The sequence below is a fragment of the Episyrphus balteatus genome, chromosome 3 (genome assembly GCF_945859705.1).
Source record: "Episyrphus balteatus chromosome 3, idEpiBalt1.1, whole genome shotgun sequence".
In the NCBI taxonomy this organism is placed as follows: Eukaryota; Metazoa; Arthropoda; class Insecta; order Diptera; family Syrphidae; genus Episyrphus; species Episyrphus balteatus.
Window position 1 is genome coordinate 63068523 of NC_079136.1, and position 144179 is coordinate 63212701.

Here is a 144179-nt window from a genome sequence, read left to right on the forward strand (position 1 = left end):
GAATTGTACGCAACTCCAGCTAAAAAATAACATTTTCGTTTACAACTAAGAGTACATATTTTGTATCTGTCACATTCTATAGCTCATGTAAAAAAGTGAAGGAAAACGGAGGTATGTCAGCGAAAACTTAGTGCATCAAGCCTGGTACGCTGCTCGCGCTAAATTTTAGCTGAGATAAAATTCCCATACAAGTTATCGATAACTTGTATGGGATCCATTTTATCTCGGCTAAAAATTTTCGATAATTTGTATGGGAACTAAAATTTAGCGCGAGCAGCGTACCAGGCTTTATGCGTACTAGGCTATAAGTTAAGCTGTACCCCTGTTCTGTAATTTTACCACTGACTATAAAGATTTTCGAATGTCTATGAATCAATTCTCTTCCATAAATGAAGCGAAGTTTTTTCAAATACCACCACTATAAATGTAACTTAACTTAATCTAAAAGTTACAGAACATGGACACTGTGAGGACATAAATAAACTACCAATGTGGCGAGTTGTGATTGAATTTTAATTTGTGAAATTGGTTCTTTGTTTTCCAAAATAAATATGTAAAATTAATAGCCCTTAGTAATAGACTTGAATTTAGCGAAAGCACGATTTAAACAAAAAATAAAACAAACATTTCACTTCCAAACTACAAAAGTGTTATGAACTATGTCTTATTATCATTAATTTTTGTGTTAAGTTCGAGTTTTGCTAAATTCGGGTCTATTATTAAGGGCCAATAGTTTTTTAGGGCGATTTTATTCACTAGAAGTTGAATTCAACTTGGGGATTTTTAGTTTCAACTTCGGAATTTGTTTTTATTCACTGATAGTTGACGTTTTCAACTTTAAATTTTCAAATCTAGAGTTATTTAACTTTGGATTTTCTCAACTCCCGAAAATATCAAGTCATTTTTTAAATTTTATTTTTTTTACAAAAGGTTGCCAGTCTTAAAATATTGTAAGAAAAAGAAGAAAAAACTTATCAAAATAAAATTACATACTTCTTTTGGAAAATCGGCCGTTTACCTAATTCAAATACCTAGTGAAGTTGATAACATGGAAGATCCTTTGTGTTTTCAAAAAATTCAAAACGATATTTTGTTTTCAAATATTGTATGTAAATAAATGTAGTGATTTCTTGAAGTGAATTCCTTATTATCTACCATGAATGAAAAACAAGAAACTATATAGTTAAACTTCAATTAGCATGACACAACCTTCAAAATAATATTTGAAACTGTCGTTACTTTCATTAATTGTCACAAATATTCCAAGGATATTTTCAAAACAACAAGTCGACCAACTTTTGATTTGAAAATAGTGAGTTGTTAAAAAAATAATAATCCAGTCAAATAAGGGTTTAACCTCGGAATGAATGCTAATAGAAATAGTTAGCAACTGTTATAATAATATGGGTTGACAGATGAAAAACAGGTATTACTTTTTTCAGAGACTTCAGATTGCCTTGATTTTAGATTTTTTGGAATCAGCATTAAAAAATACCTTGAAATCATGTATCATATGTGTATATAATACCATCGTCTTTTTTTGCTAATTTTGAAAAACCCCATTTCGCGCTTTGACCTTGAAAATCGCGACTTGAGGACATGAGATTTCTAGACTTTTGAGGTATGTTATAGAATGCCAAAACGAAGGTATTGAGCAAAAAAAATTACTATTAGCATTCATTCCGAGGTTTACCCCTTTTTTCACCTTATTTGACTGTATTATAAGTGAATAAAACAATTTTTCAACTGGCCTTTCAAACATCGATTGTTATCTAACTTTGGAGTTTCCTTCAAGTTAAGGAATAGTGAATAAAATGGCCCTTAATGTATTACCAGAAACAATTAAAAATTTGAAAATAAAAAACAATAATGAGGTTTTGGAGAGTTTATTTCGAAAAATCACCAGAAAACAGCAAATCAATTAATTTGGTCCTGGATGTATACCCTTTCTTATGGGTTCTGTTTTGCAAATTTCAAACATTTAAAACCAACTTCCAAATGAATATTTTGCCGATTTTTCATGAGTCGATTTATGCAGTGCGGCAAATATTTTCGGCTCGTATGTATGTATACCGTGTGTATGTATACCGTAGGTGACTAAAGTGACAATCCCCATAGAATAGTCATAATCGACTTTCAACATGAAGAGTCAACATTACTTTTGTGCTTCAGATCAGAGATCGTCTAATGGGGACTTTTCTCGAGTCGATTTTTGCCATGCGGCGCAGCTTTTCGAATCGTGTGAACGTAAGTCGCGCAGGCGACTAAAGTGACAATCCCCATAGAAAAATCCTAGTCGAACGACATATCGTGCGGCTACAATCGACTAGTGAAAAGTCCCCATAAGGCCGACTTTTCATGAGTCGATTTTAGCCGCACAATTTGTCACACGGTTAAAGTCGACAAGGACTATTTCATGAGCATTGTCACTTAAGTCGCCTGCGGCTTACGTTCACACGAGTCGATTAACGCGGAAAAGCTTGGCTGCACGGGAAAGATCGACCCGTGAAAAGGCGGCATAAGTCACGAGATACTCGCATGGTGAGGTGAACTTGGTTTTGTGAGAAATTATTTTTCGCAAATTTGCTTACAAAAAATTGTCAAACTTGTGAGTTGTGACATTCTTAAGAACAGATAACCAATTCGCAATTTTTTGTGATACGAAACCCTTACAAAATCAAATTCACCCCACCTCGTGGGGTTCGCCATAATCGGGCTGTTAATCGTGTTCTTATTACAATTTTTGTTCTTGACTTGGATATTTTGAAAAATTTTCATTTTCGCTTCAGCAGCATACAAAAATTCTTTGTTTTCTCCACAGCTGAAAAATAATTATTCTGAAACAATAAAATTAAATAAAAAACACATGTTATTTAAAATTTTTCTATTATACACAATTTTTATTAGCAAATTACTAACTATTATTCTAATTTACATAATATTTTTTTTAACTATGACTAGGAGTTTTTTTTTTACGTAAATATAAAATATTTATTTTTTTTTATTATTATTAACCATTTATTTATTTATTTAAAAAATGTTTCTATGAATAATAATTTTTTTTTTGTAAAAAATAAAAACAACTAAGTTTAACTAATTTAATTAATAATAATAATAAAAAAGCAAAAAAAAAACAAATGCAAGATATAATAAATACATTATATTCTTGGATTTTTGATTATAAGTGTTTAAAACAGTGATTTTTAAAAAATATGTTTTAGATTTGTTTTTGGTATTCGATAATGGTATTAGTTAAAACGATCATTTTTTGAATGATGTATGTGCTGTAGCTGCGTAAATGTATTATACATCCAATTTGTTTTTTGTTGTTTTAAACAGTTCGAAACAGAAATGTACATTTATTTCTGTTTTTTTTTTAAAGATTTTTTTTAAAGATTTTTTTGTTGAATTTTAATTGATTTTTCTTAAATGTTTTAAAATTCCAATTAAATATCATTTAGAAAGAATAACAAATTGATTGATTTTCTGTCTGACTTTGTTCAACAATCTGTGATGTCCTGTTCTGTTTTTATATTTTTATTTCGATTTAATTTCTTATTTGGTAAATGTGCGCATTTTCAAAAGAAAAAAATGTTTTTTTTTTTGTTGGTTAGCACCAAAAAACATTTTATTTAAAATTTTAATTTATATTCGTGTTGATTTATAAAAAAACAAAACACAGAGATTCAATATTATGCATTACGATAAAAGGACATTTATTCGAGTGTATTAACAATCAAAATGTAGCGCACAATAATACATGTAAATGGTGTGAAATGAAAAAAAAGTTATTATTATTTAAAGGTGCAGATTAAAGTAAAGTATTTATTCATAATCTCACTATTCAGTCTTTGAACGTCACAAAAAATAAGTATTAAGTACATTCAATTCTGAGTGTTAATGACGATCCTTTTACGATAGTATCCCAGTTCCATTGGAGGTGGTAATTTACTCATGAGTAGATCTAGTACTAAAATTAACACATGATTTTCTATTTGAGGAGTAGAAGTAGCTGTTGTACTAGATTTCTACTCACGAGTAAACTACCACCTCCAATGAAACAGGGCTAATATTATTAAAGACAAATAACAATCTATTACGTACACACTCTTAGTAGAACAGTTTTATATGGCAGGCATTTTTAAATCTTTTCAAATAGTTGGAAGTTTGAATCAACTTCCCGGAAATGCATTGAAATGAGAGAGAAAATAACAGAATAGTATAGAAAATACTAATAGGCACAAGTTAAAATAATGAGAGCTGTGCAGGAATATATTTGACAGATGTCTCCGCAAAATATGTTGAGTTGAACAGAGACCATAAAACTCGGACATTCTCTGTCACACATTATGAACTATTCACAGTTACGCACACCGATATGCACATTTTTACGACAACTCAAAGATTAGTTTATCCTGCACTGAGAAACTCAAAATGATTCAGAGTTTACTGAAGGTTAACTCTACAATGAAAAACTGTGCCTTAAAATTACCTTAAATATACTTTTGACAGTTTTTCAATAACTTTTTTCCACAGACATTATCTACCTGTGAACAATTTTGAGATGAAGAGTGTGCGGGTAGAACATTTTTTTTACACTAGAACTTTTGTGGTCTAGTATATTACTAGCGATTTTCAATGAACGCACACTCAAGATATCAATGCAATTGCTTTTTTCTTGAGCAGAAGAGTATGAGTTGTTTAAAGTACTAGATTATGGTTTTCATCTACTCATTATTACTTTAGGCTTTTTTCTTTGGTGGTGGAAAACTACTTCTGCATAGAAAAAAAAAGATAATCGTGTACTTCCCACTTCACATGCTCTTCTATGTTAGTCGACGGAAATTGTTTTGATTATCTTAAATGTGCGTTGTTTTGAAAATTTTAGTACTCATGAGTACACACATGGAAAGAAAACGCGCTTGCTACATACTTAAATTTCTAAAAGAAACATTTTTGGCTAAGTACAATGATGAAGTAAATATAACTGTCAAAGTTGACAGCTGAAGCTGGTGTTACATAATTGTTATTTCTCTTGGCATCGTTTTTCGTATTTAAAAAAAAAAAAAGGCAAAAAATGTACCATAAATAAACTTGTCGTTAAAAGTGTGTACAAACATAATAAAAAACGAAAAACATTGACATTCAAATTGGGTAAGAAATAAGAAATAGATAGATTATGCTTAACACTAAGGAGTAAAATTAAAAAACAAATAATAAAAAAAAAAAACACACATAAATACATAACTGTTAAGTAAAAAATTAAAACCCTTTTATGAAATGATATGAATTTGGATGCTATGCATTCTTTAAGTAACTGCCATTTCATAAAAACAAATTTAAAATCAAAAAGCTAGGATAACATTGGACGGAACAATAAAAATCTATATTCGATGAATTTTTTGTTCTCTTAACCTCTGGTTTGCTGAAAAAAAATATTCGCACAAAAAAAAACGGTCTTTTGTTAAGGTTTAAAATAATCAGCCCTATTCTGATGTCCGATACGATCGTATCTTTCGATGCACCTTATTATTCTCTTCAATCGTCCATTAAAATTCTACTACTTTTCGAGTAGGTCTACTACTTTAAGTGGCCGACGAAAAAAGACGTTTGTTCCATACAAAAAACGTCATTTAAAAATTTAAAAGCCTGATAAATGTTTATGAAATCGACCATAAGATTTGGAGACAAATTCACTGAGAGAGTGCGGTATAGTTGGAGCAAGCGTACGAGTATTTCAATTTGATTTAGGTTTTAAACGTACATAGACTGCGTTCCTTTGGAGGTGGTAGACTACTCATGGGTAGAAATCTAGTACTACGAACTGCACATCATATCTACTCGAGTAGAAGATCATATGTCTCATGTGATATACATATGTAGTACTAGATCTACTTATCATCTACTCATGAGTACCAACTCCAATGGAACAAGTCTAATATTATTTAAGTTTAATTTTCTAGGTTTTTCGTTTGCTTTTGTAAGCATTTCGCAGTCGACTTGAAGGAAATGCTCAACAAATTTCGTACTTTTTGGTCAAGAAAAATGTGAGGATAAAGAAATTGTGTGGAGAAAATGTTAAAAATTACTCTACTACAATTTTGAATTTCACTGTTAGAGCGGCTTACTGGAAAACAAAAAAGATAACGATTTTTTTATACACATTTTTGTGTAATTCTTGAATGCGATTTTTGCATTTAGTAAGTAGCATTCTTGAGTTGGGGCTCATTCAAAGTCTGAATTTTAATTCAAGGCTAGCTTCAAATTTGACAGCTAAGCGGGAACTGTCACAACAACAAAAAGTCGTTTGGTTTGGGAGAGGAAAATATTCAAAAACAATATTTTGAAGCTCTCGTTTTTGAAGTCGCGAAATATCGCGGTCATTCACCAATTTTTAGTTTGACAGTCATTTTTGACAGTGAAGGGATATTCGTTACTGATATTTTTGTGAACGCAGAACTTCACTTTTATGGGCCGCGTTGCCAGTGTTTTGTTTTTTTACTCTACAAAATATGATTACATTTGTTTTTGAGTTTGATTTTTAATTGAACATTTTTAATAAGGTTGAAAGACGGTTATTATATCCAAATAGGGCTGGTTAACTGATCCGTTTTTTTGTTTAAATATTTTTTTCTCTACAAACTAGAGGCCTTACTAGAATAAGTAAAAGAATGAGAAAGGAACACATGGGGATGTTATTTTTTCGTTTTTTTTTTTTTTTTAATTAGAGTTAGAGTATTAATTTGTTGGTGTGTTTATTAATGCAAGCATATAATATGAGAGATTTCTAAGGTGTATGTGTGTTGTATTGAGAATGAATTTGATTTGAATATTATCAAAAATAATTTGACTAGAGTGTACACTGGAGGTACTTTTATTTCGAATCATTGAGTTTGTTATTTTTTTTTTTTAGTTATTAATAAAATTTATAAAACACTATAAACTTTCAACTATATAAAACATTCCTTCTTCTTCGTATAATTAAATACGATTTATATTTTTTGTTTTTACATACACTTGAAGAGGGTGTTTTTTTAGTACCTGCGATGTTGTGTTTGTGTACTTTTAATAAAAAGATTTTTGTTTTTTTTTTGTTTAGTATAAATATGCACCCCTTAATTAATCGATACTTGAATAAGCATTAATCTATGTTATATTGTTATAGGTTTTTTTTTATGTAAAAGTTGTTAGTTTTTTCAAAATTTATAGCAGATTCTATGTTGAAGTTTGGTTTGTTATTAATTTTTTTTGTTTGGTTTTTTGAAATAAAAAATATGCTAGTTTTGTTGTTTTTTTTTTCTATAAGAAACTAGTTCACCTTGTTGGAATTGTCGTATTCATACAAAGTTGAAAATCACGTAAATCACCCCATCCACCGTTGCCTTTGCGTAATTTTGTTTTCTTAATTAAACTTACAACTGTCAGCGTTAGAGATCTGGGAAACATTTGACCAGCATTTCGAGCGATACGAAGTACTTGTTGCACCTTTGAGATCACTTGATTAGATTCACAATTTTTCTTTTTATGATGAACTCCACTGTAAATATAATAAAGTTATTACAAATTAATTAAATCAATTTCACTAATTTTAAATAAACATAATTGCTTATTTAGTAGAAACAGGTTGAAAGCAATTGTATGGAAAAATGGTGGATAAAAGGACCCTAATATGAAAATTGAGACTTTGAGACTTAACTTTCAATGTGAAAGGACCCTTAAACTAATGATCAAACTGTCAATGTCCAAGCATTCAGAAAAAAAATTTTCTTCGTGACGAAATTCACAAAGGAAGAACATTTACAAAATGGACTTTTAAACCCACTTGGTTGCATTTTAAGTTCACAGATCAAAATTGGACTTATAACAAATACACAAAAATCCTGTCGGCTTTTGACCCATCGATTGTGAACTTATGACCCACTTAGATTTGTGTGTAATGGGTTCCAAAATTAACTTTTAAAATTACTTTTCATACACTAAAATTTGGTTTTTGAAAATTTAAGAAAGAATATTTTGAAATTTGAAACGATTTTTGAAAAATGAATAAAGTATATCGAATTTTGAATTTTCTTCAAGTTAATAATCCGTTTTTCGAGACATTTAATTTACCCGCAATGTAATTGTGGTAACTGGTAGTCTCTCCAAAACGACTGCAGGGGTCTAGAAATAGTATGAATTTGAATGATGCATTGTAATATTAACGTAGTAGTCCTTAAATAAATCAAATATGACTTTTTGGTAATGAATGAGTAGAACCCTAATGGTTGAGGAGTTACCTATCAAAACGATGTCAAAATAGTTGCAAACAAAATCTCTGAAAGTATGGAGCACCTCAAGGTGCATTTTTAGGAACGCTTCTTTTCATCATTTATGTTAACGACATGTAGAACGTTCTACATCATTGGAAGGCTAAATTTTTTGTGGATGAAATTTTTCGGGAAATACAGTGGGGGAATACATCAATCAAATTTATGCTGGTCTAAAAATATCCTTGAACTCTAAAACAAGATGAATAAATCAAAACTTAATGTTAATAATAGTTTAAAACACAGCTAAAGCATATGGATAGTTATTACAAAACTTTGCTTTGAATGCATATTAAATATGAGAATATTTTCACCAAAATACAATTTCAAAGCACATCAATTTTGAATTTGTGAATTTTTTGATTTCCGACAATTAAAGAGATTTTGGGGTATTAATCTAGTTGAGAAATGATATCAGGCAACAAGTAGCCGTCTTTTTACAAAAAAAACTTGTTCAATTGTACCATTTTATATCAAGATAAGTTCTCTTGTTCACTTGCACTTTAATATCACAACAAAAACCTTACTGTTAAAAAAGAGCCAAGTTCTCCTATGTTGAAATTATGCTGGCAAAAAAAGTATTGAGATGTAAAAGTGTACCAAGTTCTAAAGTTTGGGTTCAAATTCGTATCAATAAAATTTTGATTGTTCTCTTGACAATTTTTCTTTTAATTACCGATTTTTAAAGTTATTTAAAAAATTGCCAAGTAAACAATCAAGATTTTATTGATACGAATTTTCCTTTGTATACACCACAAGTCCTAACACTGTGTAAAATTTCAAGTTTCTACGATATCGGGAAGTTCTCCATAATTTTGATGATCTGTCAGTGAGTCAGTTACGGTTTTTGCGATTTTTGAAGCCTATATCTCAGAAACTACTCATCGTAGGAAGCTGAAATTTTGTGAGGTGTTTGGTTTTGACCACCTCAATAAATGTAGCGAGTTTGAAATTTCTAGCATCTTTGGTGTGGAAGTTAGAGGGGGGTCGAAAATGGCCTGAGTTGTTTCCTGTAAATAAGGGTGTAGTGCCAAAGTTGCTAGAGAACTTGGCTGGGCACTACCGTGCCCCTTGATACCATTGAAATTTCAGTTTTTGATTTATGGAATATATCCTTCAAAATAAATATATATACATATCTCTATTATTTTGAAGTGTATTAACACATTGTAGACAGGAAACCGAGTAAAATTTTCATCAGGGTTACACAAGGCAGAAACATTATTTTTTTTAAGGCTTTTTAACTTAATTTGTATGTTAACAGGTTTCTACTACAATAGGCAAATATGAAATGTTGTAATTTTTTTCATAATTTATTAAAATTTACTCACCATTCTCCTATATGAAAGACACGAGGTCCTTTAACTATCATTGCATGTAACTTTTTGCCCAAACATTGTTGCGAAACATGCTGCAGCGACCAGTCCCAATTGTAGTCATCATATGAACAAAAATGCTTCGCACATACACGTATACCATGCCAAGTGCTTCGATTGAAAGCAAAACCCATATTGTGTTTGCTACTTATCCATGGCATCACTTCGACCTATTTTTTTAATTAAAAAATAAATTAATATAAAATAAATTATTCAAATTTATGTCTTTTGAATCCATCAGATTTTTGCTTCAAATGTTTAATCTACAAAAAAAAAATATAAAAATGAATTCAAAACCAAACAGCATTTTCCAGTTGATTTTCCATTTGATTTTTTAATGTTTATGAGAGGTTGGTAGATTCGTTTGCAAATTAAGGACGCCACACATTATGCTCAAAAATAACAAACTTATTTAAAAAACGAATATTTTGAAAGATTATCAAGACATTTTAACGTCCTTGCCCTCGGGTTTAAACCCAAAAACCTGTTTTTCAGTGAATTTGTATAGTGGGCCAACTCAAAGTGCACTCATCAAATTCGCTGAGTTAAACCTTGGTTACCTATATGGAGGAATATTTTTGAAAAATCGTTCACTACATATTAAAAACAAGTGGGCACCGCCTTTGGTTTATTTTTCATTAGACTATGGCAAGACGTCACTTAGCTAACTGAACAAATATTTAAACCGTACTTCATCAATTTGTAACTTCTGAACAGCAGAGAAAATGCTTAAACCAGAGTTAAACTATCGATAATCTGGTACTATATACAACTTGAACCAAGGCAGAACCGTGGTTGTACATTTGGCTTTTTAATAAAAGTCGCATCACTTATTTTGTAAACGAAATAACCTCATACAGAGGCAATAAGGCCACTCTTTAGTGTAATACAAATTTAAACCTGGAATCGCTTAATGAATAAAATGCACTTCTAAAACCAGTAATGTCCCAAATTTAATTTTAATATTTTTATTTCAAATATTTTATCCAAATAGATATTAGGACATTACAGTTTTCTTATAAAAGATTTCAAACAAAACATAAAAAGAAGAAAAAAAATTCAGAAAAATCAGCATTCGAAAAGTATAGAAAAGCAAAGGAGACTTGCTTGATGTAAGTATTTTTTTGTATTGGCAAACAACAATTTTAAGACCATGCAGAGTATATTTATTAATTCTAATGTTATAATATAAATAATAATATAAAAAAAAATATATTATATTTTTGTGTGTTATTGAAAATTATAATTAAAATTTCAATATGAAAGCAGGGTGATGCGAACAAATCCAACCGGATGTACGAAAAAAACCTAATCTAATTTTATTTTATAATTCAACTGCAATTATTATTTATAAATAGATTCACACAATTATTTCAGTTAATCGCTATATTTTTTTTTTTAAAGTACCTGCTTTTGATATAAAACATTTATTTTCGAGGGTCTATGTACCCGAGAAACAACCTATGAACAGTAAAAACATAGAACATTTATATGAAGGTACATAAAAAACATAAAACACATAAAAGCAGTAATATTTAGTGTGAAGTTGTTTTTTTTTTTTATTTTAAGGAAAATGAACCACTAATGAGATATTTTAACTTTATTCATGATTTATAATGTTTATGTCCCGCTTTTATATTTAAATACTTCAAATCACTTGTATTGTCAGAGAAGAAATATCCCATTTGGAGTTTTAGTTTAGAGAGGAAAATGCAGAGAAGATGCTGAACGGTTTTTCTTCTTCTATGCATAAATCGTTAGAAAAATTACAAAGTTGTTTGGCGTGTCTATCCATAGTGTCATGTAAGTACAGCTATGATGAATAATAGTCTATAAGTTCAACAAGCGTTAGAACATTTTTATTATTTGGGTGCCAGACAGGCAATTTAGCTATCAATAGCTAAAAAGTCCAAAAGGGATAGTGATTAATTTGTAAAATTTCGACTAACCACTACATGTTATAACTTATAAGTCTTAACATTTTCTATAAATGTCAACTTCTTTCATTATTTGTTAATAAAAGTCTTTACCAATTTTGTTTTTCTTTAAAAAAAAAAAATGTTACACATACACCACAGTGAACGTATAAGTTTTAATTTTGGTAATTTTCATATATATATCGTGATATTGGGTCATATGCATAAAAAATAGTAAATGCTTTTACTTGAAAAATTGAAAAGTATGAACGATTTTTAACCACATTTTCTGCATATCAAACCTAGTTTATATTTATTTATTTCATACTGCTAGTATTTACTATATTTTATGCATACGGGCCATTATAATAGTTTAAACTTTGTTCCAAACTTTTGTCAGTTTCTTCTAGTTTTAGTTCATTTTGAAAGAATTTTTGCCCAACTCCAGAAATTTGACAGACTTTCGATTTACTTTAAATCAATAACTGAAATTTGGAATTTTTATTTCATTCAGTTCAAAATTTACAAAATGATAGATCAAGATTAAGGATTAACACACAAGCCCAAAAACTTAAACGAACAAATCGTGTTTTTAAGTGATTTTCGATAGGCTACATATATCTGAGTGAAAAAACTATCGTATAATAACACTATGGTAGTTTGATTCTGTAGCAGAGGGGAGTGTGTTGAATCTAGTGATAGCAACCGTTTTTAAAACTAGGGTCAAGTTCACGACAATCAAGTAAAAAACTCATTTTTCATTTTTTTTTTAATTTTTGGCAAACATTGAATTTATAAAGGCGTTTAAAAAAAAATAAAATTCATGTGTTAAAAAAAAACAGTTAGCTTATTGTTTTTTAGAAAAAAAAAGCATATCATGAAAATGTTTACTAGATCACCATCTAGCACTTAGCTAGAACAGCATCAAAGCCAAAATTTTTAGCCTGTTGAGCGGCCATCTCCACTTCAGCTTAAAAGCTGAAATTTAACAGGTTTAAAACAAAATACGTATTCAGCAAAATTTTAAGTTGGTAACAACAGAAATGTAAAAAAATAAACAAACAAATTGGAATTGCTAGTCTGACAATTTTTGTAGGTAGGCTTTTTTATCTTTAATTCACATTCCATTACTTTTCTACGTTTTCCTCAATCTATTAGATCGGAATAAGCTTTTTAAATGGTTCTTTAGTTTGTGATTGTTAATTTGATATGAAAACTCAAAATATTTTGGTAAAATAAGGAAAAACAAAATTATTTGTTCAATCGACTTCAAACAAAATTTTCTTCTAGTTACACCCAAAACGCAAAATGTGTCACACCCAAAATCAATTTATTTTTCTTGTTCTACTTTACCTTTACTACTACTTAAACATACACATACTCCAACGAAGACTTATAATTATAAAATGAATGCAAAAAATCGTGTCGTCTTAATTATTTGTTTCAATGGTAGAAGTGACCCTCAAGGGTATGTAAACCCAAAGTTCCCCTATTTGGTATGTAATTTTGAAAACTTTCGAAAAATAACGAAAAAATCAAGTTCCACAAAATGAAGGCTCACACAACTTCCCACAAAAACAGTCTCCACCAGTTTTATTCAAAGAGTTGTATTCATGCAGTAGCGGAGAGCAAATCAAATTTTGTGGTCAATTTTCATTTAAGCTGAAAAAACTTGGGAGGCAATAAGTTTATTGCTGTTATCTAATGCACATAGTAGTTTTTTGTTTCGCAAGGAAAGATAAGTATATAATTTGAACCCAGTTACATCAAATAATCATTTTCGATGGAAAATATTAATCTAAAATATTTACTAAAAATTACAAAGTTGTTTTTTTTTTCAAAATCTTTATGACCAAGTTTAAAAAGTCCTAATAAATAAATTAAAAACATATTTGCACATGTGCTGTATTTCTTAAGTTGTGCGTGTGTGCTGTACAAAGCAATTGTACATGTATAAATATATTTCTGTGTAATATTGTGTGTATTTCAGTTGCATACAATACATAATATTAGCAAAATTCATTGCCCTTTTTTTAAATCTTCTATTCATAATTCCATGCACGTGCTTTAAACGCTAAAAAATATATTACATAAGTAGTTCTCGTGTGGTTTAATTTAAGAAAAAAAAAACCGTCATCTAACTCTACTCATTCGATTTGAAAAGCACTTAAAATTTGAAATAAAATTTCAAAGTTAAGAAAGAAAAATTAAGAAAAAAAAAAAAACATATCTTAAATTTGCATTTGCTAAAATTTTTTACTAATTTATGTTCAAGAAATTTGAAAAATTAAACAAATACAAAAAAGAGAAGAGAAAAAATTAAATTAAAAAAAAGAATTTTCTAAGTGAAAAAATAGTGAAAGATGTTCTACCTTCTGATAAACTGAATACAATGATGGTAGGACGTGATAGCTCCAAGTTTGTTGTGCTGTACTTTTATCAGTCGTTAGTGCATTATTTGTTTCACTGTCGGCATAGTGACTTTTCAAGCCATTATTATTATTGGACTTGCCTTTGTGCTCAGTGTTACTATTAGTATTTTTATTCGAGTTATGTTTTTGTTTAACATCAATTATATTTTTGTTATTGCCTTTGAAAGTATATCCTAACAGACTGTTAGAACCGATTAGCGAAGAATATTGACCATTATAGGTTTTTTTATTTGTCTTTTTTTGTTAAGAATTAAATATCGAGCAGTAACACAACAACAATGGAAGAAATGATATATATCGTATTAGCAAATTTAAGAAAAGAAACATTTATATATATAGATAAAGTATGTATATATAGTATATCTGTGTTATACATTTTTTTGTTTTGTTATTTAAATAGGTACACCAAAAAGCAGTTTGAAGCTTTTCTTTTTTTTTTTTTGTATATTTTTTTTTTTTTGAAAAATCATTAAAAAATAAAATAATAAAAAAAAATGATTATAATGAAATGTTACTTTAAAATGATTGATATGTTAATTTTACACTTAAATGAATTTAAAATTTACCTTGCTATTATATGTATAGTAATTAAATGTTTTTAAGTACGTTCCCAATGACAATATATTGCATTGTGGACATAGATCATTTGCTCGTTTTTCCATCAATTCCAGCAGATAAAGAAAATCTTCAGCGACATAATGATCTTCTTCTAGGAACAAAACCAAACCTAAGAGTTGGAAGAGATTTTTTTTAGAGAAGTATTTTAACATTTAATGCAAATTATAACTTACCAGTATGAAAGCGTGTTACTTCCAACTGATCAAATACCCTATTCGCTTTCCACCACCAGTGGTGTTTAGTTTGGGTAAATGGAGCCTCTCTATAGTGGCCATACAAATCTGGGTGCAATGCATTGTTACATTTTCGTATAATTGCTCTGAGGAAAGAAATTAATTAAAAAATAATAATTAAAAATAATAAATAAAAAATAATAAATAACAAAATTGAACTTTTTTTTGCCACAAGAACCAATATATACTTTTCTAGAGGTTTTTTATGTACTGAACTCGAATCTGAAGTCAGAAAAATTTGATTGGCCTCCGTTTTTGAAATATTACCGTTATAAAATGCTAAAAAACGTAATTTTGGCTGTTTTCGAGGTTATGTTTTTATTTTGGTTCTTGTGGCAAAAACTTTGTTGACCTGTGTAATTTATTAATTTTTATTTTGTACACAGAATTATTTAATGTATTAAGAGCCAATTTTTCAATCTTCTAATAAACAGTCAGTTAACTGTTCGAAGAATAAAGTTATTAGACTCATAAACAATCAGATAAAAACATTGAATTTTTCAATCACGAATAATTCATTCTACAGAATAACAAAAAAAAATTGTCAAATTCAAAAATATTTAAAATTAAACGTCATTTTTATTCATGATTGTTTTTGTTTTCTTGTTTTCCACTGTATTTTTTTCAAAATTCTTTCAAAACAGCTTTGACAACTGACACAATATTTTTATTGAGATTATTCCTTAGAATAATTTTATTCGTCTCTGAAAGAAGCAGATAGATTTATTCTTAGGAATAAGCTATATCTGCCTGTTGAAAAATTGATTTTTTCTCTATCCTTAGGAATAAGTACTAACTGATTGTTTAACTGACTATTGAAAAATTGGCCCTAAATTTAAAATAAACAGTAAATTTTATACAGGGTGTAATATTCTTTTTTTGAAAACTGCAATAACAGGACAAGCTTTTAGACAAATAAACCAGTATTTCCCAATATTGTTTTAGTGAAAAAAAAAAATTTGGATAGAGGAAACAAAATACCAGTGCAAATTAAGGTTTTTTTTTGAAATTTTACAAGAACTGCATTTGATCGAAAAGCGGATTAACTTGGTCATTTAGCATATTCTGTTTGCACCATTACTTTTCGGACACTCCGTATATAGCACGAATAGTATTCGATTTGTATAAATGTAGTACATATTTAAAATATTCATTAAAATAAATAAAGTAAAATCTATTGAGCTATGTAAAAATCCTTTTTACGCTTAAGACTAGAATGCAGATACTTCAACTTTTCGTTTTGTTGAGTCCTGAGTAAAATTAACCCCTTAATTAACTTTCTTTTGAAGATAGATAAATATGCAAAGCCAGCAGCTCCGCATCTTTAAAAAGAAAATCCTTAAGATATGCACCGCACTCAACTTTTAAGAGCAACTGCAGAAACGATTCAGTATTATACAATTCTGTGTTGCCAAGATCGACGAAAAGGGAAACTGGAAAACAATAGTAAACAAAGTTTACTATACTGTTCGAAACGTCGCCAAAAAGGTTCAACACATATGTACATAAAGCCCGCTTAGGATTTAATAATATTAATATTTAAATATCATGAGCACGTACTTGCTCTTGAAAAAGTAAAATTTGAATTAGGTTAATAATATATCCTTTAACATTATCAGAACTATGTATATTCAACCTTTACAAAATTATTTTAAAATTGGAAGAAATTGGTTTAAAAAAACTGAAATACAATATTAAAATTTACCGTATTTTTTGAAAAAAATTAAAAACATTGTTTTGTTAAAGTCCACTCCATAGCATAAGGTATACTAAATATAATCAAAATCATTAGAGCCATTTTCAATAAAACTGTAATAGCTCAAAACGTTTTAATCGGAACGCTGTTTTCAAAACCGGAAAATTTCTCCGAAATGAAATTGAAATTTTCATACGATTTTCTTAAGGAATAAGATTTCTGTCACTTAAACGGACTTACAAGTGAATATAACCCCTTAAAAAAAAAAACAAACAGGGTATATTCACATATCCACCTATTTAAATCTGGGAACTTCGTAATAGCGCCAGAATAAAAGGCGGCAACCTATGTTTTCATGTTTTGTATAACATTATTTTCTAAATAAATGTTTGATTTTTGTTAATTTTGTTGTTTTTGAGATCTATCTCAAGAAAATGTACTGAAAAGTGAGATAGAACTTAAGCTCATTCTTTTTGCATATGAGCCAATGTCTCACAAGTTCTGATGTTCGGTTTCTAAAGTATCTATCATACTAAATGGTATGTATGTGCAATATGTTCTCATTACACATTATGTTGCTTTAATGCACTATTTGAAATTGTATGATTGAACTTACTGATCTCTTTTCATGTCTCGTGGACAGTCACCGGGGTCCACTCCAGGAAACTCATGTGGATGGGTTTGTATAGAAAATGGATAGAATATCTAAAAAATATAATATAATTAATTTCTTACTGTATCATATTAATAATTATATTATAAGCGAAAAAAATACAACAAACCTGCATTACTTTACAAAAATCTATTGTTTGCACCAAGTCATTAATATCCTCATCATAATAATCATGAGAAAAAATTAATAAGGTTTTTGAAATATCACGAGCTTGTGCTAAGCTCACGATTAAATGGCGAAGGTATGTGATGCGCGTGTGAACCTTAAAAAAATGAATTTATTATTTAAAATTGTTTATAGGGAAAAAGAAATTTAAGATGAAAATAATCAAACCTGTATCACTATTATCACAGAATCATTTTGAAGGGGACCAAAAGTATCCTCATTTAAAACTATTTGTAGTTCATTGTATTTGGCAATCATTCGCTTAATTTCAGTTATGTTTGGTGGATGATAGACTTCTAGGTAAAGATTTTGTGTTCCATTGTGATTTGCTAAAAGATCTTTTTTTTATTATATTAAATATAAGTTCAATTTGTAATTTATTTTGTTTTAGAATTTAAGTTTTGAAACATACCGACTGCAGTAACGGTCTGATTACGAGTTTTCACTTTAAGAAATTTGTGAAAAACCGATGGCACCATCGATAATATGGCTGCGGTTGAATCATTCGTTGGTTCGCCCACAATTGGATCTCGAGATTCAGCTGGAATTAAATAAAATTTGGTTTAATTAAATTTTGTTTTATTAAATTTAAAATTTGAAAACTTACAATAGTACGATACGTGTATTTGCAATAAAATGAAAAGTACGAAAATTGTTATTGTAGCACGTATGCAATAAGCATTTCTGCGCCTATACATCGACCCAGTATTGGGGAGTGGCAAGGGAATTCGTCTTCCTGTAATACAAAAACAAATATTGATTAGACTTTACTTGTATATCGTTTGTTTAGTAAAAATAGACATTATGAGGTCCTTAAAAAAATTGTCTTATTACTGTTGAAAATTGTATATTTTAAAGCAATATGATTATCGGGATTAACGATTTTCGTGAATTTTGATTTGCTAGTTCTGAATTCTAATTTCAAAATCCTGCGATTTCTTTATGTATGTATGGGTCAAAACGCCGTAATAATTAAAAAAAACTGTGTTTGTTTTTTTGGGTATGAGTCATGACATAGGTAAATTAGGTTGTATTTTGGAGTAAGGCTTTGAAAAGTGTGTTTAAGATATAAAGTTAATGCAGGGGTGATTCTAATTAAAGTGCAATAAGAATGAAGTTTTTTTTTAAAATAACGTTTACTAAGAAAAACAAAACAAGTGATAAAAATAACAAAAATTCAACTCAGGATGCCTTTTGACTAGAGATTGCAATCCCGGGATAATTTTCGATCCCGGGATTTGAAAAATTGAATCCCGGGTAATCCCGGGATTTGAAAAATATTTTGGTAGCCAAAAAACAGGTTTTTTGGATTGAAATTAATGATTAATTTTTATTATTGAACGAACAAAGTTCAAAAAAATAATATTCTTCATAAAAAACAAACAAAAAAAGTCAAACAAAAACTATATACATAGCTAACAAAAACTAAAAAATATTCCTAATGGAATAAAATATATACTCTAAACATTAATTTATTGTACAAAGTACAAACTGAATGAAGTTTATTTTAGAAGTATTTAAAAAAATAAATAAATATTAAATTAACATAAAATAACACATTAACAATTTAGTGTTAATAAATCACATTTGGAATTATTTTTATAAAAAAAATCGAATAAAAAGCAAAGCATCCAATGTCTTGTCTGCAAGTCAGCTTTTAAATTTTGTTCCAAAACTTGAAGCAGCAGAAAATGCACGCTGGGTTTCAATACTCGTTAATTAAATATTTATGTGCCTGCTCGTCGAATAATAAGGCTAGGATGGATAGTTTATCTTCCATAAAGGTAACAACCCTATGCAAAATCGGTCTTTTTGATTGAATTTTTGCTCAAACGCTTTCAAAACGAGATCCAAACAACCCCCAGTCTATTGGTGAGAATAGGAAGGAAGCAGTCAAAGGATTAGCTGAAACGAGTCTTATAGGAAGAGTGTATAAGATTCGGCCCAAATGTTACAAAAAAAACCGAGAAAAATCAATGGCTTCAAGAAAGTTTGTCCTTGTCAAGTCTAGGGGTTACTATTAGCTCCTAATTCCTAAAAAAAATTAAGGAATTTATACTTTTAACTTCGATTTTCAGTTTTTTCTTATCTGTAACTTTTGTAATATCAATTTTGTACTGTTTTTTGTCAATTTTACATCTAGTTACATTTATTTGACTTTTTTTTGTAAATATGTAAATTATGGTTAGCGCAGTAAAATCACATTTAAATTCTTTTCCAAAATCTGTTGGATTTCTTTTTAAACGGTCTTGGTTAAGCTTAGAATACTTATATTTGTGACTGAGTGTAAGTGTTTTCTATCTAATTCCTAATTCTTTCGAAAACTAACTGCTTTCTCATTGTTTACAAATAAATATTTCTTAGGCACGTTTAACCCACAACTTTTTAATTCTAAGGATCTTTGACCGACTTTTTTGTGGTGTTTTGACACATTCGGGTAGGTTGTCAATAATTGGTTTGTGGACTTATAATTCACTCTTTTGACATTGCACTTATGACCCTGCACCTAATTTAGCGATTTGGAATTATCTTTGAGTGTAAGAACGTTTTTGTCTGAAATTTTCTGTAAAAAAATTTATATATTTTGACTCATTGGGCTTAAATTTCAAATGTAGTCCAGGAAATTATTTTCATAATTCCTGTTTATTTACGAGTATACACTAATCAGTTAGTGATTCCTCTTTTAAGATTGTTCAAACTTATTACTTTGATCCAAACAACCTTGGATATGACCATTTTTTGGTTAGGCAACTGCATTATCAAAGAACTCGTAAGTACTTCAGATTTATGCATACCACCCAATATCTAAACATGTATGTATTATTTTCTAAATAAAGATAAATAATAAATAAAAATTGGTCTTTGTAAAACAAAAATCATCAGAATCTCAGCTATTTCAAATTACTACTGAGAAAAAGACTGCATCGACGTGACTAAAATTGAAATAATCATTAGTATTTATAAAAATACGTAATTATAAAAAAAAATACTTACTCATTTTTGAAGCTTCTATCCGGCACCTACTTTCCAAGTGGAGAACTTATTCGATAAAAACGAGTCTGCATTTGTTGCCATTTAGAGGAATACATCTAAAACGATAAATAAAAATAATTGAAGATAAATAAAATAAGTTCAAACTAATAAACGTCGTACATGTTTATAACAATGAACATAATATGAACTTATCAGCACAGTTGGACTGCACTACAAACTGTAACAATGCAAACTTATATCTTCATTACTCTGCTAATTATTTTCTTTTTTTCATATTTAATTAGCAGTTTGATTAAGGTGTTAGCTTGTGTTCCAGAAATTTAAACAAACGGATTATCTATTAACAAGTTGGACAGAATTATTTTTACGTCTTTTGCTACTTGCTATGAAATTGATGTAAATAATAAAAATAGAATCTATCTTCGACTTATTCGGAGAAAAAAAAACTATCAATTTAAAAGGTGAATGAGTGCAACACACAATGTGAACAATCAAGGTGCAGACGGAGAACAAATTAATTTTTCCAATCACGAACTAAAATGTGAAGGCTCAAGGTTGCCTTTGAAATAATGAACAAAATACAAAAAGAAGAAAAAGCAAAATTTTGTTCGTCGTCGTACATAGATTGTCAACTATTTTTTTTTTCTTTGCAGATTGAGATTTTACCTTGGGAGATTAGAGATTTAAAAAAAAAAGACATTTGGCTTAGAACGTTGTGTAGGTATAGTCTGAACGTCTGAGTCCATAAATATTAATAATGTCCAAGTGAGGGTAAAATTACTATTTGAACATTAATTTTTCATACAGGTGTGAAGTTATGAAGATTGTTATTTCTTTATTTTCAACTTTGAAAATAACACACTAAAGACGATGCTCATTAATCAAGTTCGTAGGTTAACATTAACCCATTATATTTATTATGATTTTTGGTGAAATAATTGAGAGTTACTTGGTTGAATCTATGTAGGTTATGTAATTTGTATTTTAGCACACTTTTTGGTTGCTAATAACAGTTTTAAAACTCGTTCAATCAAATAAGTTGGTTGAAAATAAACAAGGAATTATATTAGTTTTATCCGAGTAAGCTTATTACTTTTAGGGCCAATTTTTCAATGGTCAGATAAACCTCAGTTAGAGCTTATTCCTACGAATAAAAGTTTTTTTTCTATTGAAATTTACCCCTCTGATAGTCTAACTGACGATTGAAAAATCAGGGCTTAATCAAGTAAGCTAATTGATTAATAAGCCAGTCAGTTATTCAAAACAAAAAAATCTGAACAAGCAGGATTTTGGTCCTCCTGTATTAATCACAACATTCTTAAGTTCATATTTGAGCAGTGCAGCATTGATTATTGATTAGGGTGGGTCAAAAATATCGATACGAAAATCTTCTAAACGGTTAAAGCTATAAATTTGATGCCAAGGACTTTTTTGTATTACGTTTAAGCCGTTACAAGAACACACCTTGCTAATTTGATAATAATGACTTATCAGTGAAATTGAAAAATTTTGAAAAGTAACAAATTTTTTTATAATTTTTTTAAATTTTGACCTCGAATACCTTTCAAATGGTTAGATTAATAAAAAAAAAAAATAAAACTTTTTTGTGGAGCAATTTGTTTCCTACAAGAATATGTCTTGTCTTCCTAATTTTACAATTTGTTACGAAATTAAGAACAAAAAACGAATTTTTAAAGATTTTCTCAATTTTTGGACCTTAAATATCTCTTAAACGGTTCGTCAAACGAATAAAGTGTGCAAGGCCTTTTTTGTAGAGCGTTCAATTTCCTACAAGAATATGTAAAGAAATTTGTTTTAGTAGAAGATTGATCTAATAAAACGCAAATTCTGAATTTTGGTTTGGTTTCAATTTTCTTAATGCGTTTTAGATGAATTAATTTTAAAATAATTCGCAAACTGCACATCACGATTCACGACTAGTTAACTATAACTGGTCTTGGTAACTTGTTATAACAACGATGAGCTATTACAGTAGTTTTCTTGCGAAATGTGATTCGATAAATAGCCAAGAGATAAAGAAAGTAGAAAAATCCCCTTTAGAAAATAATGAGAGAGAATAGGAGGGGGCAATTCATGAAAACCGGAAAGTTTTATGAAAACTTTATTCGCGGATTGTACGAAATTCACGTAAGAATTCCATCACGTCAGTTTTTTTTTCAAAAAAAGTGTAAAATGCAAAAAATGCAATTCAATAAAAGTAATAATTTAATAATACCTTATTAAATTAAAAAATGTAAGTCATGTAAAATTCAATGAATCCAATACAGTAACACTCAATATTGAATTAAAATAAAATCTAACCTAACCTAAGCCTTACGATTTGTTTAAAAATTTCCAGATGTACAGTCTTAAAGTATTAATAAACAACTCCCTATTCCACTGGGTACCTGGGCACGTTGGTGTCCAGGCAAACGAGGAGGCGGACTCTTTAGCGAAAACGGGAGCAAATTCCCCTTTAATGGTACCTGAACCGTATTGCGGAATAGGAGAAAATGTTATTAAAAATAAAATAAAACTAGACGAGGAGACAAGGAGAGCAAAAAACTGGGCAGAACTACCAAAACTGAGACAAGCGAAAATCATTCTCGGGAACTACAATCAAGAGCGTTTCAAATCATGCATCAGTCTAAGTAGGAACAACCTTAGGTTAATCACTGGTCTCCTAGGGGCCAATGTAAGTTAAGAAGGCACCTAAATATTTTGGGCCTAGTAAATAATGCAACATGTAGATTAGGGTGGGTCAAAAAAATCGAAATTTTTTTTTTTGATTTGGTACTCCGAAAAATCGATTGCTAGACCCCTCTAGAATATACACACCAAATATGAGCTCTTTATATTAATGGGAAGGTCCTCCGCTTTGCAATTTTCCATTTTTACATCAAGCTTCTAATAAAAAAAAATAATTTTTTTATTAATTGACTTTTTAGCAAATTTCTTTTCATATTCTTGTAGGAAATTGAACGCTCTACAAAAAAGGCTTATACACTTTTTTCGTTTATCTAACCGTTGAATAGATATTTGAGGTCCAAAAATCGAGAAAATCTTTAAAAATTCGTTTTTTGTTCTTAATTTTGTAACAAATTGAAAAATTATAATGATCAAACGCGCAAGACATATTCTTGTTGAAAATTGATTGCTCCACAAAAAAGGTCTTATTAACTTTTTTCATTAATCTAACCATTCTAAAGATATTCGAGGTCAAAGTTAAAAATAAATATAAAAATATTTTATATTTTTAAAAAATTTCTAATTCACTGAAACCTCATTATTTTCAAATTAGCAAGATATATTCTTGAAGGGGCTTAAACGTTCTACAAAAAATTCCTTGGAATGAAATTGATTGCTTTAACCGTTTAGAAGATATTCGTATCCAAACCAATGCTCACTGATTTCAATAGTTTTCTTATGACCCGTATGCATTGCGATTTGGATACGAATATCTTCTAAACGGTTAAAGCAATCAATTTCATTCCAAGGAATTTTTTGTAGAACGTTTAAGCCCCTTCAAGAATATATCTTGCTAATTTGAAAATAATGAGGTTTCAGTGAATTAGAAATTTTTTAAAAATATAAAATATTTTTATATTTTTTTTAAACTTTGACCTCGAATATCTTTAGAATGGTTAGATTAATGAAAAAAGTTAATAAGACCTTTTTTGTGGAGCAATCAATTTTCAACAAGAATATGTCTTGCGCGTTTGATCATTATAATTTTTCAATTTGTTACAAAATTAAGAACAAAAAACGAATTTTTAAAGATTTTCTCGATTTTTGGACCTCAAATATCTATTCAACGGTTAGATAAACGAAAAAAGTGTATAAGGCCTTTTTTGTAGAGCGTTCAATTTCCTACAAGAATATGAAAAGAAATTTGCTAAAAAGTCAATTAATAAAAAAATTATTTTTTTTTAGTAGAAGCTTGATGTAAAAATGGAAAATTGCAAAGCGGAGGACCTTCCCATTAATATAAAGAGCTCATATTTGGTGTGTATATTCTAGAGGGGTCTAGCAATCGATTTTTCGGAGTACCAATTCAAAAAAAAGAATTTCGATTTTTTTGACCCACCCTAATGTAGATTCTGTAGCGAAAAAGAAGAAACACTAGATCACATTCTGGGAAGTTGCAATGCACTAATACACCAAATATTCAAACACCTGGGTCGCTACCAGGTCGAAGAGGATAAATAACACTCTATGAAAATATCCCAAATACGGCTCCGTGAAGCCAGAACTGCGACCTCAAAATTTTTGAACCAAATTTGTCTAATTCGTTTGTCCACCGTTTGTCCATGTTTGTCCACCCAAAATTTTCGTTTGTCCACCCTTCAAAAAAATTTTAGAGCAAATTCTTTTTTTTTATAGGAAGTCTGAAAAATGAAAAATCGTCTAAAACGCTCAAATTTTGAGATAGACGTATAAAACCAACTGCAATCGTTTGTCCACCTCGAGTTCTATGTACACACCAAATATTATCGTTTTTCCACCCCCCGTTTAGGAGCAATTCCAAAAACAAATTTTGCACTGAAAAATTGAAACTCCCCTAAAATCCCCAAAAATCAATTTTCATCAAAAATTCAAACTGCTGTCGTTTGTCCACCTCGAGTTCTTTACGTATACCAAAAATCATCGTTTGTCCACCCTCCGTTTAGGAGATATTCCAAAAAGAATTTTTTTATAGCAACTCAAAAAAAAGTACGCATACACCACAGTGTACCTGTACTGAAAATTAAAAAGTCCTCAAAAATTATTATTTTGTGAAAATTCAAACGGCAATCGTTTGTCCATTTCGAGAAATGGATACAAACAAAAAATCATCGTTTGTCCACCCCCCGTTTAGGTGATATTCAAAAAACAAATTTTGTACTGAAAATTTCAAAGTCCCAAAAAATTTCCAAAAATTGACTTTTTTCAAAATTTCAAATTTCTGTCGTTTGTCCACCTCGAGTTCTACACGTATACTAAAAATCGTCGTTTGTCCACCCTACGTTTAAAAGATATTCAAAAAACAAAATTTGTACTGAAAATTTCAAAGTCCCAAAAAATCTCCAACAATTGACTTTTTTCAAAATTTCAAATTTCTGTCGTTTGTCCACCTCGAGTTCTACACGTATACTAAAAATCGTCGTTTGTCCACCCTACGTTTAAAAGATATTCAAAAAACAAAATTTGTACTGAAAATTTCAAAGTCCCAAAAAATCTCCAAAAATTGACTTTTTTCAAAATTTCAAATTTCTGTCGTTTGTCCACCTCGAGTTCTACACGTATACTAAAAATCGTCGTTTGTCCACCCTACGTTTAAAAGATATTCAAAAAACAAAATTTGTACTGAAAATTTCAAAGTCCCAAAAAATCTCCAAAAATTGACTTTTTTCAAAATTTCAAATTTCTGTCGTTTGTCCACCTCGAGTTCTACACGTATACTAAAAATCGTCGTTTGTCCACCCTACGTTTAAAAGATATTCAAAAAACAAAATTTGTACTGAAAATTTCAAAGTCCCAAAAAATCTCCAAAAATTGACTTTTTTCAAAATTTCAAATTTCTGTCGTTTGTCCACCTCGAGTTCTACACGTATACTTAAAATCGTCGTTTGTCCACCCTACGTTTAAAAGATATTCAAAAAACAAAATTTGTACTGAAAATTTCAAAGTCCCAAAAAATCTCCAACAATTGACTTTTTTCAAAATTTCAAATTTCTGTCGTTTGTCCACCTCGAGTTCTACACGTATACTAAAAATCGTCGTTTGTCCACCCTACGTTTAAAAGATATTCAAAAAACAAAATTTGTACTGAAAATTTCAAAGTCCCAAAAAATCTCCAAAAATTGACTTTTTTCAAAATTTCAAATTTCTGTCGTTTGTCCACCTCGAGTTCTACACGTATACTAAAAATCGTCGTTTGTCCACCCTACGTTTAAAAGATATTCAAAAAACAAAATTTGTACTGAAAATTTCAAAGTCCCAAAAAATCTCCAAAAATTGACTTTTTTCAAAATTTCAAATTTCTGTCGTTTGTCCACCTCGAGTTCTACACGTATACTTAAAATCGTCGTTTGTCCACCCTACGTTTAAAAGATATTCAAAAAACAAATTTTGTACTGAAAATTTCAAAGTCCCATAAAATCTTCAAAATTTGACTTTTTTCAAAACTTCAAATTTCTGTCGTTTGTCCACCTTGAGTTCTATACGTATTCTAAAAATCGTCGTTTGTCCACCCTACGTTTAATAGATATTCAAAAAACAAATTTTGTACTGAAAATTTCAAAGTCCCATAAAATCTCCAAAATTTGACTTTTTTCAAAATTTCAAATTTCTGTCGTTTGTCCACCTCGAGTTCTACACGTATGCCAAAAATCGTCGTTTGTCCACCCTACGTTTAAAAGATATTCAAAAAACAAATTTTGTACTGAAAATTTCAAAGTCCCATAAAATCTCCAAAATTTGACTTTTTTCAAAATTTCAAATTTCTGTCGTTTGTCCACCTCGAGTTCTACACGTATGCCAAAAATCGTCGTTTGTCCACCCTACGTTTAGGAGATATTCAAAAAACAAATTTTGTACTGAAAATTTCAAAGTCCTATAAAATCTCCAAAATTTGACTTTTTTCAAAATTTCAAATTTCTGTCGTTTGTCCACCTCGAGTTCTATACGTATACCAAAAATCGTCGTTTGTCCACCCTACGTTTAGAAGATATTCAAAAAACAAATTTTGTACTGAGAAATCGAAAAAAAAATATTACGCATACACCAGAGTGAAAATTTCAAAATCCTCAAAAATTACTTTTTTTCAAAAATTCAAACGGCAATCGTTTGTCCACCTCGAGAAATGGATACAAACAAAAAATCGTCGTTTGTCCACCCTACGTTTAAAAGATATTCAAAAAACAAATTTTGTACTGAAAATTTCAAACTCCCATAAAATCTCCAAAATTTGACTTTTTTCAAAATTTCAAATTTCTGTCGTTTGTCCACCTTGAGTTCTACACGTATGCGAAAAATCGTCGTTTGTCCACCTTACGTTTAGGAGATATTCCAAAAAGAATTTTTCTATAGCAACTCTCAAGAAAATACGCATAGGTACATTCTTATAGATATAATTTGTTATAATATTTTATTTACTTTGTAATTAATTGAATTTTGTATGATGTAATGGAGTTGGAGAATAAAGAAAAAAAAAAAAAAAAAAAATTCCTTAGTAAAAATAACAAAAACCCCAAAAATTTTTTTTACAATAATTTTAGCACTAATTCTTATTCAAATAACTTAGCACTTTAATTTACCATACTAACTTAAACTATTTATATGAACTAAATGCAGTAGCTCAAAAATTTAAGGAACAGACAAAATTAGTGTTTCTTTTTATTTAGTGATTTTTAGTGAAAAATATCATGACAAAACAAAAAGCATATGAAAGCTTCATTTTTTTGTTTTACGATTTTAGAAGTAAAGATTTTATTTCAAATGGTGAAAAAGAAATAGAAATATCCCAACATCAAAATTTTCCAAATTTGTTTTATTCTTATTTTTGTCTTAAGGAAGTGGGAATTTTTTTTGATAAAATGATTTTTATTTTTTTAAAGGCTATTCATTTAGCTTATTCGTTTTTAAAGACTGCATTTTCAGTCATTAAACAAAAATTCATACTCTTGAATTAAACTATTCATACCCCAACAACGGTTCACTTTATAAAAAATGCAAGGATACATTTGAAATAATCATTTAAAAAAATAAGTCAATAAAAAACATTTTTCTTACAGAAAAATTAAAAATTGTCAAACACATTTTTTGGTTTTTATACCATTTTTGGCTCTTTATACCATTTTTGAATGCTTTTTTTCATAAAATTAGTTAAAGTTATTCTAGTAATAAGAGAGTGCTTAGTTATTTGAATAATAATAAGTGCTAAAATTTCTGTAAAAATTTTTTTTTTGGGGATCATATGGGACATTGAATTTTTCAGTACAAATTTTGTTTTTTTTTTTAATATCTTTTAAACTTAGGGTGGACAAACTACGATTTTTGGCATACGTTTAAAACTCGGGGTGGACAAACGACAGAAATTTGAAATTTTGAAAAAAGTCAAATTTTGGAGATTTTATGGGACTTTGAAATTTTCAGTACAAAATTTGTTTTTTGAATATCTTTTAAACGTAGGGTGGACAAACGACGATTTTTAGAATACGTATAGAACTCGAGGTGGACAAACGACAGAAATTTGAAATTTTGAAAAAAGTCAAATTTTGGAGATTTTATGGGAGTTTGAAATTTTCAGTACAAAATTTGTTTTTTGAATATCTTTTAAACGTAGGGTGGACAAACGACGATTTTTTGTTTGTATCCATTTCTCGAGGTGGACAAACGATTGCCGTTTGAATTTTTGAAAAAAAGTAATTTTTGAGGATTTTGAAATTTTCACTCTGGTGTATGCGTAATATTTTTTTTTCGATTTCTCAGTACAAAATTTGTTTTTTGAATATCTTCTAAACGTAGGGTGGACAAACGACGATTTTTGGTATACGTATAGAACTCGAGGTGGACAAACGACAGAAATTTTGAAAAAAGTCAAATTTTTGAGATTTTATGGGACTTTGAAATTTTCAGTACAAAATTTGTTTTTTGAATATCTTTTAAACGTAAGGTGGACAAACGACGATTTTTGGCATACGTGTAGAACTCGAGGTGGACAAACGACAGAAATTTGAAATTTTGCAAAAGTCAATTTTTGGAGATTTTTTGGGACTTTGAATTTTTCAGTACAAATTTTGTTTTTTGAATATCTCCTAAACGTAGGGTGGACAAACGACGATTTTTGGCATACGTGTAGAACTCGAGGTGGACAAACGACAGAAATTTGAAATTTTGAAAAAAGTCAAATTTTTGAGATTTTATGGGACTTTGAAATTTTCAGTACAAAATTTGTTTTTTGAATATCTTTTAAACGTAGGGTGGACAAACGACGATTTTTGGCATACGTGTAGAACTCGAGGTGGACAAACGACAGAAATTTGAAATTTTGAAAAAAGTCAATTTTTGGAGATTTTTTGGGACTTTGAAATTTTCAGTACAAATTTTGTTTTTTGAATATCTTTTAAACGTAGGGTGGACAAACGACGATTTTTGGCATACGTGTAGAACTCGAGGTGGACAAACGACAGAAATTTGAAATTTTGAAAAAAGTCAATTTTTGGAGATTTTTTGGGACTTTGAATTTTTCAGTACAAATTTTGTTTTTTGAATATCTCCTAAACGTAGGGTGGACAAACGATGATTTTTTGTTTGTATCCATTTCTCGAGGTGGACAAACGATTGCCGTTTGAATTTTTGAAAAAAAGTAATTTTTGAGGATTTTGAAATTTTCACTCTGGTGTATGCGTAATATTTTTTTTCGATTTCTCAGTACAAAATTTGTTTTTTGAATATCTTCTAAACGTAGGGTGGACAAACGACGATTTTTGGCATACGTGTAGAACTCGAGGTGGACAAACGACAGAAATTTGAAATTTTGAAAAAAGTCAATTTTTGGAGATTTTTTGGGACTTTGAAATTTTCAGTACAAAATTTGTTTTTTGAATATCTCTTAAACGTAGGGTGGACAAACGATGATTTTTGGTATACGTGTAGAACTCGAGGTGGACAAACGACAGAAATTTGAAATTTTGAAAAAAGTCAAATTTTGGAGATTTTTTGGGACTTTGAAATTTTCAGTACAAAATTTGTTTTTTGAATATCTTTTAAACGTAGGGTGGACAAACAACGATTTTTGGTATACGTGTAGAACTCGAGGTGGACAAACGACAGAAATTTGAAATTTTGAAAAAAGTCAAATTTTGGAGATTTTATGGGACTTTGAAATTTTCAGTACAAAATTTGTTTTTTGAATATCTTCTAAACGTAGGGTGGACAAACGACGATTTTTGGCATACGTGTAGAACTCGAGGTGGACAAACGACAGAAATTTGAAATTTTGAAAAAAGTCAATTTTTGGAGATTTTTTGGGACTTTGAATTTTTCAGTACAAATTTTGTTTTTTGAATATCTCCTAAACGTAGGGTGGACTAACGATGATTTTTTGTTTGTATACATTTCTCGAGGTGGACAAACGATTGCCGTTTGAATTTTTGAAAAATAATAATTTTTGAGGACTTTTTAATTTTCAGTAGAGGCGTACTTTTTTTTAAGTTGCTATAAAAAAATTCTTTTTGGAATATCTCCTAAACAGAGGGTGGACAAACGATGATTTTTGGTATACGTAAAGAACTCAAGGTGGACAAACGACAGCAGTTTGAATTTTTGATGAAAATTGATTTTTGGGGATTTTAGGGGAGTTTTAATTTTTCAGTGCAAAATTTGTTTTTTAAATTGCTCCTAAACAGGGGGTGGAAAAACGATAATATTTGGTATGTATATAGAACTCGAGGTGGACAAACGATTGCAGTTGGTTTTATACGTCTATCTCAAAATTTGAGCGTTTTAGACGATTTTTCATTTTTCAGACTTCCTATAAAAAAAAAGAATTTGCTCTAAAATTTTTTTGAAGGGTGGACAAACGAAAATTTTGGGTGGACAAACATGGACAAATGGTGGACAAACGAATTAGACAAATTTGGTTCAAAAATTTTGAGGTCGCAGTTCTGGCTTCACGGAGCCCCCAAATACTCAATTTCCTGGGTACAATAGATCTTATATGTAGGTCGCAGTGCATCTTACACCTTAAATATCAATCAATCATTGCAGTTTAAATATTTTCACAATAGTCTTTTCAGCAAAGGAAAGGAGAAATTTCTATTTCGCTCCTCTACTGCACTTCTAGAAATCATATAATTAAATATATATTAAAGTGTCATCCGCAAACAATAAAGCCTTTGAATAATGTTAAACGTTCTTAAGGTCATTGATGAAAAATATGAAACAGAAGCGTCCTCAAACCACATCTTGAGGTACATACACACTGTCTCAACTCAATTCTTTTGGAATTCGACTTTAATTTTTTTTACAAACAGGATAGTTTTAGCTTGGAGCTCGATCAAGCCAACGGATTTCATTAATATCCAAGGCATATAGAATCTTCTATTCTATCAATTTTGTATAGTTTTAGCTTAACAAAAGTCACTGTGGCGTATGCGTAACTTTTTTTAATTGAATACCTTAAGCGATAAAAAGAAATATAATAATTGTCAACATGAAGACTTCTTTTTGCTAGAGTATTCCAAACCAGAAATATTAAATGAAAAAAATAAAACAATATCTGACTTCTTGAATTTTCTTGACCCTGCACTGACCGTTTAAGTTTTATTTAATGTTCGGCCATGGGAAGTTTTACATTTTGGGCAAGAGCCGACAGTTAATTTTGAGTGTTGAAATAAATATACATAATTAAAATTTGAGGAGGTAGGTTTAAAAATTCAGAATCTTATGTTATAATATAAGTATAGAGGTCAGGAGCTCTTACGATGAATGAAGTAACACAAATATGTCGACAAAAAGTTTTTAACTAGCAAAACGCCCGACTACGGCGTCAAATATATTTTTGCATCCACCTTCCTTGGGTTTACTTAAAAGCAGAATAGGACATTGTAAGAGGTTAAGTAAGTACAAAGTTTCTTTAGATCCAAAACTTTGTATATATACTTTAAAAAAAACGTTTACCTACCAAAAAAATTAAAAAAAGTTACATTTGGAAGCTTGAGAGAGAAAATCAAAGACACTGCTATTTCAATGTTCGGGCAAAAACTAGAGTGTTTCAATAAATGTTTTGTACAAAACAGTGATAAGCATATTTAAAAAGTTGAAAACCTTGGATATGATAACTGAGGTCCTGCCCAATGCAAAATATAATTTTAAACTTTATTGCAAACCCGCACTTTAAAAATATTTATCTTTTTATGAAAATTGTGTAAGCACTGCTATTTTTGTGTTCACAGCTGTATGTACCTCGCACATCAATATTTGGTCGATATTTTTTTGGAATCAATTACCATTTTATGAAGTCAGAATTTTAAAATGACTACATTTTTAAAATCGATAAAAAAAAACAACCAGAAAAATTGGTAAAAATCTTCCATTTATCCAATCAACTATTTTGTATCTTTTCTACGTACCTAGTATGTTCTGTTATTTTAAGATCCGATGAATAAGACGCATTTCCTTATAGTACATTCAAATAAAGTGAAAAAAGGGTAAACCTCGGAATGAATGCTAATAGAATTTTTTTTTTTGCTCAATATCTTCGTTTTGGCCGATTTCACCATTTTTTATCACTAATTTTTTAAATAAGTCGGGAAGAATGAAACCCCAAGTCGTAATTTTAAGGAAATGATGCTTCTTCTTCAGCACCAAATTTCTTTGGAATATATTGTTGCAAAAAACAAGTAGAAGGATTTGAACACAAGTAGTTTTTTCTCAACTCTCTCACTATATCTCGAAGGAAATTACTGCAAGTTCTTGTTTTCAGGTGAATGAGACCATGACGCTAGCATTATACTGAAGCCTTCTAACTTAAAATTGTACAATTTAATTCAGTTACTTTCGGTATTGAAAAAAGCATTTTTTTGGGGTGCCTAATACTTTTAGCCAAGGCTGTATCTATATAAAAATGGTATTTTTTAGAAAGGGGTACATTTTAGGATATGCACAAAAAACATCCTTTTGCAATCTTTGAATTGGTGCTAATAGGCTAGTTTTTTTGTTTCTATCTTTGTTTTGATATTTTTTAACTTAGGTATGTCAAAATTCTAAAAAAAATCTCACAATGGGCTATTAGGCAAAAATTTTAATTGCAAATGACAGTCCGCAGATAGCCTGCACAAAATTAAAATAAACTGAAACATGGTACATATTTGTATTGTGAAAGGTCCAGGGGAAAAATACCACAAGTCCATTGCAACTCATTCTGAGGAAAACCCAATTTAAAATTGTATTCTCTATACGACTTAGTACTTAAAGCACATCATTTATTTAAGCAAAGGTTTAATTTATTTTCTAAAAGTAAGAATGCTATCACAAAATGCTGCTACAAAATGACATGTGCCGTTTTTTCTCTGGTCCCTTCATATAGTTTACTAACAACGATTTGGGGTGCTTTGAACAGAATTGCAATGAATACTTTGTTGGTTTTCTTAATAGATACAAAAAGCATTCACTTTTTCTCAATCAAAGAATTACTTCAATGCAATATTATATAGATTATGTATGCTTACATAACATTATGTAACAACTGCCTAATTAATCATTTATTAATCAAAAATGATACTATTCATTACATTTCCTTCGCTTCAATGAAAATCATTTTTAAAAGTAATTTGTTTTATTTTAAGCCAAAAATATGAATTATATTACGCTCAAAGAATTTGTATGGCCACTTTGTTAGGAGGTAAGGTAGATGTATTGCGTGCTCTTATTGTAAAATAATTCCAAAATCATTGGGTATACAAAAAAAGCAAGGTGATTGTACGCCATTGATAGCCTAAATGACTATAAACCATTAACTATTCCTTTCAACGACAAAAGAACAAAAAAAGAGAACACTAGAACTATAATATTTCAGCGGTTCATGTTTATATACATATCAAGCCAAATCTTTATTACCACAGACACGCGACTACTTGTTAGATTGCATCAGTTACCTAGTAGTTGGTGTTTAGATTTCATAAAAAAATTATATTTTAAATAAATAATTCATTTGGTTAACGTAATTGTGTTAATGAACAAAATATTCGAATTTAAAAATCCACATGAAAAAAATAAACAAACAAAAAGAAATATTTTATCTTTATGGATAATTTATACTTTTTACTTGCTCTATATTTAAAGATACCGTTCCCTTTAGTAGTTTATCTCAATTGAATAGTTTTTGTGCACGACTGTAATTCCAAGTAATTGGTGTTTTAATTGAAGTTACTAAAAATTCCTCCCCTATACTTCACAAATTAGCACATTTTTAAAAGGGAAAGAAAATTATTTGGGGACAAATGTGACAACTTATCTTACATTCTTACATGACTTGACCGACCATATGACACGAATTTTGAATTGTTTAAACATGTCAAGTTTCAAGATCGGTTCAAAAACCATCTTTTATTGATTTAGGATTCCTCAGCAATACTCATCACTTTAACTACAACTTCAAAATTTTTTAACCAAAATTTGTTTGATACCCAGATCGGAAACTTTTTTTTGTATCCGTGAATAGGTAAGTAAGTGTGAAATATACACACAGTGTAACAATAGTGTTTTCACGCATACTTAGCCAAAAGCGTTCGACTTTTCAGCATGATTAGCCAAAAGCATCAATCCGAGTTTGTAGGCAAACAAGTATGACGTCAGAAGTTTCCCATCTCCTTCTGGGTATTTCTGGACTAATTCGTTTGTTTACCTTTTTTCCATATTTTTGTCCACCCAAAATTTTCGTTTGTCTACTCTTCAAAAAAAATCAGAGTAAATTCTTTTTTTTTTTTTGTATAGGAAGTCTGAAAAATGAAAAATTTTCAAAATGCCCAACAAAAGTTACCCATACACCACAGTGTACGAGTATGAACTGAAAATTTCAAAGTTTCTAAAAAAAAAAAATCATTGTTTGTCCACCCTACATTTAGGAGATATTCAGAAAAAGAAATTTTGTACTAAAAAATTCAAAATTCAGGGACAAATTCCCAAAAATTGTTTTTTTTTTCAAAAATTTAAATTTTTATCGTTTGTCCACATCGAGTTCTTTACGTTTAGAAGATATTCAAAAAACAAATTTTGTACTGAAAAATTCCCAACAAAAATTACGCATACACCACAATGTATGTACTAAAAATTTCAAGACCCACAAAAATGCACATACACACATCTATTGTCTTAGATGATTTTTCATTTTTCAGACTTCCTATAAAAAAAAGAAGGGGAAATTTTTGGGTGGACAAAAGAGTTACGCAATTCTGGCTTCATGGAGCTTATCTAAGGTGCATTCTTTTTCTAACCATAGTTAACTATTTTTAACTATGGTTAACTTTGGCCGTTCCTTCAATACAAAATAGTTACGATTTGTAACTATTTCGGTCAAATAGTTACGATTCCTAACTATTTCCAACTCACCTCAATGATTTGAGTTGTATAACCTCATGAGATTGTTGATGTGTCAAAGCGGATTTATTTTACATTTATACAAAATAAACTCAAAAAATGTTTTCTTTTGGTAATAAGCGGAACAAATTAAATTAAAAAGAGAGTTTTGTAATTGTATGATGCGAGAGAAATTATTTTGAATAAAAATCATGAGTTTTTGTTATAATAATGCAAATAAAAGTATTCTCAAAAAAAAAAATATGTTTGATGGTTTGAAAGTTTAACAATATCTAACACGTTCCTAAATGATTTGTAAAAAAACGCAACAAATCCCAAAAATGAAACTTCAACAACTTTTTTTTTTGGCATAACAACCATAGTTAACTACATGGTTGTTAAAAGAACGAAATCATACTGGGAAAAGGAAGTCAATATATATGTGTATTGTTTAACATTAATTAGGCTATTATTTATAAAATTGTTTAACTTTAAACAACTGCTTAAATTTGCAAAACGTGTTCAAAAACTTTGTTTGTTGTTGTCTTATAGCTGATAAACATAGACACAGGGAAAGAACCTTGAATAGTGTGTTATTTATTATTTATCAAATAAAGCATATTTTCCAAAATTTGAGACAAGTTAAACAGTGTCTTAGTACACTCAGGGAAAAAAAATTGTTATTTTGTAACTATTTGCATAGTCACTTTATAGAATTCAATTGAATTTTTTTTATTTATTTAGAAACTTTTGAGCCCGTATACATTTTAAAATTCAGCCTTGTTGTCAGGGCCTAAAGTTACTTTGACTCCACTTTAGCTTTCTCAAATCCAACTTCGTTCTCAGTAAGAACCCAATAACTTAAATGTGAAATTTTTTTTTTTTTATAATTGCCATATTAGTTACTATTCATAAAATAATTCACTAAATCTGAAATAAAAAATTATTCAATCCAATTTAATCGACCTTTACAAAATCAAATTTAAACTCATCATTTTCAACACGAAAATTTAAAAAATATTTATGTCAAGAGAAATGAGAGAAATTCTAAAAAATCATTTTCCAAAAGTAAAAAATTCTGTAGAAAGTAGAATAAAACTCAATTCACTTTCAATTAAGCATGTTTTTATATTTCGTGATATACCTATACAACATCGTTTGAAAAAGTTTTTATCGTTTGACGTTATGAAAAATTTTTTAAATCAAGGGGCACGGTAGTGCCCAGCCAAGTTCTCTAGCAACTTTGGCACTACACCCTTATTTACAGGAAACAACTCAGGCCATTTTCGACCCCCCTCTAACTTCCACACCAAAGATGCTAGAAATTTCAAACTCGCTACATTTATTAAGCTTGTCAAAACAAAACTCCTCACAAAATTTCAGCCTTTTACGATGAGTAGTTTCTGAGATATAGGGCTTCAAAAATCGCAAAAACCGTAACTGACTGACTGACTCACTCACTCACTCACTGACAGATCATCAAAATTATGGAGAACTTCCCGTTAACGTAGAAACTTGAAATTTTACACGGTGATAGGTCTTGTGGTGTATACAAAGGGAAAAATCGCAAATTTGAGATTTTCAATTCAGGGGGCGTGGCATCCGCCCATTTCCGCTGAATTATCATCAAATATTATAGAGCACTTCTGATTATCGTAGAATCTTGAAATTTGGTAGAATGGTAGAGCTGGTAGTTTATACAAAGGAAAAAATTTAAAATTTGAGAATTTCAGCCAGGGGGCGTGGCAACCGCCCATTTCCGCTGAATTTTCATTAAATATAATAGAGCACTTCTGATTATCGTAGAATCTTGAAACTTGGTAGAATGGTAGAGATGGTAGTTTATACAAAGGAAAAAATTTAAAGTTTGAGAATTTCAGCCAGGGGGCGTGGCAACCGCCCATTTTCACTGAATTTTCATCAAATATAGAGATTTTCAATTCTAAAGCCATACCTTGCAAAAAGTAGTGAAATCACAACAAAAACATTACTGTTAAAAAAGGAGCCAAGTTCTCCTATTATGAAATTATGCTGGCACAAAAAGTACTGAGATGTAAAAGTGTACCAAGTTCTAAAGTTTGGGTTCAAATTCGTATCAATAAAATTTTGATTGTTTACTTGGCAATTTTTGAAATAACTTTAAAAATCGATGGTTAAGAAAAATTGTCAAGAGAACAATCAAAATTTTATTGATACGAATTTGAACCCAAACTTTAGAACTTGGTACACTTTTACATCTCAGTACTTTTTGTGCCAGCATAATTTCATAATAGGAGAACTTGGCTCCTTTTTTAACAGTAATGTTTTTGTTGTGATAATATTTTCTTTATCAAATATGCAAAAGAAGTTTCTTTGGTTGAGTACATGCGGTAAGCTAATTCTTTTCTAAAGAAATAATCATATTTCTTTGTTTCTAATTAAAAAAAAAAAAAAAAATATTTTCATCCATCCAACATATTTTGCATTCAATTTAAAGCTTACTCAAACGAATCAGAAATATAGTGGTTGATCTATTAATTAACCTTTGAAGAATAAAAATAAAAAAATTGATTCTGAAAAGAACTACACTCAACAAAAAAATACTTAATTATCTCATAGTTGGTTATGTGATTTTCTTTCTTGATGAATAATTATAGTTTTTTTTTTATTTTGTATAATTTTGTTGATTTGCAGTCAAGTATTTTGAATTTTTTACAAATAAAGAACACTTGCATAATATTTGATATATTGATATTGTATGTTTTAAGAATTCCTAATTTCTAGAAAATTTTATTGCAAACATTGTCTATGTCATCATTAAATGATATTGTGTAATTAAACACCATGATATCAAGATATTTAATTGATGTTATTTGATCTGTCTGTATATTGTTAATAAATATTTTAAATAGTTCTTAAGAGAAGAATAGTAAACATTTTATATTGTTTGTTTTAAAAATAAGTTAATTTACATTTTCATCTTTTTAATTTATTTCTGTGAATTTTGAGAGTCTCGAAAATTTGAAAATAGAATTGAAAAGCTCTCATATTCAATATATCAGATGATATATAGATTACTTACTTACTTATGCAAAATATATTAACTCTCCATTAAATATAAAGTCGCCATTAAAAATGGGAAATAAATATATAATGCCGCCATTAAAAATAGGAAATCTTAAAATTCGTATGCGATTTGATAGATTTTCAGTTTTTAATGGCGACTTTAATTTTAATATAGAGTGAATAAATTAGGCCTTCGTTAGGTTGACCAGGAGGAGGCGCTACTATCAACTGTGAATCAAGGCCTTAACCAACAAACTTCTTCAGCCAGCTCTATCGTACGCATAAGATCTTTCTCAACTGCTTCGTCCCTATGGGTTGGAGTCGAAACCTTTCCGGCTCGGAGTGTCGGAGTATTGTTTTCAATTAGTGTCCCCATTATCAAGATTTTTGTTTTTGCTTCTATTTTATCGAAAGTTGTATCAAAATTTGTCTTTTAACAAGTACACTTCGCGTCACTTGAATAGAAACAACATTTTTTCTTTAGAAAATAGCGGTTGGCGCTTTGGTGAGGTAATTTAGTAGATTTTTGGTTTTGCATTTTCAAAGAGGAACTTTTAACAAACAATGTTGTAAAAACAAAAAACCCAAAACAGAAACCGTATGGCTTCTAGTTGCGTTTTTGCGCATTACCTCACAAAAAACAATGTTTTTTTTTGCGTCACTTGAATAGAAACAAGCTCTTAAATTAGATAAAAATGATGAAAAATCATGGAAAACACTAATTATAGTAAAGCAATATTAATCTTTGACATTATTTGCACATTATAACCAGTTATGGGCTACGAGCTACCAATAGGCACCACAGAAAATGCATAAATAGAATTTAACATTGAAAATGCACTTCTACTGTACACAATCGTGGACCTAATTGGAGAAAGTGATAAAAGTGTTTGGTAACTTCTTACAAATTAAGAAAATGACATTTTCTACAATTTAAGGATTGAATAAGTGAAATAAACTTTCGTTTTTATCCGGAATGCATCTGTTTTGTTTTTATTACGTTGTTTTTTCTTGAACTATCCTTGTGCAATCTCTAAGACGGTTGTTCTTCGACGTTCCTAAACTTGCCAAGAGCTTCTACCATTATTTCTTTGTAAAAGTTATATCTGTTTTTGAAGCGTGAAGCTTCAATTTTGCTATTGCACATCATAAAAACAAAGCGTATTACTATAACACATTTTAGTGCCCTTTATTGGCGATGCCATAAAGGTTATTCTTTTATAAACCAATGAAATAGGGCTAATTTAACGTGGTCCATCTGAGTTGGTATGTTTTCCTTTAAAAAACCACTCTTTACCTCACTACTTTTCAGTTCGAATGCAACTATAAAATAGTTAACTTTTTTGTAATCTTAGTAGAACTTAAAATGTTGTTATTTTGCATTTTGAGGCTTTTTTAATGTTGTGCACCTTTTATAACTTCCATAATGGAACAAACCAACACGTTTCCATCGCACTAACACCACGTTTTTGACCGATTTTAACGGCAAAGTGAAGAAAATTGCAGCTAGTTTTTAAGTTATTTTTTTCTCTGCTCGTGACTTGGGTCTCACCTGTCTTATTTTTTGATTTGATCACTAGTTTACGATATTTTAAAAATTGTCTCATCCAAATTTGGCTAATTTTCCAATATCTTTCGCGATTTTGCATAGTGCAGGTGCATTTCCAATGTTAGCTGCTATTTATGCATTTTCTGTGGTGCCTATTGGTAGCTCGTAGCCCATAATTGGTTATAATGTGCAAATAATGTCAAAGCTTAATAATGCTTTACTATAATTAGTGTTTTCCATGATTTTTCATCATTTTTATCTAATTTAAGAGCTTGTTTCTATTCAAGTGATGCAAAAAAAACACTGTTTTTTGTGAGGTAATGCGAAAAAAACGGAACTAGAAGCCATACGGTTTCTGTTTTGGGTTTTTTGTTTTTACAACATTGTTTGTTAAAAGTTCCTCTTTGAAAATGCAAAACCAAAAATCTACTAAGTTACCTCACCAAAGCGCCAACCGCTATTTTCTAAAGAAAAATTGTTGTTTCTATTCAAGTGACGCGAAGTGTATCTTCAAATTTTGGTCTTGCTTTTTCTATTTGAATTTAACTTTTTTATTTTAACTTTTCGGGATCTACAAGTCTCTTTAGGATAAAAATGGGGTATTAATAAAATCACTGGTACAGGCCCAAAAGTTATCATCAAAATACAATGATATTATATTTGATATTTGAATTTAACTTTTTTTATTTTTTATTTTAACTTTTCGGGATCTACAAGTCTCTTTAGGGTAAAAATGGGGTATTAATAAAATCGATGGTACAGGCCCAAAAGTTATCATCAAAATACAATGACATTACATCCTCAAAAACACAACTTTTTAAAACCTCCTGCGTAAAATAAATTCTAGTTTTGAGTCTATTTTACCGTAAGAGTTCTCAAAAACGTATTCACAAGAAATTCTGAGGAGGCACTTACTTTTTATTTTGAAATTAACTTTTCAGAAATAGCTTTTGGGCCACTGCTACCTTTAAGATTTTGTATCCTTTTATCCAATCATCATCAATGCAGACGGGATCAAAATCTTCCCAAGCATTTTTTCTCGAAACGATCTAACGAGTTTTTTTTCCGGCTTGGTCAAAGTCTATGCTTATCCACCATAAACTGCTATGGTAAGAGTCTTTTATTTAGACTAACATCACGCTGTGTTCTCAAATGTGAAAGATGGTGGGTCTGGTGTTGACATTAGAGTTCTATATTATTTTTTTTAAGAATTTGATGTTTTTTCCAAGATCTACCGTAATGTGAATATTTTTGTGCGAGGATGGACTCTCTCTGTCTAAAGACACATTGATAAGGACCTATCAGAATGTTAACAAAAGGCTTCTTCAAAGCTTCAGAAGTTTACATATTGCGACAGAGAGTATCTTATAGGCAATATTATGGAGACTGATTCCTCTGTAGTTGGCGTAGTTGAAAGGTTCTCCTTACTTAAGGATCGGGTATACAACGCTGGGCATGCTACTATTGATACACAAAATTTGAAATAAACCTATTAGCTTGAAAGGTTTCAAGAAGTCTAATCCTGAACGCATCAACATCGAATAATCAACAATCAATGTTTTATTTTTATCTTTACGCTGTAAGTAAATTGCAAAGGACATAGGTATGTACCTACTTTGACTAAAATAAAAATTAACAAAAAGAACCAGAACCTGATGCAGCAATTATAATTTGTTTACTGTGTTGTGTTCCTTGAAAAGTAGCAATCACATGTAAAATTTATCAGATAAAGTCACCACACAAACAAATTACCTATAATCAACAATAAGCAAGCAAAGGCAAGAAGAGTATAGTTGGGATTGGAACTTGGTTTTGTTTGTAAGAAAAAAAAAAAACAACAACAATCAATTCTATTGATTAAATCGCTATACTCGACTATATCTAAATTGCCTACAATTTTTGTTTTCGATTCGAAAACCAAAATTGATCTTATTGTTTTGTGGTTTTAATGAAAGCAGCGACCGGCGTACAGTGGGCTACATTTTCATTTTTCATTGCAAAATTCATAACTTTGAAACTAGTTCAGATATTTTATTATTTTTTTTTTTTATAAACAATGTGACGAGTTCCAATAAAATTTGTTGAATCTTGTTTTGAAATTGATGAGAGCAAAAGTGTTATTAAAAAAGAGAAAAAAGACTAATTTATAGATTTTTGTATACTAATTTAAAAGTTTTAATACGTATTTTTTAGGTGTTTTGTCATTAAAAAATTAATGCAGCGAAAATGGAAGTATACCACGCCCTCTGAATAATAAGGGTAACAAAATGCTTGGATTCTTGAAGAGAAACACGAGAGAGTTCAGATTTCAGAGATCCTTATTCACTTTTCAAAGAATTGAAAAAGTTCAGTTAAACTTTGTTAGATATTTAATTTATAAATTAAATTGTCATAAAAATGCCGACTCACAAAACAAGATTCTAATTCGACCCTAGCGAAGTATCCGTTGGAGCGAAAAATTCTCCGATCTCATACGAATCATGCATCGAGGTGTGCTTCCGACAGCTAAAAACTCTCTGATTCGTATGAAATCGGACAAAATTTCCGTTCCGACGGATACCTCGCTAGAGCCGATTATTTGATATACAAAATCTAGAAAGTCACAATTCAAAATTTTTCTCAAGTGAACGTCTGACGAGACTTTTTTTATTGAGGAAACGCTTAAGTTTTTTCAGTCAGTTGACATTATAACACAAGTGCCATTGCGAGTGTTTGTTTTTTGTATTTAACAAATAAAATTTGTACTCTCTTGACGAAAGACTATTTAAATAGTTTGAATTTTTTAAGTATTTTAAAATCAAACCGATGGCGAATTAATAAAAAAAATTTTTTTTGGTGACAGTTAATTCAAATCTGTAAAACTTTCGAGTTTGAGAAAAAATTTTCCTCAAGACAAGATTTTTCTTTACTCAAGTGACAGCCCTATTTTCAATTCCCTTGAGCGATTGCTAGAAATATTTCTCAAAAAACTGGAGTTTAAAAAAATCTTAGCTTGGGTAACGACTAGCTTCTAATAATCCTTTAATATTAGATATTCGTATCTTCCTGACCTTTGTTGAATTAAAGAATGTAATTAGTTTTGAATATTGGATTTTAAGCAAAATATGAATAATAGCAACGACTTTTGAAAAAATTGGCCCACTGTTCGGCTGCGGTCAACGGTCATTAACAGACAAGACACACAAACACAGAGATTAGATAGACAATTCAATCGATGTACCTATTTTTATCTTTCAATGTTATGCACCTTAGGTATTTATTTGCTTTGGCTTTGAATTAGGCCGTCCTACATTAAATAAATCCTAAATGCATATAACAAAGATAACCATCCTTTTTTTTTTCCTTTTATTAAATATTCAAAAGCATCAAGTGGAGAAAGGGGATGTGAATGTGGGATAACAAAATTTGCCACATTTCAATTTAAAAAAAAAAATATATTGAAAGGATCCGGTTAAAAAAATAGAAGTATGTTTTCTTCTTTTTTATTTTTTGTAAGTATTTTCTTTTCTTTAGCTTCCGGGATTTGATTTGTCTTATCCGCGCTAAGGCGCTGACATATTCTTGTTATATTTTTTTATTTTTATTTTCGTCATCTTCTTGCACAGGAGAGGAGCACCTCTTTACAAGGATTATATGAGTCTTGCAAGAGCGCAATTGATTTTTTGCATCTAATTTTATTTTTTTCTATCTTCTTTCTTTTTTTTTCGTTTTCATTTTAGGAAGGATTTTAAGAAGATAAATTAATTGTTTTTGTTGAAATAAATATATATAAGAAGGAAATAACAAATAAATAACAAAAAATACCTACCTTTTATAGAGCTTTTTTTCTTAAACAGCTTGCACAGATTTTTTTTTTATTTTTTTTTTAGTTTTCTTTTTTTGGGGAGGTTATATTTTTATTATTTTTTTTTTCTTCCTCCGTGTTCTGCAACACAGAATGAAAAAAAAAAATACCTTTAATCTATTTTCTTATGGATTTTCTTTCTACCATTCAACGATTTAATCAAATCTTGTTGTTAAACTAGATTGAGTGTAATCTAAATGATTAAAAATAATTAAATCACATTAATTAAATTGCACGAGACTCTTTTTCATTTTTAATAATTATTTTGTAGCACAACACATCAACATCTTGTAGTTGGGCGGCGGTGGTGGAGAACGACGACGATTTTTCGATAGAGGATTGAAAAATTATTGGGCACGACGACAACGACGAAAACGATGACATGATGATGATTGAATTTTCTTCTAAAATAAAGTAACAAATGAGAGTATATTCTTTGGTTTTAATGATTTGATGTATTTTTTTTTATTTGTTTTTGTTTTCAAATTTACACAAAAAATTTTAAATTTTATTTTGTTTCCATATTTTGTAGCGATCAAACTACTTCTCCGCGAACCACGGCTCGATGTTTCTCTTGTTTCTTTTTTCTTTGCACTTTTTATGCACACCTCTGCCCAAACTGACGTTTGACGTCTTTTTTGAGAATTTTTGACGTTTGGATGGATTTGGATTTCCAGTCTCCAAATTTCCAATTAGAGAAATCTAGTACTTAATTAACACACTACCTTATCTACGACTAGTACAAGATTTATAAAAAAAGAGAAGGCAGTTCGATTATGAAAATGGTCTGGGAAATAATGGTTGGTTAATTCAAGATGGTTTATTATTTGTCACATGAAAAAAATATCGATTTAAAACAAGTTTTTATTATTTGGTACATTGCTTATGACAAATAAATCGCCTCAAAGAGCTTTTAAATCGATTTTTTTTAAAAAAGGAATTCAACATTCATGAAACCAGGAAATGTGGTGAAACCAAGTAAAATGGTAAATGTTGTAAATGAGCTGTCAAAATTTGTATGAACAAATTTTACCAGAATATGGTAAACTTTTCTCACAATTTTGTATGGTATAGTTTAGCTTTTGAACAGTACCAATTTTCCCTTTTTAGTACTTATTTGGACACAAACCTAGAATAATTATAATGGCTAGGAAAATGTCTTATGAATGAAAATTTAAGTAACGTGACATAGAGGTTACATAAAACCCTATAGACCGAGAGCCGGGAGCAGATTTCTTGCGAGAGAGTGAGAGGTAACCAATTCATATGACGTCGCCTCAATAAAATATTGTCGTATGTGCAAAATTGAGGTTTTGAGATTTGAATGCAGTTTTGCTAATTGATTTTTTCTCCTTCATTCGGTGGAATCCGTTTTTCGATATCTGTATCCGTTTCCGAGATAATCGCTATGCATTTTGTCGTATGTGTAGGTTTACAAACATTTTCAGTAGCTTTTTGTCGTAAGTGCACAGAAAACGTGCACATACGACAAAAATTATCACATACTACAATTTTTTCATACAAATGTGTGTTTTTCTTCGTTCGGTAAATAATTGTCGTATGTGCTGTTTTTGCAACACATACAACAATATTTTACTGGAATTTCAGTAAACGTTTGTCGTTTGTCCCATAAAGAAATACACTGACGAGTGTAATTTCAGTTGCAATCAAGATGTCGAGCAGGTCGGACGAGTCGATCTGCGCCAAGTTTATCCGAGAAGCTTTATGCTCTATTTTATACATACAAAATGTATAAAATAGTGGTTTTATGATTTTATTAATTTAGCACACGTAACAAAATATTGGAAGATGAATTCTTTGATGCCGATCCTTTAGGTTCCCCCAATGTTTCGAATCCAGTGACAATGAAAACTTGGCCCTACGAAATTTGTATGAAGCTTTTATCGTGCTATCTTAAAACTGTAATAATTTTAATTCAACTTGAATTAGAGTTGGGCACTTTAGTTCATTTGAGTGATCGATCACTTTAGTTCAAATCACGATACTGAACTAGTTCTGAACTAGTTCATTTTAGTTCAATTTATTTTAATCACCCCGGTTTTGTTAGAATTAAAAAACAAAATTAGTTTGTTTATTATTATGTAAATTTATGTAAAATTGACGCATTCTACATAATAAAACAAATACAACCTAAAAAAACAGATATGTACATATTTTATTTTTTATTTCGTTCATATAGTCTAGAAGAAGTTCGTTTTGCTTTCATTAAATCATTAATGCAAGGACAAAGATGCTACTAGTTTTTTGTTCTTGCTCAGAAATAAGACTAAGTGGTGCTTGAAGAAGAAACGCTGATACTGGCACAAGCCATCTTTCTAGCGCTATTTATTTTTGGAAAAAACTACAAAAATTGTTTTTTAAACGAAAAAATAAGCCTTCTGCATCATTATTTTTTACCGACTTCCAAAAAGGAGGAGGTATTCAATTCGTCTGTATTTTTTTTTTTTTTTTTTTTTTTTTTTTTTATGTTTGTTACCGCATAACTTTGGACTGAGTGAACCAATTTTGATAGTTCTTTTTGTAATGGAAACCTGGTGGCTGCAGTGTGGTCCCATTTCAATTTCGTTCATTTGTAGCCATAGGAACTATTTTAAAAACCATAAAACCCAGTTTTGATCCATGGAAGTCGGTTTTGTTTTTTTGCTAAAAATGATTATTAATTTTGTGATCGGAAAAACTGTCACAAAATCAGTTTGAAAATTTTCACTTTTTGACTTTTTGCAAAAAGTAGCCGTTGTAGTTATACCTTAAATCTTGAGGTAGAGCAGAAGAACTGATTTCGCTCCACAAAGAATTGGATGCAATTTCATATGCACTTTGGTTTTTGAACACCTATTCTTTAAACGTCTGTCGGGTTAAAAGGACGCTGTCGGCATATAAGACAAGGACCAAATTTTGTAATGTCATATTACGACTGCTCTAGGTCGCTGTTTAGTTTGTTGAAACAAATCTTTTTCGATATTCGCGAACTAAATTGAACTAAGTAAGTGAACTAAGTTCACTAGTTCACCAAGATGAACTAGTTCATTGAACTAGTTCGTTCGCGAACTACACAAGCCTAACTTGAATAGTAACTTAATTTTAGTAAACTGTGATCTGCTTAACACTAAAATTGCTTTAAAAATAATGTACATACCTATTATTTTTTTTTTTCTATTTATGTTAATTTCTCTTTAAGAAAGAATTTTGTTGTCAAGTCAATAACCCATAGTAATATATCCGAATTTAGCGAAACCTCGATTTTAACAAAAAAATAAAAAATTAAAAAAGTTCTATCACTTTATACACTCCGCGAAATAATTATAAGGACTAATTTATTTGATTCGTCTTAAGATATGTAAAGGATATTATTTTTTATTTCTTTTAAGAATAAGGAGACATGTATATGGGGGATTGTTTCCCACCATTTGTTTTTATTTAATTTAATACAGTTATTTTTTCCGGGTCTGGAGCGAAATAATTATAAGGACACATCTGATTTTTGCACTAAAAGTGAGATTTAGCTTGATGAAATGTAAACAAAAGTAAGCAAAACAGTTAGAAAATGAATTTAAACCCATTATAACCATTTCAAAAGTAAAATTTTTCGGTTATTTTAAAATAAGGCGTGAAAAACCGATGATCCAGGCAGAAATGGGCAAAATCGAGGCCTACCATGAATAGGGCTTGTGTAAATGGGAAAAACTGGGGTGGAATCGGCTAAAGTGATTGTTGACAGTCATATTTGTGAAAATCAAATTTGATCAAATAAAATTTTCCGTCTGCGTAAGATGATCAAAAAAAGTTTTTAAAACGCTGGCATCACTTTGAATGATAAGTAGCATTGCCATTTTACACAAAAATGTTTAAAATTTGCATTCGAAATCCAAACACTTGTTATGTCAAAAAGAATACATTTTGAAAGATAAATATAGAACCTATAATGTCAAATTGCATATAAAAAAAATTGCAGTTGAGGTGCCTCACTTTTTTCTCGTATTGCATTTTATTTTTTTCGTGTGTTTCGCTGTAAATTTTGTTTATTTTCGTTTTGCCGGCAAAAGTTTTTTGCTTATAAGTTTAGTGCAACTGAATAAAATGATGTAAGTAAACATTTTTGTGAAAACCAATAAAATAAAATAAATTTTTAGTATAATTACAAAATTATAATAATTGTCATTAATAGGACACACGCAAACAAAACACAAATGAAATTGATGACGGAGTTCATGGAGGAGAATCCGGATTTGGCCAAATCCTTTTCTGCTTCTAACATAAATTCGCGGGAAACCCAAAGAATGCTATGGGAAAGGCTCACGTTGAAATTAAACGTAAATGGGCCACCCACGAAAACCAAAGCAGAGTGGAAAAGGGTAAGAAAGTGTGGGTGTTAATAAAGAATTTGCCTTCATCCTTTGTTATTTCAGATTTGGACAACTAGGAAATATAGCGCAAAAAAAAAACTTATTGAAAATAAAAAGTCTATTGCGAAGACAGGTGGAGGTCCATATACAGAACTGCCTTTAGATAGCAATGAGGAAGCTATTATACAAGTTTGTGGAATCGAAGCAGCAAGAGAAATTTTCGAGAAAATGAAATTGGAAGTGAGAGTATGTTGAGTGCACTAAATAATGGAGGTCAACTAAGCCCATTCCTACGAAGGTAAATGGTGAAAACCCGTGGTCTTGCCGAGACATAAACTTGCCCGCCTTCGCCTCGGCAAAAAGCATAAGTTCTGGGATGAAAAATGGAAAAACCGTTATGTACACCATCTAGACTATCCAAATTAAACTTTCTCTCATTGATGAACTTAAAAGTTTTTCCATTTTTCATACCAGAACCTATAATTTTTGCCGAGGCGAAGGCGGGCAAGTTTATGTCTCGGCAAGACCACCGGTTTTCACCATTTACCTTCGTAGGAATGGGCTTAGTTGACCTCCATTATTTAGTGCATTAAACATACTCTCACTTCCAATTTCATTTTCTCGAAAATTTCTCTTGCTGTCAAATTCTCACGAAAAATACTTCATTTTTTGTGACTTTTGGCTCTCTCTTCGACCAAAGGCTTCCTCCCTGATCGTTTTAGTTAACTATTCATGTCACCTTTGTAAATTAAATTATCAATTACACAATCGGACGTTTCTAATCCTCCAGTTTTTCCCATTTACACAAGCCCTATTCATGGTAGGACTCGATTTTGCCCATTTCTGCCTGGATCAGGGGTTTTTCACGTCTTATTTTAAAATAACCGAAAAATTTTACTTTTGAAATGGTTATAATGGGTTTAAATTCATTTTCTAACTGTTTTGCTTACTTTTGTTTACATTTCATCAAGCTAAATCTCACTTTTAGTGCAAAAATCAGATGTGTCCTTATAATTATTTCGCTCCAGACCCGGAAAAAATAACTGTATTATTGTATTCTAATGAATTAAATAAAAACAAATGGTGGGAAACAATCCCCCATATACATGTCTCCTTATTCATAAAAGAAATGAAAAATAATATCCCTTACATATCTTAAGACGAATCAAATAAATTTGTCCTTATAATTATTTCGCGGAGTGTAGGTGAACTGCTTCTAAACCAATTCTAAGTTTAGAAGTTAGATGTATGTTATTTAACCATTGATGTTTTTGTTAAAATCGAGTTTCGCTAAACTCGGGTTATTACTAAGAGCCAATGTGATTTTAAAAAGTTAATAAATTAACGTTAGTTGTTTTAAAAGAAAAAACCTTCTTCTATGTTTTTTCGCATTGAATTTGACATCTATTTGTCGTATAAAGTAAACAAGTGTCGAATTAAACTTTGCTTTTTTTTGTCGTATGTGTCATCAATTTGTCGTATGTGTTTGGCTAACAAATAGTTTCTGTGAAAACGTTACATACGACATCGGCATATTGGAGAAAATTGACTATAATTTGTTTCTGGATTGGAATATTGAAATTATTCTAACAAATTTCAATAGACAAATATTTTCTTCATATGTCATGATATTTTTAAAAAAATTGACCGTACAGTTTTCGAAAAAAAAAAATCTGAACTTTAATTGCGTTTTCCCAAAAGTAGTCGAATGTAACATACGACATTATTTTATTGAGGCGACGATGAATGTCACAGGAAGTCTGGGTCCTGGTGATGACGAATACCTTAGTCTGCCTGCATTTATTGGGGGCGCTATCAAGAAAATGCGCATCAAAAGTACCATTTTCTGAAAATTGATTTATGTCGTTTTCTATTGACTTCTGAGATTTTTGTGTAAAATTCTGAGATTTTCCACTGCAAATAGAATATGAAATCTAGTTTTGTAATTGTGTGCGAAATCTGTGCGTATAAAAAAAATAAAACAACAACAAATGTTCAGACAAATGTCAAACAGAGGAGAGTGTGTGAAAGTGCGTGTGTTTGTATGCGTGAATCTTGATAAAAATCCAGAATCAGATTCTTGAATTTCAGATTCATTTTTTTGTCATTTTTTTGAATCTCAGGACGCAAATAGATCATGAAATCTGAGATTTTTCCACTATTTCCCCTCTTCACCCCCCCTTTCAGCTGTCAGATTCACAATTCTCATTCTGAGATTCGTCAATAGAAAACGACATTAGTGAAGTTAACCACTTAAAATTTATAGATAAGATAACCAACGCCACAAACTCAATTATAACAAATATACCAACGGATATTTGATATTTCCTGAAAATATCCAATGAAAGGGCTTTGTGGGTTACCTACCAATGCTTATACATTTTATTGACTTAAAATATTTACTGCGAAACTGGAAAAAAAAACTATGGTTCATACACATGTTGGCAGCTTTGGAATAAACAGATCTTTTTTCACTTGGTACATTTTTTTCTATAAGATAATTATATTTAATGCCTTAATAGCTTCATCAACACTTACACTCGAAAAACCCCTGTTATACGGTATGTCTGTTAGATGCCAAACCCCTGTTAGACGGTATGTCTGGTGGGAAAATTTCACGTGAACTCAAAATAGGGCTGATTATTCGAAAAGGATGAATTGCTATGTATATATTAAAAGAAATGATAACGTTGTAACGATGACGATAAGATTGTGATGGATTAAGATCGATACATAGCTTTCTTGCAAAATGTTAAACCCTTTAAATACTTGTTTTTTAAAAATATTAGTATAATTTTTAATTTTCTTATACACATTTTTAAGTTTTCAAAATTTCATAATTTTCAAAATATTTGTTTGAATAACAAATCTTCTGAATTATGTAAGTATTTTTTGATGTAAAATTGTACCTATTTAATTGTAACTTTTTTAAATTAAAACCTGAAGAAGGCGTTAAACATCCTGGAAAGTCGTTAACAAAAAACCCTTAAACCTGCGAAACCGGTAGTTTATTTACCTATTTAAATTGTACTCGTAAGTAAATTATTCAATATTCCAAATGTACGCAAATACCTTTAAGTTCTAACTGTTAATTTTAAAGAATGAATTGTAGCTTTACTTTAATAATTCACTGTGTTCAAAAACACTCTGTTTCTTCTTCTTCTTTTCTGTAGATTTGAGTTTAAGGACAAACTATACAATTTCAGCCCTGTCAATAATAAATAGAAAAAAGTTAAATAAAACTACAAGTTCTAGATACACTTACAGATTTTATTAAATAATTTTTAAAACTACAAAAAACACATCACATTTATACATTTTGTTTTGGATAAAAATATAGAATATTTAGCATTTTTTTTTTTTTTTTTTTTGTTCAATTTCCAATTGATGCAGTTTTTCTTAATTGATCCTGAAGATAGCTTTCTTCCGCCAAAAATTCCATTGGACCAACAGGTTTCATGGTAGAAATATCAAAATTATAGACACATGGTATACTGTTTGGTATATTAATGGTACTTATTTTTTCATCTGAGATCCCTGAAAGAATTTCAAAAAATTTAATTAATTTCAATTATCTCAAAATGTTAACAAAAATATTTTTTTCTATGATTATTATCTTTTTTTTAACACATGAAATGAGAGATTTGAAAAAAGTAGCGACTCGTAAAGTTATACATATTTTGCAAGTTTACCATATAAATTGTTAAAAACGCATTATATTCAAAAGTCTTTTAATAATTTAACGTTTAATTAAATCTATTTTAAAATCCTATATTTATTATACATTCTGCACTTTGATATCAATACATAATATTCAAATATATGAAAGTGAAAATTAAAAAATCATTAAATTAAATTGGCATCATATAATAAAACGGCAAACACTTATTTTGTGGTACAAAATACGAGGCGCAAAAAAACCGAAGGGGCATAAATTATATACCGAACGATAGGAAATTTTATCTAGATGTGCAGAATGTATACTTTATTTATTTTTTTTTTACCGAAATAGATAAAAACAATAAATTAAAATTGAGGAAAAAAACAAAAACAAATGTGCTGAACCACGCCCTCTCCCTTCTGGAAGTGGAAACTTCTAAAAGCAAAGACGAGAACCTTCGAAGACATTCTCGAATTTCGAATAAAATTAAGTGTTGCATATTCTTAGTAGTAAATAAACTGATTTATGTATATAGTGTGCTTATTTGAGCATAAATAAAAGTTACAATTGGCACTCGAATCTTGAGTGCGGGGTCGGCTAGTTCTAATAATATTGTTCACACTTTAATGCAATTCGGAAATGCAAATTCTCTTACACACATATTTCTGTGATTTATTTTTAATCGCAAATATTTTATTTTATATCACTTTTATAAATGCTATTTATAAAGCATTTGCCGGTTAAATAATGTGACCATCAAATAACAAAGAGAAAAAAAAACTTTGCCGGTATAACAACAAAGTAATTTCTTGAAATTCTTGACATCGAAATGTATATCATGTATCGAATCAGCACTGTCGCATTCATTTAAAAGAGATTGTAATGAATGTTTATAAATATCAGGTGGTTGATTTCAAAAGGAAACAGCCACAGTCGAATGCGAATTCTTTTGAGGAAGGTGTGGCTATATCAATGTTCATGATCATGGGTACATTTGTTTCTAATTGGTGATGTAAATAACAATCAATTGCTTTACTTTCAATTTTTAATTCTAATTAATTAAAACAAAAATAATGAAGTTTTTTTTAATGAAAAAAGCTATTTTTGTTTTTATTTTGTATGCCGCCGATAATGAAGACACAAATAATTTTCGCTCTCGACATAGAATTGTATATATCGTCGACACGAAGCCAAAACCGCGAAATCTACATTTTTGCACATTTTCACTTTAATGCGTCATTAACTTTGTTATATCGGTCCCTCTATTCACTGCATCGACCCCAATCATCCATCTAAACTATCAATGTCCGTTGCAGAAGTTTCCATAAGTTTGCATGAGTTTCTAAAACTTTGAAGGCGTTTTTTTTTTTCAAAACTACAATTTTGCAGATTCGTGGTTTAGGCATTGTGGCCACGATATGGAGGGTGTATCCAAAAATTTGTGTCAAAAAGTGTTTCGTTTCAAAAAATAACGTTAAAAATAAAAAGTAATTTCAATTGTTTTAACTTAACTCCTTATTTCTCTTAATTCTCTTCTCGTTACTTGGTCCTGGTAACTACGGCCGGTATCTTAAATACCGTTTTTTTTACGTTTAACAGTATCTCCCATAGATATTTGGCTTTCTCGACTAAACCGAATTCAAAGATATACGCATATAAAGAAATTTTGCCTACATGTCATAGACACCGAAACAAAACAACAGATTAAACTCTAATTTGTATTTATAACACTTAGAGCCAATTTTTCAATCTTCTAATAAACAGTCAGTTAACTGTTCGACGAATAAAGTTATTAGGCTCATAAACAATCAGATAAAAACATTGAATTTTTAAATCAAGAATAATTTATTCTACAGAGTAACAAAAAAAAATTGTCAAATTCAAAAATATTTAAAATTAAACGTCATTTTTATACATGATTGTTTTTGTTTTCTTGTTTTCCACTGTATTTTTTTCAAAATTCTTTCAAAACAGCTTTGACAACTGACACAATATTTTTATTGAGATTATTCCTTAGAATAATTTTATTCATCTCTGAAAGAAGCAGATAGATTTATTCTTAGGAATAAGCTATATCTGCCTGTTGAAAAATTGATTTTTTCTCTATCCTTAGGAATAAGTACTAACTGACTGTTTAACTGACTATTGAAAAATTGGCCCTTAGAGCCAATTTTTCAATCTTCTAATAAACAGTCAGTTAACTGTTCGACGAATAAAGTTATTAGGCTCATAAACAATCAGATAAAAACATTGAATTTTTCAATCAAGAATAATTTATTCTACAGAATAACAAAAAAAAATTGTCAAATTCAAAAATATTTAAAATTAAACGTCATTTTTATTCATGATTGTTTTTGTTTTCTTGTTTTAAACTGTATTTTTTTCAAAATTCTTTCAAAACAGCTTTGACAACTGACACAATATTTTTATTGAGATTATTTCTTAGAATAATTTTATTCGTCTCTGAAAGAAGCAGATAGATTTATTCTTAGGAATAAGCTATATCTGCCTGTTGAAAAATTGATTTTTTCTCTATCCTTAGGAATAAGTACTAACTGACTGTTTAACTGACTATTGAAAAATTGGCCCTTAAAACATTAATAGATAGTTGTTTCTGATTTCATTTTATAAAAACCTTAGTTCTAGATATTGAAAGAGTATTTTGAAAATCATACAGATTTCTGATCATACACTGTGGCGTATGCGTAACATTTTTTGTTTTAAATATGTATTTTTTAAATTAAATTAGTCGAACCAATTAACTGCTTATTATCATGATTAAATGCAAGATAAGCTTTTAAAATAGCTACAGCGATAGCTTGAGTTTTCAGAAAATTTCCTCTCCCACCGGAGCGAGGGGGAGGGGCATACGCCTGAAATGGCTTAAAGCTACACTTATAACTGCTCTAAGAAACAATAGGAAAAATTCTATCGCAACCAATTCATAAAAAATAACCTTTTTTTTCGTTCAGGGTATTTTTAATATCATCAGCTAACGATTTTATTACAAACACGAATGAATGAATTTGAACTTGAAATTTTATTTTTGATGCAAAATGTAAAATATTTGATGAAAAATTTTAAACACCTGTGGTATTAAACAAAAAGATGGCCAACTTTTTCAAAAATATGCGTATCTAAATGGTAATAGTAGTAAGGAAGTTATTGGTGCCAATATGCAAAAAAAGGGAAATATGTATAATTTAATGCATAACATATTTTACTTTAGTTGTAAAACAATACAGAATGGCAAAACAAAATTGTTATTACTTGTAGAATAATGATTAATATCATTAACCCTTTCGGACCCAGCGTTACTCTCATGTAACATTTTTTTAAAAATTCGTAAAAAATATTAAACTAAACTTTTTTTTTGAAAGATAATAATGCCTAGTTACCGGATTATTACAAAAAGTTAGTCAAATATCATACCTTTAATTTTTTTTTGTCGAGAAAGGGACTGAAATTCACATTTTTTTTTTTTTTTGCAAAAAAAAATTTTTTTTATATATGGTCATAATTTTGAAAAAAAGATATAAAAAATGTTAATTCAGAAAGTGTTTTGTTTTTTTTTGCTTAGAAGAATTAGCATACATTATAGTTTCATAAAAAGTTATTTACTCAGTTCTCCGACTTTTTTTGGTGGTCATAGGCAGTGCAGGTTACTTACATGCAACATGAGAAAAACACATTAGTTTTGCTATTTATTATTTTGGAAAATAACTTTTTGCTATTCATATTTCTTAGTTGTGATGTTTTTGACCCGATAATACCGAAAAAACATTTTTTAATATTGATTTTCATAGCTTGGGTTCGAAAGGGTTAATCGACCTACTTTGCCTTCTTGTGCGGTGGCTATGCGTACTATTTTTTTTTTTTTTATAGAAAAACTGAAACGGTCAACATAAAATTTATCTGGCTTATCAATTATACTACCATTTTTAATTGTCTTTTTAGGGTTCTTACATGTTCGAGTAGGGTGTGAAAATCACAGAGCCAGACTTGAATGAATCTAATATTTAAAATGGAAGTTGCTTCTTAGAGCAATAATTTTTGTTGAACTTTGATTTGTAAAAAAATAAGTATAGGTACACAATAGACTCTTTAGCTTGCATGCAAACAAATTTTTAAGAGCTTATCCAAATCTGATATATTTAACTGTATTTCAAAAACGCTTGCGAAAATGTTTCTTTTAAAATTTAAATCCTTTTCAAAACAAATAATTATTATTGTTTGAGTTATGTATGTATTATTTTTATACTAATAAATAATGGTTTGCAAAATTATCCATTTTTATGGTTTTTGGTTGTATGAATTCTACTTAAAGGCTCTCGCTTAGCCGTTTTATTCTTCTTGTTTTGTATGTATGGCCAAAACCATAGAACGCAGGTTTATAGGTACAAACATTATGTTCTTGCAGATGCCTCTTTTTACTGAAAATTCTAAAGTCTGGCAATTTTTTACTAGGCCTAATGCCATTACGCGTTGTTTTAAAATCGCATTTTTGCCACATTCTTTAATTCTTCTGACTATGACCAATTTGCATTTCAGTATGTTTTTTTTTTTTTTCAAAATAACGAGGTTTGAGATACCCATCAATCCATATGGTTGGAAAACGCTCCAAAATTACGATCTTTAAACACCGTTTGTTTTACACGAATCAAAATTTTAACCAGTTTTCCGATAACATTTAAATTAATGATGAAAAAATAAAAATAAATTACACCTACCTTCAATATGTTTAACAATTGCTCGTATAATTGTTCCATGTGCCAAAACCAGCACTCTTTTCCGATTTTTAATTTCTTTAGTAATTTCACTCTCCCAATATGGTACAACACGATGCATTACCGATTCAAGTGTTTCAGTATCTGGAAACTCTTCAGCTGGTATATCAACAAATTTCGGATTATTTCTTATTGGCTCATAATAAGGACACGATGCATCCATAACAGGTGGAGGTACATTAAAGCTTCTGCGCCATATTTGTACCTAAAAATAAAAATTAATACACAATATATATAAAAAAAAAAATCATATTTCAAGCAAGAAAAAAACCTTCTTTTCGCCATACTTTTCAGCCATTTGTCTCTTATTGAGTCCAGTCAAATCACCATAATGTCTCTCATTTAATCGCCAAGTCGAATGGATTGGAATCTTGGAGCATTCTAAAGCATTTAAAACAATTTCCAATGATTGGTGGGCACGCTTCAATGCTGACGTGAATGCAATATCAAATTTTAAATCATGTTGTTGTAGAGTTGCAGCCGAGATAGTTGAGGCATCAGATTTACCTATACTTCCCGCCAAGATGAGATTTTAAAATCAAAACAAATTATAAAAAGCTAAGGAAAGCAAACAAATGCACTCGACTCTCTCTCTCTTTTACCTTTTTCACTCAAATCAACATCGTGCCATCCACAAAATAAATTTAATTTATTCCACTCACTTTCCCCGTGCCGAAGGAAAACAACTTTAACAAGTTCCATTCTTTTTTTCTAATCACCACCACACTACCCAGATTATAGGTACCCCTTTAGCATTCAGCCGGAAACTACTGTTTGCGCGTCCGTTAAGAGTTTAAAAGACTTAAAAGACTGAATGTAATTTGGGAGCCTGCACCGACACAGAGCGAGTGGCAAATTGATTCTTTTCACCGAACGGAGGACAACACACAAATCTAATAACAGTACACACAGATTGACAAATAGAAGATTAGAGATGCGATGTTTGAGACCACTCAAATGAAAAACAAACGAAAGCTAGAATGAGACATACTAGCGGTTTTTTTTCTATGAAAAATGAATATGAAAACAAAAAAGCAATATTATAAGCTTCTATATCAGCAGTGAGAGAAGAGAGCAATGAGGTTGAGTAGGAATTTATTTATTTATTTGTGTTCATGAGACCAAGAGAGTATGGAGACATAGAGGAAGAGGGTTTTTTTTAAGTTGCTGACTTGGCATCTTGGCTATGTTTTTTAGGGTTCGATTGAGTAAAAGCTTTTATCCAGAGAAGTGTTTAGGTGTTCTTGTTGAGAATTAAAAAAGCAGAAGACTTGAAATTAAAACGCAATATTTATTTATTTTGAGAGGAAGTAGATATTAAATAACTGTTATGATAGTTTTTTTGATAACAGATATAATACCTAATTGATTTTGTCAACACTGTCACCATTCTGTTTTTTTTCTCGTTTATTGATTTTACAACAACGTAGGAAGGTACATGTCGATATGAATCTGATTGCTTTTTTGACTTGCATTTAAGAGCGTGCATATAAATTGTTTACATTCTTATTTAGGTAGGTATAAGCAGTCATTACAATAATTTTATAATTCGATACAATAGGTTTGAAGTACGTGATATTTTAAAGTTATTTGCTTTAATGTGATTGTTTATGATTATATTGGTAAAATGAATGATTAATTTTGAAATAACACCTTTGCATTTTTTAAATGTCCACAAAATAATTTGAATTTATTATCGAAAGGGGTAACTTAACAATAAAAAAAAAATAAAGTATTATTATTATTCATGAGGAAATTTTAAAACTAAGTGCATGAACTTGATTGAGCAAGTTGCTTAATATTTTATTTTTTTAATATTTAAAAAAAATGTTTATCTAAAATTAAAAAAAAATCGATCTTCTAAAGAGATACCTAAACAACTTCTGAAATATATTTGAGCTCCAAAAAAAGGACAGAACTTGAATTTTAATTAAAAAAATCATTAGAGTCGTTACAAAATATATTTTTTTTGAGAAATTAGAAACTAATATGGTCTAAAATCAAAATTTCAAAATATATTAACAAAATTCACTGAAACTGAACTGGGGGTCGATTCACGTCCTGTGATATTATCTGTGTTCCTTTGGCTTTAAATATATACTGCTAAGTACATACTTCTGGTTTTATTTAACTCCATTTATTCTATAGAAAAAATGTGTTTGAATAGATTCAGAAGTACTAAAAAGTACTTTACTGAGCCCAAAAGAACACAGCCATTATTGTGAAAAAAATCGATTCTTATTTGGTAAAAAAAGAAAATGAATAAATGTCAAAATATACATGTATGTATGTATATGTTTTATCACAAACAAATTATTCTGTGAAGAACATCTTTTTAATAAGATCTAAGGATCCCAATTGCGGTAATGATAAAATTATGATTAGTTTGTTCATCAAACTTGTCACAGAACCAGAATTCGAGACAAAAAAAAAAAAACAAAATACAAAACATCGTATATTAGGAATAGTTGCTATTGTATCTTTTTTATAATTTTTTTCGGTACCAAATTCTTAAATGCAGTGCCGCTTGTATTACAAAAAAATGTTTGCAGATTTTTTTAAGAAAGACAATGTTGCGAAGCATGCAAAAAAGGAACTCACAAATTTAATAAAAGTGAGACAGTTTATCATTAAGTACTTTTAAATAGACACTTTCTCAACAATTTATCACATTGAGTCATTAGCGTAAGGGGTGTCTCCATTACTCCATTATTTGATTAAGGGCCAATTTTTCAATAGTCAGTTAAACAGTCAGTTAGTACTTATTCTCAATTTTTCAACAGTCAGATAAAACTTATTCCTAGGAATAAAACATAAATAGAGAAATAAAACTATCTGCTTCTTTCAGCGACGAATAAAAATTATTCTTAGGAATAATCTCAATAGTATGTAAAATCATAGTTATGTAAAAGCTTTTTTGAAGAACCCAAGAACACAAAAACAATTATAAATAAAAATGACGTTTAATTTTGAATATTTTTGAATTTGGCATTTTTTTTTTGTTATTCTGTAGAATAGATTTCTCTTGATTGAAAAATTCAATTTTTTTATCTGATTGTTTATGGGTCTAATAAATTTATTCGTCGAACAGTTAACTGACTGTGTATTAGAAGATTGAAAAATTGGGTCCAAATAAAAAAAAAAAAAAAACGATTTGAAAACTGAAATGATATTTTTTTCTGCATTATAATATTAATCTATGAACTTACATATATCAGAAACCAAAATAAACTTTTTTTATAAAGAGATGTGCACACTGTACACCTTGTTTATTACCAATATTGACGTCTGGTACCATCATTTTTTATGTTAAATATGTAATTGATTCCAAAAACCTTTTTGGAAAATCTAAAAGAAAAAAAAAAAATGCAGCATTTAAATTTGAAGTAAATTTAGGCTCTATCTTCTTCTACCGAAAGAAGGGCTTGCGGGACCAACTTTTTTTTTTATTAATCGTAATGTTTAATTTATTTCTCAACTTTGTTTTTTTTACGAATGCCTATATCGCAAGTAAAAACAGTTTTAGGAAGGTTACTGTTTAAAACGTCCCAAAAATATTTATTTTATTTTAACGTAATAAATAAAAATACATTTTTCCAAAAATCAATTGGTTTTATTATTTGTTTACCAAAATAATTTTTTTAATCCAATAGAAATAAATTAAAATAAAAAAAATATTACACATACACCGCAGTGACCGTTTAAGTTTAATCTTACGAAGTATTCTTTTCACTATTATCATTTTATATCTTAAGCGTATATTATGAATACAAAAAAAAAAAACTACTCACATTTTTGAATGCACCAGATTTAATCCTTTTCCAGTTCAATTTTAAATGATCTTTAGTTACATATAGCATTCCTCCTATTTCCTAAAAAAGTTAGCTTAAACCAAAAATGTTCTGCTAAAATAATAATAGGTAAATTGTAAATTAAAAATAAAGGAAAATTGAGTTATAAAGAATATTTAATATTTATTGAAAATATTGCATTAACAACAATAAAGTTGTAGAAATATTTATATGAAACAAGAAACAAAAATATTAAAGTAGGAAACATAAATTAAAGAAAATATCAAATTAGTTCAAATGTAATTCAACATGTTAACAATATTTAAATATATTTATTTTTTTTTAATTATATAAAAAACATGGAATAGTATGAAAGAAAATAAAATGAAAAAAATTCAAAATAAAATTAGTTATTTTCTATAATAAACATATTATTGTATTTTTGAAAAATAAAATACCAGTCGAATATTTTCGAACACAAAATTAAAAAGAAACAAATAAATAAAAAAAAAAAAACAATTGAAATATTTTTAAATGAAAATATTCAGATAACAAAAATCTTTTGATCGAAACGAAAGAAAACAAAAAAAAAAAAACTAAATCATAAAAACAGAACAAAAAAAAATAAATAAATAATAATACTAATAATAAATAATAAACTCATTAAAACAAAACAAAAATTACTAAAACAACTTTTTAAAAGTTAAATATTTGAAAAAATTAAAAAAAACTCTTTCAATTCTGTAAAGAAATTAAATTTAAGAAAAACAAATTATGTAATAAAAATAAATCTTCACTCATGGTCCGGCGACTGTGGTAAAAATGCATCATCAAAAGCTGTATATGGTGCTGGACTTTGGGGTGGTGATATCATATACCCCGGACTAATCGGTGAAGCTCCAGGCACAGCAAAATTCATACCAGCTGGAGAATACGATGGACTGGGAAAACAACTACTCTGTACAGAATGCTCTGGACTCATTGGTGAGTATGTCGGACTTGATGGTGAATATAATGATGGCGGTGATATTGGTGTTGAACACTCTGATCCAACATTAGATGGACTACTCGGTGTATATTGCAAACTATCTGGATAACGTGGTTGATTTTTCGAATTATAACGAGGAGTCGATAGATAATATGGACTATTTGTTGAGTATATTGAACTTGCTGGTGAATAATTTGGACTTGTTGGAGAGTATGCTGGACTAGATGGTGAATAGCCTGGACTAGTTGGTGAATAACCTGAGCTTGATGGATTTCCAGAATATGTTGGACTTGCCGGAGAATAGTCAGTTCTCCGGGTATAAATTGGACTCGTTGGAGAGTATGATGGACTTGTTGGTGAATATGATGGACTTGTTGGTGAGTATGTTGGACTTGTTGGTGAATAATTTGGTGTTGCCACCACACTAAAACCACCACCACCCGCCGATGAAAAAGTTGGACTTGTTGGTGAATATTGTCGTGAGAATTTTTCTTGTTTTATCTTAATTTGATTTGAATTTGGCTCTGGGGATTTGATGAGAGGTGAAGATGGTGAATTCATTAGAGGGGAAGATGGTGAATACGGTGATGAAGAATACAGTGTCGATGGGGAATATGGCGATGAAGTCAGTGACGAATTGTTACTATGTGGTAATGTTGGAGGTGCTGGAACTGGAAAGAATGGTGAAGTTGGTGAATAACTAGGCGATGTTGAGAAAATTCCCATTTTTATATCATAACATGGTGAACTTGGTGAATATCTCGGTGTCGAATGGCATGGCGAGGCATTCGGACTTGTCGGTGAATACGAATCACACTGTGACAAAGATCGAGGACTCTCTGCGAGATAATGGCAGCTTGGTGAGTATATTGGTGAAGTTGGTGAATATTGTGTTGGTGATTGCATACTTTTAATCTTGGGCAACCATGATTCTTCAAATGTACTACCAGGAGATAATGGCGAATAGTATGGAGATCCTGGACTTTCATATCCAGACGATACCGAACGAACAGATCCTGTTGGTGAAAAACATAAACTCCGAATGCTATTCGAAGCATTCGAAATAACTGACCCTGGTGGCGATGGATAGGGTGTAAAAGTATTTCCAAACAAACAATTACCATCTTTAATTGCTGTTCCATCAACATACATTGCCATTTGACATTTCTCACTGTCTAATAAAATATCAAAACAACCAGTTCCCATGCGTGGTAATTGACCCATGATAATATTTTCAGATACTCCACGTAAATGATCAATTTCAGCATGAGCAGAAGCATCAAGAAGAACATCAACAGTTTCCTCAAATGAACATCTCATTAAAGCACCTACATTTTGACGATTGATACCATGTCTTGTAATAGCCATAAGGTGGCCTTTGGCAGTCATTACATCACAGAGCAAACTCAAATGACGATGATTAACATAGAGTCCATAAAACTGCAATACTGTATTCATTTCTTTGTCAATTGACTTGCGAACAGCTTCTATTCCAAAAACACTAAAAATCTCACAAATATCATTGCTGTATGTTCGAACATAATCAACATTGGGATCTGAAAGGACTTTCATCAAAGCCGTTCCATCTGTCTCGAGTAGCCATTCAGCTACAGCTTTGAACTCTCCACTTTCTGTTAGGACAATTCTCTTCTTTGTATCGACTTGTGGAAGATGCATATAGACTTTAGTTATAGCTTCTATTCCCTGCAAAGTCATATCCGAGAGAATTGTATTTTCAATGCATCGAAGAAACAAACTATCTTCCATATTCTCATCGCTTGATTCTTCATCATTGTTGAATTTGTATTCCTCTGGTGAGTTTTTGATTCTTATTCGTAGAATCAACTGTTCAGCATTGTCATCGTTGAATATGCATTTGAGATCATCACCAAATGCCAGACTTATCTTTTCGGCAATAAGTTCCATGGTCAACTTTTTCTCTGTCATATATTTTCGATTCAATTCGAAACGCAATAACCAAGGTGATACATCATCTGGATCAAAATCTGGCATTTCATAATAAATATCAACAAAATCTTGATCTTCCAATACGACCGTGTGTCTTGGATCGGGATCATAATAAATAGCAGTATTTGTTGTAACTGTTCGGAGAGTTGTATGCTCGAGACGACATAAGACATCTTTTGCCTTTTCGACATCTCTTGCCGCTGGACCAATCAAAAATACTGTTAACGATGGTGATTTTGGTTTTTTAGCAATATTAATGATTTCCTTTAAACGAGGCACACCCAAAGTTACATTCTTTGCCGAAACACCAGCAAAATGGAATGTATTTAATGTCATTTGTGTTGCAGGCTCTCCAAGTGATTGAGCAGCCAATGCACCAACCATTTCGCCTGGTTGTGCTTGTGCTACTCGAAATCGACTGACAATCTCACCGACGAGCATTTCAAATGCCTCCGATGACAATCGATACTTGTCGATAATCATTTTTGAACAAAGATTCGCCCGAATCAGACATTGAAACAGAAATGTAGCATTTGCATTAGCTTCGCGTGAAATTCGATCATAACCATGAACAATGGTGCAATTTTCGAGTAGGTTCCTCACACCATTAATGACTTCGGGTGGTGTTAGATTGGTGGGTTGACGGTTATCAATGTGGAAGATTTTCTGAACATTCCAAATCATACGTTGTAGATTGCATGGCAAGACTACTTTGGATTCACCAGTTGGAAAGATTTGTCTTAAGCCTTCACGATCACGCACCAGCTGTTCCCATTCAGATTCTAATTCGGCGATGAGGGTTTCGGAGCTTTGCAAGGCTGTCCTCGCTTCCCTTGTAAATAAATTCTCCATATGTCGCCGTTGGGAGTAATCAAATCGATATTGCTTTTCAAATACTCGATTGGAGAGTTTAATAGTGGAGAGATTTTGAAATTCTACAGATTCCCCAGCTAGACCATCTTCACCGTAGCAATATTGGATTATGTCACGTTCTGCATTTCGTACAGTACCGTCATATTGCACCATAACTGATTCCATGGCTTTGATTAAACGTCTTTGGATGTAGCCAGTTTCGGCTGTTTTGACTGCTGTGTCAATAAGACCTTCACGTCCTCCCATTGCATGAAAATAGAATTCGGATGGAGTTAACCCAGCGAGATATGAATTGGCAACAAAACCTCTTGCTTCAGGTCCGAAATCGTCTTTGATGAAATGTGGCAATGTGCGTTTACGAAATCCATATGGTATGCGTTTACCTTCGACATTTTGTTGGCCGACACAAGCAATCACCTGAGAGATATTGATGTTGGAACCTTTTGATCCTGCCACTACCATCGATTTTAAGTTGTTGTATTCTGTTAAAGATTTCTTGGCAGATCCTCCGGTTTTATCTCGAGCATCGTTTAGAATTCGATTAACTTGATTCTCGAATGTTTGACGGAGAGTATTGCCGGGTGTTGCCTCGAGTTTCATGTGATGAGCGTTGTCTATAACTTGGGCGACACGTATTTTGGCATTTTGGATTACTGATTGGATTTCCATATATGTATTTGGATCAGCAATTGTATCGGCTATGCCAATTGTATGTCCCTCATATAGCAACCAAGCATTGACTACCTGTGTGTGAAATAGTAAACATTAAATATTAAGGAGGAGTGATAATTCAAAATTCATTTACAAAAATAAAAGCTATTTTCCTCAAAGGAGAAGTTTATTTGGACAGATTATCTTTTAACTTATTTATAGTTAATAGTCTAGGAAAGATAGAATTCAGAAAAATTACTTTATGAATTTTTATGATTGGTATCGACGCAGAATTTCACTTTCTCTTGTATGGTCAAAGCCCCTTAAATCTACCTCATGTTTTTTTTGTTAAGTTAGGTTTGCCAAAGGGACGAATTTTGTGTTTCGCTAAGGACAGCGTCATGCTTGTCTCGGCACGGCTAAGGCTCGTCGGACGGGGTGGTTCTTGTCCTTAGCTAGACACTCTAGACTCACTCTCAAAAACATCATGTCGCCACATGCATGCCGATACAAATTTAATCTATAAACTTAATCAGACGGAATTTGCATCGGACGATAAAAGAAAAGAAGGAAAAAGGGATATACTCTAGATTAAGGAGGTAATGGTCTAGAAAATGTATGCTGATGATGCAATCTGAACATATGACACATGACGAATGAGAACAAAGATATCCCGATACGACCGACCTTAAATTTAATTCTAAACCTTTTTATGAAAAGATGAATATTTTTTCAGTACAAGTTAAATATAAGTGAAAAACTGTTGATACAAAAAAAAAAAAAATGTTTGTTTCTTAAAACCGTTTGCACTGTTTTTGTTTTAAATTATTTTTTTTTATTAAAAAAATGTATCTATTCAAAAAAAATGTATCAACCCGTTTTCAAAAAATTGATTTTCCAAAAAAAATAATAATAATATTTTTTATAAAATCTAACACTGAGCGTTTTGAAAATTTTTACATACATATCGTCGAGCTAACAGTCCCAGCACATTGGTTCTATTTAAAACAACATTACCATGTACATAATATTAATTACTTGTTAATAAATAATAATAATAATAAAATTTTTGTACATGTTTGTATTGGTAAACAATATACGTTCTGCATTTAAACGTTCCTAAATACCTACATGTTTCAGATTTCAAAAATTTAAATAAATAGATTTGTGAAGGGTACTGAAATATGTAGTAAAACCTCATTATCTCGAATTAATTTGTTTATGTAGAAAGTGAGTTCTCGTTGTCAACCGACACCATATTACGCCTTCTCACACGCTTTCTTCTTCTTCTTCTTCTTCTCCATTATCGACGACATTCATGATCTCGAATGGGATCACAACTCTCCCACTTTACTGCTGCACACTACAGCTCCACATGTGGGGTTCTCACACGCTTTCATATAAATTTTTGTTAAAATCGGTTAGGTCATTTAGGAAAAAATCAGAAATCAAATAAAGGGCTACGACTGGTACCATTAATAAATGGTCCAAAAAATATTTCTTATACAAATTTCAAAATTTGGATCTTATTTGCTAAAGCATTTACGATTTTACGATTTTTTAATGAAAAAGTGAATTTCACAAAAATCTGGAGATATGAAAATTTGAAATTATATTCAATAAAATACATGATTAATTGATAACATCTTAAAAAACAAAACAAATACAATGCTCTGGATTCGCGGACACTGTACAAATAAAATGCAGGATTGGGTCGCACGTACTTGCTCTTGCAGTTCAAAGCACCTTATGTTAGTTTACTTGTAGATTTTAGAACTTCCTCTATATAAATTTTAAAGAAATTTTGTTGATTTTGCGGAAGAGCCTACATTTAGGGCATTTTGTTGTTAAATAAAAAAAATTTTGTTTGTTATTTGACTCTTTTGAGAAAAACTCAAAATGCAATTTTATTGCGAAAATCAATCAACATAGTTAGAGCCGTTTTTGAGTAATTTGCTATAACTTGAAAAATGTGTGTGGGAAGCGAGATATAATAAACAACAAAATCCAATTTTCAGAATCTTATAAAAATCATCTGTACAAAATTTGAAGAAAATACATTCACCCAAGCTGTAGAAATGTGTACAGATGTACACACAGACGCACGGACGCAATTGCGAGAACCATTTTTTCGACTTCTTCATCATCTTAATGTTGGTTTTGATTAAAACCTCAAATTTTTTTTCGACACGAAACCAATACTTGCCCTATAGAGCAAGTACAAATGTTGGCCTATAAAATACTAGTACAACAAAATTCAAACACTCCAGTATTCAGTTGACCACAGAAATTGAATAATAGAAAAAGAAAGGCTTGCGATCACTTTCACAAATAAAAAGAAGAAAGGAGTTCTAATTTGAAGCTGCATTTTTAAACAGAAGAGTTCGTTAGATTTTGCTAAATAAACAAATACTTACCTTTTGAATATTTGCATAAAAATGTCCAGCTATTTCATAACCCAATTCAATGAAACAAATATGCAAAAGCGATCCAGCAGATGCTCCCAGAGATTTTTTACAAAGCATTCCCATCAACAAGCTGCCATATTCAACAATAACTTTAGTATCACCAACCGATATCCATTTATACGGTCCATCATCCTCTTCATCCGGATGTGTTGAATGAGTTCTAGTCATATTCAGATTACCAGGAATAATCAAAGAAAAAAGTTGTTTTCCCGTCCACATTGGTTTCGGTCTTAAAATGGCAGGAATTGGAACACTTCCATCCCAAGTCGGTAAATACATTAAAAGATTCATTAGTTGTTCTGCTTCTAGAAAGACATCTCGTTTGGTTAGCTTACAAACACCTATAAGGGCATCTTGGACAATTCCCATAACTGGTTTATTTGATTGGGGGGTTAGAATTTGTCGAGGTGTAACATGAATATTATCAATTTCAGCACGAGTCTCAATACTCTGTGGTACATGTAGATTCATTTCATCCCCATCAAAGTCAGCATTGTAAGGTGATGTGCATGACAAGTTCATGCGGAATGTTGACCAAGGCAACACCTTCACCCGATGACCCATCATACTCATTTTATGCAAAGTTGGCTGACGATTAAATACAACCAAATCATCATCTCGAATATGTCTCTCGACAATATAGCCATTTTCTATATGCAAATCACTTGGTTTGGGATGGAAACGCAAATCAATCCGCTCCCCATTTGGTCGTATTATGAATTTAGCTCCTGGATACTGATCACATCCACGACTAACCAACAATTGCATCAACTCTATGTTGAATGGAGTGACAATCTCAGGGTAAGTAAGATTTAGTGCTATAGATCGTGGCACTCCAACTTGAAGGATTTCTAGATTCGGATCTGGTGTTATAACAGTGCGGGCTGAGAAATCAACACGTTTTCCCATTAGATTACCTCGAACTCGTCCTTCTTTGCCCTTAGTTTTTAATTAAAAACGAGATTAGTTAAAAAAAAAAACTTTTAAAGGCAGTTGAAACTCGATTAACCGGGAGAGATCCCATTACGGACAATCGGAAATACCGAATAATAGAACTTTCTTTTCTCAAACAAAAATTTGTATGTATACCTATTTTAGTTTTTATTCAAAATTAAAAAAAAAAAAACCAAAATAAAACACATATGTATATCCTGTAATTAATTGAATCATCAGAGTTGTAAGAACAGAAAATTGAAAAAAAAAAAACGTTTTTAATCAAATTGAGCCTCAAAACAAGTATGCAATTTTTATCTTTTATTAAGAAGTATTTTTAAGAAAAAAATTTTTCAAAATCGTTAAATTTGATTTTTGAAAAAAAAAAAAATTTCAAATTCTTTTTTAAATCCAAAAAAATATTTTATTTTTAAATTTATTTTTGGTTTTTATTATTAAAATTATATACATAAATGTTTTTTTACAAAAAATTTCGTTGAAATCGAATTAGTAGTTTCGGAGAAAATCGGATTAAAAAAAAAACGGTTCTACGGCAGGTACTGTTCATAATGACTTTCAAAAAAAAATGTTCATTACAAGATAGGCCTTGAATTTTTTAATTTTGGAGCCGTTTTCGAGAAATTTCAACTGTACTAAAATCGTCAAGTACATATATGACAAGTACCGTTGTTTTTGGTCCAAAAAAATGAATTCCAAAAATCCCTTTGGAGAGCGGAGGTATAATCAAAATGTGAGGACTGATGCTCTGTCATTTCCCCAAAGCCTGAAGACATCAATCTTGACTTAACCATAAGGGCTCTTTTTTTGGAGAGTTCTGAATTCAAAATAACAAATGAAAAATTAAACAGTAACGTTTCCAAAACATAGCCGTTTAAACTTCTTATATATTGAGTTCTATTGATCGCACTGTCAAGATTGATGTCTTCAGGCTTTGGGGAAATGACAGAGCATCATATTCATAATGTGATTTTGTGTTAGTTTAGCCTACTCACATTAATTGGAAAACTCGCGATATTTAAAGCTGCCAGACTTTTGAATTCGTTATTAGAACGCATAAGGCTATAAAACTGCATACTCACATTTTGGTTATACCTCCACTCCCAAAATTTGCTGTGGGCTCTTAGACTACAAGTTTGACATTAATCGGTCCATCCGTTTAGGCTGAAGCTTCTTTTACAGACAGACTGACAGACAGACGGACTTTCAGGACCCACTTTTTTGGCATTCTCTTAATAGTTAAGTATTTTAAAAAAAGGGTTTAGTTTTGTGCTCATATATGATTCATGGACGTATGATATTTTATTTTCATCGAAACAAGTCCAATTAATCATATATTATTCATTGAAATAAATGTTATATGTATAATATAATATTATCATATAATAGGAACTTGAAGGAAATATTTTTTATCAGTTTAATATGGACATGAACAGTGAAGATTTCAGTTCTGGAAGTTATAGTCAAAATTGAAGGTTTTGAATGAACACACATTACTGCAAGTATGAAAAAGACATTCAAAAATCTCTTCAAATGATAGGGAATATCAACCGAATCGGAGTAACTGAAAATGATTTTCTTCACAGAATTGAAGTTATTGAAATTCAACAGAAAAATAATAATACTATAATATTTATTATAGTTAAATACGAGCAATCTGAAAAAAATTGTTAAGGAATTAAAATTTGAAGGCGTTATTTTTGGTCTTGTGCGGCTATCGACACTTTGGAAGACCATCTATATATACCAGTATATATATATATATACATTGAATCATATATGACTCATGTACTCCAGAAACACGATACAGAAAAAATTCTATGGTCTAATAGGACGTGGAGTGATAAATAAATAAAAAAACTATTGAACATAGAGAGGTTTTTGATTATATGGGGATCGTGGAGATATTTTTATTAAAATATGTTCATATATGAACTATATATGATACACGGGACTCTGTAGGCTTGGGACAAACATATATTTTGAGTCATATGCGATTCATTGGACAGTTAAGTTGTTAAAATGGTTATTTGTAGTAATTAGTCATTATTTTTTTGTGGAGTTTGGAATTTGATCGGTCATTGGAATAACGAAAACGAGACCTATTCAGCTATCGTTTATTTATTGTCTTACAGAAAAAAAAAACAATTTCATTTTCGGGAGACGAACCTCGGCCCGATTTACAGGAACTACTAGCTCACCTAGACTAATACGACTTCTAAGGGTATGAAAACTTTTATTTATATAAACTGTTTGGAAATATTGAATCAGACAGATTTCAAATAGTTTTAAAGATTCTCAAACTGTGAGGCGATTATCGTCTGATTTCACTGGTCAACAAAATTAAATTTTTTTTTTGTCGAGACTAGGATATACTTTTCTATAGGTTTTCGGTGTGCTGAATTCGAATCTGAAGTCAGAAATATCCTAGCAGCTCCGGTTTTGGAAATATTACCGTTAGAAAATGCACTTACCACTTTTGATGTCATGCCTTAATTTGAAGATTTTTTTTTTATTATAAATCATAAAGGTTTCTATAAGAACTATTTTCCTTTTTTCAAAAACTGTTTAAATCTTTGCAATATCTTTTTTACTGCTCGAGATATTTTGAAATGAAGTTAGTGTGTTTTTATTAAAAAGGAGATGAAATCGTGATATCTGTTTGATACATTACAATATCTCGAACAATAAAAAAGATATCGAAAAAATTTAAAAAGAAGGAAAATAGTTCTTATAATTTATATTAAAAAAAAATTTCTTCACATAAAGCATAACCTCCAAAGTAGTTTTTTTACATCTTATAACGGTAATATTTCAAAAAACGGGAGCTGGTAGGATATTATTGTCATCAAGGATAATAGAGCGTCCCCCGGTTAATCGAGTCCCATAACTATTAATATACTTCTTACCTTTAATCGTGATTTAATACATTTCAAAGGTTTCCCAGACTTTTGCAATGACTTTGGCAAACTCGGTTGATTATTGTCAATAAAAGTAGCCGCATGAAATTGAAGCATATTGACATTTTGTTCAATAATACTTGGAGCAACTCCATTCTGAAGATTATTCTTTAGTAAATTATTAGCTTGTATTATATCGGCTAGTTTGTGAGTAAGATCATCTTGATTACGAGTCGCTGCAAACATTACAACAGCTGGACGAACGCACAGCGGTGGAACTGGCAAGACTGAAATGATCATCCAATCTGGTCGAGCCAATTTCGGATTCATACCAAGAATCGAACAATCGCTATCAGATATTCGTTTGAATATACTTAAAACCATCTCAGCAGAGAGATTTATAGTCTTTTCTTGATGGAATTTATCAATTTGCTTCCAATGAGCAGTTAAAGACAATCCAGATCGTCTTATTTTAGGTTGATAAGAACCACAACCACCATGAATCTTATAATCATTACTACGTTTGTGGTAATCAATTTGTTCACCACCTTCACAGATTCTTTTATCATGTGAAATCTCACAAATCATTCGGAGACGAATTTTTGGTCTATCTTTGGTTCTATGAAGAATTTCTTTGACTTTTGGATTTGTTGGTGAGACCAACAATCGAGAGCAATGAAAACAAATGCAACGCAAGATTTTTATGGTTTTCATCATGAAACCAATATGGAAAACTGGCTTGGCCAATTCTAAATGACCAAAATGACCTGGACAACCAATTAAATCATTGGTGCAAGTCATGCAACGGGAATTGCGATCTATGGCGCCTTGTCGGGGATCCATTAGACCACCCAGTAAAGGTTTTCCCGATTCTATTGTTATGGAATATTGAATGCCACCGTCGGTGACGGACATCCGCCGGATTTCATCCGGGGATAAGATTCCAAATTGTATGGATTTGATGTTGCGACATGATTGGCCATCGAATTGAATGGAATTCATATTGTTTTTGTTTATTTTCTTACTCTTGAAAGAAAATAGTAAGTTAAAGAGTTTTTTGGAGTAATTTGTTGAATAAATTTTAATAAAAGATGGACATTTTAACAAAAATTGCAAAACAAAATTATTCACAAACAACCATTTGAATTTTTTTCAAGTTTTATTTTTCTAGTGAGAAAATGGGATGTGTTCGTTGAGATTGGGGAAATAAATGATAAGGTAGTGTTTTGGGTACCGTTATGATTGGTAGATGGTAGGGTAGAAAAAATGGTTTGAATAGATGATAGGGAACAATTTTATATTATATACACAAATCGGAAAAGTCCATATTGAATTAATTTGAATAATTCAAAAATGGAAAATCGGAGGGAAGAGGATTTAATTTCCGTTAATTTTTATTATTTTTTTTTGTATTTAAAAAGTATTTTAAGAATTTTTATTCATAAAATTAGCACAGACAAAATAGTTAAAAAAAAATCAGTAAAAAAAATTGTTAAGTCTCTTCTAAATTGATGATTTTGAAATAAAAAAACATTTTTCGTACCGTTTTTTCCAAAAAAAAATCTATACAGAAACGTTAAGTAAACGTTGTATAAAAAATGTATAAAATTTTCAAAAAAAACACATTTTTGGATTTAAAACAATTTTTTTTTTTTTTTGAAAAATTAATTTTTCGAAAACGTGTTAATTCATTTTATTGAAACATCGTTTTTTATATATTGAAAAATATTTTCTTAAAAATGGAATACCAATTTTTTCTTTGAAAAATTTTAGAAAATTTTTATACATAAAAAATTATTTTTTAAAAGACGACCCAACAGGCGACCTTTTTCGATCCTATTAAACCGCAAAGAAGCTCAATGTAAGACTCCTAAAAAGTTTCACATCAATATCCGAAATTGGATCCTATAAAAGTGCAAAGAAGAACACTGTAAGACTCCTGTTAATATTCTCATCAACAAACGAAAGTGGTACGAGGGAGGAGAAATAAAAAGTGAGGGAGGAGAAATAAAAGGAAATTAAATTGTGTTGCATTTTTATTGACTTATTTTAATGTTAACTTATTTTTACAAAATATTTAATCCACCTAAGAAATTTCTTAGAAAAAAAAATATCAGCGTTTATTGATAATTTCTAACCGTTGGTAGTACTCCAGCTTCATATGTGCAAATAGCCCTTTGGGTTCAAAAGTCGGGAGCAAAAATGTTAGTTGGGGATTCCAACGATTTTCGAAATTTTTTTTCTAAAAATTCTCTTATATACAAAAAATCAAATGGCATAGTTAATTTTGTGTAAAAGATTATTTTAAACGGTGTTCAATTAATTAAACAAAATAATTTTGTTCAATAAAAACTATTTTTAATAGAGTTACCTACTTTTACCTCAAGAGTCAAGTTTAAAAATTTTTTCATACAATTATGGCTAAAACAGATGTGCGGCACATCTGCACGCATCGCTGCATGCAGCGCTGTACCCAAAATACATGTGCATTACTTTTTATTGATGCCGATTTCTGTCAAAAAAAATCATAACCTTGAAAAATGTATTATTATTTTTTTTTTTTTTTTCTAAAGAAACGGTATTATGCGTTAAAAATGGATTATATGTAGTTAAAATTGAAGAAATAATTGAATTTATAACATAAAACAAGATGGTTATGTTTTATTTTATAAATTCAATTAGTTCTTCTATTTAAAAAAAAATCAAAACAAACGTTATTTGAATTTTTGAATGATAAATTCTATCAACTGCCAATACCAGTAATGCCAAGTAACAATTATTTGTTACGATAGCTTTTTTATTTTTTAATTTTCACAACCAAAAAATGATACTAATGTAATCTAACCATTAAAAAAAATATCAAACTTAGAATCTAGTACTTTCTTATCCATTGTGTTTCAGCCTTAAATTTGTCATCCACACTTTTGACATTTGAAAACGTCAAAAAAAAATTATAAAACACATTCTAGAAAAAAATTCATTCCGAGTTTCGACTTCATCAAAGAGTTCGTGTCTTGAAATCGTACGAAAAAATATAATAAAAGAAAATTATGTTGCCACAAAGTGCATCTCGTCTCTTGGTCCCAGCTGTCCGCAGCGCTATCCAATCCCGTTCCCAATCGGTTGTCTGTGGGCCACCCACCAAACATATTCCAAAGGGTGTAAGTTTTCCAATTTCATCAATCAAAATTTTTTTTTCATGGTTACGTAAATCGTGTGACGATTTTATTACCTATCATCATTGTCAGAGGTGTTTTTGATAAAAGAAATATTATTCTTATTTTGTATTCATAGGAACTGTATGCTTTGGGATCATCAATTGCCATCTCGGTAGTCATCATCCCAGCTTGGGTCTTGTACCACATGCGTGAATACAGAGGAGGAGCCAAGTAAAAAGTTGCTTCAACTTAAATAACTCTTATCTTGTAATGTTACGAAAATCAATAAAATAAACCTAAAAAAAAGGTGAAATACAATGTTTTTATGGGTCAAAATCTTGGAGGTGCAAAATCAGATGTCCATGCATTTTTTTAAATCAAATTAACATTTAATAAATGTTTTTCTCATTTACCAATTAAAATAATAGGCACGCATCTAAGAATATACATATATGATTAGGTTAGAAAAGTTTCCACTTCTTTTTTATTGCATCTAATATAGGCCGCTACTCAAAAAAAGCATTACCGGACTGAAATTCAAGTGGCTTAAAAACACATTAAAGTCAAATTATTTTTCAGTATTTCTTTTCTTAATACCACTTAAACACAATAGCAAAGTTAAAATGGGCATTTAAAAAACAAAAAATTGTTACAATCATGAAACTTGGCAAAAAGTTTGCTGAAATTTGGTAAAAACATTGGATTTGGGATAGAAAGCAAGCATAAAGAGTTTTTATACAAAATATTTAGGTGAAAGGGTGTTTTTATTTTTAAGAGACAGTAAAATCTGTAATTGGTCCCAAAAAGCCAATTTTTCATGTCTAAGAACTTTTGCATAAAAGTTGGTTTTTTAGGACCAATTACAGATTTTACTGTCCCTTCGAAAAAAAACAACCTTTTTGTTGGAAATACATTTACACACTGTGGTTTTAGAAACATTTCTCAAATTGAATTTTAGAAAAGTATACTTTGCATACGTACTTTGAATTTTATGTATTAAATACTTTCATTCTTCTAATTGTAATTGAACAGAAATAAACAAATTTCTTCTTGTTTCGAATTAAGCTGGTTATAATTTCTACACTTTGTATCCCAAATCTAATGTTTTTAACTAATTTCATTAGGGTGACCCATCATTTTTGTTTTCACTAAAAAAAAAACACCCTTTTAACCATGATATTCTTATAGACTCTTTAGATTCTTGTTTCTTATTTCAAAAGTAACATAATTGCTGAATTTCAATAGGGTACCACTAATATTACTCTAGTAATACTCACTTTTTCAAATATACCCATATTTCTATACACTTAAAAAACACCCTTTCACATGAAGAAAATGTAGTAACTTGTTTTGTTCGTAGTTCCCATGGGAAAGACAACATTTTTAATAAATTTCGTAAGGGTACCTTTTATACCATTGGTTTTATCGGACGTATCGCGGTTTTCTCCTATTTCCCAAAAACAAAAACACCCTTTCACCTTAAATATTTGTATAGACTTACCTAGGTTCTTGGTTTCTATTATAAATGAAACATTTTTACCAATTTTCATTGGTGTAGTGTAGGTAACATTTTTTTTGTGGCACTAATTCCGAATTTCATCATTTCTTAAAAAAAACACCCTTTTGCTCAAAATAATTTTGTAAACTCTGTAGATTCTTAAAACAAACAAAACTTTTTCACCATGTTTTAAAAATTAATAAAATTTAAGTCACCTGTTACGCTACCTTTCTCACACATAACTCAACCCATAAAAAACACCTTTTCACCAAAAATATTTTTAAGAACTTTATGAATTCTTTGTCCCTGCTTTATCTAAAACCTTCATCCCTTTCAACCTTTCACCAGTGTAGCATGTTTTTCACATGGGTTTCGGTTATATTTTACGTGTTGAAGTCAAAAAACAAGCACCCTTGTTTTTAATCGGCTATAACTTTTCTTAGAGCATTGTATTGACTTGATTTTATGTCATTAGATTCAGCATCAAAAAATACCTTAAAAACATCTGCCATATGATATGATGATATTCCACAAACAATTTTCTTCACTCCTCCTTTTCTTGTCCTCGAAAAAAAACACCCTAAAGCAAAGTTTTTGCCATGTTTTATGAGTGTAACAATTTTTTTTATTTGTTGATTTTATGTACTATTTTACCTGGGGTCGAATTACGGCACACGATTACGATCATACGTTAACGTTTTGACTATTTCTGTCTCTATTTAATTACACAGCCACACAAAAAAATATAAAAGTTCTGACCTGGGGTTGCGACTAAGTTTTTCATATAGTTTTTGGGTCACTAAAACCGTATCCGAAGTCCGTTGATTTGAGTTGTGACGATTTGTATGAAATTTTCCATTACGAACGGATTCCGTGATTGTTTTTTCGGGAGTCGTAGCTAATTTCCGATACGAATGGAATGTGTGATCACATTCATTCACATTGATACTATTTGTAGACCCCTAAAGTCGTTTTGAAGACATCACCACCATTGAGAGGAACGTTTTTCTAGTACCTACATACCTACTAATTTTGGTTTTTTTTTTTTTGTAATTTGGAAAATATACATTTATGTGCTTTACCCGATCATGAACCGACAAATTATAGCTAAATCAAACATTTGAGCATGAAATTACAAAGTTGATTTTTTAAGAATTCGGTAATCGAAATTTCTCACCTCCATGATTTTGACCCTTATATTTTATTTATTTTATTTTTTTTTTTATTTCTCTAAACAACCACAAATAAATTGACATAAATATTTTTTAATGGAACTACATAACTAAACATAATGCACTTCGGATTCGAGAGAGTTAAAGGTACTTCCTTATTCCTTGATGAGTGCACAAAGAGCTCTCTTATAATCACCTCCAGTTTCGTTCTGAAATTATAAAAGAAAGAACAAATACATTGGCGGTAATATAATCGACAAAAGTCGCTCTTAAACCTACCTCCTATTTAATAACCAATGAAGAACCAACGAACCCATATTTTTTTTAATTATTAAGAAAAAAAAAGGAATTCGTTTAGATTTTGATACTAACTACTGTGCAAGAAATTCATTTAACTTACCGCAATCGCGCTCACCAAAGTACGATCATAGATTCTCTCGAATTCATCTTTGATTGTTGCCAAATCAATCTCAGAACGGCTGACAATGATACGAATCAAACGATCATCATCTGTACCCATTCCATCCATTGATTTGTGCAGCTGTTTGGCGAAAAAGGCTGCTGGACTCTGGACACATTCAACTGCAAAGAATCAAGAATTCAAAGTATTTAACACTTCCAAACCCAACAATCTGAAAACCACCTACCAATCGCAATCATTGCATCATGCAGAGCTCCATCCATTTCATGTTTAATAGCTTGTTCAATTGTCATACCCGACAGCTCTTTGTATTCATCGAATACCAATCGCAATTGAGCAAAACTTGAATGTGCCATTATTGAGTTGAAAACTTCTTCATCAGTACCTAAAGTAGCCTCTCCAGCTGCATACAATGCAGCAGCATCTTCTTTAGCCTTTTCCGGATTAGTCGATCCAATTGGATCACGAGTTCCGGTGACAATGAGTGTCAACAAACGTCTAAAATGTCCCGAAGTCTCACTGCACATATGCTCGGCCAATGGCCGACCATACAACTTCTCGTAAGACGTAACAATTTGTTGGATTTCTTCATTCGACTTGCTACATAAAATTTCAACTAATGTCTCTTCATCAGTTCCCATTCCGTCCATAGCTTTATTTAACTCTGAACACATGTATTCTTCAGTTGGAGTCATGAGGGCAATTATAACATTCTCAAAGTTACCGCCCAATTCCCCTTTAAGGTCATCGATAATATCACGTTCGTATTCCTTATTAAAGACCTCTTTGATAAGTTGACGTTGCTTATTTGTTCTCGATGTGAGAATGTTAATAATTGTCTCCTCATCGGTTCCGAATCCTTTCATGGCGGATCGGAGAGCAGAGGCATCTTCGGATGCATTGAAATTGGGTGCAGCAACTATACAGGGTCTTGGCTAAATTAGCAAATAACAATCAATAATATCGAATTCCAAGATAACTTATGTTTTTATCAAACTACCTGATAGTCCATTATTGAGTATTGAGAATATAGTTTGAAAAGTTTCCCTCTAAATAAGATTTATTGATTTAAAACCGAAATTTTTTTGATAACACACAGAAAATTCAACTTTCTTAGTGAACGTCTTAATGGATGATGATGATGAGTAATCCACTATTAAATATTTTCTGTTGTACTATATAACTAGGTAACTAACTTTGTGTTGTGTTGTTGTTGTTGTGTTCTCATACCATAAAAAAGCTTTTACAATCGTAGCTTTTCTATAATTTGTTTGGAATGTTTAGTTTTTGGATTTGAGAGATGCAATTAAAGAAGTTCGTGTGTGAATGAATGACGACACGCTTTAATCGAGGGAAAGCTTTAAATGTTTAATGAGAACAATAGACTTTTTTTATCGTGTCCCAACTTTAAGGCGTGAATTGTGTGAAATCAAGGTCAGGTGCAATAAACTGTTGTGGTTTTTTTTTTATTTCGACTTGATTCTTGCTTGGCTTGATTTTGTTTTTTTTGTGTTATTATTTTTCCTAAATGTATTTTATTGTTAACAGGGCTGCCATTGGACAACTTTAAAAAAAGTTATGGCTATAAATTAACGATTTTCTATAAGAAATATTTAACTTGAGAATTATTTATGTATGTTAGCAGTTATGCAATTTTGACCTCTATAGTGACCTATGTCTTTGCAAAAGAACTAGAGCCTAAACGGAGTGGTTGAATAACTTCAAGCATGTTATCCAGTGTGTTTATAAGCTTTCCAAAACGAAAATAACTTTCTCAAAAACTGCATCTCCATACAGATTGCTCAATTTTTTAATTTTTGACCACATTGGGATTATTTTTGGCACCGGAACTATTTATTTATAGTAAATTACCTATATGGTAATTATATTATCCAGACACAATTCCGGGGCTCAAAACCTATATCCAGCACATGGTCGTTGAGATACATCGAAAACTTTCAAACTCTGATTTTAAAAGTTTAAGAGCATACAAAAAAATTTTAAACGATTTAGTAAAATGCTAAAGCCATTTTAGTAATTTACTAAGATCAAATTCAGACTACTTTTTGGGATAGCAACTTACTAAAATGGCTTTACCATTTAACTAAATCGTTTTAAATTTGGCGCCGTTTAAGTTATTCTCTTTAGAGAAAATATTTAAAAAAAATCGGTGTTGGTTGTTCCTTTTTTATATTTAACCCTTTGAGTGCAAGCTCTTTAAGGCCCTGCAATTTTGTATAAAGTGGCTATCAAAAATGGGTGACACGGCAGCCAAAGGCTTAAAGAAAAAAATTAAGTCTTGAACTTTTGTAAATTGAGCTTTTTTTTGAAAAATATTCAAATATTTCAATTATAAGGAAAAATATTATGAAGCATTTTCAGATAAACGAGTACGAATTTTTAAATTATTGTATTCTATACTTTTTGGGAACATACATATACATTAGGGCGTTCGTTATTTTTGAATCAAGTTCCTAAGTGGAAAAACTGTTTCTAAATAATAAAAAAAAAAATCCCCTAATTTTTTCAGATTTTTATTTTGACGCTAGATGGCGCCCCAAGAGGGTTAAAGTTTTTTCTTAAATGAAAAACGTAAATGTTGGCTTATAAGGCCATTTTCTTAATTATGGCTTTATAGTAAAATTTTTTGATGAGGATCTTGTCTACATTAAACAACGTTTTTAAAAAGGTATAAACCATTTTTCTAGGACAAGGGGTTTAGTCAGGACATACATGTCGTTTTTGGGTTTTATTTTATTTTTCATGCTACTCACATGCTTGCTTTAATAAACTCAAAAAAGACATGTATGTCCTGATTAAACTCCTTGTCCTAGAAAAATGGTTAATACCTTTTTGAAAACGTTGTTTAATGTAGATAAGATCCTCATTAAAAAATTTTACTGTAAGGCCATAATTAAGAAAATTGCCTCATAAGCCAACATTTACCTTTTTCATTTAAGAAAAAACTTTAACCCTCTTGGGGCGCCATCTAGCGTCAAAATAAAAATCTGAAAAAATTAGGGGATTTTTTTTTATTATTTAGAAACAGTTTTTCCACTTAGGAACTTGATTTTCGAAAAAAAAAAAACAAAATAACGAACGCCCTAATATACATATGTTTACTTCAAAGTATAACTTTCAAAAAGTCACATAGATTTACGGCAATCAATTAAGGGGTAATAACACCTTGTAAAACACGAAATCGAGCGTCATATTCATCAGCATATATAAAACAAAGAAGAAATATTATTTTCTTTTGGTGTTTGTTTAGTTTAATTAAGTATATTAATAGGTAACAGAATAGGCTAAAGTTAAATTTTTTAATGATGTGAAATTTTTTAAATGGCGGTGTAGTTCAGGATGATAGTAAAATCCTGTGCTCCCATCGGGCGACCAACTAACTCCTACAGTTTTTAACCCATTAGGCTGAAATTTTGTGTGGAGCTTAAAAATACTATTTTCTAGTGAAGTACGTAGGATTTTTTTGAAATATTAAAATTTAACGATTTTATGGTCTTTTTTTCAACGAATTTTGTTTTTGGAATGAAATAATTTTTTCAAACTAATGCCATTTCTTTAAAAATTAATATTTCAAAAAAATCCTACGTACTTCACCAGAGAATAGTATTTTTAAGCTCCACACAAAATTTCAGCCCAATCGGTTAAAAACTGTAGGAGTTAGTTGGTCGCCCGATGGGAGCACAGGATTTTACTATCATCCTGAACTACACCGCCTTTTAAAAAATTTCACATCATTAAAAAATTTAACTTTAGCCTATTCTGTTACCTATTAATATACTTAGAGCCAATTTTTCAATCTTCTAATAAACAGTCAGTTTACTGTTCGACGAATAAAGTTATTAGGCTCATAAACAATCAGATAAAAACATTGAATTTTTCAATCAAGAATAATTTATTCTACAGAATAACAAAACAAAATTGTCAAATTCAAAAATATTTAAAATTAAACGTCATTTTTATTCATGATTGTTTTTGTTTTCTTGTGTTCCACTGTATTTTTTTCAAAATTCTTTCAAAACAGCTTTGACAACTGACACAATATTTTTATTGAGATTATTCCTTCGAATAATTTTATTCGTCTCTGAAAGAAGCAGATAGATTTATTCTTAGGAATAAGCTATATCTGCCTGTTGAAAAATTGATTTTTTCTCTATCCTTAGGAATAAGTACTAACTGACTGTTTAACTGACTATTGAAAAATTGGCCCTTAATTAAATAAACAAACACCAAAAGAAAATAATATTTCTTCTTTGTTTTATACGCTGATGAATATGACGCTCGATTTCGTGGTTTACAAGGTGTTATTACCCCTTAAAATGAAATTTTAAGTACTAAGCAGTAGATAAATCTCCCCAAAGGAAAACGCAGCTACTATTGACATAAACGATAAACTAAAACCAAAAAAGCCAAAGGAATACAAGATTTGAATCTTCTCCACTTCTTTCGATTATAAACGATAAACCTTACGAAAGGTAGTGGACGTTATTTAATAATCACAACGACTTGGTCTAGGAGCACCAATTCGGGTTAAACTAGAAATTTAACTTCGCAATTCCCTCCGCTCTTCGTCCGTCTTCCCTATTTTTTTTACTCAAGTCTCAATTTTGACCTCGAGAGCGAGTCGTTTTAGTGTCGTTTTAGTACAAACGACTTACGTAATAGGAGTGAATTCACTTTTATTGATATCAAAATAAAAGAAATTTTGTTCCAGATCATAATTTCTTAATTTATAAATTCTGAATTTGAAATACATTTTGCTTTATTTATGGAAGAAAGTGGATTTTAGAGACGTTGAAAAACGTTTATCGCCAGTGATAAAGTTACAGAACAGGGGCCCTGGGCAATTTATGAATTAAGAAATTATGATCTGGAACAAAATTTCTTTTATTTTGATAAGGTTTAATGGATTTTAAGGTCATTTAAATATTTTATCGCCAGTGATAAAAGTTACAGAACATGGGCACAGTATTTGTTAAATATGTTTTTGGATTCATAAACAAGAAATGGTGAATCAAAAGTAGTTACATTTGATTTTTCTTCCTAAGCGTTTGAGAGAACGTGAAACTTCTATAAGTCGAACTCAATGGAAGGAAAAAAATTGAGAGAAACTTCGACCTAAAAAAATGAAAACAAAATTTAAAAACCTACAGTTTTATACGCAAAGGTGTCACAAAAACTTCAATTTATAGGGAAATACGACTAAAGGAAGTTCGAGTTTGGGAAGTTTGACTTTTAAAATTTTTGAAGATGATAAACCTATGTAATTTTGAACTAAGATTTTGCAAATATTAAGTCTGTTTGGGTACTACCTAAAACAGAAATATTTAAATTTTTGACAAAAATAATGTACAAAACTACACAGTTCCAGAGTACCCAAACAGGAATTGGGTTTGAAATGTTGAAAACATTAGAAATATTTCTGTTTTAGGCAGTAACCAAACAGAATGTTTTTGAATTTCACAACTCGATGAATCAATCTTTTCAAATTATCGTCTCCCAAAGTTTAAACATATTCGCAAACGCCTGCTGAATTTGATAATTTTAAATTATAAAGACCAAATGAGGCCCTAAAACTAAGTTTTCGTCAAGTCAAAGCCCAAAGAAGTTATCTGTATGAAAAATCACAAGTATAGCGAACACTCGTTAATTTAACCGGTCGAATGAACTAATACATTTTACTCGTTACTAATAAAGGTATATGTACAAACGGCAGCGCTGACTTTCCAGACAAATGTCATCTTCCGAATGTCAATTTGACAGATGTCATTCCAGCTTCCAGTGCATTTGTAAAAAAAAAACAAAACAGAAAATACGCAAAAGAAATTCAATTCTACTTTTAAATTTTTAATTTTATTATTTTATCAAGAAAACTCTTCCAAATCAACGCAATATCCCAATTTATAACAAATAATTATAATTTCATAAAATGACAATTGAAAATATACTTGACCGCCTGCTTCAGTATTGTTTTGCAGAAGTTGTCGAGAAATTTATTAAAAATACAAGCAACTATTTAACAAAATTTGTTAGTTTCTTTCGAAATGTGAATTTGAAAACTAATACAAAATTTCTCTCCCAAATAGATATACTCTATCAAAGCAAACACTTTCTCGTCGTAAATAAACCGCCAGATTTATTAATTAATAGCAATGATTGTGAGAAGGTTTGTATAAAGACTAACAACCTTTTCAACTGATATTTACATTTCTTTCCTCTCTAGAATACAGTTCAAACAATATTAAGACATCAACTTCCAGATTTGAGTAATCCAAAGCTAACCCACGAATTCTATTTTGCTCATCGGTTGGACTTTTCTACAAGTGGAATCTTGTGCATTCCACTGCACAAGAAAGCGTGTGCCTCGTTAAGTAAATCATTTGAAAATCAAAAATGCGAAAAGTATTACATTGCAATTGTCAATGGACACGTTGAGGGACAAGCACATAGAGATATTAATGTGGCAATAGGTAAATATTGAATCTACATCATTAAGGGCCAATTTATTGAGCTTCCATTAAATATTAAATTTGATCGTTTTAATTATCAGTGTTGTTAAACTATTGAACTATTAAAATGGTATATACTTTACCATTAAAAATTTATTTAATTCACTCTTCTTTAGTTAAATCCTTTGCTTTTAATGGAAACTTTAAAGAATCCCGCACTATTTGTATGAAAAAGTGCTTTCATTCAAACGCTCCAAATTTTTTTGCACAGAGCTTGCTTTTGATATCGCGAACAAAAGTCTCATAGGTCACAACAAAATCGTATTTACATTGTTATGCCTTTACTCATGTTAATGATAATTTCTCTGTTCAATTCATTTTTTCTTGCCCATAATAGGTTTCCCAAGTATATCATAAAATGTATGAGATTTCCGCTAATCTCGTATATTACCTTTTTGGTTATTATTATTTTTTTTTAGACATTATGTTAATCACACATTTCTCAAAACAAATTTTCTTCAAAAGTCAAAAACTATTATGGGCAAGAAAAAATGATCTACCTTTAAAAATTAATATCTGAGCAACCAAAAAAATATCAACATTTTGCAAAAGCAAATTAAGACTTCTATGCAGCACCGCAACCCTGTTAGTTATGTGCTTGTATATATACTAGTTGCGTTTCTTTGGAATTAGAGGAGATGATCTAGTAAATGAAGTACTACACCTGCCTTTCTGTAGATGAGAATTGCATTAATTTTTTGAATAAAAACCTTAAGTGAAGTTTTGTCTCTTAGATACCCATAAATAACCCTACTAGAACTTCTCTCTAGTCGCAGTCGCGTGATCACCTACGCGTGGTTTACCTACAAAATTCGCAATAGAGGTTTCCATAGTTCATAAATGCTAAATTTAATCAGCAGTTGACCGATGAAAAAAAAAATAAATTCATTTAAATCACATCACAAAATTTAACAAATGTTAAGCCCATAATGTTCTAGCAACACCTTTCTAGATTTCGTTCTTCTCATCACACACGTCCAACAAATATTCTAGACTTATTGTTTTCCATACTATAGCTTTTTTATTGGTTAGCTCAATTGAAGCACAAACTTTAATGCCTGATTAATATATGTATTAATATTAATATATAATACATGATCATTTAAATCTTAAGCCATTTGGTAATGTAAAGAGTTTTTTTGGTAATTGTCTATTTTTGACAAGAAATAGAAGAATGTAAGTAAAAAGAAGGTATTATTTGGCCAAACATCAAAAACTAGATATCAATTTTACTCTCGCAGCGCTCTCGTCTCGTCGTCTCGCAATATTTTGAATCAGGCATAAGATAAAAATAATGAAATAATAAATGAACTGACATTTAACGCTAATAGAGAGTGAATAAATAGATTAATATCCCTCTTAAAAAGTGAAATTTTGCTTTTTATCTAAAAGGCCAAACTTAAAAAAAAAATAGAAATAAATATATAATCCAGTCAAATAAGGGTTTAACCTCGGAATGAATGTTAGTAGAATTTTTTTTTGCTCAATATCTTCCTTTTGCCATTCTATAACATATCTCAAAAGTCTAGAAAAATCTCATGTCCGCTTGTCGATTTCAAGGTCAAATCGCGAAATGGAGATTTTCAAAATTAGCAAAAATAGGCTATGGTATTATATACACATATGATACATGATTTCAAGCTATTTTTTAATGCTGATTCCAAAAAATCTAAAATCAAGACAATCTGACGTCTCTGGAAAAAGTTATACCTGTTTTTCATCTGTCAACTCATATTATTATAACAGTTGCAAACTTACTGCCGAAAAACCCTTAAAAGTTATGGTAGATGAACCAAATTTTGCATGAAGATTTTAGAAGCCATTATTATTAAAAATCAAAACAATCCATTACAAAAAATATATATACCTACGAAATAATGGTATTTTTTGATGGAGGGGCAAATTTTAGGATATGCACTAAAGAAGATTCTTGTTCATCTTAGGAATAGGTGCTAATAGGCTAATTTTTTCATTTTAATCTTTGTTTGGATATTCTTTAACTACCCTCAAAAATCTAAAAAAAATCTCATGTCCGCAAGTCCTAATTTTCTTGGTTTGAAGATAAGGTGCAGATTTGAAAAAATTGAAAAACTACTCTTCAGATATTTGTGTCAGATCAACATGAATAAGGTACATTACTTTTCAGGGATGGTCATATTGATTTGTTTGTGGGTTTTGTTGGAATCAGCGTTAAAAAATACCTTGAAATGATATGGGTTATGTTGGTATACATATAAGAATCTAAAGTTTTCTTATTAATTTTTTTAAATCTGCACCTAACTTAGTTTAACCTGGAAAATTAGAACTTGCGGACATGAGATTTTTTTAGATTTTTGACATAAGTTATAGAATATCCAAACAAAGATAGAAACAACAAAATTAGCCTATTAGCACTAATTCCAAGATTGTACCAGGATGTTTTTTAGTGCACATCCCAAAATTTCCCCTTTTCTCAAAAAATACCATTTTGTCATAGACATAAATGTTTTTTTGCATTGCATTGCTTTGATTCTTAATATTAATGGATATGAAAACCCTCATGCAAAATATGATTTCGCTACCATTACTTTTAAGAGTTTTTCGGTAGTAAGTTAGCAACTGTTATAATAATATGGGTTGAAAGATGAAAAAAAGGTATAACTTTTTTCAGAGACGTCAGATTGCCTTGATTTTAGATTTTTTGGAATCAGCATTAAAAAATAGATTGAAATCATGTATCATATGTGTATATAATACCATAGCCTATTTTTGCTAATTTTGAAAATCTCCATTTCGCGATTTGACCTTGAAATCGCGACAAGCGGACATGAGATTTTTCTAGACTTTTGAGGTATGTTATAGAATGGCAAAAGGAAGATATTGAGCAAAAAAAATTTCTACTAACATTCATTCCGAGATTTACCCCTTTTTTCTCCTTATTTTACTGTATTAATACTGAATAATTAAATTTTGTTTTTAATTTTAAAATTGCTTTTTTTAATGACAATGACATGAACATAACAAAACTAAAAGGCCTTTTAAATTTAATGCTCTTTACTTTTAGTTAATGATATCAAATTTTAAAAAAAATCCTTAAAAGAGACTGAAAATTAAATTTTGTTTTGAATTGCCTTTTTTAATGGCGGTTTTAAATTTAATGGCGATTCAATAAATTGGCCCTTAAAACGATATTTTATTAACTTTTTCCCTCAAGGAGAAGATATTCGATATGAAAATACAAGCAAGAAAATGTGCACAGAATTTGAATCTGAATTTTGTAAGAATTCTCGCAAATCACAGACTCGTCTCACAGTCCTTGCATTTGGAATGTATAAAAAGCAAAAAATCTCCAAAGTTATTCTCCAACCTATCACTGGTCGACGCCATCAATTAAGACTGCATTGCTCTTCAATAGGACATCCAATTCTTGGTGATTTTACTTATGGTTCAAAAGAAGATCAAAAAATGTCACGAATGTATTTGCATGCAATAAGGTATTGTTTGTAAAATGATAAATGCTTAAACTAACTCAATTTTGTTTCTCTTTTAGAATAATTGCTCCAAATGATTTTGAAAATCTCCATATTCAAACAGATGATCCTTTCGATGATGATAAGTTTAATTTTCAAACACATTTAACACCAATGGTATAGATTTAAGTTATTAATTTATATTCTTATACAAAAACTAACATAAACATAACAAAACATACTGTAAATAAATAAATACTGAAACTGGAACGAAGAGATATGTATGTATGACTGGCACGGTTTGTCATTTTAACGATGGTCTGTGAATTAAAAAAAAAATAAAATAATTCATTGATGTATGGGTGGAAAAATGTCGAACGTTATAAAGCTGCAATTTTTTAACGCATTTAAACTATTTAAACTAGTAACAGCTTAATTTATATTAGGAGACTTTGGTACCAGAACAAGAGTAATAATAGCGTCAGAAGAAAATACAAAATCGAGAATTAAGCAGTTTCTTTTTAGAAACTCAGAAGAAAACTTCCTTAACTTTACAAGAGATGTCATGGTCACAAATTATAACTTTGTGAAAAAATAAAAAAGATTGGGAAGGTGAATTTACAAATTAGGCATTTAGAGAAAACACCATCAAATAGTATACTGACGATTCAAGAAGAACGGAAGGTGCAGATTCTGGCGTTTTAGCAAACAAACTTTTAGTATCAAACTTTCCGTACCAATGGCCCAATCCACAAGTAGTATGTTTCAGGCTGAATTAAATGCCATTGTAAAATTATGTTTGATAGTCAAGCTGTCCTAAAAGCACTTAAGTCCTACACAATCAACTCTAAGCTAGTATTGGAGTCCTTACGAAAACTTAACGAACTTGGCAAATGAACAAAGTCACTCTCCACTAGGTACCTGGGCACGGTGGTGTCCAGGGTAACGAGGAGGCGGACTCTGTAGCAAAAGCGGGAGCAATTTCTCCTTTAATGGGAAGCGAACCGTATTGCGGAATAGGAGAAAACTTTATTAAAAACGAAATAAAAATGACGAGGAAACCAGGAGAGCACAAGACTGGGCAAATCTACCAAAAATTCAACAGGCCAAAGTGCTTCTAGGAAACTACAACCAAGAGCGTTTCAAACAGCGGAACAACCTTAGGATGATCACTGGTCTCCTCACGAGCCATTGCAAGCAAAGAAGGCACCTAAGCATTTTAGGCCAAGTAAATAGTTCAACATGTAGATTCTGCATTTAAAACGAAGAAACAGCTAAACACATACTGAAATATCCAGAGGTAAGTGTATGTAGTGTTCTGGGAGAGGCCATTTGAAGGAAGAACCTGTATCAAAGTAAAACGGCCCTGTTAAATTCTATAAACTGAGAACAAAAAACTTTCTCCAGATTTATAACCAAGTTGAAAAGACGGCTTTTCAAGCATAGATTTCAACGGCCGGTGATTTGTAAGAAAGTGATCAGTGATTGATCACCTTCTGCAAAAGTTAATTGTGATTCAGTTTTGACCCGTTTGGAAGCTTCCGATTGCCGACCGTCTATATTTTGCGGTTTTTTGTAATTTTTATTACTTTTTTTTAATACTTGTAAAAACACTTGGAAAGCTTAAGGGTACTTTAACTGAAAACATACTTAAATCTACTTCTACATATACATCCACAGCACACACAGTGTCGACATGTTGTTGAACACCTACATACTGCCATCTTAGTTTTTGAATTCATATCATTTACCTTTGATTGGATGAAGGAACGTTCCGAGGAGTAAAGAATCCTCATCTACAAGAAGGTTGATGCTCTGTATGCGGCCGGCTAAAAAATCCGATGGGCTTACGGAGAACAAAGGCCTAGATTCTTCTCAACAATTTCTGTGTGCGTGTAAATAGTTTTCCTAGAACCTACAATTTACTGCCTTCTTTAAACTTTAGTATAAGATGCAGTTCTTCATGACAATGAAACTCTAAGAGGCTTTGTCAATCTCTCGCAAGAGGGAGTTCCCCTGAAAAAAGTCAACGTCTGGGGGCGGACGTTTGGAAATTGATAACAGTGAATCTTCTAGTAATGGGCAGATCAATTTGCATGGAGAATGAAGAAGAAGATTCATTCACGGGCTAAAGGAGTTTACAGAGACATTTGAAAAAGCTGCAAACAGAGGGGCTAAAATAACCGTGAAACATATACAGCATTCGAATGCACGAACTGATGAACAATAGACAACTTAGCTGCTCCAGAATTTTAAATTGAGTCCCAAATTCTTTTCGGGTTATAAAATCTAGTTAAACTTTTACGACAGTAATTACTTACTTTTTTTGAAAACCAAACATACTTAAACGAGTTTGATTAGATGGCACCACCTTGCTTGTAATGCTATTTGTCCTTTTCACTTTTGATAATCCAAGAGTTCGAGGTTTCTATTTAAAAAATGAAATTTAATTAATGTATGCATCATCAGATAAATAAAAGTTAATTACCGCAGGTTGTATTTTTTTGGGAGTTATTATTTTTTTAAATGCAGGCGTAGGTTTTTCTTCATTATCCGATAACTCTATCACATTATCATCGTCTTCTTCTTTTAATCTCTTAACTCCAATATCTCTACAACTAATTTGTGTTGATGATCCAGAAGCTGTTGTACGCATTGAACTAATTCCACTATCAAAACTCGGTGGTATTTGGCTTTGTGTAGCACTCTCCGATTTGATTGGCTGGATGAAGGTACTTGGTGATTTTTCTGATTTAATAGAACAATTCTTTACTGGTGAGGGAGAATTATAGTCATATAAAGCCACTTTCTTTTCATTGTTCTCTTTTGAGATCTCTTCAATTCGAGTAACTTTTTCAATAATTTCTTCAGAAGTTTGTTCTGGTAGTGTTGGATTCGTTTTAGTCTCTGTTTCACTTTGAGCATTATTTTCACCAGCAAGAGAAACATTCGATGCAAAAAATCTACTTCGAACTTCAGTTTTGGTTGTGAATATGGAACGTTTGAATGGATTAATTGGTGGCAGTTTACGTGGACTTGGCTTTAGAACCAATTCAAAAATAGGTTTCTTTTCTCGTGGCGAAACCATTGGAAATGGATTGTAAGAAGTTTTTTTAGTTGGCGTTAGTTCAGTGGGTCTAATGATGCAATTGTCTGTATCACTGCAGATCCTCTTTTTCGGAGGCTGTGGTCCATTGTACATTGAAACTATTTCATCTTCTTCGGGCCTGACAAATAAAACAAAAATAAGAGATGTTAATCAAAAGAATTAATGTCGTTTTCCTTCATACTATACTCCTTCAAATTTCTTCTTTTTTTTTTATTGATGAAACATAAATTAGAGAACATATTTTTTATAAATTGTGTTTGCATTTTTTCTATATTAAAACAACTTTTGGTAAAAGTAAGCAACAACAAATGATAGGTTGAAATTCTTATTTTAAAATTAATCTAGATATCATTTTTTTTTTTTTTTCATTAAAAACTGTTTATTTTTTATTTTGATTCCAAATAAAAATCGCTTGTTTCTAATTTTTCTTTTTTAAATGAAAGTTTAATCAAATAAGGGATTTCTGAAAGATTTGCCATTCACGCTGATTACTTTTGAATGAAAAAATAGAAATAATAGTAGTGCATTTAGCAGAAATAGAAATGATAAACAAGATAGTGGTTTGGATTTTTGTACGGTATATTTTTTCATTTTTTTTTTTTGTATGTAATTCATTTTACTCAAATAGTGCCTGTCTAAACGATGATTTTTCAATCGCCTAACCAGTTAGGTTTTAGACAAGAGGGGTAAGGGTGACGTTTGTTTCTAGAAAATGTAAATTGGGCACAACACTGTGTAGCCCTTTTTTCTCTACGTAGGGTAAAACATGTTAAAAATTGTTTTAACTATGATAATATGTACAATTGGTAAATTTTGAAAATTTCACTATTTTTTTTTTTAATAGATAGATAATAAAGAATTTTAAATTGTATTCGAATACTAATAATCACATACACATTTAATTTATATCTTGAAAAACTGAACTTAAAGGTACAGTCAAAGGTAAACAAAAGTTAGTTGGGCGACTACTGACTCCACCACCTTATTGCATAAAATAAACAATGTGATCATTGGAAGTGTTATTTTTACTTGCAGTGATTCTGTCTCTGTGGTCAAGAAGGATTTTTGAGATAAGCAAGAATAATTTGTGGGTGTTGCCACCAAGTTCATAGGCTGGAGTTAAAGCTATTTCGCAGAGATCAATCCTATTACAATACTCTACAGACTAGGAAATAATACAATTTAATATAAAATTATCTATTTAAAAAATATAAATTTAACAAATCTTTAAAAGTTTTTCTACTATATTGAAAATTAAAATCAAAATCAATCCAAATAGCATTAAGTTCTCTCACACAGCGATTTATAGGCTTATTTAATGCATAATTTGTTCTATAGTTTACTTCCTGGAATAAATTTCGATTTCTAAGGAAACGACTTGGAGCATACAAATTAATTAAATCAAGCAAAAAAAAAACAATTAATGCGATAAGATAATTTATATCTCTTATAAAAGTAATTGAATGTATCGAGCCCTTCCTGCCAAATTATCTTGAGCGCCAAATTAAATTATGAATTAAAGACAACATTGAATAGTATTCTTCCAACACTAATAACATACAATTTTTTTATGTTAATCTAATCAAAAATTGTTCATGAAAACATTCACATCAAAATTGTCTCCAATAAGCCATAGAAAAAAAAAAATATTTAAGATTTTACTGCAACCAAAAACATCGTAAGCACCATGACGCTTTCGATAATTTGGCAGGAAGGACTCGATATCTTGCGTCGGTTCTCAAGAGTATGCAAGCCAATAAGCTATCATCTTGCATTGTAATGAGGCATAATATCTATATTCTAAAGCAGTTTATTTTTTTCAAATCGAGTAAACTTTTGTTCGACCTTCTCAATTCTTAGTGAATATGTTTTATAAAACGGATTCCACACCACGCTACAATACAAGAACTGATCAAAAATATGCAACATACAGAGATTTTAATGCATATGGATCTTTTAAGCCTTTGGAATTCCTCATAACGAACCATAACATTGAATTAGCTTTATTAACTATAAAGTCAATATGCTGATTAAACTTTAAATTAGAGTAAAAAAATAACTCCAAGAACCTTCTTTACATAAAGTCTTTCGAGAACAATACAATAATTAGACAATAAGGGAGATAAGCGACGAGTAAAGGAAAAACTTTGACATTTAGAAATATTAAGAAACAATTTGATTTTATTGCACCATTGCGAAAGCCTATTTAGATCTTCTTGTAACAAATAACAATCATTAGAATTATATATACAAGAAAACATTTTAGACCATCCGCAAAAAAAAAACATGACGACAAAAAAAAGTCATTTATAAATATTAGAAATAGTAGCCAATATGACTACCTTGTGGAACTCCAGACGTAACTTTTATAACTTTTTCAGCTTTCGAAAAATCTGTTATGATAAAATCCACTTGATAACCCTTTTCAATGTTTTCAAAAAAAAATTTATGTACGATTATCTTACCGATTGAGAGGCCGGGTTTTCTTATTTATCAACTTGACTTAAACCAACTAGCATTTCTATTAACCCACATAAGTCTGTTGTTGTTTATTCGGTCGCCAGGGCATAGTGAAAGAATAATATAAATGGAATTTATTAGTTAAAGTTTTTAATACCAACCTTTCTTCTGGTTCTTCTTCTTTCTTCATCTTCGAGTAATCAACTTTCTTAAATTGTATCGCAAACGAAATTACTGGTTGTTTCTTATCTGTCTGACTATGTGGTGTAAAATTACATTGCCAAATGCTTTTATGTTTCGTCCTTTTAACATTGCTAAAAGTCTGACTTTTGAAGAAAAAAAAGTAAACAAATTAAATATTTTAAAACCACAAAAAAATAAATTTTTAATACAAACCTATGATCAGGACTCCAAGTATCAAGTACTTTTAACGAAAATGGATTAAGATTTCCAAGAGCCAACTGAAAAGCAATACCATCATCAAGCGGCTCACCAGCATTTGAACAATAACGTTCATCTGTTTTGAAAATCTCTAAATCATTCAATCTTTGCATGCGTCTTTCTAACGGATTATAGACATACATATGCTTAAAAGTTGCATCTGCTTTAAGGAAATTCTCAACATAATCTCCATTTACTTCTAAAGAACGCTTGTTTAGATATTGTGGAATTTTGGGCAAAGCACGTCGCATATCATCCTCTTCAGTCATTAAAACAAATTTACAAGCTTTAGCCAATCCAATTCCTGGCAAAGAATCAAGATAATCACAACCCGAAAGAATACACATCGTTCGAAATTTATCGAATGTGTACTTTTCCTGGCGACAACCCATCGATAAGTAAAGTTTGTCAGCCTCAACAAGTAAACCAGAACCGGTCAAATCCAATTTGAAAATGATTTTTTTACATCCAAAAAGTGTAAGATCTGAATCCTCAGTGATGACATACTGAGCAATGTCTAGCTTATTTAGGAACGCCATTTGAGCGTCAGCTTCATAGGGAGCGACAATACAATCGACATTTCTCAAACGACACTCTTTAATGAGACGCAGAGCCATATCGTGAGTTACATCAATGCATCGTCTCATTTGTGAATGCGCTTCGGTAGTTTTACCTTGACGAAGCAGCTCAGCTGCTTTTTTGCGCGAGACATCTCGATTTTCTCGTCGACGTTTTTCTGTGAGAGCTTTGGCAGGTAAGTGACGACCATCAAATACCAAAATTGGTTTGATGTCAAAGGATAGAAGCATGGAAACGTATTTTAAACAATACGTGACATACCTAAGCATTAAAATGGGTTTAAGGATATTGCAATAAAGAAGACTTTCACTTACATGTCAGTGTCTTCGCCTCGACAGATTTTGTCGGCACAACTGAAAACGCCTTTGTGCAACCAACAATATGTGTCCACTGCTACGGTGGTTCCTCGCAAATCCTTGGCAATAGGCAAATAAGATTATTTTACAAAGGACAAGATTTCTTTAAATGAAACAAGATTTTGATTACCTTAAGATGAACTTTGGAAGAGGATTTTTCTAGAAATGGTATCAAGCCTGTGATACCCATATGGATGCTTTTGAAATTTGTTTAATATTCTATGGTGTTTATTTTCCTATTTTATTTGTGTATTTCTATTTCAAAATAAAAAATTTCTAAAAAATCAAAAATATACTGGCGCGAATGTGCATTCTGACATTTCACATTCGAGTCTCGTTACAAGACGTCTTTCGGTAGGTAATACAGTGGTTCTCAAACTGTGCCATAGAGATGAGCAAACTTATTTCACCACATGGTGAAACTCAAATGTCTTGGACCACGAGCATACTAGCCGCGTTGGGTGATACCGAAAAGGTATGCGGTAGCGGTGCACAGTACACATAAAAAGGTAATATATTCCGAACTGACATTGGTCGCCAGATTGTCAAAACATGACACTTTGGCGACCAATGTCAGCTACCGAATTCTTAATTGTTTAAAATACCGACGAAAAACGCGAAAAAACCGATAAACCACGCACACCACTAATTTTTAAACAATTATTTATCATTTTCCGCGATGAAACACGAAGAAAATTTGTTATTTTTCAATTTATAATATTTTTAAATGACATTTTATAAATTAAAACAAAAACAAATTTCCTGTTTACTGCGATTGAAATATAAAAATTAAAGGCCGACCTGACAGATTGGTGAACATTTTTGACAAACAAATTTTGACAACGTTCGGAATATATTACCTTAGCTGCGTTCCTTTGGAAATATTTATCTACTTTTTAGTACTTAAAGCTGCTTTGAACTACTTTTTCAGTATAGCAAAGTAGATCAAAGTAGTTTTAAGTACTAAAAAGTAGATAAATATTTCCAAAGGAACGCAGCTCTTATTATGTGTACTGTGGTAGCGGTGCGGGTAATTGTGTGACAAAAATTCTATACCTAAACATTACACCCCGCCTCCACAGGAGATATTTTTCTCTAACTCAATGTCTAACATCTACAACATAACAATTTTTTTTTTCTTGGCTGGGCAAATTTTGTTTGGACATTTTATTTCATATGCCTCGTTCGCCAGAGGATGATGTATGATTTTTTGCGGACAAAATTTATTTTATATGCAGTAAATTTTGTATGAATACTTCTTTTTGTTAATTATTTTCAATTTATACATGTACCTATTGCTTGCTTTGTTTTTTTTGCCTTCTAAAAAATAAACAACCTTTTTTTTTTATAAAAATCAATTATAATATCTATTAAATAAATTCAAAGTAAATAAATAAATTCAAAAATTATATACCATTTCATGAAATCTCATTCAATTCAACATAAAACATTCAAAAATTCGCAAAACAAAAAATTATATTTGGTCGTCCGCTACTACGGAGACAACCTTCCTCATGAGATTACAAAAAATAATGAAAAAACTACACTTCCATAAGAAAAAAAAAACACATCTGTCAAATTCGTTGTTAGACATCCGTGTTCAGACAAAATCGAAGACACGATTGTCTAACATTGAATCGTAACAAGAAATGGCGAGCCTCCACAAGACATTTCTTGTTAAGACACGTCAACATGACAAAAATTATGTCCTGTGGAGGCGGCCTGTTAGGGGTATTCATTAAACAGCGTAAACGTGGTAAAAAAGTAAATGGGGTAAACCATAAACAAACTATACCAAGACTGGAAACTAAGCGGTCTAATGACGTTTGCCTACAAGCTGCGAGGTGTGCGTGTTAACGTCATTTACCAACGTGGTGGCTTTCCTTAAAGGATATAATATATCCTCTAAGTGGCTTTTACATATCGTCCCGTTTCTGCTTGAACCTCGTAAGTACATTTTTTTAAAAGATTTCATTTTCTGTTAAACATTGCTCTTAAACTTACAGAAAGAATAGATACAAAGGTTTAAGTGTAGAAACAACTCAATCAATATGTCATAAACATAACTTGATTTCCCTTTGTTCAATTTATATTTTTAACTTTGAGAAAAATGTATATTTATTTTAAGAACTGAACAAAATTTGCTGTGTAGAGTTACGTCTGAGACTCCACCTGAAACCGTAATCCCATTTCCCCGGAAACCTCCCTTCGCCTAACGGCACAATTATAAAATTCTAACGGGTTCCCACGCCATTTTGCTAACACAGCAAAACTAATCCACAACGGATACACCCCCTTTCCCCTCCCGTTGGCTAAACGTGCCGAAATACGAAACCCTTTGTCTCGATCGTGGGAAGGTTCAACAATTGCACTACTTTTCATGTTTAAATTATAAATCATAATGTTCAGTCTTAATTCTACTTTTCTGAAATCGAGGTGCAGCCTTTTGCTATGGACAGCGGCCTCGCTTCAGAATTTTAATTTTAAAATCAAATGAAATGTAACAAAAATTAAATTTAATAAATATTCAATAAAAAAAATATATAAAAAAAAAAAAACAATTTAATGTTTTTTTTTAACGGTCGTTCAACGATACACCTTAAATGGCGCAGTCGGCGTACGTATAAGTACATCTGAAAAAAAAAGTGCGAAAAAGTACTACCAATTAAAAACTATGTGCGAATAAGTAATAATAATTGAAAAAAGTGCGAAAAAGTACTACCAATTAAAACAATTTGCGTATAAGTACATCTGAAAAAAAAAGTGCGAAAAAGTACTACCAATTAAAAACTATGTGCGAATAAGTAATAATAACTGAAAAAAGTGCGAAAAAGTACTACAAATTAAAACAATTTGCGAATAAGTAATAATAATTAAATTAAAAAAAAAAGTGCGAAAAAGTACTACCAATTAAAACTATAAATAATTGAATAAAAGTGCGAAGAAGTACTATCAATTTAAACTATAAACAATTGGATAAAAGTGAGAATAAATACAATCAAAATACAACATATCCAGGACCAAGTGCAACTAAACAGGAGCTGAAGCTTTGCATGGACATAGTTGATGAACTGACTAATTTGTTGGAAAGAATAAAAATAGATCCAGTCATCATGACACCACCAGTTGTAAGCAACCTAGAATTAAGTATAGACCCAATTAAATATTTAAACTCCCTTCCCACATATAATGGTAATATTGAAAACCTTCAGAATTTTATAGATTTATTAGATAGGATTCAACCTTCTTTATCTAAATATGACACTAATAGTCAGCAAATATTCCTAGACATAATAAAAAATAAATTAGTAGGAAGAGCTCGAGAGGCTCTAGAGATTAATAATACGGTTTCAAACTGGGACGATATTAAAAAAGTTTTTTATCAATATTTTGGGGACAGAAAAACAGTCGAGCAACTTTACGATGACTTGAGGGGGCTACAGTTTTCAGACAATTGTCAATATTTTTATGACAATATAAAAAAAGCTCTAAGACGACTTAACAACAAGACAAGAATAGACAAAACTCTAACAGCAACACTCGAAATAAAAAAGAATTGTGAAATGGCCTTACGCGTTTTCAAGAGTAAAATACCAGAACCAATGAAGGGAATCCTTGCATGTAGGCAACCAAAAACTTTAGAAGAAGCAATGGAAATCCTATATGAATCAGGGTATGCTTACATGAAAACAGAACAAACAAACTTTTTTGCAAACAATAGAAAACCGCACAGAAATAACGAAAATACTATAAGAAATCCATTTAGAAGAGATGAACATCAAAGCAATTTTAATTTTAACAATAATTCATCTAACAGCGGACAGTTCCGAAATCAAAATTCTACTCCAAGTAGACAGTTTCAAAACCCTAGATATTCTTCGAGTGGGCAAGTAAGAAATTACAATTCAAATTACGATAACTTTCCATCCACAAGCGGACAATACCAAAGGTTCGGTAATAGACCATTTTCGGGACAGAATAACTCTAACGACACAGTAGAACCCATGGACACTACGTCAGCAATGAGCAGACAAATAAACACCTTAGAAGCGCAGGATTTTATCAAGGAAAGCCTAACCGACTTCCCTATATAGTTTGTAGAACAAAAAACAAAAAATTCACATTAAGGATATTAATTGATACCGGTGCTGACACCAGCATATTAAATCCAGGTATATGTCATCCTAAATGGAAAGTACTTCTCGACAGACCGATTAAGGTAATGACGACTAGTACACCTATATCAATTAATACTAAAGTTAAAATCCCTTTATTCGAAGAATTCAAACTAGACAAAACCGCAGAACTTCTGGAATACAAGTTCCACGATCAATTCGATGGTTTGATAGGCAATAACATCCTACTCCCTTTAGAAGCTGAAATTAACTACAAAAAGAAACTTCTAATTACAAATGAAGCCAAAATACCCATTTTTTTCAACAAACAAGAGGAAGATGCTTGTTTTTATGAAGAAAATACACCTAGTTTATGTATTTACCACACTGAGACAAGTAAAGACCCAGTGATGGAACAAGTACGACTAAATCATCTCAATAATGAGGAAAAAATCGAAATAAAAAAATTAATATCAAAATACACAAACATCTTTTACCAAGAAGGTAATGATCTCTCGTTCACCCATGCGATTAAGCACGAAATTAGAACGGCTAACGACATACCTATTTATGTCAAAAACTATAGATACCCAGAAGTACACAAGCACGAAGTACACAAACAAATAAATGAAATGCTGGAACAAGGAATTATCCGCCCTAGCAAATCTCCCTATTCAGCTCCAATTTGGGTCGTCCCAAAAAAACTGGATGCTTCGGGAAAACAAAAATGGAGGGTTGTCGTTGACTATCGTAAATTAAACGATGTCTCGATCAACGACAAATTCCCTATACCCAATATTGAGGACATTTTTGATAAATTAGGTAAAGCTCAATACTTTACCACGCTCGATTTGGCAAAGGGGTTTCACCAAATCGAGATAGCCGAAGAGGATATCTGGAAAACAGCGTTTTCCACAGACAATGGCCACTACGAATTTGTACGTATGCCATTCGGCCTGAAAAACGCTCCAGCTACGTTCCAAAGGCTCATGAACTCCATCCTAGCGGAACATATAAATAAAATATGTCTCGTTTATCTCGACGACATTATAGTTTTTTCAACTAGCTTACAGGAACATATCGATTCCCTTACAAAAATTTTTAAAACTTTAAAAGCAGCTAATTTAAAAATCCAACTTGATAAATGTGAATTCATGAAACACGAAACTGAATTTCTAGGACACGTCGTAACAACGGAAGGAATCAAACAGAATCCCAACAAAATTTCAACAATCAAAGAATACCAAATCCCAAAAACAGCTAAACAGATAAAAGCATTCCTTGGAATAACCGGTTATTACCGAAAATTCATCAAGGATTATTCAAAAGTAGCTAAGCCTATGACAAATTTTTTGAAAAAGAATGCGAAAATTGATGTTAAAAACCCTGATTATATTGATAGCTTCGAAGAATTAAAAACGTTAATAACTTCAGACCCTATACTTAAATATCCAAACTTTGACAAAAAGTTCGTACTCACAACAGACGCATCGAAATATGCTCTGGGAGCCGTTCTATCACAAGATTCACACCCTATATGTTTTGCTAGTCGCACTCTTAATGAGCACGAGATTAATTATTCAGTAATCGAAAAGGAGCTTTTGGCGATTGTATGGGCCGTTAAATATTTTCGACCCTATCTTTATGGTACAAAATTCACAGTCCGCACAGACCACAAACCATTGCTTTGGTTAAGTTCCCTAAAAGAACCTAATTCAAAACTTCAACGATGGAAATTGAAGTTAGAAGAATTCAATTTCGAAGTCGAATACGTAAAAGGAAAAGACAACCAGGTAGCAGATGGCTTGTCTCGCCTAGAAATTAATTTTCACGAGAATTCAAATCCCAATAATATCGACGAGGTTTCCATAATTCCAACAATTCATAGCGCTCGCGAGGCCCAAGTAACAATTTAGCTTTCATAAGGGTCAATGCAAGCTATTTTTTGTCTTGTTTAAGAAGAAGGACAAGTCTTATGCAAATCATTTTGGCGCACATTACCGAATTTCCCCAAGACCTTCCTCCACAGGCAATCCGCAAGCTAATAGCTTGTGACGAACAGCGTAAAACGACCTTATGCAGGCCTTTTTACAAAACAATGAAACATTTTAGGGAAACTATAGCTTCGCTAAGGAAACTATCATTTGCATTGGATGTTATAATAAGGCCTTATGGAAGTTGTTATAAGATGTTAAATTTATGAATAAAAAAAAAAGATTTTATTGATTTTTTTTTTTCTTTTAATTTTTTTCTATTTTGTTTTTTCTTCTTTTTTGGCCATGTCAATGCTTTTCCTGTCGTTCTGAAATGGGAAGAATTTTATTTTAATTGAAAAAGAACACATTTTTTTTTATTTCACAAATGGCCCCGCCAGGAATCGATCCCACGTTCCTCTGCATACCAAGCCAGCACCTTACCAGTAGACCATACTCGAATATTAAAGATGAGTGGCAAAAAGGGAGCTAATTGAAACCAAACATAAAAATGCAATGTTTTTTCATTGCATATCTGCAGGATAAAAGCTTTGCATAATTATTGGTGTAAAACATTGCATACTTGAGAGATGAAAACATTGCATACTTTAAAGAACCTCTTGGAACAGGTCTTATGAAAGCCTTCTGTCACTTGAAAATAGAAGGCTTCTTTAAAACGGTTCAAACAGGTCTTATGAAGGTCTTCTTTAACTTATATTTACAAGGCTTCTTCTAAACACTTCCAGATGGCCTTAAGGAGACCTCCTTTGTTTCCAAAATGGATGATTTGCGTAAGTAAGCCTTAAACTAAACTTATACAAACTATAGCTTGCCGAATCGAAGAAAATGGACCTTATGCAAGTAAAATTGTTACTTGGGGGATAGCACCGAATATATTCCAATCATCGAATCCCCAGTAAATATATATAAAACTCAAATCATATTACACCACTCTGATGGTTTAAATAACCACAAACTTTATAAAGTCTTTAATAAAAAAAGAATAGTTATTGATTTTAAAGAGTATAAAGAAAAACTCATGCTAGACATTATGAAATCCTTTTTCCCAACGAAAGGTATCGTCGGAATATACTCCACTAACGATCACCTTTTTGCCCAATTTCAGGACACTTATATTAAATTTTTCAGCAAAAATAAACTTCTGCGTTTAGTCAAATGTTCAAAATTACTTGGAGATTTAGACAACGAAGAAAAGGTATTGGAAGTAATTGATAAAACACACAAATTATTTAACCATCGTGGAATAAACGAAACGTATGAGGAGATAAAGAATATCTATTACGTTCCAAATTTAAAAGAACAAATAGCTAAATTTATTAACAATTGTGAAATATGCAATTGTTCAAAATATGAAAGACAACCACTTAAAATACCATATTCAATTACAGAAACCCCCCAAAAACCAAATGAAATACTACACATAGATATTTGGTATGCCAACATAAACCTTATGTATGTTACAATGATAGACAAGTTTTCAAAACACGTAACAGTCTTTGAAATAAGACATAGAACGTGGACATGTCTTCTTAATTCTCTAAAAAATAGGTTCGCTAATTTTGGAACCCCCCAAAAAATTGTGACAGATGGTGAAACCGGATTCTCGTCAATCATAATTAAAGAATATTTAAAAGAATGCAACGTACAATTACATATATCCACCCCATATAAGAAAACAGGAAACTCAGACATAGAAAGGTTCCACTCTACGTTGAATGAGCATATAAGAACTTTTAAAGCAGATAAAGAAAACAATGACACACTTAGAAACATGGTCCTAAAAGCTGTTCAAATATATAATAACACGATCCACTCTTCAACAAAACAAAGGCCAATCAACTTCCTTAACGGAATAATTAATAAAGAAGACTTTCCTAAAATTACAGAACTAGTTCAAAAAAATAAAGAAAAATATACACAAAAACTTAACAAAGGTAGGGAGGACATTGACTTAACTGAAGATAGGTATACATTCCTCAAAAATAGAAATAGCAACAAATTAAAACCAATCTATGATAAAGAAGATCCAGAAATCATTGACAAAAACTATTTAAAGAATAGCAAAGGTAGTAAATTCTACAAATCTCAGGTGAAACGCAAATACAAATACGAACAATGAAAGAAAAATTTTATTTCAGGTTCTTACAATCATTTTACTGACATGTGCATTATCGACAAGGGGACAAAAACTAGAAGTGCAAGACTTAAATAATGGTCAAGGATTCATTTTAATAAAAGACAACGAAATTAAAATAATTAAAAATTATTTCAAAATTTTACACGTAATAAATCTGACACTATGGACAGAAAGCTTTAAGCTAATAGAACACAACGTTGACAAACTAACAAATCTAGAAGAAAACCCAACTATCCTACATGGACTGAATGAATTAGGACAAGAAATCGAAAGTTTAACCCAAAAAGACAGACAAAAACGAGCACTTTTTAATTTTGTAGGAAAAAGCCTTAAATATTTAGCGGGGACAATGGACTATGAGGACGAAACCGAAATTAAATCAAGACTCACCATAGATGAAGAGAACAATAAAATTCTTGTAAACGGACTCAACGACCAAATTAAAATCAACACAAAATTTTACGAAAACATAAACAACATTACAGAACATATAAACAGACAACAGAGAGAAATAAAAGACCAATTCTCGTCCTTAACCAATGCAATTGACAAAGAAAATTTCAGAATTACGAGTATGCAACATGCATTTCAAATTCAATACGACATCCAGTTACTGAGTAATCAGGTAAAGAAAGTGAAAGAAAGCATTCTGCTTAGTAAACTAGGTCTCCTAGGAAAAGATATCCTGTCACTAAAAGAAATCCAAAATTTCAACATAACACTTGAGAAACTCAAAGATATTAAAAGTTCTACCATATTTCATGAAAATCAAATAATTTTTATAATATTGATACCAAATTATAGTGATAAAAAATATCATAGAATTCTTATTGAACCGATTCCAAATTTTAAAAATCTCGAGCTCTCTCCTAAATATAAGTCCCTAATTACTGATGGTAAAAATATATTTGTAGATAATAATAAAATATTAAGACAAGAAAATTTAGTAATGATAACTGATGATTGTATAAAAAATATTTTTGAAAAAAATACTTCATGTAATTTTATAGAAAACAAAAATACTGAAATTAAACAATTAACAAATAATATTTTAATTCTTAAAAATATGCCAAAAACTGATGTAAACCATAATTGTAACGATTTCAAAATAGAAATCAAAGGAAATTATATCATAAAACTTGAAAATTGTGTAGTTAAAATAAATAATATAAAATATGAAAATTTCATGTACTACGAAAGTTTTGTAATCCCAAACTTAAGTAATGTAAATATAAAAGCAATCGAGTTGAATTTTTCCACGACAGAAATACACGCGAAACATGTTGAAAATCGGAAATTGATCGAAGAATTAAAATTTAACCATAAATCAAATTCAAATATTAACTACGGGTTTAACTTTATAATTTTGACGATGTTAATTTCGTTTCTAGTACTTTTTTTCAAAAAAAATAATAAAATTAAAATTAATATTGAAAAGAAGGATTCTCCGGAGAAGAATCTTAAGGGGGGAGGAGTTACGTCTGAGACTCCACCTGAAACCGTAATCCCATTTCCCCGGAAACCTCCCTTCGCCTAACGGCACAATTATAAAATTCTAACGGGTTCCCACGCCATTTTGCTAACACAGCAAAACTAATCCACAACGGATACACCCCCTTTCCCCTCCCGTTGGCTAAACGTGCCGAAATACGAAACCCTTTGTCTCGATCGTGGGAAGGTTCAACAATTGCACTACTTTTCATGTTTAAATTATAAATCATAATGTTCAGTCTTAATTCTACTTTTCTGAAATCGAGGTGCAGCCTTTTGCTATGGACAGCGGCCTCGCTTCAGAATTTTAATTTTAAAATCAAATGAAATGTAACAAAAATTAAATTTAATAAATATTCAATAAAAAAAATATATAAAAAAAAAAAAAACAATTTAATGTTTTTTTTAACGGTCGTTCAACGATACACCTTAAATGTAGATACGTGGTTCAGGCAGAAACGGGACGATATATTCACAGACAACACTGTACATAAAAGGGTTTTGGGGGGTAAGACGTACGAAAGTTTCCAGTCTTGGTATAGTTTGTCGATGGGGTAAACGAGCTCTCAACATTTTTGTAAGGAAAAACTTTACCAACATATCATCACTGTTTAAGAAAACTGGTATAACTCAAAAATCTTAATTTTTCAGAAAAGCTGTTTAAAATTTCCAAGTTTGTCAATTTCCATACTATTTTCATAGCGACGATATGGTAAATTTTCCGGCACAATTTTGGGTGGTAACGTTCGACGTCTTATAGCCTGTTTTCACTAGAGCCCAAATGAGATAATTACGCAAATTATCTCATTTCGAATGTCAAATTCTATAGAAAAAAAAAATTGAATTTGCCGTAGTTCGACCCCTGAACTGACCTCATTTGCCAAATTATCTCATCTGGGGTCTAGTAAAAACAGGCTATTAATCTTGTTTGTGGAAAACTTGCGATGTTTAATTTTGACGATAAAATAAACTAGAATGACTGCAATACTATGTTTCCATCTACGCTAAATCCGAGATTTAGCTAAGTAGATTTAGAATAAATCTCGAGATTTATTTCAAATCTACTTCGCTAAATCTCAGATTTGGGTTCAGCTACCCTAAATCTAAGATTTTCACCTAATTTCAATCCGAGATTTAGAATAAAACTCGAGATTTATGCTAAATCTACTTAGCTAAATCTTGGATTTAGGGTAGGTGGAAACGTAGCACAAGAAATGGTATAATAGCCTGTTTTCACTAGAGCCCAAATGAGATAATTTCGCAATTTTTTGCCTAGCACCTGGATCCATTTTAGCTCGGCTAAAATTCAATAATTTGTATGGGAGCTAAAACTTAAGCCTTAAGACCGGTTGTGATAAAAAATTTTTTATCATTTTTGTGTACTTTTAATGGAGGGGAAATTTATTTCATCTTGCATGCAAGAAAGAGATAGATGCTTCACGTATTCATATATACAGAAAGTATATAACTGAGTTTTTTCCCGAGCTCCTATCTTTTTTCAGTGGAAAAGAAGTACTAGTCTAAGAGCCGGCAGCATATTTTGGCAGTTTTGATATAACCGAAATTTGAGTATGCACATATCTAGATATGCACCACAGTATGTCAACGGAAAAAGTCTGGCAGTGATCTTTTTCAGCTTTCCCTTGCCAGACGCATCCAAAGTGCAGCAAAAAATCAACTTTTGGCGTTTTGGTATAACCGAATAAATGATACACCAAAAAATCATAAAAAATCCCCCTGATTTCGAAACTGTGGGTACCGCAAGTTTCTTTTTCAGCTTTCCCCCCCGCCAGACCGCCTTAAAGCATTTTTAAGTGCATTTTTCTAATAAAAAACCTAATTACTTATTTTCTGTTAGGTATTACCGAATGATGGTAATAAATTAATATTCTATGTCTATTCCAGGTCTAGAAAATATAATTTTTAGCCAGCTATTTTTCAGCCTTCCCTCTGCCAGACGCATCCAAAGTGCAGTCAAAAATCAACTTTTGGCGTTTTGCTAGGTATAAACCGAATAAATGATACACCAAAAAATCATAAAAAATCCCCTGATTTCAAAAATGTGGGTGCCAGAAGTTTTTTTTCAGCTTTCGCCCCGCCAGACCGCTTTGAAGCATTTTGAAATGCATTTTTCTAATAAAAAACCTAATAGCTAATTTTTTGTTGGGTATAACCGTATGATGGTAACAAATAAAAATTCTATGTCTATTCCTGGTTTAGAAAATATAAGTTTAAGCCAGATATTTTTCAGGCTTCCCTCTGCCATACGCCCTTAAAGGTTTCCCAAACAGGTTTTTCCATACAAAAAACACCTAGTTTCTGTTTTTTTTCTTATAAAATTGAAATAATATTTTTTGTTTAGAGTAGCCATATGGTGGCCAAATATTAACTTTCTCTGCCTTTTCCTGTTTAAGAAAATGTAAGTTTAAGCCAGTTTTGTTTCAGCCTACCCTCTGCCAGGCGCCCTAAAAGGTATCTCAATAGTACGGGAATGTTAGATTTTGTTATATGGGGGTCTGGGAAAAAATCCGAAATGCATTTTGACTTCAGGGCTCGAAAGGCATAAAGACACGAGTCTTAAACCACATTTTGTACAATCGCACCAAGAGTCATTTGGCCGCCATTTTTTTTTTAATAAAAATTTTAGTTTTTCACATAAAGCCTGGTACGCTGCTCGCGCTAAATTTTAGCTCCCATACAAATTATCGAAAATTTTTAGCCGAGATAAAATGGATCCCATACAAGTTATCGATAACTTGTATGGGAATTTTATCTCAGCTAAAATTTAGCGCGAGCAGCGTACCAGGCTTAACTCGCGTATTTTTGAACCTACAGAAAAACAATGTATGACAAACTTGAAATAATTTAATTTTCTATAATATATGTTAAATAACATTTTTCGATTATCCCTTTGGTTTAAAAGTAAGGGTTTTTTTTTTAAACACGTCAAAAAGTGATTTTCTTATTGTTGTCATATCTCTTTTACTTGAGCGTTTTTTTTTTAATTTGTTCGTAGTAAAAGTTGTAGATCTTTTTATTACCTTCATTTGTTACAATACTGGTTTTTCGATTTGACAGACCGTTTTCGATCTGTAGGCAAAAAACTTCAAAAAATTGCAATTTTTTGTATAGGGACAAACAAAATGACTCTTGGTGCGGTTGTACAAAATGTGGTTTCAGACTCTTTCGATCCCTGGGTTTATGCTCTTTCGAGCCCTGAAGTCAAAATGCATTTCGGATTTTTTCCCAGACCATCATATAACAAAATCTAACATTCCCGTACTATTGAGATACCTTTTAGGGTGCCTGGCAGAGGGTAGGCGGAAACAAAACTGGCTTAAACTTACATTTTCTTAAACAGGAAAAGGCAGAGAAAGTTAATATTTGGCCACCATATGGCTACTCTAAACAAAAAATATTATTTCAATTTTATAAGAAAAAAACAGAAACTAGGTGTTTTTTGTATGGAAAAACCTGTTTGGGAAACCTTTAAGGGCGTATGGCAGAGGGAAGCCTGAAAAATATCTGGCTTAAACTTATATTTTCTAAACCAGGAATAGACATAGAATTTTTATTTGTTACCATCATACGGTTATACCCAACAAAAAATTAGCTATTAGGTTTTTTATTAGAAAAATGCATTTCAAAATGCTTCAAAGCGGTCTGGCGGGGCGAAAGCTGAAAAAAAACTTCTGGCACCCACATTTTTGAAATCAGGGGATTTTTTATGATTTTTTGGTGTATCATTTATTCGGTTTATACCTAGCAAAACGCCAAAAGTTGATTTTTGACTGCACTTTGGATGCGTCTGGCAGAGGGAAGGCTGAAAAATAGCTGGCTAAAAATTATATTTTCTAGACCTGGAATAGACATAGAATATTAATTTATTACCATCATTCGGTAATACCTAACAGAAAATAAGTAATTAGGTTTTTTATTAGAAAAATGCACTTAAAAATGCTTTAAGGCGGTCTGGCGGGGGGAAAGCTGAAAAAGAAACTTGCGGTACCCACAGTTTCGAAATCAGGGGATTTTTTATGATTTTTTGGTGTATCATTTATTCGGTTATACCAAAACGCCAAAAGTTGATTTTTTGCTGCACTTTGGATGCGTCTGGCAAGGGAAAGCTGAAAAAGATCACTGCCAGACTTTTTCCGTTGACATACTGTGGTGCATATCTAGATATGTGCATACTCAAATTTCGGTTATATCAAAACTGCCAAAATATGCTGCCGGCTCTCGGTCTATACTTCTTTTACGTACATATTTCACAGGTTTTTTCTGTAGTTCTACGTATGCTGGGAACACACCTTAAATCTCATTTTATCTTCAGTGTAACATCACCTTTAAAATTTACCACACAGACAACCCAAAACTTTTTTAAAGTTTGAAAGCCACTGAAACTGTATGCAGCGCACTCTGCCGTCTCAAACAAAATTCAAGAGGCAAAAAACAACAAAAAAAAAAAGAAATTGCTTTTTTCCGATTTGTTAGTTCTATAAGTTCTAGTTGAAGTACATTTTTCTTAAAAAAAAAATAAAAATCTGATTGTTTTCTTTGAATAAGAAACAATTAACCAATACTATACTATAAACAATAAATAAAAAGAATACAAAATGGGTGAAATATCAAACGAAGAACTGAGAACTAAAATCATTGGTAAATATAGCAATCATCCACATTGCATTTTTACTTGCATTTTTAACAACTTTTCTTAAGTCTTTTTACTTTAATTTTATCTAACAATGTTTAATGATTACTCAAAGAACACAAAACTCACTAAAAATTACAAGATTTTCTCATAAAAAGAAAACATAAAAAAACGATCTGCACAATAAAATGCATTTCGTCTCACACAGAGAAACATAACCTTCAAATTTTATGTTTCATCGTCGTCCGAGTCCTCGCGTTCGTCGTCGCCGAATCCAAAACTGGAATTGACAAAACCTCTTATTCTTTTGTATTCTCTTTTTAGACATTTTAAAACATTCTGGTAGCGATCTTTATGCTGTCACACCAAAAGGTATACGAACGCAATTGGAAAAAGACCTTGGATTTTCGCTTTTAACTCAAAAGACAGCAATCAAAGAGATTGCCACCGAAGAGATACAAAAACTAAGCAAGGAAGAAGAAGATGATGAAGAATCAGATGCTAAAGCATCTGAATCTTCGTCCGAAGAGGAAGTTGAGAAACCAAAACGAACACGTGCTTGTGCACCGGCTCGCAAAGCGCCTGTGAAAAGAAAGAGGAAAGCTGCCAATGGCAATAATTCAGATTCCGATAATGATGGCGATGAGGATTACAAATCAAAGAAATCAGCCAAAAAGGTTTGTTCTATCTTCTGCATACATTTCATAAAACTACAAGACAAATTGTTATTTGTGAATTAACTTATAGTTCAGTAAACGAAGGAGCTTTACCCTACAAAAGGTCCGGTAGTTCTAAATTTTTGATATGTTGATAGGTACGGTTGGTAGATAAAAAATCCAACCACGCCCCCTTCAGCATTACCGAAAAACCATAGAAATGTGGCACTTTTTCAGTTATATGCCCATAACTTTCTTTTGGTGTATTTTATTGAAAAAAAAAAGTTAGCCGACTTGTAGAAAACAGAATTTCCTACAAAAATGACACCGGTAGTATTTTTGTAAAACCAAAAACAACGAAGTTATGAAGTTTCTAAAAACGTGTAAGATTTCGGATTTTGCTATATTTTCAGTTTTTTTTAGACTTGCTTAAAAGTCAATTTGTTAAAGAGTTATAGCACAGTCAAGTGGCAAGAAACTGAAAATATAACAAAATCCGAAATCTTACACGTTTTTACAAACTTCATAACTTCGTTGTTTTTGGTTGTACAAAAATACTACCCATGTCATTTTTGTAGGAAATTCTGTTTTCTACAAGTCGGCTAATAACTTTGTTTTCAATAAAATGCACCAAAAGAAAGTTATGGGCATAAAACTGAAAAAAAGTGCCAGATTTCTATGGATTTTCGGTGATGCTGAAGGGAACGGAGGGGGCGAGGCTGTGTAAATTTGGATTTTCCAACATTCCAACCATACCTAACAACATATCAAACATTTAGAGCTTCCGGACTTTTTATACATATGAATGTATGATTTGTATGAAATCGGAGAGTTTATCGCTCCGACGGATACCTCCCTAGGGCCGATTAGTGATAGATTTGTAACTACAAGCAACATTTTTACAAGAGTAGAAAGACTAATGTCGTTTTCCTTCCTTCCAATGAGAGTACCTTTTTAGAACTACATATTTTTGCACTTTTGAAGGTTTTTTGTTTTACAAAAGTCTAAAAAAAAAATTTACTCCGGAGAAATTTTAGAACTACGGAGTACTCTGGATTTACTCCACATTTTTAGTCGGCAAATTCCTTTCAAAAAAAGAATCGATTTCAAATCGATTTTTTGTTCAGTAAAACAAGCTCGATATTAAAATAATGAATTAAAACACAAACTTTATTCAGGACACATATAGTTTTAATGTTCCTTCTTTGTATTTAACACAGCGAATGAGCGAATGAATATGAGAATGAAACACAATGTTGGGAATGACACGATATCGTTACAAATTTGGATTGAAAAGCAAAACTCGAAATTTTTATATTTTGAATTTACATACATACATCCAATACTCGGGACATTCTTCACGACATGTAAAACGCATTGAGATCAATTTTTTTTTTGTTAAAAGAAATTCGTCATCAGATTTACACCTATTTGCACATGAACTTGCACACACACTTATAAATTTGAAGTTTGAAATTTTAAAATTTTGTTTGAAAAGTGGAAAATTCGAAAAGTGTTTCAATTTTTTTTTAGTAAGCAACTATAATGAATATATTTTCTATTAAATAACACTCCGCCAAATTTATTTCTTCTATTATTTTCCTTAATTCTTCACTTTTTAAAACTTTTTCCAAAATCAAATTGAAAACCTAATAAAGGAATTTTTCAGCCAGTGTTCTCATCATTAATAAATAAGAATATCCCATTATTTTCCGCGCCGATGGGATATTTTTATTTTGAAATTATAAAATCAAACTTAGGGTGTGTATCAAATAGACTAAACAAAACCGATCAGGAGCATAATGAAAAATATACCAATACCAAAAGTAAAACTTATCAACGAACGCTTATTATGTAAATGTAATGATAAAATTTATTCAAATTAAAAAAAGTTTTTAAAAATAAAAATTATTTCTTTAAGCCTAGTACGCACATCGCGCTAAAATTTTAGCTGACATTTTTTTCGTTTGGTACAAAAATCAATTTATTTTTTGATTTTGATCTGTCAAAAAAATAATTTTAACAATTTTTGCCTTCGTTTGGCCGAAAAAATTGATTTATTTTTTTATCTTAGATCAATTTTCCAGATCTGGATTTTTTGAAAGATTTACCGCTCTTTTGCTAGCACCACTATGCATCATTATTAGCATACATCTGTTTCACAACTTTTTGTTTGATAATAATTTGTTTCGGTTTCAAGAAAGAAAGAAAGTTTTGAATTCAAATGGAAGTACCTACATAGTTTTAAGTGAATTGATTTATTCGTCCAGGTCATCTCCGGATAAAAAAAAATCAACAGTCAAATCATTACTTGACAACTGCGATCGATGCCTGATTCACAGACATAAATACACACCAATACTATAGCAAATAAAAATCAATCTGAAAACTTATTCGATTCGTAGCGAAAAAAATCAATTTATAGATCAAAATATAAATTTACCAAACGAAAACCCCATAAAAGAGCCAAAAGTGATAGCTCTCTTTTTGGTGAAGTTGACAAATTGCAATACAAAGTAAACAAAATGTGTCCATCAACTTTATTTAAATTGTTTACCCAGACAGTTGTGTTATTTCTGAAAATAAATCAATAAACAAATAATCAGTTACACCTTCCCCTTTACGTTTTCCATTGGACAAGTGTAATTTTCTACAAATATAGACATTGACGTTAATATTTTTGATACTGTCGAAATCAAAATATACCCGCCCAAATAAAAATTTTTAGGTATTGCAATTTTCTCAAAAATGGCTTTATCGATTTCGATTAGATTTGGCGTACTAAGGGATTTAACTGATCTTAAAAAAACTACGTTTAAATTTTTTCTCAAAAAATCGGATAATATGCAAAAATAACAATAGTTAAAATTTGGACATTTTAAATTGTTAATTAATATAATATGTACTGTTGGACTACGAGAGCAAGGTCGTGTGATTCAGTTTTACATATTAATTTGAAAGCAAACGCCAAAAAATCTGTTTCCAATTGTTTCAAACAAATATGATCATAGCAAAATTGAGTTTTGTAATCATAAGCAATTTTTTTTCCAAATTATGAAGAAATGCAAAAACCATCAAAGAAAAAACGGATACATAATTGAATGAACTTTCTGAAAAATAATTGAGCTTAAAAAAGTTATAAGTAAAACAATAATTGCTTTATGAAAAAGGCCTCTGCTTTTATTAATCACACATTGTTTTATTTCACAGTCAAATGGTCCCAGGAAAGGAACTGGTTTCACTCGTCCCTACACTTTGTCACCGCAGTTGTCAGCTCTAATGGGCGCAGAGTCACTGCCACGCCATGAAGTTGTCAAAAAGGTATGGGCCATCATCAAGGAACGTAATCTCTACGATCCGAAGAACAAACAGTATGCGATCTGTGATGCCGAGCTTTTGGAGGTCATGAAAATCAAACGTTTTCGTACCTTTGGAATGCTCAAATACTTGAAGCCCCATTTCTTAGATTAAAAGCCATAATCTAAATGCTGGTGCTTAGAATTTAGAATCTAATAGAACTCTAAAAAAAAAAACAAGGAATGAAAGAAACATTGGACGATACCACAGAGGAGAAGGTTATCACTTTAACAACTACACTTTTCGTCCACACGAGGACTGATACATATTATTTTGTATTTGTATTCTTTTTTTTATTATTTTTATCATTATTTGCATTTTCCAAGAGAGCTACAGCATGAAAAGTTAGGTATTTTAAGATTTATTAAGATTGGACACTTTTGTAACTACTCTTGTGTATTTTTGTAAAATTGTTGCAATTTTAATTTTTTTTATAAATTAAAATTAAGATTGAATATAATATCCAAGTCTGGTTGATACGCATATTCAAAATGGTAGCGTAGAATTATTATTTTTTTTTTTTCAAAATAGCCTTTTTTTATATACATAAATACAATTCAATGCCTACATGTAGAGGATGTAATTAATAATACAAACTTGATTCAATAATTTCATTTGAGTTTTGAATAAATTGATTAATTTTTTTAAATCGGTGGTTTACTTTTTTTTTACTGATGGTTCATTATAGTTGAGGCGGAACGGAAGTTAAGAAGTGGCGCGATAGTTCTCAGCCAAGTTCTTTAACAACTTTGGCAATACACTCTTATTTACATGGTGTCCGCTGAACTGGAAAGTTAGGGAACACAATTTTGGTCAGGGAATTTGGAAAGCGGTAAGGGATTTTTTTGTATCATTTTTAAAAATTTGCTGGAAAAAGAATATGTTATTTGCTTCGATGAAGCACTTAATATATAGTAGCTCAAAAAAGACAAATGGATTTGGTCGTTTTACTTTGATGAAACGAAAGGCATGATCTGTAAGCGATATTTATGTAGAGGACAAATTAATACATACTTAACTTAGGCTGACCAGCAGCGCCGCACATAGGGGTATTTACCTTCAAAAACCACTCATAAGAATTTTTTTCGCTTAATGAAGTTGTACTTGACTAAAACCACTGATTAAAAGTAATAAAGCTTTTTCTAATGAATTTAATTATAAATAAAGTATTTTGGATTTGTAGGTATACAGTGAAAAAAAAACAGTGAATTATGATATTTTTCAAAATCAATAAATATTTGATAGTTAAAATGTCACGGTTATATTTTTTTAATTGATAATAAAATATCAATTCGTCAAAAAAAATTTTTTTTTTAATTAAAACAGTCAATAATTTTCACAAAACTAGGTTCACATAAAAGATGATAAAAGCTAGACGGGCACTAACGGGCAGAAATTTTTTTTTTGTTTTTGCTTTTTAACATCTTCCTCTTTAATATGATACCAAAAATGTTACAGAATATCACCGAATGATATCACAAAAGGTCCATTAAAAAAGCAGAAAAATAAAGAAAAACTACCTTTCTACTTACATATAAAATAAATTCATTTTACAATAAATTAAAGCTTCAAATGCAATGAATATTTTTTTTTAAATAAAGTATGTATAAACCAGCAGGTGAAACTTCCACAACAAGAATTTTATATAAAACAATAAGAAAAAAAATCTATTATTACCGATGTAATTTTTCACACAAAAAAACTGAACCACATTAAAAGATTACAATTAATGACTTTGAACTGATGCTGTGGTTTAGTGCATGCATAAAAACAAAACAAAAATTACGGGACATTGTTCCGTGGGTATTTAAGAGTAGCCAAAAAAAAAAAAAAAATCACTTCTCAACTCCAAATTTTGCAAAAAAGTTAAATGAGCGGGTTTTGGAGGTGAATACCCCTATGTACGCCGTAAGGCGGCTACAATCCGCTGTGAATTTGGGCCTCAACCAACAAGCTACGCCAGCCAGCTCTATCCTGAGCTCGCTGCTTCCAGTTTCGCACGCCAATATGATTGAGGTCCCCTTCCACTTGGTTGTGCCACCTCAGACGAAGTCTTTCTCTACTGTACCGTCCCTCTGGGATTGTGTCGAAAACTTTCCGGGTCGGAGCATTGTTGTTCATGCGCTCCACGTGACCTAGCCATCTCTGGCGCTACACTTTTAGAGGGCGAATTGATGGGTTTTGCAAAGCAGAAAGAGACGAATCCTGAAGCATTGAGACATGAAGACTTGGAACCTTTATATAAATATTCTTTAGACGTGTTTATTCAAAAACACTCCTGCAAGGAAAAGTTCGGCGGGTAATAAATATTAAGGGGTTCGAGGTATGGAGAGCAAAAAGTGTTTAGAGAGATGTAAAAAGATCTTCCAAAAACACAGCCAAATGAAAACCTCAAACTTTATTAAAAAAACGAGTTCTTGGAGTCCAAGCTTACACTTTTTTTGTATACTATAACATTCTAGGTTTAACCTAATTAAAAAAAATAACAACTCGAGAAACTAACAATAACAAGGCGAAAAACCAAAAAAATAACAAGGCAGAAAACAAAATACTTACTATTACGCGTAGTATACAAAAAAGTCATTAACATTTGTACGAAAAGATCTGAACTACCTATTAACGATTAATCTGTCTTATGAGTCCAATTTATAGGAAGTGAAAAACGCTAACGCAACAACCGATAAATTGATTTATCAAAATTGACTATTTATAAGGGCAAAATTGTCGTTTTTTGACTGTCAATTTTTTATATGCAATAAAATTTGTTTTTGAATTCAAAATATTTTTATTTGGAATACAAATTTTATTTTCAAAGAAAATATTTTTCAGTTGGAATACAAATTTTTTTACTGCATTTTTTTTTCAGTTGCAATAAATATTTGTTTTCGAATGCATTTTTTTTTTTATTTGAATTAAATATTTTTTTAATCTGTAGGTAATGGAAAATAAATGGATAAAAACAAATGATTTTTTACAACCGAGATCCCTATGTGAAAATTGGAATAGCTATGACGGATGTACATATTCAGAACTGGAAAATGTTTAAATTACGGATGCTTAAAAAGGGGGACATTGCGCCCCCCTTTCACATTTTCAGTTATGGGGGACAACTCAGTTCTTGAGAAGTAAATGGGGGATATAGTCCCCCCAAAAGGGGACGAATGGTAACCCTACATAGACCCTATGAAATTTTTTTTACCGAATGCTGACATTTAATGAACTCCATTGAAATACGCACCACTACCACTTTATGAAATTAAATATTTTTTTGATTCCTTGGACAGGGATTGGTCAGGGAAAGTCAGAAAATTTTATTTTGAAAAATATTGCGGGACACTATGTATTTTTAAAATTTAGGAGTTTATTGGTACTTAACTTTTAATATGCTGACATTTAATGAACTCCATTGAAATACGCACCACTACCACTTTATGAAATTAAATATTTTTTTGATTCCTTGGACAGGGATTGGTCAGGGAAAGTCAGATAATTTTATTTTGAAAAATATTGCGGGACACTATGTATTTTTAAAATTTAGGAGTTTATTGGTACTTAACTTTTAATATATTTTTTAATTCAAATTGATTTTCTATCTATTTTAAAATTTTAATCAATATCTATTTATTTTATCTGGCAGAAAAATAAGGACGATTTTATACACTACAATTTATAAATAAAAATCTAGGATTTTTAGTTTCAACTCCAGAATTTAGTTTTATTAACTGACTGTTGACTGTTTAAAAATGCCCCACGTGGAAGAGGAAAAAATTGAAACTCACCAGGAAAGTTTTTTTAATGTATGCCCCAATACACATATTTTTTTTATCAAAATGGTTAGAGCCTTTTTAATTTTAGTCATACGGCAATTAATTTTGGTTCTAAGAATAAAATTTCAATTTTGATTTCCTAAACTTGCCCTATAGCTAGTACCTACGGCAAGTAAAAATAGATTAAGTCTATAAAAAGCGTCTTCATAGTTCAAAGTATAATGCAGGTGCCAAGGATTACTTTTTTCAAAAAATTCTGTAGAAGCGGGTTTCTGCATGGTTTTCGGCCAAAATAATTTCCGTCTTAAATCAAGCAGAAATCCACTTAATTTAAGATGAAAATTTTCTTATTTTTATGATAATAATTATAATTATTACATAATATGTATATATTATTTTTATGATAATAAATATTATTTAATTATTTTTAATTGAATTAGTTACGCTATAGTAAATGCGTTAACAAATACATATCTACATTGAAGCATACATATTCCTATAATTCTGAACCAGAGCCAAATGAAATTCTACAGGAAATTGGATTTTATTATTGTAATAAAAAAAAAAAAAAACAAAACAAAATATAAAAAAATAATCTCTGAAGGACATTCACACCACCTTGGTCTTTGAAAATTGTTCCCTTCTTCTTGTCGACTTCGACTTCCTTGCAGTCTATCAATAAATTCATGGTGTGGAAAAGCGTTACAGCTTTTTCACTTATTCTTTCAAAATATTTCCATTCCGCTGACAAGAAATATTAAAAAAAAAAAAAAACATATAAAAAAGTTCTGATAGAGTTTTTGTCATCCTTGAATAATTTCAAAACAAAACTTTTCGATGAAAAATAAACCGGAAGCGTAAGGAGATAACCCAAAAAAGTAGCAACAACAAACAAGAACTATATGTATATTGGTATATTTGTATAAAAATATTCGAGAGTTGATAGTAGAACAAAAATAAGAAAGAAGACAACGCCGAATGTGAAAAAGAACTAGGTATAAAAGCATAAAACATGCTTGAAGGAATGGATGACTGCACTTTGCCCCTATAGAGTTTTTGAACTATTCCGTGTGCATTTCATAGAAATGTATGTAAATGTAGTTATATTTTATATGAACCTGCTCTCTGCACCTAGCACCTTTGGCCTTATGGTCGGACATAGCATATTTTTTCAAGATGTAAAAACTAAAGTTAAATAAAATATTTCAAATCCGACCAACTCCAATGTGCTTTTTTTAAAAATTTTTTCTTATAAGGATATTCTTACTTTTACCATTTTTGTACTCACATTTTCAATGTTTTACTATCATAAAAAAAAAAAACTATTTGGTTTCTTTCAATTTCTTCCTAGTGTAAAAGTTGCAAAACGTATATTTTTCAATTTTTGTTTGTTTTTAAGTAAACTGTAAAGGATGTAAATTGAAAAATAATAACACAGATTTGTATGGTTTACCCTACATTTGGCAAGTACTTGCTTATTCAGTAAGTTTCTTAGAATGTTTATCTTTTGCATCAAAAATTATGTTAATAAATGCAAAGATTATTGGAGGGCGGAGGGTTTTGCTACGGGAGCTTCACGTCCTTTACTTTGAAGTGCACTTCCGGTTTGATCAGGCCAGTGGAGACATTTGTTAAGAATAACATTTCAAATTTTTTCGTTTGTTAGTAATTGAAGCTTTTGAAAACAAAATTTTTGATGTAAACTTCAAGGTTTTGTTTAAAAAAGTTAGTTCAAAAGAAAGCTTTTAAAATCCAAAAAAATGCGAAATTCAATTTTTTTGTTTGCAGTTTGAAGTAATCTAGACTCAGATGAAACTCGCAAATCTCGATTTTGTAGCACAAAAGTTAACAAAATAATTTTTTTGAATGATTTTTTTTAGCCAGAAATTGTAGTTTTTGAAAACAAAATTTTTGATGCAAACTCAAATTTTGTAGGTCCAACACTTTAAAAAAATCGGCTCAAAACAAAACTTTTAAAATGCAAAATTAAAAATTTTATTTTTGCAGAAACCTTGAAACTCAGATTTTATCCGCTAACTTCAGACTTATTTTGGCGGAAAATTGAAAATTGCATTGATTAATGTCCTTGTACAATCTGTATTATTCGATGTTGTATCTTCTTCTCCAAACACTATCAATGCAGACGGGACCAAAAATCGCCGGGAGAGCTTTCTTTGCGAGACCCTGCCAGAGAGTCTCCTTTCCTGGATCGGGCATTTGTATCCTATTCGAAGGATATCGACTCAGAGAGCACAAATATGTATTTTAATAAGTTTTGGACAAGTAGGTTTGTTTTAAGAGAGTTTTGAATCTTTGGGGTTTCTAGGAGTCTAAATAGAGCTTTAAAGATAGTCAATTTTCGGTTCTAAGGTTGGTTAGTTGTTCAAAAAAATCTTTCAATGATGATATTTTTGGAAAGTTGACTGAAAATTTAGTCAAAAAAAAATTTCTCTTATTTGTTTTAAGTTGAAAATATTTTTTTTTGGTATTGATTGAATTTAACATGCATAGCAAAAATTGTCTGTTTGCCAGACAACTCTAGGTTTTTGCGAAGTGGAGTATTTTGCTAATAACCTTATATTTCCAAGTAAAAAAGTGACAAAAAATCATGTTAAATGATTAAATAATACCAATCAAAAACGCCAAACAAAAAAAATTTAATAAAAAAAAGATTAATTAATTTAATTTAAATATAATTAAAATTTTTAATAAGCTGCTTATTTTTTTTTTTTAATTCAAAAGCAAGTTGTATGTATTTACTATTTTAAAAGTAAAAAAATTGATCCAATTTAAATGTTGTGACTATAAAAAATATTAAATAAACCTTTGTTTTTTTTTTAATTTTTGTTTTAATTTACTGTAATATCAGCGATTGAACTTAATGGGAATGACATGCGAAACCTTTGTAATCTATGTAAAAGGATTATTTATGAACAAAAAAAAATTAAACAAAACTGCTGTAAAATTCATAGTCGTTTTTTTTGTCACTGCCATGTAAAAAAAAAATAATAAAAAAAAAAAACAAAAAAAAAGAAATGCACTTTTTTGTTATTTAGCTAAAGGCAAAATGGTAACAACCATAATCCTGTTGGCTGAACAGAGTCATGTTTGACATTATCCTCTCGTTAGTTCAATCAGTGAAAAAGGATTATAGGTAGGTTAGGTTAGTTAGAGGACGTTGGTATTTTTTTTGTTTTGTTTTTAATTTGTGTTGTGCTTGGAAAGTTTACTTTTTTTTGTACTGACATTCTCGGCGCCATTTAGTCGAATCTATCTTAACTGATTTATGATATAATGTACGTATAGGCTTTTTTGTTATGCTATTTGTGTGTTGTTTTTTTTTTTACTAGATTAAAGCAAACAAAATGTTTAAGAGGTAAAAGCTTAAAAAATTAAGGAAAAAATATTTTAAGTTAATTAAATAAGCATTATATGTATAAAACTTAATTAAAGTAGGTAGGTATTAGTGTAGGAATTTCAAAGAATTCCACTCAATTTAAGAGGGAAATCATTGAATTAAAATTATTTATATGTGGAAAAATTTTAATAAAAAAAAAAAAAAAAAACTGGCAGACACTGCGGATCGATCCTACAACTGTTGGGTCACTAGGCGAGTGCTTTACCACTGTTGGAAATAGGTATAATAGCCCAAAAAAATAAGGGAACAAAAAAAATCGTGATTTTTTTAGTGATTTTCGATACATATAAATTACATTTAAAAACTTCATTTAATTTTCTACAGAGAAATTAAGCTTATTTTGTTAAAAAAAATGTTTTCTTACATTTCTTACAATTTAGAAAAGCTATCAAAATATGCATTTTTACGTTATTTTAGAAAATTTGCCGGTATTTTATAACTATGGGTGATAAGATTCAACTAATATGCAAAGTTTCAGACTTATAGCCCAGGGTCGATAATTTTTGAAACAAAAAAAAAGTCATATTGGGATGAAACCCATTGGAAAAGGAGGTGAATATGATAAAAATGAAAGGAAAAATAAATTACGGGCGAGCCGAGTTCGGGAAGTGGGTGGGTTGCGTTTTTAATGGTAATTATTTTTTTAAGCGAGGCCTTTGGCACATCGAAATATCAAAATATTCAATCCTGACATGCACTGTTTTTGCAATTTTTAAATTGCTTAATGTGTTACCTTTAATTCTATATATCAAACAGTTCTATAAATCATACAAAAACCTTATAATAAGAAAAAAACACAAAAATGCGCTGAAATATGCCTATTAAATAATAAAAATAGAAACTATAGTTCATTTAATGGAGAAAAATCCGAAAAAAGTAATGACGTCAGCTAAGTTTGAATGCAGTATTGAAGAGGTTTGCGTATTGTTTGGTCTTGTGGGGCTTCCGCCATTTTGAAAAACGCATTTGTCTCAGTATCTCGAGAACGACTGATCGGACAGAGATCTCGCAAGAACTTTTTAGATTGAAATAAAATTATCTTTCTTTATCTAGCGTGTCATTTTTCTCTAGGAGTTATACTTTCAAAGTAAGAGAACCGCAAAGTATCTCATTTTCAGTAATTTCGCACTTAACTCTAAGGGTTGTTTAAAATATTTAACATATCAAAAAACGCACAATTTGCGGTACTGTAACTCTGAAATTATAACTCCTAGAGAAAAATGATGTTCTAAAAAAAGAAAGATTAATATATTTCCAATCTAAAAAGTCCTTGTAAGTTTTCTGTCCGACCAGTCGTTCTCGAGATATTGAGACATGAGACTAATGGGTTTTTCAAAATGGCGGACGCCCAACAAGACCAAACAATATGCAAACTGAGATTTGTACTTGGGATAAACCCCTCTTCAATACTGCATTCAAACTTAGCTGACGTCATAACTTTTTTCGGATTTTTCCCCATTGACTGAACTATAGTTTCTATTTTTATTATTTAATAGGCATATTTCAGAGCATTTTTGTGTATTTTTCTTATTATAAGGTTTTTGTATGATTTATAGAACTGTTTGATATATAGAATTAGAGGTAACACATTAAGCAATTTAAAAATTGCAAAAACAGTGCATGTCACGATTGAATATTTTGATATTTCGATGTGCCAAAGGCCTCGCTTAAAAAAATCACCGCTTGAGAAGTAAATACCTAATATGTATTATTCTCTTAACATAGAAAAAGATTTTTAATACAGATTTATAGACAAGAGGAATACCTTTCATTTGATACCAATATTATTAGTGTACATCCATTATTACGCATTCTACGATTAACTGTTCGCGGAAATAGCTGAAATCTTGATTGTGAAATCCGAAACTTCAAACTCAAATATCTCCAAAACCCCACTAACGAATTTGAAAATATTTTACCCATGTAATGTGCTTATCGTCACCTTTCATTTGATACCAATTTCGTTAGTGTACACACTGGGCCCAAAAATGTGCCATCTCCTTTCGTAGCAAAAACATTTTTTTGAAAAAGATAAAAATAAAAACCAAAAACTCGGTTTTTTGAATTTTTCACATAAATTTTGAGGTTATGTGTTTTATTACCTACAACTTTGCCATACAACTTTTTTCCATAGGACTTGTAGTTTTGTCGGAAATCGAGATATACCATTTTTTACCATTAAAAACGCAACCCACCCACTTCCCGAACTCGGCTCTCCCGTAAATTATTTTTCGTTTCATTTTTATCATATTCATCTCCTTTTCCAATGGGTTTCATCTAACTATGATTTTTTCTTACTTTTTAATGTTTTTGAAGGCTTCGGCACTGGTCTATTATTCATCAAGCAGTTTTTCTGTTGTGAGGGTTTTAACTCTTGAGATGAAATAAAACACCATATTTCTGCAGATGTAAATGAATTATACTTCTAATCACTTTTTTATGAGAAAAATCAAATTCTTTTGATTTTATTTAAACATTTTTTTAATAATATCGTTTAAATTTTAGATAAACTAAAAAAAAATCAAAAATTTTCAAAATTAGGAAAAATATGCAAAAATGGTATGAAAAGTTTTTTTTTTTTTTCAAAATTTAAGTTTTTTTGAAAACTTTTAGTTTTTCTTAAAGATTATATTATCCGACATCTACTTTGTTTCTTGTGCGATTTTTTTTAAATGCGTTGTTTTTTTTTTATTCAATCTTCTTTTTTGATTATTAACTTATTAACCTGGCTTTAGCATTTAACTAAATCGTGTAAAATTTTGCACCATTAACTTTAAGCATACCTACTTTTTTTCAACTAAGCAAGTTTCTTTTTTTATATTTTGATCATTTAAGGTGAGAGTTCAAAGTACTTTTCACGAAAGCTGAAAAAGAAAAAAATTAACAAAAAAGTAATATTGTCGCCCTTGGTACTTAAAAACTTAGTACTACATAATTTTCGCAGTATTTTTCCCTATCAGGTAAGAAAAGAAAAAAAGTTCCGCCAACTTCCGGAATTTTGTTTTATGATTTGTTTTCTGCATGGGTTAGGGGGTAAAAAAACTTTAACCATTTTCGCTTGCGATATTTAATGGCTCCAAAATCTTTGCATCCCATATGTAAAATTTTGACATTTATTGAATTGTGAACAAAGGTGAACTGGTGGAATTGTTTAGTCAGCTATAAATTTGTTTCAATTATTTTGTTTGCGTAATAACTGCGGGTCATTGTGGGGTATGTATAATTTTTTTATATTGAAATATATTATTGGTTAATAGAAATTGTAAAATATGGTAAAGTAAATTTTGTATTTATTAATTTCACTTTTTAAGAACCTTTTTACGTTTAAAAATACCAACAAATAATTTTGATCACCCTATGTGAGCTGCAGAAAAATTATAATTCGTATCAGAGCGTGTAAAAATTTAAATTTTTTGTCGAATTTGTCGAAACACTATTATTTACAGAGAATTGTTCAAGTTTAGGTCTGTTTGGGTAGGTACTGCATAAAAAAAGAAATATTTTTACTTTTTCAACATTTTTAACCCAATTTTTGTTTGGGTATTCTGGAGCTGTAGATTAGTTGTGAGAAAAGTAGAAATATATCTGTTTTAGGCAGTACCCACACGCAGAAAAATAATGCACCTACCGAGAGGTTTTTTCGGTGGGTAAAAAATGTGTTAAAAAAAACGTATTCTTGGTTAAAAACTACGTAGTTCTCGTTGCTAAAATCAAAGTAGTCGCCTCGGTTATGTTAACCCCTTGTAGCCCCATTTGACATTTCTGTAACAAACCGAAAAAGATCGCCCAAAAGCTGTGAAAAACATATTTTTATTCTTTTAAACCTTCTTACATAATCTCTAAGAATTGCTTTATCGAAATAATGCGCCATATTTGTAATAGCACCAATAGTTTTTAATTGGCAGTTAATGTTGAAATTTGGCTTTTTTGCAAAACAAGCAAATTTATGTAAAAACTACGCAATTCAGAAAAAATATTTTTCGTGCATAAACTAACGGGGTTTTATTTTTGGATTTTAGGAATGCGCCTAAAAATAAATATTAGATAGCTTTTTGTTTGAATTTTTGCATTTATATACAAAAATAAATTATTTAAACTTTTTTTTTACTGCGTAAATTTCGAAATAACTAAGCAAATAATGAATTTATTGAATTTTTTAAAAATACGTGTTTTATAATAGCTAAAGCCCTTTCGATTGACATTATTAATTTTAAAATTTACGATGTTGGGTTACAAGGGGTTAAATTGTTAAAAATAACCATTTTAGAAGGGTATTTTAACCGATCAACTTCTTCATATTGATCAAGAAACTCGGCTAAAACTTGAGATATTAGTAAAATTTAACCGAGAAAGTGGGTAAGATTAAACAATTTTTAATAACTGAGTCAACTTGTGTAATTTTAACCGGGTTAATTTTGCAGGTGCTATATTAACAATCTCCCTCTGTTAATTTTACACGAGTTTACGTTGTTTTTAACCGATCATTTTTCTGGGTTTTCATTGCTTTTAAAAAACTTTTGCCCAAATTTATACCGCAAATTATTTTTAATATATCTTTGTACATCCTTCTTGGGTTATTGGATTCGGTCTGCTCTTTAATCGTACACTTTATTTAAGAGGCAGCTTACATTAAAAAAAGGAAATGATCACTACACAGAGAAAAATAGACCACATAAAATAGAACAAAAACAATAAGATTTCTCTATGGTTTTCATCCAAGAAGGAAACCTTATTAAAACAATCGGGTTTTCCTTATTGTTTTAAAATCTGCAAAAAAATAAAAAAAACGATGACCAGGCTGGGAATCGAACTGGAGACTTCAAATCATTAGTCGCCCACCTTACCACCTGAACCAACCTGCCATGAAAATATTGATCGCGATTTTTTTTCTAGTGCTAAGTTGCAAAAAAAAATCAACTTTTCAGTCAAATTTTAATAAGATTTTCTCTATAAAAATAATAAGAAATCTCCTTAAAAAAACCTTATTAATCGTTGTTTTTAATAAGATTTCCTTATGAAATGTATGGACGGTAAAACAATATGGCAATCTGTTAGTTTTTAGCGGGTCATATTTTTCTCTGTGTACTACAGATAAACTTAAATAAAGTCAGATTTAAAGTAGTTAAGATAAATCTACAATTAAAAAAAAAAAAAAAAATAACCAGCAATTAGGTTCAAATTTATTTAAATAACAAATCTTTTGAACTCGAACCAAATCCAAATGTATAAATGAAAACCTCATACCAATCCTCAAATTATAATTTTATCAAATATTCCAAACTTCCAGAATGGGTTAACCAAACAAATATTTTCCAATATCCTCAACATGTATGAAATCAGCACACATATTATCACTCTTATACCATAACCAGTTCAAATAATATAATAAAAGAAGAACCACACAATCTCCTTTATACCAACACCGCTAACACCCACTCAGCCATCACTAACCATCGTTCTTGGTACTACAACAGTACTACCATCACCTTTTCAAAAGATGCTCCATTAAAGTTGATTCATACTTGAAACCCAAAGTAAACGGATGGGAGTTGAGTTGCTGGTTATGGTCTATTATGAAAGGACCTCGGCTATATAAGGATATGGTGAAAACTGAAAACTTGACAAGCATATAGAAATGGATTCGAATGGAAGCAATCTTCTTCTTTTTACTTTATCGTCGTCGGTCGTTCTAGAAGAAGAGCATCTTTTGGCGAAAAGGGTATGAGTTTGGTACAGTGTATACAGAAGATGCGGTATAACCAGGGGAGTAAAAATCTAATGAAGAACTTCAATGACAAACTTATTAGAGAGAGAGCTGTAACTTAATTTTGTTTTCTGAAGAAGTTTCCTTCCCGGAATGTGGAGATTTCATAACTCCGAACGAACTGATGGACCGGTGAAATTTGATTTACTGCTCGTCATAGTACATATAGCTTGGTTTTTTTTTTTTTGCTTTTTTTTCATTTGGTTGACTTGACTATGAGTGTTAGAGTATGTATACTTCTGTATCCGTTCGGGAATCAGACTAAAACACACAAATATTATGACTTACAAGAATATCAAAATTTGTTAAGGAGTGTTTTTGAGTTCACTATTCGGAGATTGGTCTTGTTTATTTGTTGTTTGAAAGATAAAAAAAAATGTGGTTTATGTTGAATATATACATACCTAATTGAAATCCTTTGAAAAAAAAAAAATATTAAATTTAATGGAATAAAGGGAAACTAAGGTTTTTTTTTCAAGATCCAGAGTTTTTATCAAAAAACCTTTCAATTCAATTCTTTCAAAGTTTTTTTTTTTAATAAAAAGAAGAGTATTTTTTTCTTATTGATCTGCCAATTATCAAAAAAGTGAAGCGCTCCCGTGCACAACTGTTTCATAAGAAATGTTGAGACACAAAAACTTGCACCCAAATATCACAATCTTTTTAATATTTGAAGAGCCTCAAATCAAACAAATTTCCACTATTTAAAAGCAAAATCATGCAAAAAATGTAAATGGTGTAATAAATAAAACTCTGGTTTATAATTTTTTAAAAAATTTTTTACATTAACGTATAACTACTCAAACTTTTTGTTTTGGCATGGTCGCTCGAAAACTTGGGTGATATTATCTGAATCTTCAACAAAGTTAAACTGGTTTGACTGATTGATCAAGGATAGAGCAATTTCTACAAAAAGTTACACATACGCCACAGTGAAACGCAGTTAGGACACAAACAGAATAATTTAACTGAACCAAATCCTTACGTAAATATAACGAAAAAATTCGTTGAGTCGAGAACGAAAATTTAATTAATTTTCAGTCGATTAAAAATTTAATTGGCTAAACAAAATGGCTTTCATACGTTAATAAAGTGTTTAATCAACTAACGCAAAACTATCGTATTTTAGGTCCAATTTATTCACACTCCATTAAATTTAAAGTCGCCATTAAAAAAGGGAAATTTTAAAATTTGTATGCGATTTGACAGTTTTATAATTTTTAATGGAGCCTTTAAAAATAATGGAGAGTGAATAAATTGGGCCTTAATGAAATTTTTTCATAAAAATTTTTGATCAACATTAATGAATTTTTACATCACTTAACGAAATTTTTTCATCAATCAATGTAAAATTTAATCAAACTACGGTGTGCAAAATATGATATTTTTCGTTAGTCAATGTTTTTTTTTTTGATTAATTTATGTAAGGAACGTTCGTAATTTCACGATATTTTTCGTAAATTTTATGAATATTTTAATTACATTACAAAAAAATATTCGTAAGCTAACGAAACTTTTTACCTAATTTACCTAATTTATGAATATTTTTATTAATCAAAGTAAAATTTTTTCGTAAGCTAATGAATATTTTCGTAAATGTTATGGAAATTTTAATTAAATTACCAAAGAAATATTTCTTAGCTAACGAAAGTTTTCGTTGTTTTAATTACTCTTTTAGTAGTAGATTATTCTTACTTTATTTTCGCTATTCTACGAATTTTTTCGTCCATTCTTCTTCCCCAAACTTGGGTTTAAAAAAAAACTAGAATTCAAAAAAGGGGGGGGGGCGAAGGGAAAATGTTTTACCATTAAAAAAACAACATTTTTTAATTTGAATTTTTAAATTTTTAATAATGGGAGAGAATATTCTAAATACATGGAATAAAAAATTTAATCAAACACAATGAAAACTTTGGAGGAATTTCTTCAGGGATTTGATGTCATCTCAGAAATGATTGGATGCTCGATGATCGGCTTTTGACGTGTTCCAGATCACCGCTTGAGGGGTTTACACGATTTTTTGATGGTGTAGTTTGGAGTAGATTTTTTTCCGTTATTGTCTCTTATTTTTTGGGTCCCAATCAAGTACCATGCATAATGTACATTAGAATAGATTAGGATGATTTTTGGAATCTGAAAGAAAATAGAAGTAAAAAAAAAGGTAAGAATATTTTAAGAGACAAAAATATTTTTTTTCGAATCGTACTTACTTTCCTCTTTTCTCATCGTTCACCGATTTTTTTAACTCCTCTTGGTAAGGATCCGCTTTTTGAGCACTTGCTCAACTAATTTTTTTGCACCACTAACTTTTTTATTGCTTTTTAATACTTCTTACTCTTTTTATTGTTTATGTTCCCTTTCAAATAATATAGTTATTAAAGCTTTTTCAGCACACAATATTTTTTATAATAAGTCTTCACACTTTAGGGGTTGAATATAAACACCAGAAATGCACACAATAAACGCAAATACATCGTGCTTTGTATACTGATGTATTTTTACTTGCGATATAGGTACTATAGGGCAAGTTTAGGATTCGTAAAAAAAATCGAACTCGAGATAACAATTTTACATGACATTACGATGATGGAGAATGCCAAAAAAGTGGGTCCGGCAATTCTGTCTGTCTGTCTGTCTGTCTGTGTGTCTGTCTCTATCTGGAGCTGCAGCCTAAACGAGTGAAGTGATTTTCTTCAAACTTGGTAGTTAGCAGTTTTTGGTGATTCCCTAGAGGGGAAATTGAAATTTTTTTTTTATGACCAAAACTAACGGTACCTGCCATATAACGGAAATAGAAAAGGTAATTTTTTTCAAAAACGGCTCTAACGATTTTGATTAAAATTTTTGTGTGTAGTACTACACATAAGGGCCAACTTTTTAAATAAAAAAAATATTTTTTTGTACAGTTATTAACGGTACCTGTCATACAACGGTTTTTTTCGTTTCTGAATATCTCGTACAAAATTAACCCGATTTAAATGAAAATTTTTATACAAAAGTGTGTAAGTAAAGATAATATTAAAATTTTAGAAAATTTTCAAAAAACGCATTTTTGGTTTTTTAAAAAATATTTCAAAATTTTTTTTTGAAAAATCAATTTTTTGAAAACGGATCAATGAAAAATTTTGAAATTTAGTTTTTATGTGTAAATTAATTATTTCTTCAAAATGGCATACCAACTTTTTTTTTGAAAAATGTTAAAAAAATTTTATATATAAAAAATTATTTTTTTAAAAAACGGCTCCTACAATTTTCAAATTTTTTTTTCTAAAAATACTTTTTTATACGAGAAATAAAATGGCATATTTGTTTTTTTTTTTAAGATATTTTAAAACGGAGTTTTATTAATTATAAAAACAGATTTAATTTTTTTATACTACTTATGAAATTTCTTCAAAATATCAAATTTTAAATTTCTTGAATAAAAAGCTTTAACATTATAGTTACTTTAAGCATAAGAGCAAGTACGTGCGACCCCAGTCGTGCAATTTATTTCATAAGCCGATGTAAGATTTCATTAGTCTATGAAGAATTTTCATAAGCCAATAATTTATTTTCATAAGCTGATGAAGATTTTCGTTAGTTAATGTTGAATTTCATAAGTTGATGAATTTTTCCGTTACTTCATTAAAATTTTGATCAAGTAAGGAACAAATTCTTATTTTTATTCTTTAAAATGAGTATGAAATTTTTCCTTAAATGATGAATCTTTTCATTAAAATGGGTTTTTGGGCTCGAAAAAGGGAGAAAAACTGTATGAAGTACCTATTTTCATCAATTGATTTCATATTACGAAAAATTACATATTTTCATTGAGCCAACGAAAATGTAGTGTATGAAACAATTTTCATATTTTTACGAAAGTTATTATTTTCAGTGTTTTAACTTTCAAAACGTCCATATCTCGAGTTTTATTTGTGTGTGTGACTTTCATTTTAACAAGCTCCAGGTCCTGGAGTTTACCCTACTCAAATTTTAGAATATCCTGGATATTAAATTTTTTAATTAAGTTTTCTCTCACATACCTAATATTTTTTAACTGACTTCCAAAAAGGAGGAGGTTTTCAATTCGGTTTTAATTTTTTTTAATATGTTCGTTACTATAAGAAGATGTATTTTTAATAACAGTGATTAGAGTTCAAGAAGCAATAATTCATTGGCATTGCAGGATCGTTCCTTTAATTTACTGCTTAAAAAATGTACTCATAAGACTACGGTTTTAGTCTTTCGCAGTGACTTTGGAACACCCTGTAGATGAACGAATCGCCTTTTTATTTAATTATTTCGAAGGAATGTTACAATGACTCTCTGTGCTAATTTGACGGTTTCACCTTTGAACAAAATCATTTTATTCAATTAAATTTTCCACATAACCATATAAAAAGTTACAAAAATATTTATTTATCATACGAAAGCCCTCATGATTTCAATTGAAAATTTATTTGTATTCATCTAAACAACTGACACTATTTTAGTGCCATGATCTATGATTTATATAACTTAATCTAATTGTGGCCAAAATAGCTATAAAATTTTTTTTTTATTATTTATAAATATCACATTTAGTGCAGATAATTATTTAAAAATAACCAACCGCCAATGGCAACCAAAATAAATGAACAATTAATTTAATTTCACGTGTATATCATTAATAGGAAATAGAAAATCAATTAACATCACACACATGTGTGTAACATTTTGAGCTTAAAATATTTGTCACCAGAGCAAAAATAACAAACCTTCGTTATTTTATGAGTTAAACATGGCAGGTTATCCATTTTATTTTATTTTTTCTCTCGTTATTTTGCCCTTCTCATAGAGTTATATTGTTTCATTTATAGTAAGTCAATATAACATAGGAAAATTCATTATATCAAAATTCAAATCCTGTATGTAACTAATTATGTCAAATGGAATTTGTGCCATCAACCATGACAACAACATTCATTAGAAAAGGGCATAGTAATTAAACACTGATGTGGAGCATTAATGAGAAGGCATTTTGTGATGAATTGACACAGATTTGTGCGAATTATAATGATAAATATAAGTTGTTAAATCATTTCAAGAACTACCACCAACTAACTATTAAATGCATTCCATGATGAAATTTATTTTTAGATGATTTTTGGAAGCAAGAGAATAATATTTTGTTTTGTAAAAGAGTAGCAAAATATTTAAAGTTTTACCTATTTAGTTTTGACTTTTGTGTATTTTAACAAATTGATTTTATTTTCAAATCACATTACACAAATTTAGGAAATTCACTAGAAGCACACTATGTGCTCCTGAATGTGGCATAAGTTTTGAATTTGAATACATACCCAACCCACACAGAAAAAAAAGACCTGCTAAAAACAAGCAGATTCTTTATTAAAATAAAACGGATTTCTGCATGCGGTTTTTTGCCAACATGACTTCCGTCTTAAATTAAGCGACAAACCTTCTTAAATTCTTGAGTGTGCATATTTAAAAGAAATCCGCTTAATTTAAGTGGAAAATCATTTTATTTTTATGTGGAAACATTTTAATTAAGAGGGGGTGTACCTGTACCGTCACATAAACGGCTCAACGCTTGTAAATTGGTTGATAACTTTCACATTTGCAAAGATACCTAATTGAATAAAATAAATTTAATTATTTAGTCAATAAACAAGGCTTAAAATTATATTTAAAATATTCGAAATTATAATTTCTAAACTCGAGCAATTGTAATTTAGAGAGTATAAAAAGCGATAAGTGGTCCACAACTGTTGGACCACTAGGCAAGTGCTTTACCATCAAGCTATCTCGCTGTTTTAAATATGGAAATTTTTTTGATTAGAAATCTGAGAAGAAAACAAATTATACAGCTCTGTTAGTAAATGGGCAATTAAGTTCAGATAGTTTTTTTTTTGGTGATCAAATTAGAAGAAACTAAGAAAGTCACTGTGGTGTATGCGTAACGTTTGTTGCGTATTTCGAGGACACTGAATTGTTCAGTGATAATTTTGTATTTTGAATATTTCTTTAACGAAGAGTAGAAAAACTATGATTTTGGGAATGTATCAAGAGCTGGACAAGCGAATGCAATTGGTTTTATACGTCTATCTCAAAATTTGAGCGTTAATTTTTCAGATTTTCCATAAAAATATGAATTTGCTCTATAATTGTTTTGAAGGGTGGACAAACGAAAATTTTAGGTGGACAGACATGGACTATAGACTAGTTTGGTTCAAAAAATTTTAAGTCGCAGTTTTGGCTTCATGGATCTTTAACTTGACTAATTAAAGTAAAATGTAAAACAAACAAATTTTACTTCTATGCATTTTGAAATAAGTTAATACTATATAATTTTTGAACTAACAATTACCAACCAAAACAGTGAAGGATTTTGTTGGACTAACTTTGTTAAATTGAGAAAAGGTGTCAAAAGGACAATTTTAACACTGAAAAAAAAAAAAAAACAAATTTTGATTTTTAAGAGGTTGGTAATGTAAGCTTCTATTTCTTAATTAAAAAAAGCAAAATCATGCAAGCGAGCAAACGAGCAAAACTTAAGCAACAGCGAATAAATAAAAAGCATAACAAATCATTAAAACAAGAACTTATTCTTTTCGAGATCTTTATTAATACTTGAAATTTTATTAAAAACAGACATATCTGTTGAAAATCTTTATTACGACTGACTTAAATGCTAATCCGAAACATAATCATAAATCAGTAATGCTTAAAAGCTTTTAATAAGCTTTTACAATAAAAAACAATGCAGTTATTCAATAAGTAATGAACATAAGAAATAAAACAGTTTAAAGTAATCATTCGATTTTTCTGTTATGTTCAAAAAGAGAACAGATAATACATAATAAAACATATGTTCAAAACGAATCATAATAAAAGCTTTCTTTTCGGACTCAATGCAAATGCATGATCGTAAAGAGTTGCCGTGTATATGTTTAAGTACTAAACTAGTTGGCTATATCGTAAGAGATGAAGTCTCTTACAACTCGATCATCCTGACTGTAAATCGTCCTCGATTTACGATTGCATGCATTTACATTGATTTACATTGATTTACATTGATACATTAAACAATTATTCTTTTTTTTTTTTGTATACAGATTTTTAAAATAAATTATCATTTGTTAAAATACATTTTATAACGAAATTACATAGTAATTATTTATATCTTTTACAAAATATTGTTAAAATTTATCGTAAACATAATTGTTTGTTTTTATTTCTTTTGATTGACATATTTTTGTTTTATTAAACGGATTTAATAATGGCATACTTGAATTTTTATATTTTCTTTTTAAGTGTTATAAAAACAAGAATTGAAAGTTTTTTCGATATTAAATTTTTAAATTTAACATAAATAATAAAATAATAAAAGTTAATTGACAGTTAATAATACATACTTGTATTTTATAAAAATGATATCATAAAAAAGAACAGATATTAAACTTTGATACATGCAACATGCAAAAAGACTTATGGTTGAACATAAGGCTTCATGTTCTCAGGACAACATACTCCTTCATACGGCACGCGAGATATCTGTAAATTTTCTAAATCTTTTATGAGATATCGGTCATTTGGTAATATTTTGACAACTTCAAATGGTCCTTTATATTTGGCTAAAAATTTTTTGTTAAGTCCAGGAGTATTAACAACATTTTTAATTAAAACATAGTCACCAACTTTGTATTTAAATGGCTTCTTATGGCGCTTATAAAAATAAATTTTGTTTTGGTTTTGACTCTCAACAGTGTTTTCATTTGCTTTTTTCCTAATCGATTCCATATCTCGCTTCCAAATATCAAACGGATTATAGATGCTCAAATCATCTAACGCCATTTGTAATTCGATTTTATGAGCGTATGGAAGTCGCCTTGGTGCGCAACTGAAAAAACAGTAGGAGTTGGTCAAAACTATTTGCATCTCATAATCATTAGAATATTTAGAATTAGCTGTAATACTCCCGAAAACTAAACTTTTCAACTTTACTTTTTCATCGTAACTCAAATTTTCATTTATTTTCAAAGAAATATTTTCATCGCGGCTATCACATGTATCAATTTTTAAAATCTTTTTGTCAAGTTCTAAATTTTCAAAATCATTATCATTTTCATTATTATCAAATTTTAAATCATCATTTTCAAGTTTACGATCATAATCGAAATTTTTCAAATTATCAAAATTAATTTCATTTTCAAGATTTTCTTTTACGTCAACTCTTTCGTTTTGAATAAATTTTAAATTTGAATCTCCAATCGTCAACTTAACATTTGTTTTCCGCAAAAAATCTCGACCTAATATGATTGGAGTTTTCATAGTTTTGTCGCTTACGACATAAAGACACATATTCACAAAATTTCCATAAAATTTAACAATACATAATAAATTACCTAAAATATCCAATTTGGAATCATTTATGCCAACGAAATTGGCAGTGGACGGCTTTACAGATGTCATCATAAACGGCAGCACATATTGTTGTTGGATGAAGCTTATGGGGCTTCCTGTATCGATCACAGTCATCGTATTCATAGAAACTCGAACACTTTTTGATTCATCAATCGCAGACTCAAGCTCATACTCCAGAACACCATGAAAATCAGTCAACAACGCAGACAATTGTTCTTTCGGTAGGTCTTCATTTTGAACAACGTGAACAGATGATATTTGAGGGCAATTGCTTACAACATGCCCTTTTTCGCCGCAACGAAAGCATGAACCCATTTCACGACGTGGTTTTGGACACGTGGTTGATATATGACCAGCTTCGTTACAGTTAAAACACTTGACTGTGGTTTCAACTCGTGGCGAAGATTTCGAATGTTGGATAGGTCTGTTGTAACCAGATGGTTGCAGTTCGGCTTTCATTTTCTCGTATTTGCGTAGAACAGCTTTCAACTCACTGATGGTATTCGCCGTTAGCATGAGTTGTTTATTGAACACGGAATCTGGGATTCCTCTAATAATGTAGGCGATCACATCCTGCTCGTCAATCTCAGCTAACGAAGCAATCTCCTGCATAGCCAGAACATATTGTTGATAATTTTCTTCTCTGCGCTTTTTGCGGTTTCGCAACGAATTGTGGACGTCTGTTGCAGTCGTGTGATGATGAAATTCGGACAACAGAGCAGCTCTAAGATCTCTCCAAGTTCGAAACGTCTTAGATCTCAGAAACAACTTCGCAGTACCTTTGAGAAGTCTTTTGAAATATATGAAAGACTCTGCCTCACTAAGATGGTAGGTGACGATTGCATCTTCCACGTTTTCAATCCATTTCTTAATTGGATAATCATCGTCGCCAGAGAACGATGGCAAAGAATCCTCAATGTCACGTGACGAACATGTGGCAGAAGCGTGAAACTCTCGAACAGGGCTATTAAGATCAGCCAAACGTCCCTCAAGGGCAAGAATTTCTTCCCTTTTCTTAACAACTTCACGGAGTCTCTCAAGACGTTGTGAAACAGCATCAACTTCATCATTCACGTCATCATTACCACTGTCGTCATCTTCCACAGCAACATCATCAACAGGGAAAAAACGCTCAACCTGATTTAGCTCCAATGATTCAATCGCTTCACTTAAGCGAGCCTTAAGTGCACTCTTTGCACCAGTTGTAGCCAAATCCATTTCAGACAGCTTCTCTTTAAGCATTTGCACAGTAGCGTTTTGCAAAAAATTCGATGCACGTTCATTAGCATCCATATTCATAAATATAGTTTTTTTTACGAAAAATAATCAAAAAAATTTCAACGTAAAATAATCGTAACACATGCAATAAAATTCTAATTAAACTGAGTACTTTATCTCACTTCTGATAGTTTGTAAGCTTCTATTTCTTAATTAAAAAAAGCAAAATCATGCAAGCGAGCAAACGAGCAAAACTTAAGCAACAGCGAATAAATAAAAAGCATAACAAATCATTAAAACAAGAACTTATTCTTTTCGAGATCTTTATTAATACTTGAAATTTTATTAAAAACAGACATATCTGTTGAAAATCTTTATTACGACTGACTTAAATGCTAATCCGAAACATAATCATAAATCAGTAATGCTTAAAAGCTTTTAATAAGCTTTTACAATAAAAAACAATGCAGTTATTCAATAAGTAATGAACATAAGAAATAAAACAGTTTAAAGTAATCATTCGATTTTTCTGTTATGTTCAAAAAGAGAACAGATAATACATAATAAAACATATGTTCAAAACGAATCATAATAAAAGCTTTCTTTTCGGACTCAATGCAAATGCATGATCGTAAAGAGTTGCCGTGTATATGTTTAAGTACTAAACTAGTTGGCTATATCGTAAGAGATGAAGTCTCTTACAGTAATTTGAAAGAATTTTGTTTGTTATAAATTTTGAACTAAGGTTGGGCTAAAGAAAAAAAAATTTGGACTATTCTGAGCTTACCTTGGGCAAACGAACCCCACACAGTGAAAAATCAACAATTTTTACACTGAACAAAAAATATTTAAAACAACGGCAAAACTTACAATAATGAATGATACCTTTTTCAAAATCCAAAATTTTGCACTTATTTCTAATTTTTAAATGAAGTTATTTTAGGAAAAAGATTTTTTAAACTACATTGAATATCTATATTTTTGTATATAAAATGCGTATCTGCTTGCTGGCCGGCCGGCCTGGACCCGGTTTATGACAAACTTTTTCAATTCGATCTTTGCGCTTGTGTGAATCTCCTACGGTTACTTCCCTTTAGTGAACTTAAATAATTACAAATAAACTCTTGCAAAAATGTGACACTTTTATTTAAGAGAAAAGTCTTAAATTTTTTTCGAAATTCAAGCCATACTCTAACTAACGCCTTAACAATAACATACATCAAAAGAACTTCTATGTGCCTTAAAAAAAAAAAAATAAAATAAAAGAATAAAATTTATTTCTACATCAACCCGGCAGCTATTTGTCTGCAAAATAATCATGCATTGCATTTGAGAGACGTTAAGCTTAAAACGAAGACTGTTCGCTGTTGGTGTCTGGCGTCTTTTTGGCGCCATTGCAACTTTCTCAGAAACTAATGGCAATTGAAGGAAATGCATTTCCTAATTACAAAAGTTCATGTCCTTCGTGCTGAGATATATTTGCTTTTTTTTTTTTGCTCTCCTACTCTGCCTTTTCTCTGTCTCCCTTTTTTCACTATTAGATTGTATGAAATTTTGCGCGGGTCCTTTCTTTTTTTTTGTTTGTATGTGCTTTCATTTCGCAATGCATTCAATATTTTTATTTTTGTTCTACGACCCCTGTCGTTCGACGACGATGGCGGCGGCGGGCGGCGGTAACGGTGACGGGCGTCATTCTCCCTTAGCCCCAATTAGGTAGAGTAGAAAAATCTGCCTGCCTTGGGGGTAATCCTCTTTTATATCACATTTCGTCCTGCTATGTAGGTACCTACACAAACATATACACATATGAAAAAGGGCTCTATATGTGAGTATACAATAATAATGGTTTCATCTTGTAAAAAAAAGAAGAAAATTCTCCGATTTAAACAGAGAGTGCATCAAATAAGGATTCGTTCGCAAAAGCTTGACAAGGCAACAATGAATAACTGCATTCGTGTGTAATTGGGAATGCTAATGCAGTGAAATTGTCTAGTCCCCGTAAAGGATGTTCAAGTTTAAACTCTTTTAGCGCGACAAGAAGACAAGAAAACTTATGTGTTTCTACCTATAAATTTATAGTTTTAAAATGTTATCACACCTGAGTTAGATTACAAATTTCGTACAAATGTTTATATATAAAATTATTTTTTAAATGCAATTCCTGAGATAAATTTAGGTAAATCACAACAGCAATTAATTTCCTTTCCATAGAACCAGGAGATATGGAAGACAAATTGTGCGTTGTCAGTTTTTGCTAAGTGACAAATGTCAAGGAAGTTTATTTAGAGAAAAGTTGGATAATTTTTTTTCGATTAATTTTGTATGTATGTACCTACTGCTTAGATAGAAGAATGTATCTTTTTTTCAAAAAAGATTTAGTTCAAATTTCTTTTTCAGTTTTCTGGCTCAATTTTGATGTTTTATCTTTAAATCAAATTATTGGTCTAGAAATATTGTGTTAATATTAAAAAAAAAAGTCAACGGTTTTTTTAGGCAAGCTTTTCAAATAATGCTTACATATGCATGCTTTCTAGATCACAATTAAATTCTCATGTTTATTCTAAGTAAGATTTATAAAAAAAATGGATCAGAACGCATTTATTTAATATGTTTATTCTTTTTAGAATAATTTCTTTTTTTGCTTTCTAGCAATTTTTCTAGCAACTAAATAGATTCTTTATAAAAATATTAATACAAATGTACTACAAGTTTCTAAACAAAAAATTAAATCTTAAGAAAGCCAAATGCTTTAAAAAATCGAACATCCGGTTTATATGTACATATATTAGAAAAAAGAAAAAAAAAAAAACAAATCCAGCTAGTGTATTTTTAAACCTTATTTGAAAAATTCAAATGATGAGTTGTGAACAGTTTTTAGCCTTTCAGAAACAAGTACAAAAGATGAATTCGTTAGATTAATCGGTCAGTGATACAAATTTTATATTAGGTAACTGTTTATGTGTTTCTATTGAAAAAAAAGTTACGCATACGCCACAGTGACTTGTTTTTACATAATAAATATGAAGTACCTACTCGTAAATAATCATACAAATATTTTTGTTTAAAATTAAAACTATGAGAGCAAAAAACCTTTAAAAAATAACGTTATTTTTTTTGAACATTTATTCTTTTCATTTTAAAAAAGATGAATAATGATTTTATCGATTATTGTTGATACAATTTTTCCTTAAATTAAAATTAAGTGAATAATTCCAGCTTTTAAAAAAAGTATTAACCATAACTTTTAGTTATTTAACATAATGATTGTATTGAACCCCCCTACAAAAAAAACCGATAACAATTCTTGGTTTCTATGTTATCATACTTTCCCCTCAAATGTTTCTTTTTTACTTGAGTAACTAAACATGCTAAAAAAGGAAAGGTTCAAATGTTCGGTTAATTTTCAATGAAAAAATTTAGCAAGCCGAGCATTTTGAAGGAAATTTAATCTTCTTACCTTTAGAACAATGCTTATGTCTTTCTCAGTCCAAAAAAAAAGATACAACCAAAAACGCAAAAAAAAAAAATCTGAAAAAATCGAATTTTTTTTATTTTTTTTATGTTTAATTCTGCAGTTTTGGTATAGATTTTTTATCAATTTTTAAAAAACATTATTCTGATAGGAAGTTTAATCCTCTATGATTTTTGCTTCCTCTGGTCGATCGAACAAAAGTCCGCTGCAGATCCTTGGCAGAATTTTTCTCTCAATCATTTGTAACTAGTTCATTGCTATCATGGAGATGGTATACCATATATTTCATAGAATAAAATTATCCAATAAAATAATTTCAACTGAAATTTAAAACAAAATTTCACATTTAACCTCAAACTAAAACTTAATACTTCATACTTTTTTATAAATATACCTAAAGATTGAAAATAATAAAAATTACTACGAACGTGTTATATTATTCTTTGTCAATAAAAATATCCTTGAAAGGTCTCATCTTCTTCGATAACTTTCCCATATATGTACGCATTCACAACACACAAACAAACAAACTTACATTTGCCAAAACGGTATGCGAATGGTATTTTTACAAATCGACTGCCAAAAGGATGTTGATGCGGATATTGGCAGGATATACTAACTCCACTCAACAAAAAAAAAAATACTAGGCAAAATAGATTTGTGTGTTTCGGCATCGGCAGCATCTCAAATTGGCCACATTCATTTCTATTACGTGCGTGCGGATAAATCGGGCAACATTTTTAATTCTCATATTGGACCGGTCCAGCATCAGGCTTCAACCAATGGCATTGGCATATCAACCATCCTTTCATTGTGACCGAACTGTGATGATGATAATAATAATGTTTTGCGGTAATGATGTTGCTTTCGCACTCTGGTCACGTTAAGAACAAGCAAATATGCTTAGGCTTTAGCCTAAAAATGTTAAATGTATATGAGGTCCTTTCGATTTCCAAAAGGTTCCTATTTCGAAAAAAAAAACAGCCGAACGGATAGAGTCGTTAGTTTGAGAATGCCTAAATTTATTTTACTTGTTGTGAATGTTTGTTGCAAGGATGTGATCTGATTTTCATCACATGTTTATGTATAGGTGTGTGTGTGTTGTAAGGAGGAAGGGGTAAATGTGTGTGTAGCACACCCGTCAATTTTTTCCGCATGAAACGTGTAAATGCTTGATGATTTTTTTTCCTAACATTCATGGAGAATGGCGTAAATGTATGAGAAAGGACTATAAGGACCTACTGACAGCCCCTTTCGCTGCGGGTTTATCAAGACTTTCGATTCCGTGAAAATTGAATATCAATCATTTGTTGTCTAATTAAGTTTGTATATAAACGTGGTTGTCGAATATTTTATTACCTGAATTTCCGTGGAAGTGGTTGAGGCAAGGTGTTGTTGGTATTTTCGTTCCAGTACCTATACAGAGCTTTTGCAACAGCCACAGGCCTATTCAGCAATTCCGAATTCTTCAGCTATTTATTAAATTAAATATGCAATAATCCTTAGGACATGGCACCGTGTCTTTGAAGTGGAATATTTGTATGTGTGTGTTTGTCAGTGTGTGTTGTTGAATAGATTGCAGATATATTTGCACTTCTTACTAACATGGATGCCGTAATTTCTAATTATTGCAATACAACAATTAAACAGATATTATTATGTGGGGGACAAATAATAATGATATTTGATTTGGGGGCATTGTTTGATTATGAAACTGAATCACATTGAATTTGTGTTTTGTAATAATTAGGTTTTATATTTATTTATATGTGTTTTGTGGTGTTTGGAGACAAAATAAATATTGTTTCTTTGTGACATTGATACATATAACCTAAAACCTACCTTCATAATAAATTTAAGAATGAGTTAAAAGGAATATGGTAACTTCTTTGATCAAATTGTTAACATTTATTTGTTTTTTTATTTGGAATGGATTGTTTTTGATGTTTTGCCCTTGGCATAGTTTTGTAGCCTTTTGACTTAATTTTATTTCGTATACTTTTGCTTACACTGAAAATAATAAATTTCGTAAAATTACGAAAATCGTTTCATACACTACATTTTCATTGGCCCAACGAAACTTTCGTTGGCTCAACGAAAATATGTAATTTTTCGTAATATGAAAACCTTCATCAATTAATGAAAACGTTTCATACACTTTTTCTCCCTACCTAGTGCCAAAAAATCCAACTAAATGAAAAGATTCATCACTTAACGAAAAATTTCATACTCATTTTAAAGAATAAAAATAAGAATTTTGTCCTTACTTTATCAAAGTTTTAATTAAGTAACGAAAAAATTCATTAACTTATGAAATTCAACATTAACTAACGAAAATCTTCATAAGCTTATGAAAATTCTTCATATACTAATGAAATATTACATTGGCTTATGAAAACATACATCAGTTAAAGCCCAGTACGCAGATCGCGCTAAACTAAATTTTATCTCTACAATTTTTATCTCTACACGCGTTCGCTGAAAGCCAAGATAAATTAAAATTTAAAAATAACGGCTGAATCACAGTTTCATTTCCTTATACCAGCTTACATTCAATATTACATTACATATTTTTTTTACCGGCAGAATACCTTTTTACGCTCTCATTTTGTTTTATTCCTCTTCTTTTATATATTCCAAGGTTTTTTTGCCTCTTACTCCTCGCACAGCAACAACAACAACCACAAAAATGTCAAAATTTATCTGTGAAAAAATGCGCTGAGCATTATTTCGCGAGCTTAATTGAGTGGAGACTTTTTGCAAAAGTAGTAGATGAGAATTCGAATTTAGCGCGTGAACTGCGTACTACCTGGCTAAAAATCCTCGCTAAAATTTATCTTTGGAGGAAATTTGTATGAAAGATAAATTTTAGCGCGATCTGCGTACTAGGCTTAACGAAAAAAAATCGTTGCCTTACAAAAAAAAAAAAAAAAACCTAGACTTGGGTGCATTTCAGTTGTAATGATGAAAAACTTAATCTTGCTGGATATAGTTCACATTAGGTTTTTGTTTAAAAATCTATGTAAGTTGAGCTGAATATAAACAATATTCGCGTATTGACAAGGTGTCTCACGATAAGTCAGTCAACTGATGAGTCTAAGTGAGTTCCACCGGGATAAACGCCAATTTTTTGTTTGGACTATTAAATCAATGATTTAACAGGTCCAATTAAATATTTATAAAAAGAAAAATGAATAAAAAAAATTCGTAGGTTAACGAAAAAATTCGTTATTCTACGAAAAGAATGTGAGAATAATCTACTAAAAAAATAATTAATACAACGAAAAGTTTCGTTAGCTAACGAATATTTTTTCGTAATTTAATTAAAATATTCATAAAATTTACGAAAAACTTCGTTAGCTTACGAAAGTTTTAATTAAATTTAACGTTAATTGATGAACAAATTTCGTAAAGTGATGTAAAAATTCATTAATTCTCGATCAAAAATTTTTATGAAAAATTTCATTAAAATACGAAAGTTTTCGTTAATTGATGAAGTTCTTCATTAACGTATGAATGCCATTTCGTTGAGCCAATTAAATTTTTCATCGGCTGAAAATTGATTAAATTTTCGTTGGCTCAACGAATTTTTTTGTTGTATTTACGTAAGGATTTGGTTCAGTGTATTCATATTTAATTGGATTGTTATTGATAAAGTGAAAAGGATTGTACAATTTAAAAGCAAAGATTAATAACACAAAGTGAAGAGTGTAAAGAACACTATTCTCAAACTCCAGCCTTAGGTTAAAAAAAGAGGTGACATTTCTATATAAAAATATGGGTGTTATCTTAAGGTACCTTTCCATGTAGGATTTCTAATCCTTACTTTACTCGTGATTTGTATCATAAAAGTGAAATGAATCCAAATGCAGACTTTGAGAAAAATCTTTCAAAAATATGTTTAACAAAAAAGTGTGTATACGTCACGGTGTCCTTCACAAATTATATATTTCTACCAAAAACAAATGGAGAAGTTTTAATTGTTAAGAGATCGTCAACATATAATAGGTTTTTAAGATTTGAAAAGTGGATTAATTTTGGAAGAAAAGGACGCAGTAAAGCAATAGCTCTAATATGCTATCTCCGGGACAGGATTAGGTCCTTTTTATAAATAACATAGGACTAACACAAAAAAAAGAGCTTTTAAAGGTTTTCATCCTTCGTTTGGAATAGATTGTTGAGGCTCGAAGCTTCTATATTAATGCGTTTATTGCAGCAAAAGGGAAACATCCAAAGAAACTAAGAGGACATATTGACACTTGTTATCCAGTTTGTCACGTTAAAAAAGCAATCTTTTTTCTTGAAACTTGGTGCGTCTTAAATAGATATTCTAGAAGTTTCACGAAAAACTTTTTAAACTTAGCTTTATTATTCACAGACAAAGATGGCAACGGAGAAGTCGAGTACGTTTAATTAGTTTTTCAGGAAACTTAAAAAACATCGACTTTATGATGAGCCCTTTTAAAACTTAAAAAATTAAGCAACATCAATAAACCAAAAAGTTGTATTTTTTCCTATGTGAGTTCATTCTAGTCGCTTTCTCAACACTCTACTCGGAAAATGGTTCATATTGTAGAAAAACGCAATTGACTTCCGATCAAATAGGTCGGGAGATATTTGGCCAAAAACTATTTTAAGAAAATCTAATAAATATAACTGAATATGTTTTATATTTTAAACCGCTGATAAATACCTGAAAGCTGACGAAATCAGAGCCGAATATTGTAAAATCCTTAGTAAGTGATCTAAAGGATTTCTTTAATTAGTATTGCTGTTTGAAATTTCGAAAAGATATCTACCCTAAAACTAGCACAATTTTGTTTACCTAATATCTTTTGCTACGCCAAAAATATTTGTTTGTCTTTAATATTTTGACAGAGGTATTTGAATCCTATAACCCTCTCGTCTTAAAGGAAATACAAATTCGCGCCCAAAATATTAAAAATTTTTTTTTAAAAATTGCATTTTCACGGTGTCCTTCACAAATTATATATTTCTACCAAAAACAAATGGAGAAGTTTTAATTGTTAAGAGATCGTCAACATATAATAGGTTTTTAAGATTTGAAAAGTGGATTAATTTTGGAAGAAAAGGACGCAGTAAAGCAATAGCTCTAATATGCTATCTCCGGGACAGGATTAGGTCCTTTTTATAAATAACATAGGACTAACACAAAAAAAAGAGCTTTTAAAGGTTTTCATCCTTCGTTTGGAATAGATTGTTGAGGCTCGAAGCTTCTATATTAATGCGT

At 30.5% G+C, this 144179-nt stretch overlaps 7 protein-coding genes and 1 long non-coding RNA gene across 12 annotated transcripts; 3 read left to right on the forward strand and 5 right to left on the reverse strand.

The window, feature by feature from the left end:
- Positions 1 to 3383: 3383 nt before the first annotated feature.
- On the reverse strand, positions 3384 to 44527 carry LOC129916522 (alpha-1,6-mannosyl-glycoprotein 2-beta-N-acetylglucosaminyltransferase). Of its 5 annotated transcripts, XM_055996519.1 has the most exons (13): positions 44399 to 44527; positions 43872 to 44100; positions 20410 to 20504; positions 18023 to 18151; positions 17828 to 17956; positions 17584 to 17753; positions 17360 to 17512; positions 17194 to 17282; positions 14822 to 14967; positions 14597 to 14757; positions 13971 to 14264; positions 9638 to 9852; positions 3384 to 7537 (listed from the first exon to the last, which is right to left on the reverse strand). In XM_055996519.1, exons 3-13 carry the CDS (start codon positions 20411 to 20413, stop codon positions 7315 to 7317), a joined length of 1713 nt encoding a protein of 570 aa, XP_055852494.1. In that variant the 5' UTR covers positions 20414 to 20504; positions 43872 to 44100; positions 44399 to 44527; the 3' UTR covers positions 3384 to 7314. The 5 variants fall into 5 exon arrangements, with proteins under 5 accessions (XP_055852494.1, XP_055852496.1, XP_055852493.1 ...); XM_055996521.1 differs by lacking the exon at positions 44399 to 44527 and having other exon boundaries at positions 17584 to 17744; positions 43872 to 44180; XM_055996518.1 differs by lacking the exon at positions 44399 to 44527 and having other exon boundaries at positions 43872 to 44180.
- LOC129916526 (uncharacterized) lies at positions 44005 to 44337 on the forward strand. The gene is made up of 2 exons (XR_008772488.1): positions 44005 to 44095; positions 44179 to 44337. It is a non-coding gene; the product is annotated as an uncharacterized LOC129916526 (long non-coding RNA).
- A 6993-nt stretch (positions 44528 to 51520) lies between the features above and the next one.
- On the reverse strand, positions 51521 to 57699 carry LOC129916524 (phosphoglycerate mutase 2-like). Its single transcript, XM_055996525.1, has 4 exons — positions 57322 to 57699; positions 56991 to 57226; positions 56663 to 56924; positions 51521 to 51808 (listed from the first exon to the last, which is right to left on the reverse strand). Exons 1-4 carry the CDS (start codon positions 57419 to 57421, stop codon positions 51645 to 51647), a joined length of 762 nt encoding a protein of 253 aa, XP_055852500.1. The 5' UTR covers positions 57422 to 57699; the 3' UTR covers positions 51521 to 51644.
- A 3153-nt stretch (positions 57700 to 60852) lies between these two features.
- LOC129916520 (DNA-directed RNA polymerase II subunit RPB1-like) lies at positions 60853 to 72460 on the reverse strand. The gene is made up of 3 exons (XM_055996516.1): positions 71319 to 72460; positions 67408 to 68397; positions 60853 to 65083 (listed from the first exon to the last, which is right to left on the reverse strand). Exons 1-3 carry the CDS (start codon positions 72309 to 72311, stop codon positions 61304 to 61306), a joined length of 5763 nt encoding a protein of 1920 aa, XP_055852491.1. The 5' UTR covers positions 72312 to 72460; the 3' UTR covers positions 60853 to 61303.
- A 4685-nt stretch (positions 72461 to 77145) lies between these two features.
- Positions 77146 to 78715, reverse strand: LOC129916523 (annexin B10-like). Its single transcript, XM_055996524.1, has 4 exons — positions 78559 to 78715; positions 77785 to 78493; positions 77538 to 77719; positions 77146 to 77346 (listed from the first exon to the last, which is right to left on the reverse strand). Exons 1-4 carry the CDS (start codon positions 78568 to 78570, stop codon positions 77293 to 77295), a joined length of 957 nt encoding a protein of 318 aa, XP_055852499.1. The 5' UTR covers positions 78571 to 78715; the 3' UTR covers positions 77146 to 77292.
- Positions 78716 to 82535: 3820 nt separating this feature from the next.
- On the forward strand, positions 82536 to 87754 carry LOC129915041 (RNA pseudouridylate synthase domain-containing protein 1-like). The gene is made up of 6 exons (XM_055994496.1): positions 82536 to 82544; positions 83586 to 83604; positions 83663 to 83742; positions 83800 to 84046; positions 87279 to 87558; positions 87615 to 87754. The coding sequence occupies exons 1-6, from the start codon at positions 82536 to 82538 to the stop codon at positions 87715 to 87717; spliced, it is 738 nt and encodes a 245-aa protein (XP_055850471.1). The 3' UTR covers positions 87718 to 87754.
- On the reverse strand, positions 87715 to 94802 carry LOC129916521 (exonuclease 1). The gene is made up of 7 exons (XM_055996517.1): positions 94610 to 94802; positions 94438 to 94538; positions 93500 to 94384; positions 93265 to 93429; positions 90023 to 90761; positions 89856 to 89962; positions 87715 to 87854 (listed from the first exon to the last, which is right to left on the reverse strand). Exons 1-7 carry the CDS (start codon positions 94667 to 94669, stop codon positions 87839 to 87841), a joined length of 2073 nt encoding a protein of 690 aa, XP_055852492.1. The 5' UTR covers positions 94670 to 94802; the 3' UTR covers positions 87715 to 87838.
- A 13882-nt stretch (positions 94803 to 108684) lies between these two features.
- LOC129916525 (uncharacterized) lies at positions 108685 to 113059 on the forward strand. The gene is made up of 3 exons (XM_055996526.1): positions 108685 to 108875; positions 109192 to 109544; positions 112734 to 113059. The coding sequence occupies exons 1-3, from the start codon at positions 108833 to 108835 to the stop codon at positions 112992 to 112994; spliced, it is 657 nt and encodes a 218-aa protein (XP_055852501.1). The 5' UTR covers positions 108685 to 108832; the 3' UTR covers positions 112995 to 113059.
- Positions 113060 to 144179: the final 31120 nt, after the last annotated feature.

Bases quoted from the DNA above. Each gene is read 5' to 3' on its own strand.
- LOC129916522 (XM_055996519.1), bottom strand. The intron at 17,957-18,022 runs GTAAGTTTTCAA...ATTTAATTCCAG, and splicing joins AATACACGTATCGTACTATT to CTGAATCTCGAGATCCAATT. The intron at 14,758-14,821 runs GTAAGTTATAAT...TCCAACTCTTAG, and splicing joins AGTAACACGCTTTCATACTG to GTTTGGTTTTGTTCCTAGAA.
- LOC129916524 (XM_055996525.1), bottom strand. From the start codon at position 57,421: ATGGAACTTGTTAAAGTTGTTTTCCTTCGGCACGGGGAAAGTGAGTGG. The intron at 57,227-57,321 runs GTAAAAGAGAGA...CGGGAAGTATAG, and splicing joins TGTTGATTTGAGTGAAAAAG to GTAAATCTGATGCCTCAACT. The intron at 51,809-56,662 runs GTAGGTGTAATT...AAATTCTTTCAG, and splicing joins AATTGTTAAACATATTGAAG to GGATCTCAGATGAAAAAATA.
- LOC129916520 (XM_055996516.1), bottom strand. From the start codon at position 72,311: ATGAATTCCATTCAATTCGATGGCCAATCATGTCGCAACATCAAATCC. The intron at 68,398-71,318 runs GTAAGAAGTATA...TTAAAAACTAAG, and splicing joins GTATTAAATCACGATTAAAG to GGCAAAGAAGGACGAGTTCG. The intron at 65,084-67,407 runs GTAAGTATTTGT...TTTCACACACAG, and splicing joins TTTATGCAAATATTCAAAAG to GTAGTCAATGCTTGGTTGCT.
- LOC129916523 (XM_055996524.1), bottom strand. The intron at 77,720-77,784 runs GTAGGTGGTTTT...GATTCTTTGCAG, and splicing joins TGATGCAATGATTGCGATTG to TTGAATGTGTCCAGAGTCCA. The intron at 77,347-77,537 runs GTAAGTTAAATG...TTATAATTTCAG, and splicing joins CTTTGGTGAGCGCGATTGCG to AACGAAACTGGAGGTGATTA.
- LOC129915041 (XM_055994496.1), top strand. The intron at 83,743-83,799 runs GTTTGTATAAAG...TTTCCTCTCTAG, and splicing joins ATAGCAATGATTGTGAGAAG to AATACAGTTCAAACAATATT. The intron at 87,559-87,614 runs GTATTGTTTGTA...TTTCTCTTTTAG, and splicing joins ATGTATTTGCATGCAATAAG to AATAATTGCTCCAAATGATT.
- LOC129916521 (XM_055996517.1), bottom strand. From the start codon at position 94,669: ATGGGTATCACAGGCTTGATACCATTTCTAGAAAAATCCTCTTCCAAA. The intron at 94,385-94,437 runs GTAAGTGAAAGT...TTTAATGCTTAG, and splicing joins CGAGGCGAAGACACTGACAT to GTATGTCACGTATTGTTTAA. The intron at 90,762-93,264 runs GTTGGTATTAAA...TTTATTTGTCAG, and splicing joins GAAGAAGAACCAGAAGAAAG to GCCCGAAGAAGATGAAATAG.
- LOC129916525 (XM_055996526.1), top strand. From the start codon at position 108,833: ATGGGTGAAATATCAAACGAAGAACTGAGAACTAAAATCATTG. The intron at 108,876-109,191 runs GTAAATATAGCA...TTCTCTTTTTAG, and splicing joins ACTGAGAACTAAAATCATTG to ACATTTTAAAACATTCTGGT. The intron at 109,545-112,733 runs GTTTGTTCTATC...TTTATTTCACAG, and splicing joins CAAAGAAATCAGCCAAAAAG to TCAAATGGTCCCAGGAAAGG.